This window comes from Aquarana catesbeiana, linkage group LG08 (assembly GCF_042186555.1).
Source record: "Aquarana catesbeiana isolate 2022-GZ linkage group LG08, ASM4218655v1, whole genome shotgun sequence".
Classification (NCBI taxonomy): Eukaryota; Metazoa; Chordata; class Amphibia; order Anura; family Ranidae; genus Aquarana; species Aquarana catesbeiana.
This window is the reverse complement of record NC_133331.1, coordinates 253393955-253538133: the sequence shown is the minus strand read 5'-3', so window position 1 is coordinate 253538133 and position 144179 is coordinate 253393955. Positions and strand designations below refer to the sequence as shown.

Genomic DNA, 144179 nt, shown 5'->3' with positions numbered 1-144179 from the left:
TTATGTAGGCCACCGCAGTTGTATTGTCCAACCTGAGCATCACTGATGAGGTCTTTGTTAGATGACGAAATGATAGAAGCACCTGAAAGGCAGCCCGCAGTTCCAGGATGTTGGACACAATCCCTAGAGAAGGGGAGTTCCATCTGCCTGTGCCACTTCAATGAGCGCCCCAGCCCCAGTTGCTGGCATCGTGACCCATGTGACCCATGTGATGGGAATGATCGAGTGGCAATTGCAAAGATTTTTCCCCTGGAGCCACCAAAGGAGGGACACTCTCATAGCTGGAGTAAGGTGGATGTGCTGGCTCTTGCTGACGGAACTCCATTGTTGATGGATTCTGTCTCGGACTACTACAATCTTCTCCTCGGGCAGTGAGATAGTGCCTTCCACCGTGTTGAAGTGAGCACCGAGAAACACGAGGGACTGTGCGGGTTCCAGGTGGCTCTTCTCCAGATTCAGGGACCACCCAAAACTCTTGAAGGGTGGAGATGACCAGGCTCCTGTGCTCTAAAAGTTGACCTTTGTCTTGAGCTAGGAGAAGAAGGTCATCTAGGTAGTGATAAAGATGAACCCCTTTGACTCGGAGCAGAGCCACAACAGCTAACAAATCCTTAGAGAAGACACAAGGTGATGTTGTTAGACTGAAGGGGAGACAGGTGATTTGTAAGTGCTGTTTACCTACTGCAAAGGTGGAGGAATTGTTGGAAGTCCACTGCCACCGGAACGTGGACGTAGGCATCTTTCAGATCGATTGACACTAACCATTCTCCTGGATGGACCAACTGCTGGATTGTAAGTAAAGACTATCTTGAGTTTTTCTTTTCGGATGAAGTGGTTGAGATGGGTCAAGTCTATGACTGGTCTCCATGTGCCATTCTTTTTCTGTACCATGAACAGAGGAGAATACATGCCCTTGCCTCGTTTTCCATCTGTAACAGGGATGGCTGCGCCTTGCTCCAATAAAGAGTTTACGTAAGCTAACAGGATCTGCTTTTTTTCTTCTGAACATGGAAGAGTTGTAGGAATAAATCTGAGTCTGGGGGTGCTGCTGAAGACCCAGGTGTGACCTGAGGAGACCGTTTTGATGGTATGGCATGCCTGAGTGGGCCCAAACTCAAAAGACTTAGTGGAATCCTGGTTGCCGGAAGAACCACCTTTTGTGGGTTTCTTAAATGAGGACTGCCTGGCTTTCCAGGACCTTGTAAACTCCTGGCCAGGCCTGTAACTGCGCGCTTCTCTTGCGCAATCAGTATTCTGTCTTCTCGGGAAAGTGTGCCTCTGACTCTGTAAGCGCCGATCCTGAGGGAGAAAACTCGACTTACCACCCATGGCTCGGGTTATGGCGCTGTCAATTTGTTGGGATGTGCTCTCAAAGAGAATTCGGCACCAAACTTGCTTGGGAGCCGGATCCGCCAACCACGGACGGAGCCACAAGGCATGACGGGCTGTGACCGCTGCCAGCATAACCCGAGCCACCAGGCGGATAACATCAATGGAAGCCTCCCCCAGAAAGACAGATGCCAGCCTGATTTCTTGAATAGGCGAACTTCTGGCCACTTCACTGGAAATACCTCTGAGGGTCTCATCAACGTTGTCCGACCAACATTCCAAGGCTTTAGATACCACGGCTAAGGCCAGGACTGCTTTACAGGCCATGCCCGCAGTTAAGTAAATACGCTTCAGATTGGAATCAATCCGTCTTTCCAAGGGATCTTTGAAGGAGACTGTGTCTTCCAGAGGAAGAGTCACATATCTAACTAATCTCATCAGCGCCGCGTCCACCAAGGGAGCCGACTCAAGATGCTTAACCTCTTCCTCCCTGAAGGGATACAGCTTTAGGATTTTAGACTGGATGGAAATCTTCTTGTCCATTTTGCCCCATTCGTCAGAGATGATGTCACCCACTTCAGTGAGGAAGGGAAAATATTGACACTCCTTATTGAACTGCTTGAAAAATTTTCTCTGCTTAAAAGGAGAAGTTACCAGATCTTCGCAATTCAGAGCTTCCCTTACCTCTCTCACCAAAGAGGGAACCAGGGCGTACTCAAAGCCCATCCCTGGATCTTCTGCATCCGACTCGCTGTCTGAGGGAGGAACGGATGGATGGCTTGGCTGGGAAGACTCCCATGTCTCGTTTGCCTTCCCCTCTCCCGTTGGAGAGCATTGAGGGTCTGGAGGGGGTTCACGAGGCTTGCTAGCCTCTCTCTCCTGCAGAGATTCTCTCACAACTTGTTTGTCAGCACCCTCCCTCTCATCCGCTGCTTTGGAGAAACAGCGGTCACAGAGGGACTTGCTGACTGGGGCCCTACATCCCCAACATGACTTCTCTGCCCCCTTGCTGGGGTGAGATGAGGGAGGATCTCTACTGTGGTGTCTGGATTTAGAAGAGGATCCGTGGTGTCTGGAACCAGAAGAAGAGTGACGGTGGTGTGATTTAGAAGACCCGCTCCTTCTGCGGGAACTGCGCTGTGGATCAGACCTGGAAGGGCTGTGGGGAAGAAAAGGTAAGAGAAAAAGACAATATTAAAGCTAACACCTTGAACTCACTCTCCTCCCCCCCAGCAGGCAGAACACTGGAATAGTCCCATAATCATACCTGCTGCGAGAGGGCTGGCCACCAGGAGGCAGTGAAGGATCCATGATGTTCCAGGTAGAACACTGCAGGTGGGGAATAAAGGATCAGTCACAGATAGGGTTTAAACAATCCCCTGAAGGACATGAACCTACCTGGGGTAGCCGCAACAGATGTCTAGGGAAGTCGCCGCAAGAGCCCATGATCATTCCCGAGGCTCTGCAGGCCTTCCCCCATTTTTAAAAGTGGCGCCGCGTGACGTCATGGCAGCGCCAGACACAAAACGCTCACGTGAATGCACGAACCAGGCCTCGTTTTTGTTCCGGGACCGTGCATGTGCAGAGCGCACACCAAGACCCGGAAGAGAGAGAACAGCGGCTGGAACGCAAACGAAACCAGCCGCCATGCATAGGGACACTGGTCGGCAGAAAAGAGAAAAAACAGACACAGGATCGGGTAACAAATACAACAAAAACACTGCTGCCATGGAAGACAACGTCCATCTTACCCCTTCACCTATGAACGCTTAGCCATATACACACCGGACTTAAAGCGGTTGTATACCCGCAAAAAAAAATGTTTTTTTCTACCCCTGTAAAGCAAAAGGCATAATGAGCTAGTATGCACCGCATACTAGGTCATTATGAAATACCTACCTTAGAACGAGGCGTCGGTATCTTACCTGGTCCACGCCAAGGGAGCTGTCATGTTGCCTCGGCGTGTCTTCTGGGTATCGCGGTTCCAGCGCTGTGAGTGGCTGAAACCACGATGTCGTCACTCCCGCGCATGCGCGCGGGAGATTTCTTACTCGGCAAGGTCCGGCAGTTGCCGGCCTTCAGCCGAGAATCCCCTGTGCGCATTCGCCGCTGCAGTCAGCAGCTCATAGCAAGGGGAATATCTCCTAAACCGTAAAGGTTTAGGAGATATTTTTTTTACCTACAGGTAAGACTTATTATAGGCTTACCTGTAGGTAAAAGTAAAAAAAATGACTATACAACCACTTTAAGGCAGATAGTGGCTGTCTGCTCACAGCTAGGCAATCAGGCCTGTGCGCACTCGCCTGATGACAGACAGGTTTCCAGCTCTTCATTGCTACTCTGCATATACACTCCATACCCTGCTTAACCACTTCAGCCCCAGAAGATTTTACCCCCTTCCTGACCAGAGCACTTTTTGCGATCCGGCACTGCGTCGCTTTAACTGACAACTACGCGGTCATGCGACGTTGTACCCAAACAAAATTGATGTCCTTTTTTTCCCACAAATAGAGCTTTCTTTTGGTGGTATTTGATCACCTCTGTGGTTTTTATTTTTTGCGCTATAAACAAAAGAATAGCGACAATTTTGAAAAAAACGCGATATTTTTTATTTTTTGCTATAATAAATATCCCCCAAAAATATATATATAAAAAAACAATTTTTTTCCTCAGTTTAGGCTGAATTCTTCTACATATTTTTGGTAACAAATTATATATATTGATTGGTTTGCACAAAATTTATAGCGTCTACAAAATAGGGGATAGTTTTATGGCACTTTTTTTTTTTTTTTATTAGCAATGGCGGCATCTGCGATTTTTTTCGGGACTGCGACATTATGGCGGACACATCGGACATTTTTGACACTATATCGATGCTATAAAAATGCATTGATTACTGGGTAAATGACACTGGCAGTGAAGGGGTTAACCACTGGGGAGCAGTGAAGGGGTTAATTGTGTCCTAGGGAGTGGTTCTAACTGTTAGGGGCTGGACTTCAACACACAGGACAGTGATCACAGCTCTCGATGAGAGAGAGCTGTGATCACTGTCCTGTCACTAAGCATAACGGGGAAATGCTTTGTTTACAAAAGCATCTCCCTGTTCTTCCTCTCCGTGACACGATCGCGGGCACCCGGCAGACATTGAGTCCGCGGGACCCACGGTCACGGAGACCGCGGCAGGTGCGTGCCCACGACACCGCTTCTTAAAGGAGATGTACCTGTACGCCCTTTTGCCTACCAGCGCCATTCTGCATCGTACATCGGCGTGCGCTGGACGACAAGCGGTTAACAGTCAAGGCTTATCGGAGGGGTGAGACACCATATCGTTCAGCTGATCCTGATCGTAGGGGAGTCATCTTCAGGTAGAAGAACCAACGACTTGGTGGTCCTATGAAGGAGGACGAAAAGGGAACACAGCTGGTAGCCCAGAGCAAAGATTTATGGGAGAGGGGTCCTATAGGGTAGCTATGGAGGGCTAACCCAGACGTATGCTGCCATGGAGCCTGTCAGGAAATATTGTTTACAAACAAATATGTGACAAATGTAGCTGGCATTTGTATTCAGCCCCGCTGAGTCAATACTTTGTAGAACCACCTTTCGCTGCAATTACAGCTGCAAGTCTTTTTGGATTTGTCTGTACTAGCTTTGCACATCTAGAGAGTGACATGTTTTCCCATTCTTCTTTGCAAAATAGCTCAAGCTCTTTCAGATTGGATGGTGAGCGTCTGTGAACAGAAAGTCTTGCCACCACTGGAAGCTCAAAATTTTTGGGGGGGGAGTGCAAACAAACTGAAAAATTCTGAAAAAAACCCATCAATTGCAGCCACATTGTGCCATCAAACACAGCCACTGTGCCATCAAACGCCCCCACTGTGCCCAAACGCCGCCACTGTGCCCAAACGCTGTCACTGTGCCATCAGAAGCTGCCACTGTGCCATCAAATGCTGCCACTGTGCCCATCAAATGCTCCCAGTGTGCCAAATGCTGCCACTGTGCCCATCAAATGCTCCCAGTGTGCCATCAAATGCTGCCACTGTGCCCATCAAATGCTCCCACTGTACCCATCAAATACTGCCACAGTGTCGTCACATGCTGCCACTGTACCCATCAAGTGCTGCCACTGTGCCCATCAAATGCTGCCACTGTGCCCATCAAATGCTCCCAGTGTGCCATCAAATGCTCCCACTGTGCCCATCAAATACTGCCACAGTGCCGTCACATGCTGCCACTATACCCATCAAGTGCTGCCACTGTGCCCATCAAATGATGCCACTGTGCTCTTCGAAAGCTCCCACTGTGCCCATCAAATGCTGCCACTGTGCCCAATCGAATGCTGCCAATGTTCCCATCAAATGCTCCCACTGTGCCCATCAAATGCTCCCACTGTCCCCATCGAATGCTCCCACTGTCCCCATCGAATGCTGCCACTGAGCCCCCCCGCCATCTGCCCGGCACTTACCCTTACTCAGTGAGGCAGCGGGTGATGTCCTCCATCTCCTCAATGTCTTCTGCCGTCTTCTCCTCCCGTCCTCTCCTATGATTGGACACCTGATAGGCGTCCAATCACAGCGCCTGTCGTTTCAGCCAATCAGGTGATGAGTAACAGACCTGAGCACCTTATTGGCAGAGAGGCGGTTCAGTGTTAGGAAAGCGAATATTCATTCGCTTTTCTAACACAGCTGGGTGAACTGTTTACCTTTTTTGACGCCTATTAGAGCCTACGGCTCTAATCAGGTGCTTCAAAAAACACACCCCCGCTGCTGTAATTCAGGCGCCTGGCACCCGAAAAGGGGCCGGGTGCCTGAATAGGGGTTGGCAGCGGTGGCCATGGATAGATTTATGCAATGCACAAATCTATCTATTGGTGATAGAGGGGGTTCTTCCACATGCTTGCTGTGTCCCCCCACATGGCTTCTCGCAAACTGCAATGCAAATGGGACTTCTTATGGCTTTCTTTCAACAATGGCTTTTTCTTGCCACTCTTCCATAAAGGCCAGATTTGACGAATGCACGACTAATAGTTGTCCTGTGGACAGATTCTCCCACCTGAGCTGTGGATCTCTGCAGCTCCTCCAGAGTTACCATGGGCCTCTTGGCTGCTTCTCTGATTTAATGCTCTCCTTGCCCGGCCTGTCAGTTTAGGTGGACGGCCATGTCTTGGTAGGTTTGCAGCTGTGCCATACTCTTTCCATTTTTGGATGATAGATTGAACATGCTCTGTGAGATGTTCAAAGCTTAGGTTATTTTTTATACAGTAACCTAACCCTGCTTTAAACTTTTCTACAACTGTATCCCTGACCTTAAACTAAAACAGAGGCTTAAAGATTGCCACTCAGAAAGATGGTATTAATGAACCAACTGCCGTGATAGTGAAATTTACAAAAAACCTTTATTGGGAAATAACAACAAATATTAAAAATTGTATACACAGCAATACTTCTGCCATTGTTCGGCCAACAACCCACCAGGGCACCAATTTAAAAATGAGACAACATTGTTATAGTTTAAAAAACTCAACTGGGCAGGAGGCGGAGCCTAGCAGAGCAGACATGCATTGTTAGAGCTCCACACCGCTGAGGAGAGAAGAGAAGGACAAAGCGGAGCCTGCAGGCTCAAAAGGTATCCATTTGAACCTTTTTGCCCCAGGGAACAAACTGTGAAAGTTTGGGCAGGAAATATGGTACTGGGAGGAAACCGTGGCAGAAATAAAAATCACCTCACAAAGAGCTCACAGGCACTCACTGCAGCTGAAGCAGCTCCAGTCACCTCACAAGATACAGCATCAGGGCGCTCTCACAGACAGAAAATGTCACAGCAAGACTCTCCATTTGAGTCAGATACAGAACAAATCCTCTCACAAACTTCTCCACAAGCCTCCTCAGTATCCCCAGTAATATTATTACAATTTGAAAAGATGCTTCATAAGGCTTTAAAACAAACCTCAGACCAAATAACAAAAAGCCTAACCAAAGAAATAAGAGAGCTGGGAAACCGCACCGCAGCCTTAGAAATAAAAATGGATGAAATTGAAATTACAACCCAAGAAAATATAACAGAATTGGAACAATTAAAAAAAGAGAATTTAATACTTCAAACTAAGCTCGAAGATTACGAAAATAGAGCCAGACGTTCAAACTTGCGCATAAGGGGAATACCTGAAACTGTGACAGACCTGCAATCTACTATTACTGCTCTATTACAAGAACTAAAGCCAGATATCCCTATTGAACGTTTAGAACTGGACAGAGTACACAGAGCCCTCACAGCCAAAAAGAAAGATGGACCCCCACGTGATATAATCACAAAATTTCATTATTACAGAACGAAAGAACAAATACTAATTGCTGCAACTGAAAAAAAGGAACTTAATTTTCAAGGACACAATTATCAAATTTTTGCTGACCTATCCCAACTTACTATTACTAAAAAGACGATCCATGAAACCCCAACTAATGGAACTGCAACGCCACAACATTATGTATCAATGGGGCTTCCCCTTTTCAGTCAGATTTAACTACCAAGGTACAATTTACAGAAGCAGATCAGCAGATGAACTACAACAAACCCTTTTAAAATTAAATCTGACAGAACCCACAAGCAGCAACACTCCCACACGCAGAAGAATGGCGTCATCTTCACCTTCAGGCAGCACCCAGAAAATTTCAGAACAAAATGGGAATCATCATTCTCACAAAAGAGGCCGTTATGCCACATCATCCATGGACCAAGAAGATTCAATGGACTGACATCCTAATTCCTGATATCTCTTCATTTATTATACTAAGAGATGGTTCTCTATAAAAAACCTATATTTATAACTGAATGTAACTGCATTCTGATAGTCACACACTGTGTGGGATCATGTTACATTCCAGTTATATTTCTTATTACTTCTGATTAATATAGCCTTAGAATATATAAGTGAAATAAGGAAATTCTTGTTCAGTTATATATTATCAGGTAATAACAATAGCTTTATTACTTTTTAGGACAAATATGTTCAATAATCCAGAAGTAATGGAAGCTTTTTCTTTCTTTTCTTAAAACAAATATATTATTACCTAACTAGTTCCTAGAATTATGTTTTTGTTTATTCTAATCTGAAGCAATACAACCTCAATTTTATGAGTTAACATATCTAAACAGTTACATATGAATAAAATATGTAATTGTTTACTCTAAAAGGGTTAAAATCCCAAAATAATTCAAACTATCTTCATCAATACCAAAGTTATTAACAGTACCTTTCTAACTGAATTATTTAGCCTAGGGCAAGACTAACCATATACAACCACCCTGGAATAATTAATTTCAACAAAAACTATATTCTGCACTCCAATTAATGAAACATCATTTTGATGTCTTTTGACATAGCACTTCTCTCCTGTAAGCGGAAGATCCGTGTACCCCCATTGGCCCTCCTCATTCTCCCAACCATATTATGTGGGAGTGTGACGAAGGCACTTATTCCCCTGAGAGAGATATTTATTCTCTTTCACGGGTAAATTGTGATTACTTGCAAAAAATAATTTATACAATGTATCATCTAATCTCATATGTTTTTTGTTTACTCTTTACTCCAGAATTCACTGGTTTCTTTTCTATCTATTCATCTCTTCAGTCCACACAGGTTGATCTACGCAGTCAGCTCTGCATAACAAAAAGTAAGTCAAAACTATTTGATCTATTGCCATGGCACCACTGAATATACTTTCCCTGAATGTTCAGGGAATAAATGTCCCTCAAAAAAGGACCAAAGCCTTCCGTACTTTCCATAACAAGAAGGCTCACATATTATGCCTCCAAGAAACACACTTCACCAAAGATTCTACTCCAAAATATATTTCTCCTTTTTATCAACAAATTTACACGGCTTCTGCCTGTACCAAGCAAAGGGGAACTCTAATTGCATTTCACCGATCCACCCCATTCACCTTATCTTTAGAAATTAAAGACCCAGAAGGTAGATACCTGATACTCATGGGTTATATAATGGATACAGCAATCACGGTGATTTCCTACTACGCTCCTAACAAACAACCTACACCATTCCTCTCACATATATTACAAGTGATTAATACACACAAAATAGGAACAGTGATAATGTGTGGGGATTCGAACCAGGTCCTCCTCCCATTTCTAGATAAATCACCTTTTACACCATCCAAAATAACCTCTAGATTACCTTTTTCTCAACTTCTTTCCAAATACAATCTGGTAGATTCATGGAGAGAAAGTAACCCAATGAAAAAGAAATTCACTTATTTCTCGCACCCTCATCAAACCTTCACCAGAATAGATCATATTTTTCTAACAATAGGAATGATACCAGAAATTATTGCATCAGATATAATTCCGATTCCGTGGTCTGACCATAATGCAGTATACACTACTATAGCCTCACCCATACCAAAAGCGCATGACCCAACGTGGTACTTACCGGACATAATGCTCAAACACCCACTACATCAGATGGCCATTGAACAAGCTTTAAAGGAATACATATCAATTAATAACACAACAGACATCTCCCCAATAACACTGTGGGAAGCTCATAAGCCTGTCTTGCGTGGTACAATACAAAGACAAATGTCACTATTTAAACGGGAACGCAAAAATCTAGCAAAAATACTAGAACTCAATTTTAATGCAGCCTACATATCATTTCAAGATAATCCATCTCAGAGTACAAAATCTCATCTGGAAAAATCTAGATTGGAATACGATCTATTTCTCACTGAGTCAGTTGATAAATCCCTCAAACGCTCCAAACACAATTTCTACATGAATACAAACAAACCAGGTACATATTTGGCTCAGGCATTAAATTCAACTAACAAATCTTTCAAACCAATACGTTTGAAATTATCAAAAAATGTTTACACTTGTAATCCAGTTAAAATAGTCCATAAATTTCACTCACATCTCGCAACTTTATACAAGACAAACAATGAATTTAATCCTACAGAAGCTGAATCCTTCTTCTCAAAAATAACCTTACCTGAGTTATCTCAGAATCAAAAAAGCAGTTTGGATGAGCCTATAACTATAGATGAAGTTGCTAACGCCATAAAAGACCTAAAACTTAACAAAAGACCAGGCCCAGACGGCTACTCGGCTTTATACTATAAAACATTCTCAGAAATACTCTCTCCCATTCTCACTGAAACTTTTAACAAACTTCTAGATGGACATTCTTTTCGACAAGAAACACTAATGGCAATTGTTTGTATGATCCCAAAACCCCTTTCTGATGATACTTCCTGTGTGAATTATCGGCCTATCTCTCTGTTAAACCTCGATATTAAATTATTAGCAAAAATAATAGCAAAACGCCTCAATAGCATTATAGGAAAATTAATACATAGAGATCAAGTAGGCGTCATGCCAAATAGACAGGCAGGCGATAATATACGCAGGGCAGTGTTATTGGCACATATTGCTAAAAAACGGAAAATCCCTTTATGTTTTCTATCTCTCGATATTAAGAGGGCATTTGACACAGTATCCTGGCAATATATGCAATATTCATTACAAAAATGGGGTTTTGGACCCCACTTTTTAACATGGATCAAAGCATTATATAATAAACCCAAAGCCTATTTAAAATATGCTGGATAAAAAACTGAAGCCTTTAATATCGAAAGAGGTACCCGACAGGGTTGCCCATTATCTCCCTTATTATTTGCCCTTATACTCGAACCCATGGCCCAATACATCAGAACAAACCAAACTATAACTGGCATTGAAGTAGGAGGTATTACACACAAATTATGTATATTTGCAGACGATATATTACTTTTTCTATCATCACCACAGGTCTCTGGTCCTAACTTAATACCAGCTCTTGATGGATTTGCAGCCCTATCCAGCCTTATGATTAATCCTAAGAAATGCCTAGTGCTTAATATTTCGCTCACAAACATGGAATTGATCCCGGCTAGGGCTGCACTCCCATTCACATGGGCAGAAAAATCAATCCCATATCTTGGAATTCATTTAACAGCATCTCATTCTGACTTATTCTCAACCAATTATCCTCCAGTATTAAGACAGATCACAAATCTAATAAAACAATGGTCGCAACTTCCTTTATCCTGGATAGGGAAGATTAATGCAATCAAAATGACTATTCTACCCAAATTGCTTTATCTATTCAGAGTCCTCCCTATTCCAATTCCTTCCTATTTTTTGAGACTAGTACAAAAAAGAGCAACTTCGTTTATATGGGGCTCTTCTAAACCACGTATACCTATACACACACTACATCTTCCCAAAAATAAAGGAGGCCTGGGATACCCTAATTTTACTAACTACTACAGAGCAGCACATTTGGCCAGTCTGTCCAAATACCATGCAAAACAGGAAATCCCATTATGGGTATTTATAGAGGCTTCAGAAAATGACCCTCTTTTAATATCAAATTTATTATGGCTTGATCCTAAAGACCGCTTTAAAATTCATAATCCCATAACTAAACACTTCTTATCTCTCTGGGATAAACTAAAAACCAAATATCAGTTACAATCTCCACACAATCCTCTCCTTTCTTTTATCAGAAATCCGGCCTTTTATCCGGCATGGATCTACCCAAATTCTTTTAAAGCTTGGACAACATCAGGCATTCAGACACTAAATGACTTCATAGCATCTAAATCATTCCTTTCATTCCCATCACTTAGAGAAAAATATGATCTACCAAACTCTGAGATATTTAGATATCTCCAAATCAAAAATTTCTATACACCATTCCTAAAGGGGGATACACCATTATCCCAATTATCCATTTTTGAATCAATCTGTACAAAAGATCCATTTGCTAAAGGTACAATTTCATCACTTTATAATCAATTATATGGAGTAGCAAATCTTAATAGACCCTCTTACGTTCAGAGGTGGGAGGAGGACCTGGGACGAACTTTAGAAGACATGGACTGGTCTAATATATGGCTCACATCTAAGTCATCTTCACCCAACATCTTAGCACTGGAGACAAATTATAAAGTCCTAACTCGCTGGTACCTTGTACCCGCTAGAGTGGCAAAATATTCACCTAATACCTCAACTCTTTGTTTTCGAGGATGCCCAGAAATAGGCACATATTTACACATATGGTGGACGTGCCCAGTAATCCAAACCTTCTGGAAGGAAGTCTTCGTGATTGCATCTAAAATATTTAAAAAAATAATACAACCAGATCCATATTTAACTTTACTTAATCTAAAACCGGAATGGTTAACACTCTCTCAATTCAAACTTATGATCCAACTAATAACGGCTGCAAAACAAACAGTGGCCAAGGCATGGAAATCTCCTACATTGGTACTAGCAGAAACAATTCACAGAATGAATAATACAATGTCCCATGCTAAGATGGTAGCCATCGATCAAAATCAAATTCCAAAATTTGAAAAACTTTGGCATCCTTGGATAAAACAACAGTTCCTGTCAAATTTCAATGACTCTGTCCTGTTGCCATGGTAACAGATTAAATGACTTACAGAGACACCCATTCTAAGGCTTCAAAGAGAACTAAAAAGAATAATAAACTGACGAGCGGGACAACCTTGTGGACCATACCTCTACCTTTCAACCCTTTTTCTTCTTTCTCTTTCCTTTTCTCCACCTTACGATTAAAGCTCATTATCAGAATTTATTTGACCTATATACACTCTACTTGTAAACAATATGTATAGTAGGTATAAATCATTTAAATACCTACAAAAGTAACTAAGGAAATGATATATATCTTTAATTTAGGTTTACGTGAACCCAATGTTTAATATTTTAAATTTCATGATATTTACCTATATAAACCCTACTGTAAAACAATGAGCTTACTTTATAGATCCTTGCAAACTTACTTTATGTATCTTTATGTATCTTTATAACATTGTATACTCAATAAACTTCTTTTGACAAGGAAAAAACTCAACTGAGCTCAGAAGCACATTCAAACAGTCTTAGCGGCCGTCATTCATTCTGTTGTGAGAACAAGATCACAATGACCATATATCAGCATGGATGTTCTTTGCATCATATTAAGGATATATCACATTTTCCATCAATAAAGGCAAATTCCACTTCACCGCTTCCCGATGCGTTCACCACAGCGTTAATGCTGCCCAGCGTGTTCACTGCAGCCTTAATTGCTCAAGCAGCACTTCACTATATGATAGCGCTTATGCACTGGGATGTCAAAATGTCAGGTAATGGATGGTGTAAATAGTTCTGATTCCTGCAGTGTTCCCATAAAATTATATAGTAGGATGATTTGAAAAAACAGCCTAGGTATTTAGGCACATCATCACATGTTTCGTCGGGACGTTGGAGCGTACCACGTCACTGGCTTTTAAAGGGGACATGATCCCTCCTTTTCTTTTTGGGTTGCCGGGCGTTTTATTAAAGGGATACTCCCCCTGTAGCTAGTTGTACTAACTACACTTCATCAATAAAAACATGGGGAGAAATTGGTTATCCTCCACATTCATACGTGTCACTCACATTCAACTCTCGGGGAAACCATTGATATGGAAATTTGCATCTACTTAACTCTCTTTATGTGGGTAACTATCAGTAAATTAGAGGCACAGCCATGTGGGCCCCTTCCTATGCCTGTCTCTATTCATGATGGTGGGAAAAGGAGGTAGTATATGCCTCGCTGATGTACCTCGGCCATGAACAATTATGGCTGAGGTACATCAATGACGTATTTATGCTATGGCATGGCTCCAGAGAGGAATTGGAGCAATCCATGAAAGAACTTAGACAAAATACACAGAATATCAGATTAATATACTGTGCATACCCCTACGAAATCCCTTTTCTGGACCTCTCTATTCGCATTGAAAATAAAAAGCTTATGACGTGGACTTTTCGTAAAGAAACGGCAGGCAATATGCTGCTGCACGCAAGTAGTTATCACCCAAGATGTTTGGTAAGGTGTATACCGGTGGGGCAGTTCCTCAGGATATGGAGGAATTGCACCACTGTTGATGACTACAGACGTGAAGCCAATGATATATATCAAAGATTTAGGGGTTATTCACATTGCTCTCTTAGGAGGGCAAAGAGCATGGCAATGAGGAGGACCAGGCCAGATACCCTAAAACCTAAAACTGCCAGAGAGGACAATAATGATGGCCCAGTAAGGATTATAATTCATGGGGCACAATGGGAGGCAGTAGGCAATATGCTAAAGCAACATTGGCACATCCTGACACGCAGGGATGACATTGAGACAATAATAGGTAGGAGGCCCCTAAGTGCCGGTTCACATAGGGGCGACTTGTCAGGCGACCTAGTCGCCTGACAAGTCGCCTCCCGTTCTGTGCTACGGAACCGTTCTAATAGGAGCGACGCAAGTCGCTCCGACTTAGAAAAAGGTTCCTGTACTACTTTGGGGGCGACTTGGGGCGACTTGCATAGACTTCTATACAGAAGTCGTTTTGCAAGTCGCCTCAGAAGTCGTTTGCAGGTCGCCTCGCTGAGGCGACCTGCAAGTCGTGCCGCCCCTGTGTGAACCGGCACTAATGGTATCCAAAAGAGCCAGGAATTTGAATGACATGCTGGTGCAGTCAGAATTTGTAAGATCCCCAAATAAGAACTGTCTGACAGATCTCCCCAACCTACAGGGCATGTACCCGTGTGGTCATTGTGGTATGTGTAAATTCGTGGACCGCTCGAGTGTGTTTACAGACTCTGAGGGAAATAAGAAATATCAGATTAGACACTTTATAAACTGTGCAACAACTAGGGTACTGTACATCATGGAATGCCCATGTACAAAACGGTAAGTGGGAAAGACCAAAAGGCAGCTACTTATTAGGTTTGGAAAGCATATTAAGGGCATTAACCAAAATGAAGAGACTCCAATAGCAATGCATTTAAAGAATATCATGTGGGACAGCCCACTGGTTTGAAAATTAAGGGTTTTTATGCCCTGAAATTAACTAATAGGAGAGGCCATTAGGACACATTGTTGTTAAAGATAGAAAAGTCCTGCATTTTTAAACTTGGAACTTTGGCGCCAACATGCATTATGAAGTAACAGCAATGTTTCTTCACTAGCAAGTGCCGTCACGCGACTCCAGACAGTCACAGAGCCGGAGTCCGCGGCCCCAGGAAGTAAGAGGGGCAAAGATGGATGCAGCCATCAAGGGGGACCGCGCAGGCAGGTAAGTGCCACATAATGGGCTAGTATGCGATGCATACTAGCCCATTATGCTTTTACTTTGCAGGGGAAAAAAGAGGAAGTTAAACCCAAATATCAATATCAATGTTTTCCGGGAGAGTTGAATGTAAGTGGCACATATGTATGTGGAGGTGGAGGGTAACTTATAGTAACCAATTGCTCCCCATGTTTTTATAGATGAAGTGTAGTACAACAATCTACAAGAGGATTGTCCCTTTAAGGAGATGTCCCGGCAAACCAAAAAGCAAAGGAGGAATCATGTCCTCTTTAAAAGCCAGTGACGCGGTACACTCCAACGTCCTGATGAAGCACGAGATGACGTGCGAAATGCATCGAAAACCCGCTAAACAAGCCAGCAACAGTGATTTTACATACTGTTCCCAGGGACTATTCACAGCTCTATGAGGAAGGACTATTTGGAGTATTACTTTGACCATTGTCCCAGTATGCCCCACGGATGATGACCTAAGATCATGTTACTACCTGCAGCAACTCTGCATAGACATCCACTACATCTGTTCCGGAAGAACAGAGGATGGAGGATAGGAGTACCAGGCAGTGGTGAGAGCCTTCGGGCAGCCCCAACCAAGTTCCATGTCATCACAGATGACGTGGTAATTGCTGAATAGACTGAGGGAATGTTAAGCCTGTAAGAAGACGTTCCTCTATACTCCACTATCCCACACAAAGAGACCGCATTGGTCCCCACTCCCTAAGAATGCACATTGCCTAAAAACCTAGGCTGATTTTTCAAATTATCCTACTATATTAATTTGTGGGAACACTGCAGGAATCAGAACTATTTACACCATCCATTACCTGACATTTTGATATCCCAGTGCATGAGCGCTAACATATAATGAACTGACACTTGAGCAATTAAGGCTGCAATGAACGCGCTGGGCAGTATTAACACTGTGGTGAATGCACCGGGAAGTGATGAAGTGGAATTTGTCTTTATTGATGGAAAATGTGATATATCCCTAAATTGGTTGTTAACCCACTTCTAATACATTGTCTTATCCCCTTTATACCATTATAACGTGTCCATGTGCCTGTGTAATGTAAAAAAATCTGCTGATCTGTACCAATATAAAATCCGCTCTGGGCACTCAGCTGATTCCTCTCCTCTCTTCTCTCTCCGGCTCACAGCTGCAGTAGACAGGGCCAATCCCTCCCGTTGACGTCAGCCGGGGAGGAGGGGGAGAGAGGAGAGAGAGCGCCGATAATCAGCTAAGCGCCGGGAGCTATGTTTATACAGGTACAGATCGGCGGGTTTTTTACATTACATAGGCACACATGTTATAATGGTACAGAGGGGATAAGACAATTTATTAGAGGATATGAGAGCAGCAGGAGTGGGGGGGGGGGGGCGGACACTGGTACGAACAGGGAGGGGAGGGGCGAGGAGGACAGAGGAGACACAGACACGGGAGAGTTGCAGAGAGCAGGCTGCGGATGACGGAATCACGCAAACTGACCATGGTGTCAGGGCTCAGCAGCCATAATTATTGTGGTCAGATTACAGAGGGGAGGGTATAGCCAGGCAGGATCAGCAAGGTTTTTTAGGGTTTACAGAGAGCCAAATGACACAGCACAAGCACTGTGCTGTATAACATGCTTTAAGGGAACAGGATCTGTTTTCTTTTTTTTGGGTTAACAAATGCTTTAATATGATGCAAAGAACATCCATGCTGATATATGGTCATTGTGATCTTGTTCTCACAACTGAATGAATGACTGCTGCTGAGACTGTTTGAATGTGGTTCTGAGCTCAGTTGAGTGTTTTAAACTCTTGCCAACCAGTGCACGCCGATTTACGTTGGTAGAATGGCACTGGTGGGCAAAAGGGCGTACAGGTACGTCCCCTTTAAGAAGCGGTGCTGCGTGCGTGCCCGCGGGTCCCGCGGACTCGATGTCCGCCGGGTGCCCATAATCGTGTCATGGAGAGGTAGAACGGGGAGATGCTTTTGTAAACAAAGCATTTCCTGTTCTGCCTAGTGACAGGACAGAGATCACTGCTCTCTGTCATCAAGAGCAGTGATCGCTGTCATGTGAGGTGTAGCCCCTCCCCCCAGTTAGAATCACTCCCTAGGACACTCTTAACCCCTACTGGTTAACTCCTTCACTGCCAGTGTCATTTACACAGTAATCAATGCATTTTTATAGCACTGATCGCTGTATAAATGACAATGATCCCAAAATAGTGTCAAAAGTGTCCAATCTGTCCGCCATAATGTCGCAGTCCCGATAAAAAGCACAGATCACCGCCATTACTAATAAAAAAAAAAATAATAATAATGCTATAAATCTATCCCCTATTTTGTAGACGCTATAAATTTTGCGCAAGCCAATCAATATGTGCTTATTGCAATTTTTTTTTTTTTTTACCAAAAATATGTAGAAGAATACATAATCAGCCTAAACTGAGGAAAAAATAGTTTTTTTATATATTTTTGGGGGATATTTATTATAGCAAAAAGTAAAAAATATTGCTTTTTTTTTCAAAATTGTCGCTCTTTTTTTGTTTATAGCGCAAAAAATAAAAAATGCAGAGGCGATCAAATACCACCAAAAGAAAGCTTTAGTTGTAGGAAAAAAAGGACGTCAATTTTGTTTGAGTACAACGTCACACGACCGTGCAATTGTCAGTGCCGAATCACAAAAAGTGCTTTGGTCAGGACGGGGGTAAATCCTTCCGGGGCTAAAGTGGTTAAACTGTGACAATGTTGTCTAATTTTTAAATTGGTGCCCTGGTGGGTTGATGGCCGCACAACGGCAGAAGTATTGCTGTGTATACAGTTTTTGATATTTTTTGTTATTTCCGAATAAAGGTTTTTTGTAAATTTCACTATCACCGCAGTTGGTCCATTAATACCATCTTTCTGAATGGCAATCTTTGAGCCTCTGTTTTAGTTTCTGGTTGAACTTTACTGGTATTGGACCCCACCTTGCTCAAACAGGTGTATCACCCATGCAAATCAAGGGTGAATGTAAAACAGTGCCGGTTGATTCACTGGTCTTGTTTTTATATTTTGTATCCCTGACCTGTCTGGTGTGCTCCTTGGCCTTCATGATGCTGTTTGTTCACTGAGGGCTTCACAGAACAGCTCTATATTTACACTGTGACTAAATTATACAAAGAGGGCTAAATATAAATGCATGCCACGCTTTTCAGATACTAAGTCACAGATATAAGTGATATAAGTCACTATCACTTTTGCCTTAGGCAGCCTTCACACCGAGGCGTCGGCGGTAAAGCGCCGCTATTTTTAGCGGCGCTTTACCGTCGTTTTTGAAGAGGTTTTCGGCTGCAAGCGGGCGCTTTTAACCCCCGCTAGCGACAGATAAAGGGTTCAATGACCCACAAAGTGCCGCTTTGCTGGCGGTTCGACGGCGCTGCCCATTCATTTCAATGGGCAGGGGCAGTTTAGGAGCGGTGTATACACCGCTCCTTCACTGCTCCAAAGATGCTGCTTGCAGGAGTTTTTTTAATGTCCTGCCAGCACATCGCCTCAGTGTGAAAGCGCTATTTTTAGCCCAAAGGCACCTGAAAAACGCCTCAGTGTGAAAGGGGTCCTATGGCAAGGTGCTCCTTAATGCTGGAAAAGGCATTGTTCATCACCAAACTGTTTTTGGATGGTTAGAAGTTGCTCTTGGAGGATGCTTTTGTACTATTCTTTATTCATGCCAAAATTGTGAGTGAGCCAACTCCCTTGGCTGAGAAGCAACTCCACATATGAATGGTTTAAGGATGCTTTACTGTTGGCATGACACATGACTGATGGTAGCGCTCACCTTTTCTTCTCTGGCTAAGTTTTTTTCCAGATGCCCCAAACAATCGGGAAGAAGAAAAACTAAAATCAGAGAAAATGACTTTACCCCAGTCCTCAGCAGTCCCATTCCAGAACGTTTTGCAGAATATCAGTCTGACCCTAATTTTTTCCTGGAGAGAAGCAGCTTCTTTGCTGCCCTTCTTGACACCAGGCCATCCTCCAAAAGTCTTTGCCTCACTGTGCATACAGATACACTCACCTCTGCCTGCTGCCATTCCTGAGAAAGCTCTGCACTGGTGGTGCCTCGATACCACAGCTGAATCAACTGTAGGAGACAATCCTGGACTTGCTGGCACCCTGAAGTCTTTTTTTAGAACCATTGAACCTCTCTCCTTGAAGTTCTTGATGATCCGATAAATGGTTGATTTAGGTGCAATCTTAGTAGCAGCAATATCCTTGCCTCCGGATCCCTTTTTGTGCAAAGCAGTGATGACTGTACGTTTCCATGCAGGCAGTCATGGTTAACAGAGGGAGAATAATGATTTCAAGCACCACCCTTCTTTTAAAGCTTCCAGTCTGTTATTTTAACTCAAATTGGCATTACAGAGTGATTTCCAACCTTGTCCTCGTCAACACTGACACCTGTGTTAACGAGAGAATTACTGACATGATGTCAGCTGGTCCTTTTGTGGCAGGACTGAAATGCAGTGGAAATGTTTTTTTTTTTTTTTTTGGGATTAAGTTAATTTTCATGGCAAAGAGGGACTTTGCAATTATTTGCAATTCATCTGATCACTCTTCATAACATTCTGGGGAATAAGCAAATAGCCATCGTAAAACTTTGCGAAAATTGATATTTGTGTAATTCTTAAAACTTTTGGCCACGGCTATAAATACAGTATCATTACAACTACTTTGTGTATCCAGGTGAATTATACCACGTTTTTTTAGGACAAAATGAAAGCATTTGCTAGTAAATAGTAATGGTCCTAGCCTGCAGGGGAGGCTTGAAAAGGAGCAGGAAGAAGCCAGTACCTGTCTGTGAGGTGGAGTGGTGTAGTTCACAGCTGGAAGAAAGTGTGGACTGTCTAGGAACTGAGACATTGTTTGCTGAAACCCTGCAGCCTTGGAGGGACCACAAAGCAGACAGGAAGCCTAAACCCTAATGTGGGACTGGTATACTGGTGGTGGTGGAAGAACCTAGTGTTGTACTCGCCGTACATAGATGATATTCTTATCATCTGGAGTGGCACCGATGAGGAGCTGAAAGGATTTCTAGCACATTGTGCAGGAAACCCCTATGGGATTTCCTTTACACATGTGGTAGACGATAAGTCCCTGATTTTCCTGGACCTAGAGCTACAGGTGGACGACACTGGGGCCATCTTTTCAAAAACCCACTTCAAACCGAGCGCTGGTAATTCATATCTCCACGCCCGGAGCCATCATCACCCTAGATGGATTAGGAATGTCCCCTTTGGTCAGTTTTGCAGGCTTAGGCGAACCTGCACCCTGAAGCAAGATTACGAAGAACAAAGCCTTGTCCTTAAGAACAAGTTCAAGGAAAAGGGCTATGAAGAGGAGCATATAGAGGAGGCATTCCAAAAGTACCTTGCGCTGTACGACATTACCTGTGTTGGGGAAGAAGAAAAAATGATACACCCTCATGTGGACGAACGACCACAAGTACGGTTTTGTACTAGGTATAACAACAAGGCCCCCATAATAAAAAAAATCCTCAAAAAGAATTGGAGAATCCTTGAATCAGATCCCATCTTAAAGACAAGCCTTCCTTCGCATCCTAATTTGGTCTTCAGGAGACCGAAGGACCTTAGGAGCATTATTGCCCCTAGTAGGGTGAGAAAACAAAGAAATGGAGGACTCAGCAGTACCTGGAGTACAATTTTTGATCAGAAGGGCAGCTACAGATGTGGGAGCAGCAATTGTGGGAACTGCGTACATATGTGTCACAGGAAGAAAGAAGTCTTTGGAACAGACGGTAGGGTCCACAAGATTAAGCAGTTCATTAACTGCGGTACTCCGTATGTCATCTACGGTCTTCTGTGCCCTTGTGGCCTCCTTTATGTTGGACGGACGTCAAGAGTCATGAGGACAAGAATGAACGAGCACAGGAGTAGCATCCTGACGGAAAAGGACAACTACTCAATACCGAAACATTTCAAAGAAACCCACAGTAGCAGCACAGAGGGCCTCAAAGTGTTCGGCATAGAAGCAATGCTGAGCGACCTAGATAGTGGTGAAAAATATCAAATGCTGTGCAATAGAGAGGCCTTCTGGATATTTTCCCTAGGAACTTTGGCCCCGAAAGGTCTGAACGAGGAAATTGAACTACACAATGTAGCATAATTCCTTCAGTTCCCGTCCAAGCTTTCGAGTCATTGTTAGCATCAGTTAGGTTAATTATGGTTTAACCTCTCTAGTGTGCTCTTCGCCTCCACTATGCTGGTTGGGGCTTACTTTTGGGGTCTATGGGATGCACTAGGGTTAAGGACTAGGAATTGGGTAGATCATATGGCAGGTGTAGTAATAGGTTTTAGCCGTTAGTTATTTGTTTAGAAGCTAGTTATTAGGTTGTGGATGGTTTTTAGATAGTTGCCTATTGGCGTATTAGACAACATGATGTACTTTTTGTCATTTTATGCATTTCACCGCCATTGGGGTATAGTGTCAATTCTCACCAGATGCTAGCGGGCAATGGTGTCTCTCTCGTTTATGGTATGCCGGTCTGCAGAGGTATCCTCCAGGGTATATGCTGGGGCGATGGGTACCACTGTCATTTGGCATAGTATGTTTTACTAGTATATGTTTTATATATATATTTTTTACTATATCTATATACATTTTTTCTATCTACATGGAGTGGTGTGTAGCCTCTTAGTAGGAACACTCTATTGCTGTGTCTAATGGTGAGTAATATTGGCATAGGCCGATGAGGTTCAGCATTCACTTTGAGATCTCCTATGTATTTTTATGTATTTATATTTATTTTTCAGTATGTATTATGTATTATTTATTACTTTATAATCCTTCCCCCTTTAGATCAGTATAATGCTTTCCATGTGTTGTTCTTTTAACATTAAGTATACTTAATCTATGAATTTTATAGCTATTGTATGATCTACTGCACCTTGGAAGGATACTTCTGCGGACTTTTTTTATTGATTTAACAATTTTACATTATGATTAACATTATAGGTTTGGACTCCATTATCCACTTCCCTTTTTCCACTTCCCTATTTGGAATTGATATTGATATCATTTTTAATTTTAATTTTTATTTTAATCTTATAAATTATACATCTTTCCCCTCTCCATTTTTCACTAATGGTTTGTTGCATAGAAAAAAGTGGGCTGAGAGCTGTCAGTAGCCCCCGCCAGAATGCTGCCTGTCCTGTACAGCCAGATTCTGTCTCTGTCAATGCTAGTAGTGGAGGGAGTAGTGGAGAGCGCGCGGCCTTATTGAGATGCGCGCGCATTAATAACCATAGGTATGACGGTCGGAGGCAGCGGGTGGAACGTAAACACACCCATGCTTCCGGGCCGTGTCCCTTGCGCACAGTCACCTCTGACGCCTGTGGAGGCGGAAATGACGTCACGATCGGCCGGAAGTTGCGGGTGGAACGCAGGAACGCCCACACTTCCTGGTCCTTAGAATGGCGTGCGCTCCACATGCTGTATGCGGCACTACTATGGCTCCTGGGAGCCGGAGAAGCCCTGCATCGTCCACCCCAGTAGATCGAAGGCATGGGGACACAATTAGAGCTGCATGCAGGAGGTGAGGTGTTTTTGTTCTGGCGCGCCCACCCCCCCTCCCCCCCTCCCCTCCCCTGTTGTATATGATCTATGCTGAGAGTGAAATTGATCTGTTGGTTCAGTTGTTTTATTTTTATTATTTTTATTTTTATTTTTGTATAGCAGATAACATAAAGTGATGCTTGCTCTCTATATCTTGGCTACAAATGGAGAATCGTACTCAGAGGGATGGGTTAGGGAGGGTTAACCCGAATGGGTGGGTGGTGCTTAATATCTGTGGGAGGGGGCGTTGTCACTAATTGGGTGTGACAGACACAGGCACATACATACATTTATAGAGAGAGTACTTTGAGAGACCAACCATTGCCCGCTTAGGCTCTGAAGAAAGGGGTGCTCCCCCGAAACGCGTAAGCCATCGGCTATTTGCACCGGTCTGATCCTCTCGGCAACAGGTCCTGGGGTGTCGATCTACAGAACAGCGCTTTTGCGCCCTTTTGAAAGCTATCTTTATTAGCTCGTTTGTGAGTATAATTTTTGCTGTTTTTAGGCTGCATTAAAGTTTATCAATGGTAATGCACTAGGTTGGTGCGCCCTCTTTCTTTTCTGATACTGGTGGTGAGCCATTGTACATCAGAATTATGGACTGTTTGCATTTACTTTTGCTGAAGAGGAAGCTGTTTTGTTTGCTTGAATTTGAAAACAATAAAGAATGTTTTACTTTTACAAGTGGCTGGCTGGTGAACCTAGGCTCCCCATATTACAGTAGACAGGAAAATGGCAATATTGACACAATACATTAATTACAAATGGGTAATTGTCACAATAGGCTGATGGCAAATGTGCAACTGTTTACAGTACATGAAAACAAAAGGGATAGTTTTTGCAATACACAGGCAACAAGCTGACAAATGGCAGAGCCAGAGTAAATTCCAGGTGGCTCGGAGGCTCCATGTTCAAACTGACTAGCTGGAGTCTCTGCATGAAAGCCACGGAGTTCTCAGCAATGGTCTTGTACATTCCCAGAAGTAGTAGGTATTTTCTTAATTCCTAATATAAAGCATAACATGATATCTACCCTGTTTCCAACTGTTTGTGCCAGGTATCACATATATTTTATAAACATAAAAAAGCGAATAGCAGGGCGCTGAGATCAGTATCAAATAAAAAATCACTTTATTAAAATAAGCAGCACACTTACAATGAAGTTAGCATTTAAACAGCATGGATAGGGAAAGACTGAAACCAAGTAGCTGTGATCAGTGCGAGGCTGTAAGCATCACTGAGCATGTCCATTCGTTTGAAAAAAAGGATGATGTCCCTAGAAATATGTCATACACATCCCCTCTCCCAATATCCACCAGACATTTTGACAGCTGCCATCTTCGTGTGCGGCTGAGAACGCCGCTGCTAATATCCAAACCTTGATGCTGTTTCATGTTAACTGTAAATGTTCTGCTTATTTTAATAAAGTGATTATTTTTTTTGACACTGACCTCAGCGCCCTGCTGTTCGTTTTCTTCTGCATTGAGGTGATCCTGCCCAGATCTTTTGTGACAGCTGCAGAGGTTCCAGTCTCGGTCCCTTCTCCTGCTCAGCCATCCATCCATTGATTACTCTCTCATCCATCCAGTTGCCTTATTCCTTTCTCTACCTTGTTAATGGTCTACAGTTACAGATATAGGTTTCAATGGACTAAGTGAGTGCACGCGCCGTATGCACTATGTACTTGTACACTTTTTGAATTTGCTGTTTTCCATAAGCATAGTCACTTTGATACTATAGTATCATAGACACCATAAATTTTATTAAAAGTATCTACATGTAGCAACTGAGAGAAACATAAATTAACCTATGTAGCAATATAGATTCTACTCACCAGTGGCGGCTGGTGGGGTTTTTTTTGGGGGGGGGGCGGCAAACAACCCCCCCCCGGGCCGCCGGTGGAGCGGGACTAGCACAACTGCCCTCCCCCCCGCGGCACTAACACCCCCTCAAACCCCACCCCCCACTCGCTGTCTGCTGGTCAGTCCTTACCCTGGATGCGGGTGGTGAGAGCAGCAGTTGGGCCTTTATGGAGTGCAGGGCTGATGCGGCCATCTTCCAGCGTGGTCGCCCCTGTCCTTAAGCGTGGCGAAAAAAAGAGGGGGGGGGGCTTTGAGGAAGTAGGTAAATGGTTAAGTAAAACTACTGAACACCAGTGTTAGGGGAGTATTGATGCTGGAGACAGTGGGGGTCTATTATTTCTGGGGACAGTGGGGGTCTATTATTGCTGCTTGGGAATTATTACTGCTGCAAACAGTGGGGTCATTGTTGCTGTTGAAGGTTATTGCTTGCCATCACACTTGTTGGGAGTTATTGCTGGGGATTTTCATTGAGGTCCTGACACTTGCAGGAGATCATGCTGGCCCTGACGCATGTTGGTTACTATTGGTGGTATGACACCAACAATGGGGTTTATTTTACTCCCTTTTAATCTCTTTGATGTACCCCCAGGACCTATTTTGTTTATAGCATAGAAAGCAAAGGGAGAAAGATGGCACAAGCAACACCCACTTTGTTGGCCATGCCCATTGTGGCCACTCCAGCAACTGGATATCGGTCGGGGCACTATATGTACCACATTTTTTCTTCTCAACCCTTTCAAGGCAGGTAGCAGGTGGCCAATGTAGCACACCACATTTTTCTTCTCAGGTGTTGTTCCTAATTCTCTCCAAGTGTTACCAACTATGTTTTATTTGTGTGACCACTGACACCAACTATAATTAACTACCATTGCTCACTAGGAATGAGACAAAAGTACTTGGGTTTGGTTCGCATGAGATTTGCTGCAGTGTGCTGAAGTTCTGAACATTAGTCAAAATGTTTAAAATCAGTTCTGGCAATTTTAAAGGCTAGTAGGCAAAGGATTGTAAAACAAACATGGGGGGGGGGGCTGGGCATGGCCTGAGGCAAAAAAAATGAGTTAAAAATACAGTTTGGTAGGCATGAGTGATTTAATAAATGCTTAAAGTGAAACATCAAAAATGCCCAATTCCTTTAAATAATATGCTTGGAGATGCCTTAAACCTACCTAAGCTGCACTACCAAAGTGGATCACCTGTACAATGTACAATACCCTCAAAATATATAGCAGATCCTTAAGGATCTGGCATGTATTTTGTGGACATTTGTTGCCCTCTTGCTGTAGTACATCCAATAGCAAGAATTACAAAAAAAATTGAGTTTCCCCTCAAAATTCACAGCAGAACCCTTATCCGTGATGAGGGTCTAGCATGAATTTTAAGGGTTACCGCAGACAAAAAAAAAAACAAATATTGTTGCCCCCCCCCAATCCAACCAGGCCCACATCCGAGTACACAGCCTGTTTGGCCAAGAGAGAAGGGGGACACAAGCATGCACACACAACTGTACCAGGCTACATGCTCAAAAAATGGGGAAGGTATCTTTCTAAGGGGGTTTATGTTGAAGAAGACATGGGCCTCTTTCTCACTTCAAAGTACCCCCAGACATTCATAAAAAAAACATAGTAAAATTAAAAAAAAAAACAACAAAAAAATGTCATGTAAATTTATCCTCAACCATGTCACCAGGTTATGCAGATCCTTAACAATCATGATGAATGAGATCAGCCTGTCCCTTAAAAGAAAAAATACAATGACATGTCTGTCATATCCCTACTCCTCACTGAAAACAAACTGAACCTATTCTTTTCCTAAGCAGTTTGTCAGCCTTCACCATTTCTCCCTACAGCAGCTTTTAATACACTGACACTATTCTGCCCCCCTGGCACGTAACAAAGCCCCCATTATTGGACCTTCTAAGCCAGCTGACATAAGTACCCGTATTTATCGGCATATAACACGCACAGGCGTATAACACGCACCTTCATTTTAGGAGGGAAGTTTCAGGAAAAGAACTTAAATTTTAAATAAAGAACTTTGAAGCAAAACAGTGTCCATCAATGCAGCCTCACCATTGCCCTTCAATGCAGCCTCACCATTGCCCATCAATGCAGCCTCAGCATTGCCCATCAATGCAGCCTCAGCATTGCCCATCAATGCAGCCTCAGCATTGCCCATCAATGCAGCCTCACCATTGCTCATCAATGCAGCCTCACCATTGCTCATCAATGCAGCCTCACCATTGCCATCTGCTGCTTCACAATTGCCCATCAATGCAGCTTGATCAATGCCCATCTTCAGCCTCACAATTGCCATCATTGCAACTTGACCAATGCCCATATGCAGCCTCACCTTTGCCATGAATGCAGCCTGATCAGTGCCCATCTGCAGCCTCAGCTCAGATTACTGCTGACTCGGAGGGGACAGGGAGGGGGGTGGGACGAGCGCCGTCAGATTACATACAGCGAGAATCTCCTGTTTACTCGGCTGCCTCTTTAATACAAAGTTCTATGATAGACAGAACACTGGTCCAATGCTGGCCCAGGAGACGGGACTTACTATTAGAGAGGGCGCTGAGTAAACAGGAGATTCTCGCTCTCATCCCGTCCCCTCCTAGGGAGCCCAAATTGCAGTTTCAGCGTATAACACGCACACACTATTTGCACCCGATTTTCAGGGTGAAAAAGTGAGTGTTATACGCCAATAAATACAGTACTTTGCAATGCATTATGGTTACAAAGCATTCAGCCCTGTGAAGTTAACTATAAATTCACCAGGACCGAGAGTCTTGAACATCCCTTGTTGTTAACTGTTTAGCGTTTAGACCCCATAGTCAAAAAAGCATAATGTCACCCCACTCTTTAGCATGTTTGTTAGTCAATACTGTGGACTGTCCAATGCTCTGTGGACTGCCCAATATAAGGCATGCTCTTTGAAGCAGTGAAGCTGGTTATCCAGTGTAAAGCGAACCTGTACTTTGCTAATTTAATATGCTGAAGGGAGATGGTCATTAACCCTGCATAAGGCTTACTTTTTTTTTTTTTGCTGATCGGCCAGTGAAAAATAAAAAAAATAAAAAAAAGATTCCCCCATCTACATGGACACAAGCAAGGTGTGGTACTCCTCCCTGCCACTGTAGTCTGACAGTGGGACTTGTCCAATTGGCTGCAGTCGCTGATCAAGGAAAGTTTTCCAACATTTCCGTTTGATAGAAGGTGGTCCTTAGATTGAGCTGGAATGGCCATACATGATCCTAGTTGAACTAGTCAAATTTTGATCTAGCTTAAGCTCCAACCAGACCTGCTTAGAAGAGTTGAGAATGAGCTCTAAAATTAAGTATCAGCAGGGGTGGTCTTTTTACAAATTGGCAAAGTACAGCTTTAGTGCTGGCTGAATATGACCTATCATTTTTTTAGGGTTTATCCTTTTTGGCCTGTGCTGTTATAACAGGATCAAAAACTTTACTCCCCCTTTACATTTTTTTCTTTCATCTCTTACTTCAAAATGCTGGGTTGTACTCAGAATCTACCCGCCCCCCCCCCCCCCCCCCCCCCTTTGGGAATCCAGCATTGTCATTAGGACTTGTTTCAGGTCTTCTCTTCTAATGTTATCAGGAGGCTGGATGTCTCTTTCAGCAACCCCTGATGATGAGCTGCCATGCGTGCCCAGTGTTCTGGAGATTGCCCAATGCATGCACAATGTGCTGGGGATATGCCAAAGTATCTTGGGAAACGTATTGTCACTATCCCAGGAAATTTCACCTAGCTAAGAAACTTGGAGTGCAGGGACGATCCCGCTGAAAAGGTATTTAGAGGAATATAATAATTTAAAAAAATGTTTGATTATATCACAGGACAGGATGGGGAGAGAGAGGAAAATTCTAAAGTGGATAAAGAGGGTCCATTAAACCATTAAACATTTCAAGAATTTATGTATTAAAGTCACTCTTCTTTAAGCCAGCCAAGGATTGGTCGCAGCTGAAATGGGCAAGATTACATCTTGCATGTAATTTTAGCTCTATATTAGCTCTATAACCACCAGATGTCTCCTGTGTAACCTTCAAACATGCTTTAATCCTGTTTGACTCTCCACCCACATCTCATTGGTAACCAGCTATCAACACAACAAGGTCTACGACAGACACAAGAACAGGTATTTAAAATGTTTTATTATATTGCCAGGATTTACTGCATATATTATATGTGTATTTTGTGCGCTCCTTTTGAATTACCGTAGCTACAGAATCTCGAGGTTTACTACTAACATTTCCCAGCCATGGTAGATGTATTTCTGTAAGGTTTAAGAATTATATCTCCTTTTGTCAGTTTGTGAACTAAACTTTTAGTAAGCCACAAATATATAAAGTAGATCTATGGCCAGAGGAAAGGTACGAGGTCTGACCCACTTTCTGCAAAATTGGGATTCTCATTGAATCCTCTGCACACTGCTATACACCTTCAAATAAAGTACTTCAAGCAAACAATTGTATAAAAAACATCATGAAAGGGAAGGCTGTTGATGATAGATCATTCCTCTATGTTTCCCGCTAACTTGGGCACCAAGTTCTGGGTCACATGGGAGGACTACCCCCCCGTTGGATCTTTGGGCTATGTCAGGGTATTAATACTAGCACAGGGGTAACACCTTGCCAGAAGGCATGCTCACCAGTGCCAGGCACCAGGCGAGGGCCACGGTCATGTGAAGAATCAAACATTAAAGTGGTTGTAAACCCTCCCTAGTTACTTTTAACTATAGGTAAGCCTAGAATAAGGCTTACCTATAGGTAGTCGAAATATCTCGTGCGCCGTTTAGGAGATATTTCACTTGTAGTGGCCGATGATGTAATTGGCGCATGCGCTGTGAAGAAACGGACCTCCGTGCCGTTTCTTCCCCCAGCATGTTCCATTACTGATGGCTCCCACGCGCATGCACGGGAGTGACGTCACGTGGCTCCAGCCAGTCAAAGAGCCGGAGTCCGCGGCCCCCGGTAGGAAGAGGGGCAGAGATGGACGCAGCCTGCACAGGGGACAGTGATGGATTCGTTTGCAGGTAAGTGTCACATAATAGACTAGTATGCGATGCATACTAGCCCATTATGCTTTTAATTTGCAGGCTTTGCAGGGAGCAAAAGAGGAAGTAAAACCCATCAGGGTTTACTTCCTCTTTAATGGAGTCCCCCAACTCAGAGATGAGCCACTTGTGTAGTATTGTATGTGGAGTCACTCCAGAAGATGTTGTGCCTTGTCCTAGTGTACATCTGTTACCTCGCTCCCAATAAAAGAATGGGGTCCCCTTGACCGTGAATGAACATGAGTGATCGGCACTTAGCTCGAATCTCATGTGTGCTCTCACTTAACTCTTGCCTTATATACCTAGTGACCAGGCCATAGATCTCAAGAATGCTAGTTCACTCCTGGTAACCAGCGGAGACAGACAGCGAGGGAGGGAGTCACAGCACTGAACCCCCTCGCTACTGGAAGACCAGTCACCTAACCAGGTGCCATGCCAATGACTGGTTGCTGTTTCCTTCTTAGCTTACCCACAGCAACTTCTTCTCTTACACCCACAGACAAACCTTGTGTTGCAGTGAGGATTCACAGACCCCAATGTGCTATTTCAGACTCTGGTTCCTTGTAGAGATGCCAGGACCCCACATGCACCCCTTGAGCAACTTCAGACCAGGCCTTGAGCAGTAGAAACAACTTTACTGAACTTCTGGCAGAACATGTATGACAAGCAGTAACGTTTCTTTCCCTAACTGTGACTGCCCCAGGTTACCTGCACAGGTAAAGACTCTTAGAGGAAAGTCCAAACTTGGCAGTGCTCAAGCAGAGAAGTCCATGTTCCATGGTTCTTCTGGCAAATCAGCATTCCAGGTGGACCATAGATCCCAGCTACTCTTTAGCGTAGGCTCCCCATGCATTTCCCAAGTGTTCCCCGGAGCCCCCCTTGGCTCCAAACATCTTCCCTTTTATAGAACACGGGAAGGAGGCTGGACCCCAGCAAAAGCCTGTGAAAATAGAGAGGAAAAGCAGCAAAACATTAACCTCTTCCTCTTGACTTGGGCAGCTGATTGCTGACTATACATTCAGTAGGCTACCTGCCTACAGGAAATTCTTTGTTTGCATATTTGCAATACAGGTACATGTTCAGTCTGGCCAATTGAGTAAAAATGGTCATACACTGCCATCTATTGCATTTTGACAGTTGGCATCCCACAGCAAAAAGTGATTGGCTGAAGCTGTTCGGTTGACTTTTTCTCCACCTGGCTCCTTTAATTTCTCACTCTAAGTTTGACAAGCTGGGTGATGTCAACAGGGCGAACCTCTGCTTGAATTTCAGCCGAATCACAGGATTCGTGTATGGCCATACTGTATAAACAGTTGTGTGGCTTTATAAGAAGGTTTGTTGCTAAAGTTCCAAAATTTAACTACTGTCAAGATCAAGTGTCAGTGGGTGCTCCTCATCTTCTTATTAAAATTACTGTTATGCCCTGTACAAACGGTCGGACTTTCCGATGTAATATGTGCGATTGGAGCTTGTTGTCGGAAATTCTGACCGTGCGTGGGCTCCATCAGACTTTTTCCATCGGAATTTCCGACACACAAAGTTTGAGAGCATGCTATAAAATTTTCCGACAACAAAATCCGATCCTTTAAATTCCGATCGTGTGTAGACAAATCCGACGGACAAAGTGCCACGCATGCTCAGAATAAATTAAGAGACTAAAGCTATTGGCTATTGCCCCGTTTATAGTCCCGATGTACGTGTTTTACGTCACCGCGTTCAGAACGATCAGATTTTCCGACACTTTGTGCAACCGTGTATATGCAAGACAAGTTTGAGCCAACATCCGTCGGAAAAAAACGATGGATTTTGTTGTTGGAATGTCCGATCAATGTCCGACTGTGTGTACAGGGCATTAGAGTTTCGTCACGGGAAGAACTGATTGACTTGCCAGATTTTCTCAGCTATTCAAAGTTTTCCTAAAATAAGAAAATGAAAGGGGTTCTGCTGCATCCCTTCACTCCTCCAAGTCACCTGGCTCCTCCTCCTCCTCTTTGTTCATCCCCTCTCAATGCACTTAAATAAGTATGCTTTATCAGGAAGGCAGTGGGGGCTTATTTACTAAAACAATGCAAGGAGCAATGCACTGAGTGCAAAGAGCAATACCTGTAGCAACCAATCAGCAGCCACCTTGTTCTAGCCCAAGTTCAGTAAGTTAATTCTAATTGGTTGTGCTGTAGCTTGTTGGACTTTGCTCATTGCACTAATTACTAAATAAAGCTAAATTAGTAAGGTTATCTGCATACCTATCATAACCAGGGGCGTATCTACCACAAGGCAAACAAGGCGTTTGCCTTGGGTGGCATTTCTCAGGGGGGTGGCACCGCCTCCAGGCTCCCTCTCCCTGTCATTTCACCCAGCTGCACTGATTTCCCCCCGCAGACAGCTGTCGGCTCCCCTCCTCTGCCCCCCCCCGCCAACTGTGGGAGCTGCAAGGCAGCCGCAGAGGGATTTGTTTGGCCAAATAGATTGCCTCTCTACTCCTCTGACCCCCGCCTTCAGTGCCCCCAACCTCTCTGATCACTCAGTGCCCCCTCCATGCAGCTGCTGGCCATTTCTCCCCCCTCCCCCTTTCCCTGGCTGCAGCCACTGTTAGTGCAGGAGATCACTGGATGGATAGAGGATGGGGTGGGGTTGGTAAACACGTTCACCTTCCTTTCCTGAAAGAATACTACAGACAGCGATCACAGTACTGATCGCTTCTGTATTCATTAATCACTGACACATAGTAAACTGTGTTTACTATTTGTCCGTTTGTGAATTAAATATAGTAAACACTGTTTACTATATTTCATTTTATGAATGGATAGGAGTTTATATACAGACTCCTATCTCATAAATCCACAGTGCAGCTCAGGCTGCAGAGAAAGGGATTATCTTCAGACCCTTGCTCTGCCTCAAAAAAAAAAAAAAAAAAAAAAAGACATTAGATGTCGGTTTAGACCCCTAATGTCTCTCCAAAGCCCCCCCCCCTCAAAAAAAATAAATAAAATAAATTAAAAAAATGGAAAAAAATATTAAATAAATAATAAAAATTTAAAAAATAAATTTGTATCTGTACAAAAAAAAATAAAGTTACAAAAAAACAAACAAACATAGTAAGAGCCCTTTTACACGGCCAGGCTCCATAGAGCGGATCCACCTGCTCACCGGGGGATCAGTCCACTATGCAGAGTGGACACGGACACAGCTCACTATCCTCTATGGGGCAGTTGTATGGAAATAAATCACCTGATCAGATCGGATGACAGCAGGTGTCAACGGACAGGAAGGGGTGGGACAAATTTAGATTTTAGTCTTGCCTAGGGCAGCACAAAACCAAAATACACCACTGATCATAACCCCTTTTGTTTCTTGTTATAACATTTTATAATAAATATGCAGATAGTTTAAACCATTATGTAGTTGTTGGAAGGCAACATGGTTTAATATCATATTTCTGGGAGTTTTATATGCTGGTTGAATCATAAATGGGAATGTATATCCTAACATGATGTTCTCGCAGGCCTCCAGATGTGAGGTATGGGGGTATAGAAGCACCAGAGAAGACCTCCTGGGGAGGTGCAAATTAAAATGTCCCGAGTTACAGAAGATCAAAGGCCAGCTGGCACTGAAGAATGACCGGGGTCAAATAATGGTGATACATGGACAATTGCTGCCCCTATTGGACATTACAGCATACTTCCTGGAGGATGGGAAGAGAAGAATATACTTCCTGGTGATTAGGAAGGACGACCTTTTAAAGATTCTTATAGGATACAGAAGGCTAGATAGGCAGATAATGGGTGTTTGTGTGGGTGGTGTCTGAGTGGGCTTTAAAAAAGTAGTAACTTCCTCTTTTTCCATTGAGCTCAGCCGCGACAGCATCTCGAGGGGGACTTTACGTAAAGTATCATCTATGTTCTTTTGTTTTATTTGCTCTGAAGTCTACTTTTAGTCTTTTTATGTTAGCATTCCTACTTTCTTGGGAAATAAACAAGACCCTTGTTTATTTAAGCAGTGTGTGTATTTTTATAGCTAACCTTGTTATTGTACCATCACCATTAACTTTATCAGAGCTTTGATAGACTAGCTAATTATAGGAATAGACAAGTTAATACATATTTATAATAAATAGGGGGAATTCAAAAACCTCCCAAATATTTATTTCAGTAGTGAATTGGTCTTCACATGGAGATCTCCTTTAACTGCCATGTGCTCCAAAGCAGTGGCGGCTGGTGAAGTTTTAGGATGGGGGGGCGCCAGACCCCGCCATTCCTTTTTGACCCCTCCCACTTGGTGAAAATGGGCGTGGTTTCAGCGAAATAGTGGGCGTGGCTCTAAGGTGGTGTGGTTAGCGTCTGAGATGAACGAGGGATGGAGGGAGAGGGAGAGGGAGAGAGGGACAGCAGGCCTAGATCCTACACAAGAAAAGAAATGTGTATTCTACAAAGTTTAACAATCAGCAGATAAAGATACTCCAAACACCTGGTGTTAGCGCTTCAATCATCCCATCACCATGGTTGTTATGGTGTCAGGATGATTGAAGCTCATTATTACTATTATTACATTGTAATATAAAATGAAATCGTTCAACTCACCATAATGCAGAATCAGTGGGAGCCCCGAGTGTGTCACTAGCCACGTCGCCCACAACCAGATGCCATCAGGTGTCCCCAGCAGTCCCTTCTTACATGCAGCCTCTGTCACATCAAATGCAGCCTCTGTCACATAAAATGCAGCCTCTGTCTCCCCCCCAATCCAAATGCAGCCTCTGCCCCCCCCCCAAATACAGCCTCTGTCCCCTTACATCAGAGTTGCCATCAGTGTCCCCCCACAGCATGTGTCCCCATCAGAGCCCCCCACAGCAGGGTGTCTCCATCAGAGTCCCCCCACAGCAGGGTGTCTCCATCAGAGTCCCCCCACAGCAGGGTGTCTCCATCAGAGTCCCCCCACAGCAGGGTGTCTCCATCAGAGTCCCCCCACAGCATGTGTCCCCATCAGAGCCCCCCACAGCAAGTGCCCCCCACAGCAGGGTGTCTCCATCAGAGTCCCCCCACAGCATGTGTCCCCATCAGAGCCCCCCACAGCAGGTGTCCCCATCAGAGCCCCCCACAGCAGGGTGTCTCCATCAGAGCCCCCCACAGCAGGGTGTCTCCATCAGAGCCCCCCACAGCATGTGTCCCCATCAGAGCCCCCCACAGCAGGTGTCCCCCACAGCGGGGTGTCTCCATCAGAGCCCCCCCCACAGCAGGTGTCTCCATCAGAGTCCCCCCACAGCAGGTGTCCCCATCAGAGTCCCCCCACAGCAGGTGTCCCCATCAGATTCCCCCCACAGCAGGTGTCTCCATCAGAGTCCCCCCACAGCAGGTGTCTCCATCAGAGTCCCCCCACAGCAGGGGTCCCCATCAGAGTCCCCCCACAGCAGGTGTCCCCATCAGAGTCCCCCCACAGCAGGTGTCCCCATCAGAGTCCCCCCACAGCAGGTGTCCCCATCAGAGTCCCCCCACAGCAGGTGTCCCCATCAGAGTCCCCCATCAGAGCCCCCCACCAGAGCCCCCCACAGCAGGTGTCCCCTATCAAAGCCCCCCACAGCAGGTGTCCCCTATCAAAGCCCCCCACAGCAGGTGTCCCCCATCAGAGCCCCCCACAGCAGGTGTCCCCCATCAGAGTCCCCCCACAGCAGGTGTCCCCCATCAGAGTCCCCCCACAGCAGGTGTCCCCCATTACAGTCCCCCCACAGCAGGTGTCCCCCATCAGAGCCCCCCACAGCAGGTGTCCCCCACAGCAGGTGTCCCCATCAGAGTCCCCCCAAAACAGGAGTCGCCCATCAGAGCCCCCCACAGCAGGTGTCCCCCATCAGAGCCCCCCAACAGCAGGTGTCCCCCATCAGAGCCCCCCAACAGCAAGTGTCCCCCATCAGAGCCCCCCAACAGCAGGTGTCCCCCATCAGAGCCCCCCAACAGCAGGTGTCCCCCATCAGAGTCCCCCACCAGAGCCCCCCACAGCAGGTGTCCCCTATCAAAGCCCCCCACAGCAGGTGTCCCCCATCAGAGCCCCCCCACAGCAGGTGTCCCCCATCAGAGCCCCCCCACAGCAGGTGTCCCCCATCAGAGCCCCCCCACAGCAGGTGTCCCCATTAGAGCCCCCCAACAGCAGGTGTCCCCATCAGAGCCCCCCAACAGCAGGTGTCCCCATCAGAGCCCCCCAACAGCAGGTGTCCCCATCAGAGTCCCCCCACAGCAGGTGTCCCCATCAGAGTCCCCCCACAGCAGGTGTCCCCATCAGAGCCCCCAACAGCAGGTGTCCCCTTTAGAGCCCCCCACAGCAGGTGTCCCCTTTAGAGCCCCCCACAGCAGGTGTCCCCCACAGCAGGTGTCCCCATCAGAGTCCCCCCACAGCAGGTGTCCCCATCAAAGTCCCCCCACAGCAGGTGTCCCCCATCAGAGTCCCCCATCAGAGCCACCCACAGCAGGTGTCCCCATCAGAGTCCCCCCACAGAAGGTGTCCCCCATCAGAATCCTCCATCAGAGCCCCCCACAGCAGGTGTCCCCTATTAAAGCCCCCCACAGCAGGTGTCCCTCATCAGAGCCCCCCACAGCAGGTGTCCCCCATCAGAGCCCCCCACAGCAGGTGTCCCCATCAGAGCCCCCCACAGCAGGTGTCCCCCATCAGAGCCCCCCCACAGCAGGTGTCCCCCATCAGAGCCCCCCCACAGCAGGTGTCCCCCATCAGAGTCCCCCATCAGAGCCCCCCACAGCAGGTGTCCCCATCAGAGTCCCCCCACAGAAGGTGTCCCCATCAAAGTCCCCCCACAGAAGGTGTCCCCCATCAGAATCCTCCATCAGAGCCCCCCACAGCAGGTGTCCCCTATTAAAGCCCCCCACAGCAGGTGTCCCTCATCAGAGCCCCCCACAGCAGGTGTCCCCCATCAGAGCCCCCCACAGCAGGTGTCCCCATCAGAGCCCCCCACAGCAGGTGTCCCCCATCAGAGCCCCCCCACAGCAGGTGTCCCCCATCAGAGCCCCCCCACAGCAGGTGTCCCCCATCAGAGCCCCCCCACAGCAGGTGTCCCCTATCAGAGCCCCCCACAGCAGGTGTCCCCTATCAGAGCCCCCAACAGCAGGTGTCCCCTTTAGAGCCCCCCACAGCAGGTGTCCCCTTTAGAGCCCCCCACAGCAGGTGTCCCCCACAGCAGGTGTCCCCATCAGAGTCCCCCCCAGCAGGTGTCCCAATCAAAGTCCCCCCACAGCAGGTGTCCCCCATCAGAGTCCCCCATCAGAGCCCCCCACAGCAGGTGTCCCCATCAGAGTCCCCCCCACAGGTGTCCCCCATCAGAATCCTCCATCAGAGCCCCCCACAGCAGGTGTCCCCTATTAAAGCCCCCCACAGCAGGTGTCCCCCATCAGAGCCCCCCACAGCAGGTGTCCCCCATCAGAGCCCCCCACAGCAGGTGTCCCCTATCAGAGCCCCCAACAGCAGGTGTCCCCTTTAGAGCCCCCCACAGCAGGTGTCCCCTTTAGAGCCCCCCACAGCAGGTGTCCCCCACAGCAGGTGTCCCCATCAGAGTCCCCCCACAGCAGGTGTCCCCCATCAGAGTCCCCCATCGGAGCCCCCACAGCAGGTGTCCCCATCAAAGTCCCCCCACAGAAGGTGTCCCCCATCAGAATCCTCCATCAGAGCCCCCCACAGCAGGTGTCCCCTATTAAAGCCCCCCACAGCAGGTGTCCCCCATCAGAGCCCCCCACAGCAGGTGTCCCCCATCAGAGCCCCCCCCACAGCAGGTGTCCCCCATCAGAGCCCCCCCACAGCAGGTGTCCCCTATCAGAGCCCCCCACAGCAGGTGTCCCCCATCAGAGCCCCCCCACAGCAGGTGTCCCCCATCAGAGCCCCCCCACAGCAGGTGTCCCCCATCAGAGCCCCCCACAGCAGGTGTCCCCCATCAGAGCCCCCCACAGCAGGTGTCCCCCATCAGAGCCCCCCACAGCAGGTGTCCCCCATCAGAGCCCCCCACAGCAGGTGTCCCCCAGAGCCCCCCACAGCAGTTGTCCCCATCAGAGCCCCCCAACAGCAGGTGTCCCCCCCATTCTCCACACAGAGGTACTTACCTTGGGTCTCCTGCGGTGTCCTCCTCACACTGGCACCAGCATTCTTCCTGCTTCCTCTCTCGGGCGCAATGAGAGAGAGAACCAGGAAGTGACATCTGACTCAGGGCAGATGTCAATCAAATCTGAAGTGCCAAGTAGCTTCCGCCCGGCGCCTGTAGTATGTATTACTATGGCCGGGCGGAAGCTACTTGGCGCTTCAGAAAACGCCCCAAGGCGGGCTAAACGCCCGCAAATGCAGCACCACGTCTGCAATCTCGTGATTGCATAGACGTGGCGCTTCCTATAAGTGCACTGTGTCCGGCGTCGCACTGTATCCGGCGTCCAAACACAGTGCACTTAAGGACCTTTTTTTTCCTTTTTTTTTTTTTTTTAAAGGGCCAGTATTAAAAAATTTTTTTTTTTTTACTTTATTTTTTTTTTTTTTTTTTTTGCTGCCTGGAGGGGGGCGCCCAGGCGCCCCCTATGGACGGGCCGCCACTGCTCCAAAGGGATTAAGAGATATGACTTTTGAAGTGCCCATAGACATTACATAATAGTTTCTTGATCCTTCCTTTCCTGCTTGGATCAAGTGATGATCCAATGTCTATGAGGAAGTGGACAACAGCCTTGAATGAGCCAGATCCAGAAAATGTTCCTGCTCCAACTACATCATACGCATTTTTTAATTTTTTTTGCGGAAGACATTTAGCTACTGGCAAGTCCGATGGAGCTTCTTTTTTTGGAAGTTTTGAAAAAGTTTAAGTGGCAAGGAATCTTGTTTTCAAACATTATTGGCATTGAAATTTGTATGTGTAAACCTTTTTTAACATTGTCCGTCCATTAGTTTTCCAAACGTATTACTTTTTTTTTTTTATTTGGCAAGTAATGTAGATAATACCCCTCAATACCATGACTCTTGAGCTCAATTAGCAATTGCATTTCAGGGACAGTTTCTTCCCTGTTGCCCATGCGCACTTCCCGTAATTTCAGCACAAACAAATATGCACACCGCCTAGTTGGCATAGGAAAATGTTTTTTGAGACATGCTACATTTTGTACTTTGCAGTTTAGTAAATCAGGCCAATTGTGTACCACTGTTAAATAAATTAATTGCATCTGCTTGTGTTTTTCAGGCTAAGGACAAGCTACATCTGACACACCACATGGTAAGAAGAGCTTTTACTATCATGGTATAATACATTTTAGGGAGATTAGGCTTCCCCTTGTCCTATGCTCTTGGCCCTAGTTCTAATGATCGACTTCTGTCGAACAGGTTTGTTGGAAAAATTTGTCAATCAGTGGAGGAGTCCCGCTATCAGAATACAATGGCACAGCAGGGAGTATTCCTCCATCAATCTTGCTTGTGTCTCAATCATCATTCACTATTTTAATCCTTATACTGCTAGCTTTAGTAAATAGATAGGAAAGTATATTATATTTGTTTGTTTTATACATTCCTTTAGTTACTTCCTGGCTTCAGTGCCTAGGCAAATGATGTCATACATTCTAGGAGTCTTCAGGAGGGAAAGAGGGGTTTTCTCAGCTAATCACACCTGCCTGCTTGGCTAAGTTAAGGGCAGATGCATTCCAGGAAGTAAATGGTACATGCATCATCTGCCCTTACTCAAGATGGTCTCAGCCAGAAAACCTAGGGGGGAGTTTTCCAAGGTGATATCTTAGCAAAATAAAGCATGGATGCATGGATACATGGATGGATGGATACATGGATGGATGGATGTGGGAGTTTGCTTTGAATATTAAAAATAAATGAAATAGCACTTTTGGTCTATAGTGCTCAGATACAGTGTAGTTCCACTTTAAATAAGGAGTCAAGGGCCATACAATAAGTACCAAAGAGCCATATGGTTGGGAACCTGGACCCAGAGCCATTGATAAGGGGGTACCAGCTGTGCTCCTGTACGGGGCCTAGGCCAGCAGTGGGCCAAGGAAGCAGGGTGAATCGGATGTGTGCAGGAAGGGCAATTACTGGAACCAATACCTTGTATGGCTCTCTGCAGCAGCTGAAATCTGGCATCTTCTCCTGTCCCTTTCTGCCAGCTTTCAGCTGCTGGAGAGAAAGCCATACAGGAGATCAGTTACAGTAATTGCTCCCCCACACACACTGACCACCTTCACCCTTTTGCACCATACATTTACCCCTCACCCCAGGCCCCCCTAACCCCACAGTACTGCTGGCTTCCCTCCTCCCTTCCTGCTGGCAGTTGAAAGCAAACATTAGGATTCTTCAGGATGGAGAGTGGGGGAAGGATCTGCTAATAATGTCATATTAACCAGCTCCTTCCTTTCCTGAATGAATGGAATGAGTAAATCGGTAACAATCACTCACTGTGTTCTTTCATACCTGAAGCATAGTTTTTTTTTTTTTTTTTGGGGGGGGGGGGGGGGGTGGCCGCTGTCAGGTGGGCAGTATGGGGCTCTGTGGTTTCTAACTACAGCCTTGCCTGGATCATAGAAGGTTTATAAATTTCATAGAAACATTGAGAGTACAGAATCTATACTGGTTTAAATTAAGACTGGGCTTACCATCCCACCCTAACCTGACTTGGCCAGACTCAGGGAGCATATGCAAATGGATCATCTGTCCTACCTGTGTGGCTCCAAAAATGCACGAGTTTGTACTGAAACAGTGAATGACTTATACAGTTGTGCTCATAAGTTTACATACCCTGGCAGAATTTATGATGTCTTGGCCATTTTTTCAGAGAATATGAATGATAACACAAAATCATTTATTTCACTCATGGTTAGTGTTTGGCTAAAGCCATTTATTATCAGACAACTGTATTTACTCTTTTTAAATCATAAAAACAACAGAAACTACCTAAATGACCCTGATCAAAAGTTTTCATACCCTGGTGATTTTGGCCTGATAATATGCACACAAGTTGACACAAAGGGTTTGGAATTGGCTATTAAAAAGGTAACAATCCTGACCTGTGACCTGTTTGCTTGTAATGTGTGTGTGTGTGTGTGTGTGTGTGTGTGTATATATATAAAAGGTCAATGAGTTTCTGAACTCCTGACAGACCCGTGCATCTTTCATCCAGTGCTGCACTGACGTTTCTGGATTCTGACTCATGGGGAAAGCAAGAGAATTGTCAAAGGATCTGCGGGAAAAAGGTAGTTGAACTGTATAAAACAGGAAAGGGATATAAAAAGATATCCAAGGAATTGAGAATGTCAATCAGCAGTGTTCAAACTCTAATTAAGAAGTGGAAAATTAGTGGTTCTGTTGAAACCAAACCACGGTCAGGTAGACCAACTAATATTTCAGCCACAACTGCCAGGAAAATTGTTCGGGATGCAAAGAAAAACCCACAATTAACTTCTGGTGAAATACAGGACTCTGAAAACATGTGGTGTGGCTGTTTCAAGATGCACAATAAGGAGGCACTTGAAGAAAGATGGGCTGCATGGTCCAGTGGCCATCTCAGTTTCCTGACCTCAATATCATTGAGACACTCTGGGGAGATCTCAAACGTGCAGTTCATGCAAGACAGCCCAAGATTTTCCAGGAACTGGAGGCTTTTTGCCAAGAGGAATGGGCAGCTTTACCAGCTGAGCAGATAAAGAGCCTTATCCACAAATACCACAAAAGACTTCAAGCGGACATTAATGGCTGTGTGTTGAGTTATTTTGAGGGAACAGCAAATTTACACCGTTATACAAGCTGTACACTCACTACTTTACATTGTAGCAAAGTGTAATTTCTTCAGTGTTGTCACATGAAAAGATATAATAAAATATTTATAAAAATGTGAGGGGTGGTGTGCTCACATTTGTGAGATACTGAGTGTGTGTGTGTGTGTGAGTGTATCAATCAGATATTAATCATTCTAGTATCTGTCTATTAGTGTGTTTTGTGTGTAATATAGATTATATATACAGTGCCTTGAAAAAGTATTCACTCCCCTTGAAATTTTCCAAATTTTGTCATGTTACAACCAAAAACGTAAATGTGTTTTATTGTGATTTTATGTGATAAATCAACACAAGGAGGCACATAATTGTGAAGTGGAAGGAAGATGCTAAATGGTTTTCCAAATTTTTTCCAAAAAAATATCTGAAAAAGTGCGGCGTGCATTTGTATTCAGTCCCTATTTCTCTGATAACCCTAACTAAAATCTAGTGGAACCATTTGCCTTTAGAAGTCACCTAATGAGTAAATAGAGTCCACCTGTGTATAATTTAATTTCAGTATAAATACAGCTGTTCTCTAAAGTCCTAAGAGATTTTTTAGAAAACCTTAGTGAACAGACCGCATCATGAAGGCCAAGGAACACACCAGACAGGTCAAGGATAAAGTTGTGGAGAAGTTTAAATCAGGGTTATTTTATAAAAAAAATATCCTAAGCTTTGAACGTCTCACTGAGCACCGTTCAATCCATTATTCGAAAATGGAATGAATATGGCACAACTGCAAAACTATCAAGACATGGCCATCCACCTAAACTGACAGACCAGGCAAGGAGAGCATTAATCAGAAAAGCAGCCAAGAGGCCCATGGTAACTCTGGAGGAGCTGCAGAGATCCACAGCTCAGGTGGGAAATCTGTCCACAGTACAACTATTAGTTGTGCACTCCACAAATTTGGCCTTTATGGAAGAGTGACAAGAAGAAAGCCATTGTTGAAAGAAAGCCCATTTGCAGTTTGCGAGAAGCCATGTGGAGGACACAGCAAACATGTGGAAGAAGGTAAACTGGTCAAATTAGACTGAAATTGAACTTTTTGGCTTAAAAGCTAAACGCTATGTGTGGCAGAAAGCCAACACTGAACATCACCATGAACACACCATGCCCACCATGAAACATGGTGGTGGCAGCATCATGTGGGGATGCTTTTCTTCAACAGGGACAGGGAAGCTGGTCAGAGTTGATGGTAAGATGGATGGAGCCAAATACAGGGCAACCCTAGAAGAAAACCTGTCAGAGTCTGCAAAACACTTGAGACCTGGGTGGAGGTTCACCTTCCACCAGGAGAACGACCCTAAACATACAGCCAGAGCTACAATGGAATGGTTTAGATCAAAGCATATTCATGTGTTAAAACGGCCCAGTCAAAGTCCAGACCTAAATCCAATTGAGAATCTGTGGCAAGACCTGAAAATTGCTGTTCACAAACGCTCTCCATCCAATCTGACAGAACTTGAGCTATTTTGCAAAGAAGAATGGGTAAAAATTTCACTCTCTAGATGTGCAACGCTGGTAGAGACCTACCTAAAAAAAGACTTGCAGCTGTAATTGCAGCGAAAGGTGGTTCTACAAACTATTGACTCAGGGGGCTGAATACAAATGTGCACTACACTTTTCAGATATTTTTTATTTGTAAAAAATGTTGAAAACCATTTATCATTTTCCTTCCACTTCACAATTATGTGGCACTTTGTGTTGGTCTATCACATAAAATCTTAGTAAAATACATTTACATTTTTGGTTGTAATATGACAAAATTTCAAGGGGTGTGAATACTTTTTCAAGGCACTGTATATGTATATCACATCTGTATTTAGAAATGTATATATTTTAGTGCTTAGTGGGAGTTTCCTGTTACTGTTGACGTGGAGTATTTTTTTTACAGTACCAGTGTGACCAGTCAGGTCTCATAGCATGGTATTGGGCTATACTACATTGGCTGCTGTTGTCATTTTGATATATTTGTGAGAATGCATACCTTAAAGTGTCACTAAAGCCGCATCATAAAAAACTATCAATAAATGCTGTATTCGATGCTGTCCATACTCACTGTGAGATTAGTTTTCTGTATTCTAAAAAGCCTGGTTGATCATGCTGCTCTCTATCTCCACCTTCTGTTCATGTCCCCAATTCAGCCATCGATTTTGCAGCTGTGGTGGCAACTCTGCACATGCTCGGTTTTCAGTGAGTTTCTATCCTGAGCATTTCCTCCCTTTCACATCTGAGCAGCCCATGTGACTATAGAGTGGACATATACACAATGGTAAATGACAGCCCCCTCCCTCCCTCTATGCTCACTAACCAGATAAAACACAATAGAGACAGGACATTACATGTAGATTAATGGAGGCTCCACCTCCCTCTTATTCTAAGACAGTGGCGGCTGGTGCTAAACTTTCTTTGGGGGGGGAACAAACCCCCCTAGGTCCACACTTACCGCTCCACGACACTGGCCCCCTGCACGGCTTCTCCTCCCAGCCAACCCGATACGCCTCCTGTCCTGATTGGCCTGGAGGAGAAGCCAGAAGACAATAGCGAATATTTATTCACTATTGTCACAAGTGGGTGGGTCGGGGCACAGAGCCCAACCTTTTTCAAGCCAATTAGAGCCTCAGGCCTATGTTTGCCTGTAGACAGGCTGGGAAAGAGCTGGGTCATGTCAACATTGATTAGGAAAATGGTGCTTAGATGTCTTTTTTTAATTAAAAAAATTATAGTGCCATCATCCATATACAGAAACAGAAGGGACAATGTAAATTAAACAATATGGGGGTTATTTACGAAAAGGCAAATCCACTTTGCACTACAAGAACAAACTACAAGTGCAAAGTGCACTTGAAAGTGCAGTCACTGTAGATCACTGTAGAGGGGAACATGCAAGGACAATAAAAACAGCATTTTAGCTTGCACGTGATTGCAATCTACTTTTATTGGTACTTGTGTCTCTGTTACCATTGGAGAGAAAGTCAAAATGAATTTTCTTCAATAGGAACAGAGACAGCAATAAAAGCTCAAGAAAGGTTAAACTCTTTCGAGGGTATACAAAACAAAAAACAAGAAAAATAACAAAAAAAACCCAAAAAACAAAAACCTTTGGTTGGCGTTGAGCTTGAAACTGTGGCAAGGTAACTTTGGTGTTATACATTTTTACTTACCTACTGTTTTCATTCAGGATCCAGTTGAGCTGCATAGAATGAAACACAACATAGAAAAAGTGAGGATTCCAAAGTATGAAAGGCAGAATCCATTACTGCAAGTAAGTTATCTTAAAGAGGAGCTAAAAAGGGGCATAGAAATGGGGTTAGTGCTTGTGACAGATTTGTGTACCTATCAGGAATTGGTTCATGATTTTGTCCTAGGGAGCAGTTGGCACTAAGTTCTGAGTGTCCATACTGGACACTCCCGTCCTCAGTGCAGTTCAGTAATGCTGAGCATAATAAAATCAGACTCATTGTTCCCTGCTCAACCACTGCACCTTTCAGACACGCACAGAGGCTGACTAGTTTTGTTTTGGGCAGAGTGGGGCCTAATGGGGGACTAGTTGCCCATTAGGTCTGCTATCAATCACAAGGGAGGTGGACCTGATGGGGAGCTCTGAGATCCCCATCAGGTACCCCATCAGCTCCTCCAACCTTGTTATTGAAAGTGGACAGCAGTAGGCGGATTCCATTGCCATTATTCAGTCTACTAGTGGTGTATGGAGTCCGACCACTCTTGTTCAGACCCATGTCATTTGGTTGCTGGTGGCCCGCATCCTAGCAACCAATAAAGCAAATACACTAAAGGTCCACTATCAAAAACTGCAAGCAGGCAGTATCTTTACTGCAAAAAGAGACATGCAATGTCTCTTCTGCAATAAAATACACCTACCTTCCTGCTTGTTGACTTCTGCAGCATATAAACTGAGCTGCGCTTGCCTACATAGCCAGAACGATCCCTGTGTGACGGGATGATTCCTGAGCAAGTGCATCGCCATTCTAGCGACAACCAATGAAGATGGCTGAAAACCAGCACCCAGCAGAAGGTGCTGGCACCAGGACTCTTGAAGGAAAGGTAAGCTTAGCTCTGTTTTAACACCCCCCCCCCCCCCATTTTGACCTATCTGTACTCGAAGTTTGAGTTGCTTTTCATTACCTCCATTTTCATTATCCATGAACTGGAGGTAGATCTTTGTTGACTTGTCACAGCATAGCAACATTGTAAAATTAATGTAAATGCATTCATATGTTGTACATGTCAGAACTGCCACTGAAACTATTGAAAGGCTTTCCTGAAGTTGGTGCCATAAAAAGGTAAGTCCAGCAGAGGGAAGAGTGTATTTTAAGGGTTGGGGTACAATTTTCTTTTTGAGCTTTACGTGTTATGATGATTTATTGTTTGGGGGGGCAGACAGTGTTTTTCCAACTAAAATTTGTGCTGCCTTTTGTTTTTGCCAATTTTTTTTTCCAATAAACAGTTCAATAATTAATAGAAACCAGTTGTAATTTCCTTTACTGAGTCCACACTAATACAAAATAGATTCTGGATAGTTGTTCTGGGTACTCTGCTGATTCCCTGCGATGTTTAAGACAAAATTTGTTACAATTGTTAATACTATATTATTAATTTTCTACAGTTTTAAATATGAATAATCCATCCTCTATGAAAAACTATGCAATAGGGGACCTAATACCAGGCATATATGAAATCATTGTTTCAATAAAAGGATTGTATATAATTGAAATCAATAAATCATTGTTTTTATTGAATAGAAATGATTGGTCCTAATACAAAATCTAAATCAATTAAATCCTTTAAAACAATCAAACCTGTGAACAACTGGTCATTTATCATTGTGCCTATAGCCAGCACAAGTTTACCCATTGACCAGAAAACAGCAATCTTATACCTAAAATAAATGATGTCACTTTTCAGTAAAGGACCTATACAACAAACCTCAAATAGCAGAAAATTAGTCTGTGGAATATTTTTTAATTTTGCATGTCTCAAAAAAGTTAGGTCACGCTTGCATTAATTCCAAAAAATAAAGGACAGTATCATTCAAATAAAGTATAATAAATAATATAGCCAAAGTGCCATAAAACACAATAATGATCAGATTTTATAACATAGATTATAAACAACTGATATTTCATACTGATCATTTGAGATAAAAAAATATGGCAATACCTACTTTCATATACAGTAGGTGCCACTCTGCTCTAAGCACAACTTCAGCAACCAGATCATCGCAACACAGGCTACTGTCATTTATTTTTTTGAATCAATGCAAGCATGATCTATTTTTTTTTATATATACTGTATTTGTGATTGCTTTTTGGAGAAAGCCTTTAGATGTACTGCTGCATACATTTATTTTGTGCCTCCTTTTGCGCTGTGGGATTTTCTGTAGGTTATACCTTTTGCATCTCTAATTTGCCATCATGAGAAAATTCTAAAATCAGATAATATGTGGCATTTCCTGCACCTGGAGCATAATTTTGGGTATCATTTCACGCCAATGTCAACATTCTTTATGAATGTGTGATTTACATAGACGAGTTATTAGCATGTATGAGATGACTGTGCATATTAAATATTGTAAAGTTGAGGAATCGATCACAGCCCTGTCCTGTATACTGTAGATGGTATCCTGATGACTTTGTAGCTACCTTTAATTACTTCAACGAGCTGCTAATAGTAGTTGGTGGCTAGACCCAACTTTATCCTCAGCATATCCTTACCTAAGACTAGGGCAATACGCCACCCTCCATTATCATACCCAGGGAAAGGCATGGGCCAGGGCTGTTCAGACATTTTCCAAAGTACAGATCCTAGTGAAGGACACCAAAGTACATTCCAAATTAAAACCATAAAAAAAACCAAACAAACAAAAAAACACTGTCTACTAGCAGGTCCCCCCATAAAATAGATCCCCCTTTAGTCTTCTCTCTTACCTTTTCATCTGTATATTCCACAGGTTTTCCTGCACCACACTCCAGGCTCTCCCCCCTACAAAGAATATATACAGGCATACCCCACTTTTAAGTACACAATGGGACCAGAGCATGTATGTAAAACGAGAATGTACTTAAAAGTGAAGCAATACCTTTTTTTACTTCTCAACGCATGTAAATACACTAGCTCTCTGGGAAATCCTGATCAGCTTGACATGGCACTGCTCCCGGTTTTTAACATTAGCATCTATGGGAAATCTTGGTCAAATTGACATGGCACTGCTCCTGAACCATAAGTGACAGGGACACCAAACTTGGGGAGCACGTTAAGGGGGCCCAGGACTACGACATGGTAGATTACCTAGGCAAGCTGGCCGACCCCAAAATTGGATATGTTGTAGTCCTGGCTCCCCTCTCGGTGCTCCCCAAGTTTGGTGTCCCTGTCATTTATGGTTCGGGAGCAGTGCCATGTCAAGCTGACCAAGATTTCCCATAGACAATGTTAAAAACCAGGAGCAGTGCCATGGCAAGCTGACCAAGATTTCCCAGTGTTAGTACTTGCGAGTGTACGTAAGGAAGAACGCGTAAAGCAGGGTATGCCTGTAATATATTTTTTAGCCAACATGTTACTTGTTATGCTGGAGCCGGGCAGGCACAGAACAGAAGAATCCATTCCAGCTTCAGCACCTTCTTTGCTTTCTAGACTCTGCTCCTTCCATGCTTCCTCCTCGGCTGCCTGTTCTCCCACGCTGGGCAGCCGCTGCACTGACACTTCCAGTCCCTCCCTCCAGCAGATATATCACTCCGCATGCAGGGCTCCAGTCCACCTAATATTAGAGTGGGCCGCGCCGGCCAAGCCCGGCTGGATCTACATATAGGATGGGAGTCGAGCCATCGCATCAGGGGTGAGGGAGGGTCTGTACGGTGACACTCAGCAGAGAGCAGACTCAAGTTAGTATGAAAAGTCAGCAGCGGCCGCGGACCCGTCAAGGACCGATTGCGGACACCAGTTTCCATGTGCAGACACCTTCAGGATCCCTGATCATACCCCCTTTACCAGTGCTTTTGTTACAGAAAATTAGTCTAAATCTTAAAAAAACATATGTGAGCATTTTTTTTCTATACACTAGCGAGTACCCAAAGTGGTTAGCTGTTCTGCCTAGCGGCTCTAGGGTCACTGGTTTGAATCTCAACCACAGTACAGCCCGCACAGAGTTTGCATGTTCTCCCTATTCCTGCATGAGTTTCCTCCTACGCTCCAAAGACATGTTGGTAGGTTAATTGGCTTCTGTCTAAATTGACCCTAGTATGTGTACGTATGAATGTGAGTTAGGAACCTTAGATTGTAAGCTCCTCGAGGTCAAGGAATAATGTGAATGTATATTAAATATGTAAAGAGCTGCGTTAATTGGCAGGGCTATACAAGTCCCTGCAATAAATTGCCAGCTCTCTTACACAATATTTACTCATAGAAACTGTTTTCATCTTTTGCTTCCAAAGTTAAGAGCAAAAACTTTGATCTTCCTTTGTTGTTTTTCAGGGGCTGTCTCAAGGAGAGCGTCGTTACATGTTCAGCATCCTTAAGGTGTATGATCCAGTCCCAGCAAGGAGGCGGCTATACTACAAGCACAAAATGCTTTGCAACATGACTCTGTCTTACTAACGTTCCTAATAGTAATAGAATAAATTGACAATCCTAACAAACAGTAAACTTATAATACTACAATTGTTAAATTGAAATGGAGACATTTGTTAAAAAAAAAAAAAAAAAACACCTATAATTCTCCTTTCTGCAATAACAAAGTATAACCTTTTCAATGTGAGCCGACCCCAGACATACTTCAGTTAAAGTGTATGTCAAGGTCAAACACACATACAGTGGATAGAAAAAGTCGACAAACCCATTAAAATGTCAGGTTTCTGTGATGTGTTCAGAATTAAGCAATCACAATCTCATGTTAAATAGGAGTCAGTACACACCTGACATCATTTAAAGTGCCTCTGGTTAACCACAAATAAAGTTCAGCTGTTGTAGTAGGTCTTTCCTGACATTTTCTTAGTCACATCCTACACCAAAAGCCATGGTCCGCATTGTTGAAAGGTATTAGTCAGGAGAAGGGTACAAAAGAATTTTCAAGGCATTAGATATACCATAGAACACAGTGAAGAGGAACAACATCTTTCATCATGACAAGGACTCAAAGCATGCACCCAAATCAAGGAATGGCTTCTCCAGAAGATGATTAAAGTTTTGGAATGGCCTGAATCCGATTGAAAATCTGTGGGGTGATCTGAAGAGGGCTGTGAATAGGAGATGCCCTCGGAATCTGACAGATTTGGAGTGTTTTTGCAAAGAGTGGGCAAATATTGTCAAGATGTGCCATGCTGATAGACGCATACCCAAAAAGACTGAGTGCTGTAATAAAATCAAAAGGTGCTTCAACAAAATATTAAAGGATGTGCACACTTATGCAACCATATCTTTTTATTTTTACTTCCCTCCACCTAAAAGATTTCAGTTTGTTGTTCAACTGGGTTGTACAGGTTTATAGGTTACATTAAAGGTGGAAAAAGTTCTGAAATTATCTCTTTGTCTCATTTTTTTACATCACTGAAACCTGACATTTTAACAGGGGTGTGTAGACTTTTTTTTATACTGTGTGTGTATATATATATATATATATATATATATATATATATATACACACACACACACATCTCTGCAATACATGCACATGATCCCTTTAAAAGACCCTTCAAGTACAGAAAACTACCTATTGGTTTGCCAGAAATGCACTCACCTTCCTTTGCCAGTACCGTCATCTTTTGCTGGGTTTGGGAACTTTTGCCACACCGGGGTGACAACTCCAAGATTTTTGACAGCAGAACTGAACTTTGAAGTTTTTGTTGGAGTATACAAATTATCTAAAGAAGGGGTCCTAAATGCTTGATCTCATTAACCACTTCATGAGGTTTTAGATTGTCCATTAACCCCTAAACGTTTAATATACGAAATTAATTTAATACTACTTTACATAATAGTACTACAAGTAATATTATTCCCTCGACTACAGTAGACACTTCCCCTTGGTATCAGCAGGTTATGGTTGTTGCAATGCTACAACGTCCTACAACGTAATAAATGCCCAGCAATCAGTTTTTTGGCACCATTCATGCAACTCTATGGGTGTACTTACTGACTCGCCAACAGAGTATAAAGGGATATCAAACCAATATATAGTGTGTGCATGTGTATATAGACGAATATATATATTTACCAATCAAAACATATGGCTGCATTCGTTTTCTTGTTTTAGGCTTTTTTTTCTCGGTTTTCACCCAGTGATCTGGCCAGTAAAAAACCTCCCATATTTGAATGAAGGCACAGAGGGGGCAGATTTGTACAGGAGCATTGTCAGGCTGGGGGGAGGCGAGTGTTAGATGTACTAGCAGCTTTAAATACACTAGAAAATTGAAGCCAAACTCCAGCTAATACTTTATAAGCAGTTGTAACAGTTTTTTCCCCCTTTTGGAGTAAAGGTTTTCCATAAATAAAAGCTGACCATTGTAAGCACCCCTGTCAGTGTTAAATGGTCTGTCATCCCCGTAACTGCAAAAGAGCTTGTTCTTTTGAAAAACAACAGACTTGCTAGCTGGATCACCAAATGAAAATAGAAGAATGGCTAAAAAAGGAAACCAACTCAACCATCACATCTTAGAATTGGTAAGCTGCAATATAACAAAAATGTTCACTTTTGGATTCAATCCCTTTACTCTGACGTAATGCAAATATGTGGCCTTTGGCTTCAAGGGGTTGTATAGAGGTGATGCCTCAACTTTTTAGAACCGACGGTCAGCTTTCCTGTTATAACAACCGATGCAACTAATCAGCTGCTCAGTTGTTATTACAAGCTGCAGGAGGGGATGTCCCCACCCTCCCGCTGCCTTCCGCGGCTCCCCCATCCCCCCGGGAGGCCTAAGCGACCCTATTCTAAAGGGTATTTTGCATTTATTTACCTGAAGTTGTCCTTTGACTACTTTATTGTGTAATTCCAGGATAAAATGGTAGCAGTTTTAAGATTCAAACACCTATCCTAACTACCCCATAGAAGAAAGATGCTTACCTATTCTCAGGGTGCTCTGTTCTGATCATGTAATCTCCCCTGCATCAGCCAGCAGTGGCTACAGGGGACAGGAGAGAACGCTCCAACAACAGCTGGAATTCCTGAACAGTGATGTCACCCATAGGCTTACTAGGAGACATTCATTGTCAGCAATCGCTCCTCTCGTTTGAAGCCACTGCTGGCTGAGAGAGAAGATCAGATCATGCGACTAGACTGGAGAGTCCTGAGAATAGTTAGGCATAAGCATCCTTCTTCGGGGTAGTTAATATAGGAAGTGTGCAATTAGAAGTCTTATAAGCATTACATCACTAGCTAGAGAGGGACCTTGGGTAGCGAGGTAGAAAAGAGATCCCAAATGTAAAATAGGTAAACGCTATAATAATGTTACCTGCGAGGCCAAATAAAGAAAGACAATAGTAACTATGAAAAAAATTTAAAAAGTGAGCATTAAAATGAACCACTGCCCTCGACCTGTATAGCACCCCGTGACTAACTACACTTGTGCCAGAATCCAGTGTCCAACATAAACATTACAGGCTGACCTTCTGCCATGAAGCCTGGGTATTGTACCCAAGATATACACCAAGGGTAACTAATCATGAAACAGCTAGTAATCCATAAGGCAATAAGCAGTCAGATCTTGATAGAACTGTCATTCAAAAGGAAATCTGGTGAAACATATCACCAGAAGTGAAGTAGTCTTTCGCATAGGAGCACAAAAAAAAAAGATCCAGCGCCTCACGGAGTGGGCGGTGTTATATGAATACAATGGGGAACAATTCTAGCAAAGTTTGTGTGCGTCTTGTACCGCACAGTTAAGATATAAACAATGTAATCTCTTGCCCATTACAAATCTTCGTTCCACAGGGAGTACACTCACCTATAAAACTATAAAGTAAGGTCAGTATGCACTTATTGAGTCAACCTTCACTATTGAGAAAGCACAGTACATCCACCACCTTATCATCGCTAGTCAGTGAGCAAACCTCATTCTTGGCACTGAAGTCTCCAGGAGCCACCCTTCAAAGAAAAATATTTGCCTAAGTGTATCATGCTGGTAGATCATTAGGCGTGTAATGGTACACAATACTTTGTTTTATTGTGTATTTTAATAAATTACTACACACAGACCTTTTTTTATTCCTTCCACCTAAACGGGTGACAGCTTTGCTATGCCAGTGGGACATTTTTACAGCTGCTGTTTTTGGCTCCGGATGCTTTTTTGTGCAGCCAGTAAACTCCCTAGTATGTTATCCTATGTGTCCATGCATACATAGGCGGTTTGCAGTGTTTTTTGGCACGGGCGTTTTCTGGCTGGAAAAAAAACTCCAGAACTAGTGGGTTTTAAAAGGAGTTTTTCAGCTGTAGAAACGCTCTAACTCTGATAAAAGCTGATAAAACGCGGCTATTCTGCGTTTATCAGCGTTTTTGAGCCATAAGCTTTTGTGGGAGTATAGTTTTGCTAAAAATACACTGAAAAACGCTACTGTAAAACTCATTCTACAGCTTTCTACAGCTAATGCTACTGGCGTTTTCATAACGTCCAGTGTGCATGATGTCTAAAGGTTTACCTTTAATAAGGGGCAGCTCCTGAACACTGTACTGCTGCTATAAATGAGGCTTGCTGACTGACCGAAAAAACCTTTATGAGGGGCCAACACTATCGCTTGGATTTTAGTTTATATCCGGTCATAATCATTCTCTGACTTCAGCACTTTTTAAGTCACTGACCCATAGCAAGTGGGTTTGGACTTAAAATTTTGTAGCCACTTAGCATTTCCAGAGAACAGTCAAGTTTTCTATGTACAGCAAATGAAAATAGATCCTTATTAAAAAGAAATATCACATGGGAATGTATTTCATTAGTGTGACCATCTTAGGATGATGCATCACATTCTACTAGTACAATAAATATATACATACAACCACAAGATTATTCTCTATACAGTGACCCCCAAAAGATGTTTTCCAAGGATCTTATAAATACAGCTCATTTTTGCACAGTAAAAATAAGAATTCTTCAGGCTGTAAAATGACCTAAAAGGTCCTATTTTTTGTCGGAATCGGCAGTGGACATGGAAGGGTCACAAATCTGTTTTATGTCTATAGAGAATGCATGTTAAGCAGCATCGATGAGAGGCTTGGCAAAGTTTACAGAAGTTCCCCGCTCATCCAATGTAAATGCGGTGGAAGTCGTTGGCACCAAAGGCTGCATTGCATTTGGGGCATTTGCGCTGCCGGGTGTCGTAGCGGGTCTTGACGCACTCGAAGCAGAAGACGTGGAAACACTTGGTCAAGACGGCATCCATCTTGCGAGAGTTGCAGCATGGGCAGGTAAGTCGAGACTGAGGGGAAAAAAGCAAAGTAATCAGAAGTGGAAAAAGACAGTGGAAGGCATACAAGGTCACTGGCAGCCAGACTAACAAATAATGTGGCCAGTACCGAGATATGTATTTATGTTCTCAAATCTGGGCTTTTTTTTTCCCCCCCAAATGTTCACTCAGCCTAGAAGATTAGAGAAAGACATTGCAGGGCATCATGGTCACACCCCTGAGCACAATGCCCTGCACTCAGTGTATTGAGGTAGAATGGCACTGATCGGGTTAGCACTGCTTCTGCACCAACTAATAGCGCAATGCCAGAAAAGGATCCAGCATATATCATAAGGCCTCTTTCACACTGGGGCGGCGTCAGCGGTAAAGCGCCACTATTGTTAGCGGCGCTTTACCATCAGTATTTGGCTGCTAGCGGGGCGGTTTTACCCCCCCACTAGCGGCCGAGAAAGGGTTAAAAACCACCACAAAGTGCCTCTGCAGAGGTGCTTTGCCGGCGGTATAGCCGCACTGTCCCATTGATTTCAATGGGCAGGATCGGTGAAGGAGCGGTGTATACACCGCTCCTTCACCACTCCAAAAATGCTGCTAGCAAGACTTTTTTTCCCGTCCTGCTAGCGCACCGCACCAGTGTGAAAGCCCTCAGGGCTTTCACAGTGGAGAGACAGCAGCGGCTGTTTCGGGTCGGTTTGCAGGCGCTATTATATTATTAGCGCAATAGCGCCTGCAAACCGTCCCAGTGTGAAAGCGGCCTAACTGACCAAAAGACATCAGAAAATGGTAAGTAAAAAAATGCATAAAATACTGCTGGAGGGGTATCAAAGAAGGGTGGAACACAGTTCAGAGTACAGCTTTAGGAGAGCAGAACAGTTAGGATAGGGTCAGCTGTACTAAGGTGCAGGTCAGCTTTAACATCATGAAGATGCTGGAATCTCAAGTAGCCTGCTGCATGAGATGCTTGGTACAATTTGGCCAACAGCAATGAACATGTTCTGAGATGGAGTGGAATGGACATTTATTCAAGTGAGTGAATCTGCAGTCCTGCAAACCATTTTTAAGCTGTACTCCAGGTTCCTTATAAAAAGTACACCTTATAAGTGTAGTGCAATAACAAAAAAAATGGGTAGAAATAATTTGAGACACTGAATAACAGATGGGAAAGAGAAGACACAGCAGGCGCAGCTGTAAAATATTCTTTATTATAAAATGCACAGCAGGGCTGTAGTGAGATAGTGTAGACAAAAATATATTCTTTAATCTTATAAACTGCCCAAAAGGGTCCTTGTACAATACACCCAAGTTAAAACAAAGTCCTCCTTCTACACGTCTGCTTTATGCTATTGATGCTTGGACAGTACATGCATCCCTTTGTTAAAGAATGACAACTACAGGGATATGCTAAGACTCCGTTCCTCCCCCATAAGTGACTTTTTTGTTACAGTAAAAGGTTCTGTATTTGCTTTGTCAGGACTCTTGAAACATATATGACAGGTAACGAAAAGTTAAAATAACAAAAACAATGAGAGACAGGTAACCTTTCACTCTGCTACAATTTTATACATTGAAATACTGCATGCACCTTGCAAAAAAAAAAGCAGCTGAGGCAGGTAAGCAATATCACAGGACTTGTCTAGCAAGTCCAGCAGCAGGATTGGGCTAAAATTCACCATCTAATAGTTACATAGGTTGAAAAAAAGACCATCTAATTCAACCAATAGAAAATAAACAAAAATAGAAAACCTCCACATACATAATCCTACACCCACAGTTGATCAAGAGGGAGGCAAAAAAAATTACTATAAAAGCATAGATCCAATTTACTTCAGCGGGGAAAAAGAAAATCCTTCCTGATCCCCCAGGATATTACGTATAAATGTTACAATCTAGCTATAAATTTGTGCATTTAGGAATGCATCCAACTCTTTTTTTTAAATAATCTACTGAGTTGGCCAGAACTAGTTGAGAAGGAAGAGTCCACATTTTCACAGCTCTTACGGTGAGGAGGCCTTTACGTGGAGGTTAAACTTATTTTCTTCAGCCACCTGGTGGCTAGAGATAGCAAATATCAGTTTGGTGACATATACGATGAGAACGGTGCACCATCATATAACCTCCCACACACTCTTTCGGTACAGGTGCCAGCCCAGCAAGCAAAACAGCTTGTAGACAAAAGAAAGATAAATATGGACTCCAATGACAAAAATCACATTTATTGCAGTAAATTCTTAACCACTTGGTGCCCGCGCTATAACTAAAAGACGACTACAGCGCAGGCTTCCTGCTGGGGAGGGCGTACATGGACAGCCTCCAGTTACAGGGCAGGCGCTGTGATCCTTGGGTCTCAGTTGATCGCAGATCCGGGCAGGCCCTTTACCACGTGATCACCTGTCAGCCAATGACAGCTGATCATGGAAGTAGACAGAAGCCGGTAATCTGCTTTTTTGTTTTTCCTTAAGCTGTCAGCGCGAAGGAAAAGAAGAAAGACGTTAACTGGCTTCTGTTAGAGGGACATCTTTCCCCTTAGTGCCATCCAGTGCTGCTAATCAGTGCCCTCCAGTGCCGCCCATACGATAAATCCTAACAGTCTGGTTACTAATTTACAGATATTGGATTTAGGTTTGGACTTGATATCTGTGGATAAAATATTTTTTTATCCAATTGACAAGAATTTCACATTCATCACTATATTTAACAATAGTGTCGCGTCTTAAGCCTCGTACACACGATCAGACTTTCGGCAAAGCATCAGACTTTTGTCCGAAGGATGTGTGCCAGGAACTTGTCTTGCATACAAATGCTGCACAATTGTCGGCCAACAAACACAAACGTAGTGGATGTACTACGTGAAATTTCAGCTCTTGAGCGCCACTCTTTGGGCACCGTCTGCTAATGTCGTGTTTGGTGAGCATTGATTCCGAGCATGCGTGTTTTATACTTTGGACTTTTGTGTGATGGACTTGTGTACACACGATAGGAAAATCTGACAACAGACCGTCGTCTGCCGAAAATTTACTAGCCTGTCATCCAACATTTGTTGGCGGAAAGTTGGCCAACAAAAGTCTGATGGAGCGTACTAAAGGTCGGATTTTAGGCAAACAGTCTGTCATCACACAATTCCCGGACGAAAATCCGATAGTTTGTACAAGGCTTTAGTCCACTTTTTTTCTCTTTTTACTTGTGACTGCACTGCCATCCATAGCTCAAATTCTTTCAAGTTTGCAGATGACATGACTATGGTGGTTTTGACATATGATAATGAAACTGATAACAGAGAGGAGGTTAAGGTGTTGTCCATATGGTATTGGGATAATTTTCTGCATTTGCATATAAAGATAACAAAACAAATCTGGCAGGTTTCTAGATTCAGGCTTTTGGGGGTTCTAAGGAGCTGACATGAAGCTTAAATACATCATAATTGAATAAGGTAGCTCAGCAGCCCCCTTTTCCCAGGAGGTTCTTGAGGCCAAATGGTCTCCCTCAAAATCTGTAGGTGAATATTTTTCATAGTAAAATAGAGTATTTGTCGTATTTATGCAGAGTTTGGTATTCAAGCTGAACCATGGTAGATAGCAGACATGCAGCATGTAGTTAAAATGGTGGAGTGTATTATTGGCTCTCCATTTTCCAAATCTGAGAGATAACCATTTGAGATGTCTTTATAAACAAGCCTCTGAGATCAAGAGGAAACTTCCAAGGTATCCTTTGTTTGCTCACCTCCCCTCTAGTATGGTAAGACTCTTTCTTACTAGGACCAATAGATAAGAAATATTTTTCTTTCTGTGGCTTGACTGTAGATAACCCATCAAATCCACAAGTTATTTGTCAAGGATTTAATATGAGGTAGGATAGTGCAATGATTGCTATTGTATATGATATTTTAGAGTTGATTTGATTAGGATTAGATCTATTTGCTGTATTTTCTATACACATTTTACATTTAAAAATTGTATCTTGCGATTTGTAGTGATTGGCTGCAAAACTAATTTTCATTGTATCTTGTATACAATGACAATAAAGTATCTTATATGAAAATGACATAAGCAACATGACCTATTTAGGTGAACTTGTGCTTTGAGCATTATTGCCGGCTTAGCAGGAAAGTTACCTTGAACTCTTTGATCTCCTCCATTAAGATTTTATCGCAGGTGGGCACCATATCAGGTTTCTTGGTGGATTCCAGCTTTTTACGTAGGCGGGAAATGTCCTCCTAAAAGCACAATAAAAACACATCATCAATTGCAAGGTACCAACATTAAAAATGAACTAGGATCTGCACTGAATGTGCCTTATGCTGGTCACCTGGATCGAAATTCAGCCGGTTCCGCAGGGACCAGCCAAATTTCGATCCATGTAAGGGCAGGCTGGTTGTACACAAGTTGATCCATTGATTGACTTTTGTACAAACATCCTGTTGGAAAAACGTTCCCTCGATCTGCGCCACCGGTTATAGCGGGCAGTGCTGATCAGTGTATTCTGACAGTGGGGAGTTAACCCCACTGTCAGAATACAATAGTGCTACAGGAGGATTCAATTCGAGGCTTTCCTTCAACCCCTCCTTGTAACTTCCTCTAAATTTAACTGAAATTACAAACAATATAATCTTACTTCCCAAAGTTATCTTCTGTAAACTAGGAATTCCCTCCACCACCAACATAATAGACATAAAGAGAGGAAGACATGTCTGTAATTGAAATCAGGAGAGCAGTCAGTCTAATAACAACCATAGTACAGGGAGAGAGCCTAGCCACCATAGGACAAAAGTATTACATTTGAGGATTATCTAGATTGTAAGCTCTAACGAGCAGGGCCCTCTGATCCCTCCTGTATTGATTTGTATTGTAATTGTACTGTCTGCCCCATGTTGTAAAGCGCTGCGCAAACTGTTGGCGCTATATAAATCCTGTATAATAATAATAATTATTATTATCAGGTAACAATAAGTGCCAGTTCACACAGGGGCGGCTTCGAAGTCGTCCGACTCTGAAGCCGCCCCACACAGCGGAACCTCAGCGTGGCTTGCAAATGACTTCTTTAATAGAAGTCAATGCAAGCCGCTCCGAAGTTGCCCGAAAGTAGTACAGGAACCTTTTTCTAAGTCGGAGCGGCTTGAGTCGCTCCTATTAGAACGGTTCCATTCTACTGAATGGAGCGCAACTTGTCAGGCTGACAAGTCATCTGACAGGTCGCCCCTGTGTGAACCGACACTTAAGGTTTTGGGTTTAGATATGCTTTAAGAAAGGATTACCAGTTAGTGAAAAGTAAAGACTTCTTATTTTTCAAGAGAACACCACTTTAAAGCCCCACTCTAGGCAAAAACTATTTTATTCCTCATCTCCCTTCCACCCTCTATAACCCTTCCTGACAGATTTTTTTCTTCCGTGCCTGGTGATGGCAGATATAATCACCTAAGTGCCCCATCCAGGTCTCATCCCATCTCTCTCCTAAGAAGTCCACTACAGTGGCCAGCCAATAGGAAGTGTCCAATTCATGCAGGCAGTGACATGGACGTCCAAAGAATTACCCTTCCAGGAAGTAAACAGAAGAGGAGGCTTATTGAAACTGGCTAAAAACCTGCTAGAGCTGCCCCAGAATAAACCCATATAATCCTGCCCACTCTGAGACTCCAGTGTTTTTAGCAAGCAATAAGGAGTGATCCAAACACAGAGGGGAGGGACCTGTGTCTTGTACTGTACGCCAATATAAGGATTTTACAGGCAAGTCGAAAATCCTATTATCTTAATTGTACAATACAGGACACAGTGCTGGAATTTTTAGACCATGGGAGATACCCTACTAATAAAAATGGGGGGCAACAAAGAACTGGCAACAGGCCCACAAGAAAATCAATGGTTTAATCTCTTCCCACCGACGTGGCACATATATGCAGCCTCTCGGCAGGTGGACTTTAAGGCCGAGAGGCCGCATATATGCAGTCGTTTGTAAACAGTTTTCTGCGCTGAGAGCGTGCTCCCAACACTGGCAGGGACCGAAAAGCCCCTGTTGTATACTTGTGATCGGGAGCTTTTCAATCATGTGACAACTTTAACAGCCAAACACAGCAGTCACATGACACGAATGCCCACCTCTGCCTCCCAGATGCTTGATGCTGAAAAGCCCAAGACACATCAACAGCCCTGGTGGAATGGGCTCTGATAGTAAAGGGAGAAAATCGCTTTAAGGGCATAGGCCCTAGAAATTAATTCTCTGATCCTCCTGGCAATGGTAAAACGGGTATCAGGGTGTCCTTTACAAGGACCTCCATGTAATACAAAAAGGGACTACCAAGTAGATCATGACAGCCCTAAACACATTAAAACAGTATAAGGCAATGTCCTTGTCATGTTTTGGAGCAGGACAGGGGGAAGGGAGGACAATGGCCAGATTGAGATGAGAAGAGACCACCTTAGGTAAAAATGAGGTTTTGCTCTCAAAACCATGTTGCCCTTGTTCAAGACAAGAAAAAGCTCTTTGAAGAAAGAGCTGACAATTCAGTGAAACACCTACCAGACGTGATTGCGATCAGGAAGGCAACCTTACAGGTGAAGTCTTCTAAAGGAATTTCTATAATCAGTTTAAAGGGGGGGGGTTCAAAATTCAAAGAGCACCAGGTTGAGATCTGAAGGCGACACAGAAGGTCTCACCCAATATAAGCAACTCTCTGTAGAATAGTCTTGATTAGGGACGATGAGGCCAGAGGTTTCTGGAAGAGGATGGATAAGGCAGAAACCTGACCCTTGAGCGTACCCTGAGCCAGTCTCTGGTCAAGAGCAGACAGCCCAAAAGAAGAAGAAAGCCCAAAATACAAGCAATATAATATTTCCTAGGGTCTGGCCATCTGTCCTCGCACCATGCACCGAGGCATTGCCACTGCCTGCCTTCCATGTTCCAGGGCTGTACACTTTACCTGTGCTCTCTTATAGTTGAAGGAATCCTTTTCCCGACTAGCGCTGTTCTCTACAATCTCCTTCCGCAGGTCCTGCAGCTTCTTCTGTGACATGTCCAATTGACCTCTGAGTTCTTCTGCCTGCTGGGAGGCCTCCATCGCCTGGAAACAAGATAAGGATCAACAGAGATAGCAGGACAAATCCTATCAACAAATTATCATCATATTCTAAGACTTTAATTAAGCAAACCATAGCATGCAAATGAACCCAACGATGAGTCAAAATAAGCTCCTGCAGCTCTATGGGAATTCTGAATGCCAATAGTTATGGAGTGAGAGTGGCCCATCAAGTCTCTGGGAAGCACTAGTTGTGAAGAGATATAGTTCTCAGGAAAAGGTTGCCTGCCAGAGGGCTACAGTCCAGCGCAAAAGCACATTTTAAAACCCTGTTCATTCTGGTAGCAATAGGCAGCAGAAGCTATGTAAAAATGTTGCCCTATCATGAAGTAAGTCTAGCTTGGATGTACCACCTCACAGATGTCAGACGTTGCAACAGGGAGACACAGGAAATGGGAAAAAAAAAACTAAAAAAAAAAAAAAACAAAGTTAAAGCAGAACTTCAGTCATTTTTTTCAGCTTTCCATCTTTTAAATCTTCTGCACTTGTGGTTTTAACTTTGGATACATTTTTTTTTCTGCCAGTAAATACCTTTTACAGCCCACTTCCCGCTTCTTGTCTGGTAAAAAGCCTAGGCTTCTGACATCATGCACAGCTCTCTCTCTCACTCTCGTGAGAGTTTACCAGGGAGGGAGGATAAGAGGGCCAATGAGAGCTGCAGGTGTGCCTCTGTGTAAATTCAGGAAGTGAACAGCCCACAGTTAAAATGGTTGCAGCCAGACTCAGTGGAGGGAGATTTATGCAGTACACTTGGCAACTACAGAATCATAGTATATATAAAATAACATGCAAAGTGGTTGGAGGAAAGCTTCAGAATGGCAAAGAGGTTTTTATTACAAAACATGTGAGCAGACTGCAGTCCCTCTTTAAGTCAAGCTTGACTTTCTACATGAGATGGCAATATTTACATATAACTTAATTTTCATACGCAGTTGAGCAAGTAACTGTTCCGCTCTTTTTGCATTATTTGATCATTTGTTCAGTTTAAGTTACCAAGAGCTGGGACACCATTACTTTAAAGTGCATGTAAATCATAGTGATCTTATCTTCTCTTATTTGATCCCTTTTGTCTGTTAAATATACTGTTGAACGTGTTTTGTTACAGCTGTTCCATTAGCGCAAATAAAGAAATAAATGTTGATCCAGCCAGAAATCTTGTGAAGCCTGTGCTACACTCTCATTAGCTACACTGTCCCCAGCTATCTCTGAGAACTACAGAACACCTCTCCCCACTAATGGAGATTAAGAGTGTGTAGCCCTAACCCACTCCTTGTCCTAGGATAATACTGCTCCTCTCTAGAGACACGTATGTCACTGGCAGGATCACCATGTGTAAATAATGGGGGAAAAAAAGCTAATGCAGCCACCACATGTAACACAGCTGGTAAGTTGTGAAATATTTTATTTTCCCTCTTGGATTTAGACAGACTCTTAGTAAAACATCTGTTTTTGGGGAGTTTTCCCTTTAAAATGGAAGTGTGCTAATGTTACCTTGCGCTTGCTGAGGTCCAGTGCCTGAGTGCGCAGCGTCAGCTCCTTCTCTCCTGTGGTGATGCTGCTCTGCAGTAGGTGCTCCTTCTCTTCCAACTTGCGCAAGACCTGCAGCTGGGCATCCACCTGTTATCAGAGGTCACAGTGAGACAACCATAGGAAACAGTGGAAACCAGAGTAGGTAAAATAGAAGCAGATTAACCACTTCAATACAGGGCACTTATAAACCTTCCTGCCCAGACCAATTTTCAGCTTTCGGCGCTGTCGCAGTTTGAATGACAATTGCGCGGTCATGCTACACTGTACCCAAACTAAATTTTTATCATTTTGTTCCCACAAATAGAGCTTTCTTTTGGTGATATTGGATCACCTCTGCGTTTTTTATTTTTTGCTAAACAAATAAAAAAAGACCGAAAATTTTGAAAAAAATAAAAGTTTTGCTTTTGTTTCTGTTAAAAAATTTTGTAAATAAGTAAGTTTTCTCTTTCACTGATGGGCACTGATAAGGTGGCACTGATGAGGTGGCACTGATATGCAGCACTGGTAGGCGGCACTGATGGGTGGCACCGATATGCAGCACTGATGGGCATTGATAGGCGGCACTGATGATCACTCATGGGTGGCACTGGTGGGCACTGATAGGCGACACTGATGGGCACTGAAAGGCTGCAAAGATGGGTTCTTATGGGTGGCACTGATAGGCATCCCTGGTGGCACTGGCAGTGGTAGGCATTGTGAGTGGGCACTGATTGGCAGCTGCCTGGGCACAGATTGGTATTTCCCTGGGGGTCTAGGGGGCATACCTGGTGGTCCAGTGTGGATGGCTTCCCTGGTGGTCCTGGGTGGGATCCGAGGGGGAGCTGTGCTGATAATCAATCAGCACAGCCCCCCCCGTCAGGAGAGCAGCCGATCGGCTCTCTTCTACTCGCGTCTATCAGACGCGAGTGAAGAAAAGCCGATCACCGGCTCTTCCTATTTACATCGTAAACAGCCGTGATTGGACACGGCTGATCACGTGGTAAAGAGTCTCCGTCAGAGACTCTTTACCTAGATCGGTGTTGCGTCGCCACGATGCGCGCCCCCGTCATATGACGCCCAGTCAGGGTATTGAAACCATTTTGCCGCTGTCATTCTGCTATATGGCGGGCGGCAAATGGTTAAACCAGCTTTAAAGTCTAAGGCCTGATTCACACCTATGCATTTTTAATGCTTTTTGCATTTTGCAGATTTGCACTACAGTCCATTTAACATTGTTTCCTATGGAACACGTTCTGTAGTGTAACTCTTCAAAATGTGAAAAGCACTAAAAGTGCATAGGTGTGAATCAGGCCTAAGTCCAGGTTTCTGGTCATTTTAAGAATTTGCTTGGCATCAATGAAAATCACTCTATGAATGGAAAAGGCAGACCTTTCATTCATCTGCTCATCCTCTGTCCTGGAAGATATAGTACAGCTTATATGAATGCGGGGGGAGAAGGATGGGCATAGTCTGCACTCTGACAAGTGCCTATGACAGGTCAATTGGCTATATTAACCCCTGCAGCACTGGAAGATTATTACTGCTGCGGGGCGGTCCGGGGGGGTCATAGGACAGAAGGTTTCAACAGCAGCCTGCACCAGCACAAGGGACACTCCTCATTTAATGTAAGTACCATCTCTTGTGTGGATTTGAAAAAAAAAAAAAAAGATTATATCTGTTCCTTTTCACACAAATCTACACACTTGTACAACTAAACACAGTTTTAATGGCAGCTAAACAAAGCAAGTACTAGTTAAAATTTACAGGCTACCATTCCTGACTTCCTAAGAATATTAGTTCCCTGGCTGGCTGGATTCGGTGCTCCATTACTGACCCAGAAGTCAGAAATTCAGATGTGAACACTTGTTTTCAGGCTAGTGACAAGACCTACTGTTATGGTTTCGATGTGACAGCCAGGTAACTGGCATTGTAAGGAGAGGCCAGGAGAGGATGAGAAGGCTCTTATATACACCTACACTACCAGCAACACAAACCCTTTAAATGAAAAAAGGTCCAGGTTCTAATCTGTGCCTATGACTGACTTTTCGGGATAGTCCACATTAAAACACGCAACCACTACATCCCAGAATGCAATACATGTAGGTAAGCTATTGTATTAGTTGATAAATTTTCATTTGCACCAAAACTGCTTTTTCCCCATACAAGTCTTTGGGGATGCAAAAGCATCTTGAAGCAGGACAATGCAGATCAACGACAACGAATTGTAAAATGATCACTGAGGCATCTAAAAAGGATATAAAAACACAGTACCTTTGCGGTCCAAAACCGGTCTACATATATATCCATCACGTTCCACCAATAAACAAAATAAATAAAAATAAAATGGTTGTAAAATTGAAGGTTCTTTTTATCTTCATGCATTCTCCGCAGCAAGGTAAGAGAGTGCCCCCCTCCCCGCCCCCCCCCCCCCCCCCCCCCTAAATACTCACCTAAAGCTCAGTCTCGATCCAGTGCTGTGCATGTCTGCAGCAGCTCTTCTACTCTCACCCCGTCTTATAGTGGGGTTCACCTGAAAAGGTCTGGTATGGATTTGGGGCGGGGGGGTTGCCCAAGCTATTTTATTTTTTATTTTAGTGTGGGGGGGGGAACCCCCACGCTGGGAGGATATGTGCGTTCCCATAGAAGTCAATGAGCCTGGAATCTGCATATGAATCGCACGTCGGTGCTCAGAAAAACGCACAGAACTCTTTTTAAATCCTTACTGAAATCACACTGTCGCTGCACCACAGATATGTGAACTGGCTCCATAGAAAGCCGGTTTGGTTCACATCATGGGAATCAGATGCGGTTCCAAACGCATCCAATTTGCATATATGCGGCTGGAGCCTAAAAGACTGCTGAAACAAGATCAATGAACTGCTGTTTCCAGTCTAACCAGAGTAAGAAGCAGTTAGGCAAAACCACTGTACACCACTACATTGTGAAAAGTAGTGCTTGCATATGTTCATAGATCGTAAATACAGCTATTGACATGTTCATATACAGCATAATTGCAAGCTATACACATGAAGATTTGTACATATTAACCACTTAAGGACAAGTCACGTACATGTGCATCATTTGACTTTAAAGCGATACTAAAGTCTTGTTTTTTTTTTTTTTTGGTTAAAGAGAACAAACATGTCATACTTACCTGCTCTGTGCCCAGTTCCTCCTCTTTTCGGGTCCCTCACCGGCGCTCCTGGCCCCTCCCTTCTGCCAAGTGCCCCCAGAGTGAGCAGCTTACTATGAGGGTACCTGAGCCAAGCAGCTGCTCTGTGTGTCCATTCAGACACGGAGCCACGGCTCAGCCCCGCCCCCTCTCCCTCCTCTTTGGCTCACTGACTTTGAATGGCAGCAGTGGGAGCCAATGGCGCTTGCTGCTGTGTCTCAGCCAATCAGGAGGGAAAGTCCTGGACAGCCAAGTCTCTCGTGCAACATCGCTGGATCGAGATGGGGCTCAGGTAAGTATCGGGGAGACTGCTGCACACAGAAGGTTTTTTATCTTAATGCATAATGCATTAAGATAAAAAAACTTCTGCCTTTAGGACCACTTTAAGTGGTTATATCGGGAAGATGAATAAAGGGGAATTATATGGCGCATACTCAGTGAAACAATAAATAAATATAAAGTGCAATGTTCAAAAGTGCAATAATCAAATGAGAAACTTCATATATAATCTTACATACAACTGTGCAAAAAATTCCAAAAAGTGCAAAGGTGCATCGAAGTGATAATAAGTACATGAAAATAAAATGTCCAATCAAAAGCAACAAAAAATTCATAAAGTAAAGTGCTTGTTCAGATTAAATATGAAGTTTCTCATTTGATTATAGCACTTTATATTTATTTATTGTTTCACTGAGTATGCGCCATATTATTCCCCTTTATTCATCTATATAGTGTGAGAACACCTTTTTATGTTGGCAGCTATTCATTAGTCTTCTATTTATATAGTGGTTTGCGCATTGGTATTCTTACACTGTCTATTATTATACCGGGAAGATGCCTACAGCTACAGGCATCATCTCCAGTGGTTGACTTTATTGTAAAAGCCATCCCAATTAGCTGCTGGATGGTCCACCTCACCTCCTGCTGATGCCTCTCCAGGGTATACCAGCCCACCGGCGAGCCTGGAATGAAAGCCAGTGGTTCCACCAGCTTACCAGAGTTCGGTTAGGATGGGAAAGACCCAGATGAGCTCTATGGTATAGGGACTGGAAGCGATGAGAATTTTCCTCACTTCCTGTTTCCCCAAATGTAAACAATGCAATTTTTAGGTTTGGAAAGTATCTGATCACACCGATCCGGGTGTGATCATATGCTTTTAGGGGCAGAGAAAACATCTGGGATCTAACAGACCCCAGATTTCTCCATAAAGAGTACCTGTGTCACAAGGGAGGTTTATATTTTTTTTAAAGCAGCAGTGTAAAAATAAAAAATAAAATAAATAATAAACATTTTTAAAGCCACCCCTCCCCCGCTCAAAGGCAAATGCATGCATTGGTCCCGCACGCATACATAAACGGCGATCGCACTACACCTCATGTATTGCTCTAACATCAGAGCAAGGACAATAATTCTAGCACCAGACCTCCTGTGTAACTTTAAACTGGTAAGCTGTAAAGGCTTTTAAATCGTCGCTTATGGCGACGTAGTTTGCACGAGCGTGCACAATTTTAAAGTTTGACATGTTAGGTATCCATTTACTTGGCATAACACAATCTTTTAGATTTTACCAAAAATCAGGTAGTATAATGTGTTTGTGCGCATTAAAATTCATTAAAGTTTTTTGTTTTTTTTTTTAAATTGCATTCAAAAAACAGCTGCGTAAATACCGTGTGAAAAAAGAAAATTGCAAAACCCAACATTTTATTCTCTATGGCATCTGCTAAAAAATATATAATGTTCGGGGGTTCTAATAATTTTCTAACAAAAAATACTGATTTTTACTTGGAAATAAAAAGTGCCAGAAAAAGGCCTGGTCTTCAAGTGACAAACTAACAATTTTAGGAAATGTTTGATTTCTTATTAGACAGATATTGAAGAAATCTCTTTGAAGCGCACTACAGTGGACTTTGTATGGACCATTCATAGTATCTGGGACCTTTTTGTTTATTTAACCATTGCAATCCCCTATGCTTGTCACATGGGCATTATATCATCTTATTATTCAACTTTTATTATTTCAAACAGCTTAGATTTCAGGCTGTTTTGCACTTGGACACCACTATGGTGTCCATAGCGGCAACTATCTGCTTTTAGATTTTCTTGATTTTTTTTTTTTATTCCATGTTACCTCATGGTAATTGTGTGTTTGGTGCTTAAAGCGGACCTTCAGTCATTTTTTTAACGTTTCATCTATTAAATCTTCTGCCCTTGTTGTTTTAACTTGGGAAAGTAAAACATTTTTTTTCTGCCAATAAATACCTTATACAGCCCACTTCCTGTTTGTCTGGTAAAAAGCCTAGGCTTATGATGACATCACGCACAGTGCTCTCTCTCGTGAAAGTTTGCCAGGAAGGGACAGGGTATCAGTCATAAGAGGGCCAATGAGAGCTGCAGAGCTGGAGGTGTGCCTCTGTGTAAATCCAGGAAGTGAACAAGCAGCAGCTTCAGCTGCCCACAGTTAAAATTGATGCAGCCAGACTCAGTGGAGGGAGATTTCTGCAGCATATTTGCAAATGCCAAACTATATATTTCTACTGTGAATCACGTGAGAAAATGCCAAACTTGTTTATGTGATGTCAGCAGCTCTCGCTGAACAATGACCCACCCCCCTTCACCTGGGATTATGTGACCAATACTAAAGTATGTAATCACATGGAAAACCCAGAAGAATCCAAGAGCAGCAGTTTCTTTAAGATAGGAAAGCTGTCAAATAAATAAGTCTAGGCTGCCATTGCTGACCCCTCTAACGCGTCTTGCTGGGATGTCATGCTGATCCAATCTTTTCAATATATTATGAGATAATGAGCATGCCTGCTCTGGCTCAGTGATTCAGCATAAAAACAGCCAGGGAATTCGTATTTAGTCAGTTTTTACCATGTAAAAGTATAGCGGGGGAGAGAGGCCAAAATAAGGGAGTTATTGAACAGGTCTACTACACAAATCTAAAATGCACTAAAAGTTTTGTAACTAGAAAAGTAGTGTGTCTACCTTTCCAATTTGTTCATTATGATAGTACAGATTTACATGTCTGGTAGTGTCACACCCCACCTGTGTGCGCAGTGTGAGCAGCTGGTCCGCCAGTTCCTCCTTCTCCTCTTTGAGAAGTTTGTGGATCTGGTTGGACTTGATTCTCTCAGACATAAGTTTGAAATTGGCATCATCCTTCTCCCGCAGCTGCTGCATCAGACGGATATTCTGCTCCTGCATGTCTTCAAATGCCTGGCCAGTGACATCCATCTCCGACAGCAGAGCCTCTTCCTCCTAGGCAGGGAAACAGCAATGAAATATGGTCACCAACGTGTGTTTGGTATGAAGGTGTCAAGAAGACAACAAGGGCCTAACAGCAAGCACCTATAGGTGCGTCCACATAAAATAATGTGTGAGCAAGTAGGGAGGTCCAAAACCCATCCCACAGGGAGTTGCACAGGTAAGCTTTAAAGTAGCTTGGTTTCAGAAATAAAAAATAAAACCAAAAGCATGTGCATAAGAAAGTACTTTTTACCCGTTGTGCTGCTCGCTAGCAGTATCTATTCTATGCTGCTGAACACAGGAGCCCCCCCCCCCCCAAAAGTTCTGTATATCCGACACACTTCTGGGTGTGTCATATGCCAGGGTCCCTCCACTGTGCTGTGGTTCCTCCCACTGGTTGCCAATTCCCTACTATGTCCTGAAGTGGCATAAGGTCCAGCGGGATGAAAGCATGGAGGGGTAACCTGACATCTGACACTCTGAAGTGTATCAGATGTGAATATACTTCAGGCACCTTTCCTCAGCAGCAAAGGTTCTATGAACAGACAGAAAAACAGGCAAATACAAAGTGTCTTCTTTAACACATGCTTTTTGTTTTAAATCGATTTCAGAAACTGCTTTTGTGTTGAGGTGTCACAAAATGTTTTTTTGGGTTATGCAGTGCAAAGTATCCGGTTAATAAAAAGATCCTTTTAGCAACTCATATTGACCACTTCTTATCCACTCGCTACTATGAGTGAGAAGATGCCCCATTTTAGGTTCCAAGTCAATTCTAGTTTCAGCCCAACACAGGGCTGAGGACTCTCACCCTGCCCCCCGGTGCCTTAGCAAACAGCTTTAGAGCATCACCACTGTCACATGGAAGAGAGGACTTACATATGTTCCTACACCCAGACTTAGTATTTCTGTTCACTTCCAGCGGTGAATGGAGTGGCAGGGAACGAAGCGATTGCTGTAAAAGTGGTTAGAATTAAACTGAATTTGTTTCTAAAGCACGAATGCTACTTAGTCACCTGTTTAGCTACAGACAGTCTTTTCTGCAGGGCTTCGGTTTGTTCTTCTGCTGCTCTCATCCTCCTTAGGGCGTCCTCATCTGCCATTTTCTTACTGTCCCTCCGTTCCCTCTCCTCCAACTCTCGAAGCCTCTGTCGTAGTTCTTCCAGCTGATAAAATTAAAAACACAGTGAAAAGGTCAATTCTTCTGCAAGAAAAAGGAAAAACTCTTAACAGAGCCAACCATACCTCTGCTTTGCTTTTTCTCTCAGCTGCCATTAGCTGAACCTTGTCTCTCTGTTCCTTGGGAGCAGAACGATACATGTCCAGGAGGAGCTTCATGTCTCTTAAAGACTCTTGCACTCTCCTAGCACAAAACAAACATACAAGATGACTGAATGTGGGGAGAACTGGCTGGGAGACAAAAGGCAGCAACTTCAATGAAACAATAAAAAAAAAAAAAAGTTGGCTGAAGAGATTTCTGAACATGTGATCCAAACTTTGCCTACATGTCAAAACAGGAAGAGGTTTCAACTCATACTGTTTGATTTTAAACTTCTATCTATCAAACTGTAATGGAGGGTTGAGACTCCTGATGTAACAAAAAAACTTATACTCCATGGCTGGGGTGTAAAAAGCCAGGCTGTCAACTATTAAACAATACTGTTTGGTGAATTGACATAATAAAATGCAGCTTCCCAATTCTTAAATCTGGTGGCTACATTAGTTTCCTTTTAAATGCTTCTTTTCTTTTTATTTTCACCTGGTGATCCGACCAGTAACACTTCCAGTTCCCATCCTATGTTATCTCCACCATGGATGGAGGAGCAGTGGACACAACATTGGATAGCAGCCATGGTAATCTGGGAAGAGGGTAGTGTTCGATCCACTAGCAAATTTAGATGCACCTGTCTAACAAATTATAGCTGAACTCATGCTAACACTTTTAAAGCAGCAAGTGTTTTCTCCTTTTTTTCGGATACATTTTTTTACATAAACGAAAAAAACTGACCATTGTAAGCATCCCTGTCAGTGTTAAATGGTTCATCACAACCCTCTAATTGCCACTTTTACTGGACAGCTTGGTTTTTAAAAGGAAGATTAAAACTACCAGATTTACTGGCTGGATCACAAGGTGAAAATTAACCACTTCAAGACCAGGCCTATTTCTGACACTTGTCATTTACAAGTTAAATTCAGTATTTTTTGCTAGAAAATTACTTAGAACCCCCAAACATTAACATTATATATATATTTTTTAGCGGAGACCCGCTTAATAAAATGGCAGTCATTGCAAAATTTTAGGTCACACTGTATTTGCACAGCAGTCCTTCAAATGCAATTTTTTGGGAAAAAAATACACTTTAATGCATTAAAAAAAACTAAACAGTAAAAAGTTAGCCCAATTTTTTTTTATATATTGTGAAAGATGATGTTACGGCGAGTAGATACCCAACATGTTACACTTCAAAATTGCGCACACTCGTGGAATGGCGACAAACTACGGTATTTAAAAATCTCCATAGACGGCGCTTTAAACATTTTTAACGGTTACCTGTTTAGAGTTACAGAGGAGTTCTTGCACTAGAATTATTGCTCTTGCTCTAATGATCGTAGCGATACCTCACATGTGTGATTTGAACACGGTTTACATTTGCGGGCATGACTTACGTATGTGCGTTCTTTAGCACGCAAGCATGGAGTGATAGGGCGCTTTAAAAATTGTTTTTTTTAAATCTTATTTCTTTTATTTTTACGCTGACCCTTTATAAAAAAAAAAAAAATCTTTCTGATCACTTTTATTGCTGTCACAAGGAATGCAAACATCCCTTGTGATAGTAATAGGCAGTGACAGGTACTCTTTATGGAGGGATCTGAAGTCTAAATACATGAAAGTATTCCAGACGCCAAGATCGGCTGACATTTTTTTTTAGACTGGCGCCGTTGGCTGTCGAGTAAACCGGAATTGACGTTGCTTCCGGGTTTCCACATCGGAGACCTGATCAAAGCTGAATGCAGCTTTGTTTAAGTCTCTGGCCAGCCGGCAGACGTTCACCGGCTGGTGGCTCAGGTCTCCCGCTGGGACGGGAGACCCGGCCAGAGAGGCGGGAGGGACGTCCCCTGTGGCTGCTTGTAATAACAGCTGAGGGTCTGCTTAGCTGCGTCGGTTGTTATTACAAGAAAGCTGACCATCGGCTCTAAAAAAACGGTACAAAAAACTGACGCACAGGTACATGACTTTGTGTTAAGTGGTTAAGCAAAAAAGACAACAATTTAAAACGAATGCCTCAACTACAACTAAGAATTGGTATTGTATTGTTTTTGGGTTTAATATCACACAACTTGTGCTTGGCACTCCATAGAAAAAGCAACTCCAGTTAAAGATTATTCCATTTTAAATGTCGTGGAGCAAGGTTTGATCTTCTGGATCTTGTATGCTGTTCGGGAGCTCAGAAGTAAATGTTCCTTTTTGAGTATACCAAGTGAACTTCTGCCCTCCCCAGCTGCACATACTGAACTTCTTTTGCCCCCTGATCACCCAACTTGGAGGGTACATAGGCTGGGGCTCTCTCCCCACCCCACGCTTGGGGACTGTAAGATCAAGCACCAGCGCTGTCCTATAGGATAAAGGGGGGGGGGTGCAAGTCAGATGCTCCCGTTTTCAGAAGTACCAGGTATTTCTTCCCTCCCGATAGGCCAAGAAGCGGTTGAGAAATTAAGGGAAAGTTAGTATGTGCAGCTTGGAAGACAGGGAACAGAGTAGAAAAGGACTACTTTTCCCTCACATAAGGAAAATAAACGAAAACGAGATGACTTACAGCAGCTAGGAGAGGCCCAAGAATAAGAGCAGAAAGCAGAACCAGAAGTCTGCTGTTTTTCTACATAACAGCCCTGGCAGAAATGGAAAATCATTTTTACCAAAGGATTTTGTTAAAGTGCACAGAATGAAAGGTAAACGTAGAATGTTCAAGAACATACAACAGTTCCCTGCTGTACAGTACCTGTCATTCCTGTATAAAACTACAAGTTCCTTCTGAAGCCTCCCCTCTCTCTCTATCAGGACTGTGTTATAAATCATTATTGGTGTCAATGACAGCAAGATACAAACCCACTGTCAAAAAAGATTGGTTTAGATGGGAAAAAAGTTAAATACACTGGTTAGGATTAATATTATGAGATGTGTTGAGATGTGTAAAAAATGCTAAAATTGCCTTACTTGAGGTCGGCCTTCATCTGCTTGACATTCTCTGCCTCCTTGCGCTTTGTGTCTGGCTCGTGTTTTGATTTCTCCTTGGAGCTGTCACCTCGGTCCTTCTCCCGCCCACGATCCCTGTCACGCTCTTTCTCCCTCTCCCTCCTCTCTCTCGGCTGCTGTGGTGGTGGCGGCTGTACCTCCTCCTCTTCCTTCTCTTTTTTTGGGACAACCTCTGGTTGTGGTGGGGCTGGTGTTGGTGGTGCAGTTTCCTCTGGCTCTGTCTTTATCTCCATGGTTTCTTCTCGGGTCTCCTCCACACTGGACTGTGAGGGCAGCAGGAAGATACTACTAGTGCGAGATCGCACCTGAAGACAGAAGAAGAATTGTAATGCTGCTCTTCCTTCAATACACGCCATGCAGTTCCTTCAGGGACTTACCTTATTGATTTCGCTTTGGATCTCTCGCAATCGCCTCTTGTACCTCTGCACCTCCCCCTTTAGCTGGTGATTGTGGTTCTGCAGGCTGCTGATCAGATGTCTCATTTCACGATTAATGGGGCCTAAAAAGAAGTAAATTGTGTTTTCAATGGTAAGCCACAATTTCAATAAAAAAAAAAAAGAGAAGGACTTCAATGTGTGGTTGAAAGTACATTGGGGAATTTGTCAATGAAAATATACTGTACAGTAAAACCTTGGATTGTGAGTAACTTGGTTTGAGAGTGTTTTGCAAGACAAGAAAACATTTTTTATACATCTTGACTTGATAAACAAGCGATATCTTGATATAAAGTTGGCGTCACGTCACAACTGAGTATAAAAGAGAGAGGGGCACCTCGAAGTGTAGAAATATGGCTACATATAATGAAGGTACAACATTTAGCAACTTACATGGTTGATGATTAAAAGAGGCACATCTAAGTATACAAGGCATCCGGGGTAAAGCTGTCCACATAGACCATCCTCCACATCGCCATCATCCCCTCCACACTGCGCTCAACAAGCACTTCAAGCCTTGTTTTCAGATCGATCTACTGCAGGGTAGTCTTTCCGGTCACGATTGCAGACTGACAGTGGCGAGAGCCAGCGGTGCAGAGAAGAGCTTTACCCCGGATGCCTGCATACTTAGATGTGCCTCTTTTAATCATCAACCATGCAAGTTGCTAAATGTTGTACCTTCATTAAATGTAACCATATTGCTACACTTAGAGTCGCCTCTCTTTTTTTTTATACTCTGTAGCTCCTGCTGGATTTTGCTTATACAAGCAAGTTTCCAGAATGAATTATGCTCGCAATTCAAGGTTTTATATGGGTGAATGTTAAAATTATTTCTTATGTTAAACTACATTTTTAACTCCACTCATAGCTACATAGTTAGGTTGAAAAAAGAAACTAGTCGATCTAGTTCAACCAAAACCTCCATAAACACAAACCTGTATCTACAGTTGATCCAGAGGAAGGCAAAAAAAGGCAAAAAAAAAACAAAAAAAACAACACACACACACCTCCAATAAAGCATTATCCAATTCGCTCTAATGGGGGAAAAAAAAATAATTCCTGATCCCCCAAGAGGCATTTGGATTTTCCCTGAATCAAACTATGCCTGGTGTTATTACCTTTACATATTACTATGCAATTATATTTTATTTTGTGCACTGAAAAATGCATCCAGACATTTTTTTTTTCAATCTAATGAGCTGTCCAGAACCAGTTCTTGAGGGAGTCTATTTCACATTTTAAAAGCTCTTACTGTGAAGAGAACCTTTCTGCATACCAAGGTTAAACCTCTTTTCCTCCAAAAGTAAAGAGTGCCACCTTGTCCTCTTTAATGACCTTATGTGTTTGTACATGTTGATCATATCGCTCCTTAATCACCTCTTCTTAAGAGAGAATTTCAGCTAATCTTTCCTGACAGGGAGATGGGGATACTTAAATACATTTTTTTTCATTTAATGTTTTTTTTATTTATACACTATTTAAAAAAAAATAAAATTAAAAATTTGATCAACTATATTGCTATCACAAAAGCAAGGGCAGTGAAAGGTACTCTTTACTGAGAGATCTAGGGTCTATTAGACCACAGGTCTCTATTCTGGCCTTAAAAGCATCGGATCAAACCAAAATTTGTTTGATCCAATGCTTTCCCAAGCCAGTTGGCTTGTTTACATCCGACAAAACCAGAAGTGACAAAATACTTGTTGCTTCCGGTTTCTTAGACCATAGAGATGATGATCCTTACGGTCCTTGATCATCTTCATGGTCAGCCGGTGGAACCACCAGCTGCATCCCAGAGTTCCCCCGGTGGGACGTGAGAGCCTGGTATGGCAGCAGGAGGGAGATCAGTTAGAGACCCAGGCTGGCTGGGTGCAAAGTTAGAAGAGCATAGGACCACCACAGGCCCCCACGCTTTGAGGAATTTAGCATGGGAGTCGTAGAGGATACCAGACATCTCATTAATCATGAGTTGTTAAAAATGCTCTTCACCTCCACAAACGAGACAGCTGGCTTCCTCCAGGCCCTTGTTATTGCACGCTTAGCAGCGATAAACAAATGGGTGGACAATTTCTGCCGATAGGAGAAAAGGCCCGGAATCGGACAATGAAGTAAGGCCAACTTGGCATCTTTGCCGGTAGACAAATGGTGGAGAGTGAACAGAAGACAAATACCCTTGACCAGAATCCTACTAAACGGGAGCAGGACCACCAGATATGAAGTTCATCTCCACGCTGACTATAGCCCCTGAAGTATCTATCACTGTATGATGGGTTTGATTTGGCAATACAGGTTGGGACCCAGTACCTTATAGGCTGCCTCCAGGGTAGCTGTGTTGAAGGAGCATTTCGCAATATTAGACCAGGCTTTGCTCCAATCCGCCAAATCAATGGGAAAAAGTCCCGCTCCCATTTGGGGACATAAGATAAGGAGGTTAGGGTCCCGTTAGAGTTAAGGGAGGAGTAAATTGAGGATATGGTACCAGGGGATCATGGAGAGTGTTGGCATGTATGCTCAAAGGCTTTTTTCTGTTTTTTTTTATGAAAAAGTGTCATGGCCTCAAAGTGAGGGTACCCAGTGTCACAATTGGAGATAGTGGAAGAATTCCACTGGGGGAGCTTCACAAGTCTCTTAGAGTGAAGTCCAAGAGGGGAAGGTGTGGGTTCCAAGAAAATGCCGGACCTGAGAGAATCCATGGGCTGTCCACTAAGAAAAAATATGAGGTTGTTCTAAGCCAGGGGGAAACATGGGGTTATTCAGGAGAGGGAGGAGAGGAAGAGACGGGGGACATGAGCCCACTGGAGTACCGAACTGAGTCCCAAAGCTTCAAGCTATGGGCCATTAGAGGGCTGAGTGAGGGGGCACGCAATTTAGGAGGAAGCCATACGAGGGCAGAGATGGGGACTGGTGCACAGTTGGGGATTTCCAGAAGAACCCAGAAAGGAATATCGGAGGTAGCCTGAAGCATTGCAAGCTGGGAGATTTGCGCAGCCTGACAATATTTTGCGATATTTGGGACCCCAAGCCCACCTCTCAGCCTGTGGGCATATAAGGTAAGGCGGGAGACCCTGGGACACTTGTTAGCCCAAATAAAGGAGAGAAGCCTTTTCTGTAGAAAACACAAGAATGCATGGACTCGAACCGGTAGGGTCCGGAAGAAGTATAAGATCTTCGAAAGGATCGTCATCTTGATGGCATGAATGCGGCCAATCCAAGATAAGGTGGGGATCCGCCAATATGTCATGAGCGATGTGATGGAACGTAACAGAGGATAGAAGTTGGCAGAAAAGAGAGAGTGGAGTAAGAGGGAGTCAGCTTAATTCCCAAATATTCTAAAGCGGAGCCAGCCCAGCGATACGGGAAGGTGGACTGGAGGTGCGTAACTGGGGAACCTTGTACTGTGTTCTTTAACCTATTGTCGACCTCCCCATGTACATGTGCAGCGGGACGGTGGCTCCTCTGCGCAAAACCACGTAAAAGGTACGCGATTTTGCACTCCTGGGTCTGCGTCGCGCACGCGGCTCCGTCGGCGACCAGTTCCCGCTGTGATTGGCCACATTGGAGCCAATCAGCGGGTCCAGCAGATGTCTGCCAATTGTTCCCGACAAAGCCAGAACGGCAGTCTGCCTATGTTAACAAGGCAGATCGTCATTCTGTTAGTAGGGAAGACAGAAATCCTCCGTTTCTGCCAAGCAGGAACACACACCTCTGTCTTCCCACAGTTAAAGCACATTCCCCTCAGTTACAAAAGCACTCCCAGCGAACACATTTAACCCTTTGACTGTCCCTGATGTTAAACCCTTCCCTGCCAGTGTCATTAGTACAGCAACTGTGCATATTTTTCAGCACTGATCACTGTATTGGTGTCAAAAGTGTCAGTGTCCAATTTGCTGCAATGCCGCTATAAGTCGCCACCATTACTAGTACAAAACAAATAAAAAATATCATCCCAGTTTGTAGACGCTATAACTTTTGCACAAACCAATCAATCAATATACACTTATTGGTATTTTTTTTACCAAAAATATGTAGTAGAATACATATTGGCCTAAATGATGAAATTATAAAATGATGAAGAAATTAGATTTTTTTTATATTTTTTAATTGGGAATGTTTTATAGCAGAAAGTAAAAAATATTTTTATTTTCAAAAAATTGTTGGTCTTTTTTGTGTATAGCACAAAATATAAAAACCACATTAAATACCACTAAAAGAATGCTCTATTTGTGGGGGGGGGGGAAGGACATAATTTTTGTGTAAAGTGTTGCATGACTGCGCAATTGTCAGTTAAAGTAACGCGGTGCCGTATCGCAAAAAATGGCCTGGTCATGAAGGGGGGGGGGTAAACCTTCCGGAGCTAAAGCGGTTAATAACATTCCCTCCCAATCTAAATCTTTGAGAGCAGATTTCAGCCTCGGAAAATATGCTCAAAACCAAACGTTATTTTAACATACCTGCTTGTTCATTGGCAGCCAGCGTCTGCTCAAACTCAATCCTCAGCATCTCGTACTCCTTTCGCACTTGTGCAAGTGTGTCCTCCAGCTGTATCACCTCAGTGCGCACCTTTTTTTGAAGAGCCACCTCATCCCGCTAAGACAATGGAGGAAGGAGAGAACTTCAATACAAGATGCCAAATAGTTAAAGAGGAAAACAACCATAGAAATCTGCTTAGACCAGGGGTGTCAAACGCAATTTCATTGCGGTCTGCATCAGAAGTACGGTTGCTCGCAATGGGCTGACTGTATCTATAAGAATATATGTATTTACTCCTTCTCATAATAATTGCCTCTGCATTTGATTATTACTGGTTATAGTAATAATCCTCATATTTATAAGCACATGTCCAAACCCCCCCCCCCCCTTTACATCAGATGTCAAGAGGCACCCTACCATCAGAAGTGGAATCCCTCCCCCTCCCTTGCATCACATTGCACCCCCCTTACTTTGTGCTGCTGCTGGGAATCAACATGTGAGGTCTGTAGGGGGACCAGAGGAGGGCTGGAGTCAGCTGCCGGAACCTGCTGAATGCTAAGATCAGGGGACTAGGAGACAAGGGAGTGCTGCGGCTGCACAGAAAGGCGCAGGATCTGTAGGAGTGCTGTCCTCCTCTATGCTTCCGACTGCACAGCTGCATGGAGTCTGGTGGAGGAGTTCTGTCCTCCTCCCTCCTCCTTCTATCTGCTGTCAATTGCTGAGACAAGGTGGGGGCGGAGAGGAGGGGGGTGTCGCAGCTGCAGGAGAGGTGGCGAGGACCACATTAAATGAATGGGAGGGCCTTGTGTTTGAGACATGTGGCTTAGAGGGCAAGTTCACCTTAAACTGATATCTAAGGCCTCAGGCACACTACGTTATAAAAAAGCCAGTAGCATTGGCTTTAGAAGCTGTAGAATGAGTTTTGCAGCATTTTTGCAGTAGCCTTTTCTAGCATTTTTTTATTTTTTTTTGCAAACCTTACTCCAACAAAAGCTTATGGCTCAAAAACGCTGATAAACGCCAAATAGCAATGTTTTTCAGGGTTTTTCAGAGTTAGAGCGTTTTTACATGTGAAAAACTCCTCTCAAAACCAACTAGTTTTCGTTTTTTTTTCCAGCCAGAAAATTCCCCATGCCAAAAAACGCTGATAAAAAAGTCTGTGTGCATGGACACATAGGATGCTGGGGAGTTTACTGGCTGCAGAAAAAAATGCCTGAAGCCAAAAAAAAGCAGCTGTAAAAATGTCCAGTGTGCATGAGGCCTAAAGCTTTAAAATGCGCACTTGAAAATACAGCTCCTTCCATACATGCAGGCAAATGATGGAGGCTCACAAATATATTTCCTATTTTCCTTTGTTTTACTCTTTTTGAATAGATCCCCTTAGGTCTCGGTTCACACTGGGATGGCTTCAAAGTCGCCTGACTCTGAAGCCGCCCCGTGACATCAGCACAGCTTGCAAACGACTTCTGTAATAGAAGTCAATGCAAGCCACTCCAAAGTCCCCCCCCCCCCCCCCCCCAAGTAGTACAGGAACCATTTTCTAAGTCAGATCGACTTGAGCCGCTCCAATTAGAACAATTCCATTGCACTGAATTGAGCGCGACTTGTCAGGCGGCCAAGTCACCTGACAGGTCGCCCCAGTGTGAACTGAGCCTAAAGGTCCAGCCGTTTGTTTACTTTAAAGTACAACCGCAACTTTGATTTAAATATTAATATTATAATGAGCCTAGCACATGCATTAAATTAGCAATATAAATGATAAACCTTTTTTCCACAGATTTTGGCATGGTCTGCTAACAAAGTGATTGTAAAGTTTAGTTAAAAGAAACAAACTTGTTATACTTACCTCCTCTGTGGAGTTGGTTTTGCACAGAGCAGCCCGGATCCTCCTCTTCTCGGGTCCCTCTTTGGCACTCCTGACCCCTCCCTCCTGTTGAGTGCCCCACAGCAGGCAGCTTTCTATGGGGGCACCTGAGCCCAGCTGCAGCCCCCTGTGTCCATTCAGGCATGAAGCCGCAGCCCAGCCCCTTTCTCTCATTGGCTGACTGACTTTGATTGACAGCAGTGGAAGCCAATGGTGTTGCGGTGCTGTCTCAGCCAATGAGGAGGGGAGTCCCGGGCAGCTGAGACACTCCTACAACAATCACTGGATCTAGAAGGGGCTCAGGTAAGTATTAGGGAGGGCCGAGTGGAGCAGCTGCACACAGAAGTCGTTTTATCTTATTGCATTAAGATAAAAAACCTTCTGCCTTTACAACCACTTTATTTCTGTTGCCAAACTCAACCAAAATTGTGGCTGCTTAAATTATCACTGGCTATCCAGGCTCCTGTGGAGAAACTAGTACAAAAGAACACTTCACTACAAATCCCACCATTCAATGCACCAAATGAACATTACTCTCGCCCACCTCTGGCCACCTGTTAGCCGAGCGATTGCAACTCATTTGTGTCAAGAAAAGCATACATACATTCCTTTGGACAAATCTTTTGGACAAGATTTTAAAAGCTTGTTCCCAATTGGTTTGAATGGGCTTGACTAAATAGAATTGGAATAGTAGGGAGATCTTCCAATGTGAACAATTGTTCCAGTGACACAATCTTTTGATCCCTTTGGAGTGATAATCTTTCACTTTATATGGTGTCTCAAGACTAGAAGAAAAATCTCCCCAAAAGGCACAAAAAAATAAAATTAAAAAAAAAGATAAGGGTTTTAATCATTCGAAAAAAAAAAAAAAAACAATTTTGACTTTGGATATACTTTGAGTGTAGTTCTACATACTATATTTGCAATTTTTTTTTTTTTTGCATTTTCTCCTGTGAAAGCAGGAATTTTACTTCAAGGGGTCATTTAAAAGGGGTAGTGGTATACTCACTTCAATGAGCTCTAGCTGACGCTGGTGATTGCCGCGTGTCCCATGCAGTAGAGAACGAGCCTCATCCAACTGCGCTTTTAACTGCAGTGACTCATTGTACAGGACAGAGAATTGTGACTGCATGCAGCGGTATTCTGGAGACACTCGCACGTTGTCCTCTACTGACCTTGACAGTTGCTCCTGGACAGCACGGGAAAAAAAAAAATGTCAGAGTTGAAAGCCCTTAACTTTTACAATACAGAAACTTCTGACAGTCACATGACAAAAGCATCTTACAAACACTTAATTTACACCAGCAAAGCTGCACTACTCCACTCCCCTACTTGTGTCCATGTACCAAGACGGCCTAACACAAGCAGGGAAGAACACCACACTTGTGCTTTAGTTTAGTGTCTAACCTCTTAGAGACAGAGCTTATCCCCTAGGGCAGAATTTTTTTTAACTAGGGTGCCTTCAGGTTTCTTCAGGGGTGCCTTGGAAAAATGCCTAAAAATTGCCCAAAAATTTTATATAAGCTAGCAGTTGAATCAAACCTGCCTTTTAGTTACATAAAGCCACATGTATTCATTGTGTACCATTACAACCCTCCTGCTGGCGGTGTCCTAACAACTAATGATGAACAGCATGAAGCACAGCAGCCTTGTTTGCCTCTTTGTCAGCACTGGGGTCACATTAGCTGTGTGAGCAAGAGAAACATTGGAATACATCAGTACCAATGTGCAAATGGGTATTGCTTTGGAAGAATAAATCACCCCTAATATTGGGTGCCCCACATGTATGGATGTTGCTGCATTATGTAAAACTATTAGTTTCGTTTTTTACATTTTAGGAAAGTGTAAATGAACATTCAAGAGAAACGTCATTTACAGATGGTTCCAAATTACAGAAGCAAAGAAGTCATTGGGTAAGGAAGAAGAAGAACTGAAGAATTAACCTGCAAGTCCTTATTCTCTGAAGTCACTTCATGCAAGTCTTGCTTGAGCTTATCCAGTTCTTGAAGGCGATTCACAGCCAGCTCTTTATTCATGTCAACTTCATTGGTCATTTCTTCAAACTGCAGAAATAAAAAAAATAAAAAATAAAATAAAAACATACCCTACTGAACAGGTCTTAGGTACCACAATTAAAAGAGCCCTGAGAGAGGCACAAAGTCTTCTGTTAATGGCATTCAGATTGCTTGGAAAATAGGCATGTGGGAAACTGTGTGCAAAGATCTGAAGTGGCATGGCCAATCACAAACCAAATTACACCCACAGTCTGTATGCCTAACATCACAGACACCCATCCTTTGTCAACAAGGATGGCGCACTGGATGAAGCAAGCTATGCAACAGCAAGGCAGTACTTCCACTATTGCCCGAGGCTTAGATAACTAGTATAATAGTCTCCACCGTGGAAACGTTATGCTAAGAGTAGTTCCCCAACATCCCAGAAATCTAATTTTCTGCTTGTGCAATTGGTTCACTGCTTTTCCCAGAAATCTGTTCTGAGCTAAAAGTCAAATTCCAGGCATCCCCTTATAAATATGCTTCAGTTTTGGCTTCTAAATGGATGCAGGATGCTGGGGCTAATTCACAAAAGGCAAATAGACTGTGCAGTATAAAAAATGTAGTTTCACTCATTTTCCCTGCCAGGAAAGAACAAAGCTCTAGAAAGGGCTTCCAACTGCTTATCGATCGAGTTCTTAAAGATAGGCATGTCCTTGATCAGAATAGTAAGCATCTTGTTAAAAAGGGACACTGCCAAAACAACAGTGGAGACTGACCACTTCTGCACAAAACTCTTACAAAACCGACACAAGGCTAATACACATTTAAGGTGAGAAAACAGCTTGTTGGGAGGTTTCTAAGGACTAAGGAGAGTTGGAAAAGCAAGTGCAAAGGGAAAGTCCTTGTGGCCATAAAAGTTTTAAAATGACCCAAGACTGGAAACAGCAGCGGTAGAAGCAATAGGCCGATCCTGTAGTTTTAGAGTAGTACATCAATAAGAGCAAAAATGGTGTCCTTCAGTTTGGAAGTGATAGCAGTAGACTGCAACTGTTCAGTCTCTGTGGTCAATTGCCGTTAAGGCTGTGGGCAAGTCAGATAAAGGGCCAGCAGAAGAGGGTGCAGGTGCGTGCTAGTGGACTCTGGGATCAGTCAGTAAATAAATGGGTAATTTGGGTCATACAATCTTACACAAAACAGTGCTAAAAATCTCAGCTGAAAAGAGAGGGCCAAGCTTCATAACAGAGCCAAAAAAAACCTCCAAGGACAAAAAACAGACTGACTTATGCAGGAGAGGGGTGAATGACTGGTGCAGGCTGGTGGTCAGCAGGCTCTTTCCTCTCACACACCGATAAGCATGTGAGAGTAAACAGTGCTTCCTGATCACAAGCCAGTTAATGAGGTTCAGCTGCTAACTGCAACCTGTGTTTACACTATGATGCTGTGATTGCTCACAATGATCACTTGGTACAGAGCCACGCTCATTGGCTCTGTACTTTTTGCCTGTGATTATCCATGTCCAATCACAGTGCAGTTATAGGACTGTGAACACAGGAGCACAGTTTCTAAAAGATGGGCTTGTACAGTGGGCGGTCCTAAAACAGAAGCTGCTAAATATGGTCTGAGCTGCAATGACCACTGGTCAAAAAGCAGTTAAAGACTAAACCCTGTAGTTAATCTGAAGTGCTGAGCTCTAAAAGGCCCACAATCTGGAGAAAAAAGGGGGTCAGACTGACATGGTATCCTTTTTTTCACTCCAGCTTTTATGCTTTGCTTTACCTTCTTTGAGTTGATGGTAATTGTTCCTCCATACAAGCTGCTGCCAGCACCATACACCTTGTAGCCTTTCGAATTCACCTAAGGGAGACAGAAAAAAACAAACTTTGAGGCACCTGATCATTGAAAAGACATACTGGATCTAATTTACCAAAGCCTTTGGAGAAACTCATCTGTCCAAGTCATGCTGTACACACCACTTTTTACACATACAAACATTTTAAATGTGCTGCAAAAAAAAAGAGAGTGGTTTGTGTTTTTTTGCCCCCAGCAGGACAACAGACTGCTGTAATTACAGAAGCTTTGATGAAACTGAGGCCTATCACCAACACAAGTCTGTATCTTACCCTCTCAAGGACCTCAGACAAGTGTCTGTTCAAGCGCTGCTCTCTTTTGCGGACCTTGTCGATGTCCCACTGTAGATCTTCAATGAGGCCATCCAGGTGTGAGACACGGGATTCCGCATTCTCCAACCGGGACTGCAGCTGAGTGAACTGAACAAATGAAAAGGAAGCAGATATAGTTAAGCATGAGGCTGAAATGCTGTGCCATTTATACAAGCCAGCTGGTGGTTCAAGCCTGCCTTTTAGTTACACAAAGTCACAGGTTTCCATTGTGCACCATTACAACCTCCCTGTCCCTGGCATCCTAACAACCAATGACATTATCGGTTAAGGAGGAGCGGTGCCTGCATAGCATCCTTGTTTGCCCCTCTCCGCCAGCAGTGGGGTCACATTTGCCGAGTGAAGAAAAGAAACATTGCTATACTAGTCGGTACCAGTGTGCAAGTTAATTTGGAAGAATAAATCACGTTGGGTGTCCTTTCGTTTTTTTACATTTTAGAATGGAGTACCTTGAGATTGTGCATAATTTTAGAGGGTGCCCTGACTGCAAAAAAAGGTTGAGAAACACCAAGTTAGAGATTTTACCTGTTTGTGATATCAGGTATTACAGCAGACTCATACAAGCTCAGTGTTGCTCTGTATGAAACACGTGGGCTGGTATAGCCACACGGGTAGCTATTAGTGGAGTGGTCGGTCATATAGACGCCCAGGGCGTCATTCTGGGTATGCAGTTTGAGTAACCAATTGGGGATTGGCGCCAAATGGTTTCTACTCTCCCATTTTTTATCTCCCTATTTGAATATACTGTGTAACAAATTGGGCTATGGATGACCAATCAACAGTGCCATGTTGCAGATTCTGAATATGCTTGATGTTTGAGCGGCATCCATGGAAATTGGTCTTGTCCTTTAATAGAAGAGTTTCCCTTTAAAATGGATATCACCCTCTCTCAACCTGCCTGTGTTGATATAGTAAGAGTAATAGTAGTTTAGCTACCTTGTAATATGCAGAGCGCTGTCTTTTACAATTGAATGTGTTCTCTCTTAATGTAGTGATTTATGTATATTTAAATTTTAGTATAAGAGCACTGGGATTGTTAAATAGGTTATAAGAGATGGTGGATCCTCTCCCCCTATCTCCCCCATTCCTTAAGGCCTTTATCTGTTATTAGAATTAGTATCAGAATTAGTATTAGAATGGGGAGTTTGTTATGGCAGCAGCTATTTTGTGCATGTGCAGGAAGCCACTCTGTATCTTTGAATACAGGTATTGGAATGAGTAGTTTCAAAAAAGCTTGCGGTAGTTTCACGCACACGCGGAACGCCGCTTTGTATTAGGCGAGATCGTGTTCATCGCCATAGTTTATCCTCGTTTTAGCCGGAAATCTATAGGAATGAGAGGAGACGACTAATGGGCGTCCGCATCACTGCAGGGAGACGTCAGACGCCGCGGGGATGGAGGGGGTATTTAAGCGTTTGCCGACCAGCCGCCTCAGTTTTACTGGGGCAGAATGGCACGGCTGGGTAAAACAACGTTACCTTGCGTCGCTTCGTCTTTTGGCCACTAGGGGAGCACGCGCGGCGTGTGCCAGGAGCAGATGCGAGTGCGCACCCACCGGGCTCCCGCAATTGCTCGTGACAGAGCGAGAACCGGGATCTGTGTGTGTAAACACACAGATCTGGTTCTCTCATTGGAGTAAAGACAGGTCATGTGTTCATACTATGTATGAACACCGATCTCTCTCTCCTCCTAGACAGTCCCATCCCCCCTACAGTTAGAACACAGTGAGGGAACACAGTTAACCCGCATAACAAAAATGCGAGGGGTGTACTTACTTTTGTCAGATACTGATATATATATATATATATTTTTTTTTTTTTTTGTATGAGATTTCTAGACCATGTATTTTTTGTTTACTTATAGTGATATTGTAAATTAAGTCGAGTAGAATCTACTGAGGAAGCCATGATCTTGGCGAAACATGTAGAGTTGAAAAACTTTTGTACAACGACCGTATGAATTTATTCATGGTGGTTTTATTAATAAATTTTAATAATGTCTTTTAAATAAAATGTGTTAATCTTATTTTTTCTTCAATCTGATCAATATGCACCTCAAAACTCCCATTTTCTACTTCTTCATTTGAAATCTTTCTGTATGAAACACAGTTTATGTAGAGATGGGCTAAAAATAATCCTGGGGAACTCCAACTGGATATATTATGAAAATATACATAGGCAGGTCAGGAAAAAAACATATTTCCAAATAATGGAGTAGATCCAAAGATTTAAGAAGCTGAAGATATACAGTGCATCCGGAAAGTATTCAAAGCGCTTTACTTTTTCCACATTTTATGTTATGTTACAGCCATATTCCCAAATGGATTGAATTCATTATTTTCCTCAAAATTCTACAAAACAATACCCCATAATGACAACATGAAAGAAATTTGTTTGAAATCTTTGCAAATTTATTTAAAAAAAAAAACAAAACAAAACAAAAAAACACATGTACAAGTATTCACAGCTTTTGCCATGACACTCAAAATGGAGCTCAGGTGCATCCTGTTTCCACTGATCATCCTTGAGATGTTTCTACCACTTGATTGGAGTCACACCTGTCTATATAAAGGTCCCACAGTTAACAGTGCATGTCAGAGCACAAACCAAGCCATGAAGTCCAAAGAATTGTCTGTAGACTGCCAAGACAGGATTGTATCAAGTCACAGATCTGAGGAAGGGTACAGAAAAATTTCTGCAGCATTGAAGGTCCCAAAGAGCACAGTGGCCTCCATCACCCGTAAATGAAAGAAGTTTGGAACCACCAGGACTCTTCCTAGGATGGGCCAAACTGAGTGATCAGGGGAGAAGGGCCTTAGTCAGGGAGGTGACCAAGAACCCAATGGTCACTGACAGAGCTCCAGCATTTCTCTGTGAAGAGAGAACCTTTCAGAAGAGCAACCATCTCAACAGCACTTCACCAATCAGGCCTGTATGGTAGAGTGGCCACTTTTCAGTAAAAGGCATATGACCGCCCACCTGGAGTTTGCCAAAAAGGCACTTGAAGGACTCTCAGACCATGAGAAACAAAATTCTCTGGTCTAATGAAACAAAGATTGAACTCTTTAGCCTGAATGGCAAACGTCATGTTACATAGTAGGTGAGGTAAAAAAAAAAGACACATTGTCCAACTTATGTGTGTGATATGTCAGTACTACATTGTATATCCCTGTATGTTGCGGTAGTTCAGGTGCTTATCCAATAGTTTCTTGAAACTATCGATGCCCCCCGCTGAGCCCACCGCCTGTGGAAGAGAATTCCACATCCTTGCCGCTCTTACAGTAAAGAACCCTCTAGGTAGTTTGAGGTTAAACCTCTTTTCTTCTAATTTTAATGAGTGGCCACAAGTCTTGTTAAACTCCCTTCTGCGAAAAAGTTTTATCCCTATTGTGGGGTCACCAGTATGGTATTTGTATATGGAAATCATATCCCCTCTCAAGCGTCTCTTCTCCAGAAAGAATAAGTTCAGTGCTCGCAACCTTTCCTCATAACTTATATCCTCCAGACCCTTTATTAGCTTTGTTGCCCTTCTTTGTACTCGCTCCATTTCCAGTACATCCTTCCTGAGGACTGGTGCCCAGAACTGGACAGCATACTCTAGGTGCGGCCGGACCAGAGTCTTGTAGAGCGGGAGAATTATCATCATTTTATCTCTGGAATTAATCCCCTTTTTAATGCATGCCAATATTCTGTTTGCTTTGTGAGCAGCAGCTTGGCATTGCATGCCATTGCTGAGCCTATCCTCTACTAGGACCCCCAGGTCCTTTTCCATCCTAGATTCCCCCAGAGGTTCTCACCCCCAGTGTATAGATTGCATTCATATTTTGGCACCAAATGCATTATTTTACATTTTTCTACATTGAACCTCATTTTCTATGTAGTTGCCCAACTGTCTGGAGGCACCGCTCATCACCTGGCCAATACCATCCCTACAGTGAAGCATGGTGGTGGCAGCATCATGTTTTTCAGCGGCAGGAACTGGAAGACTAATCAGGATCGAGGGAAACATTAATGCAGCAATGCACAGAGAAAACCTTGATTAAAAAATGATCCAGAGCGCACTGGACAAAAGACTGGGGGAAGGTTCCTCTTCCAACAGGACAAAGACCCTACGCACACAGCCAAAATAACAAAGGAGTGGCTACGGGACAACTCTGTGAATGTCCTTGAGTGGCCCAGCCAGACCGCAGACTTGAACATCTCTGGAGAGATCTGAAGATGGCTTTGCACTGACATTCCCCATCCAACCTGATGGAGCTTGAGAGGTCCTGCAAAGAAGAATTTGAGAAACTGCCCAAAAATAGGCATGCTAAGCTTGTAGTATCACACTCAAAAAGACTTGAGAATATAATTGGTGCCAAAGGTGCTTCAACAAAAGTATTGAGCAAAGGCTGTGAATACTTATGTACATGTGATTTTTTTCATTTTATATTTTTAATAAATTCGCAAAGATTTCAAACAAACTTCTTTCACGTTATCATAATGGGGTATGGTTTGTAGAATTTTGAAGAAAATAACAAATTTAATCCATTTTGGAATAAAGCTGTAACATAAAATGCGGAAAAAGTGAAGAGTTGTGAATACTTTCCAGATGCACTGTAAAGCAACCTGACTAAAAATCAAGCTTGGGTTTACCCCACTTTATTTTCTTGTTGCTGTTTTATGGGAATGGCAGCCTCACTGCATTTAATTTAAGCTGTAGCTTTCTCTGGAACTAATGATGCTTTAACTCCTAATTTTCACCAATTGTATTCTCTTATTATATATCCTATATTTTTCAGCCAAAAGTAAAATCGCCTGCTTCGCTTTAGCAAACATACTATGACACTGTGGAAGGTGACCGCACCACAAAATCAGGATTTATCATGAACCTTTGTCATTAAAATATTGTGTTTAATTGGGCAAGCATACCACAACAGAATGTAATGTGGGGGGGCCCCTCCATTACCAAAAAGTCTATATCAGCACTGTGCTGGAAGTATTTACAGGCAAATACTATGAACTGACGCCTTGTGGTGAATTTCATCATACAATTACAACACTCAATATTAAGCATACAGTGACTGATTGGTTCAATTTAATATAATACATGTAACAAAAATAAACAGCCTCTGCTGACCTCTTGAGTCATATTTTGTTGTTTCTCCTGTAAACGGCTGCACACTTCCTGCAAACGCACATTTTCGTTGGACAACAGAGAGTCTATTTCTTTGACTGCTTCTTCTATCTGAGATGGCTCTGCAAATAACGGGAGAAAACATTACCCCATAAAAAAAAAAAAAAAACAAAAAAAAAAGGTAAGGAAGGAAGGAATCCAGCAATTATATTGGGTTACATTTTTTGCTGGACAGACTACCTCTTACAGTGTTGTGAGTGTTTGCCTCTTGGTTTGGCTTCCTACCACAGCCCAAAAATGTTATGGTGGGTAAAACAGCTTTCACCCAAATGGGCCCTAGTATGACTGCGATAATGACATTAGAGTGCAGTAACCAGTGTTAATTTAGTCAACGAAAATGTTTTCGTCAGCTGCATTTTTACAGTGATGAAAACTAAACGAAAAACGTACAAGCACGTTTTCAGCAACTGACAAAAACTATAACGAAAATCAAATCCGTTTTCGTTAACGAACGAAAACGGGACAAAAAAAAAAAAACAAAAAAAAAAACAAAAAAAAAAACACAAATAACAAAATAGGGTTTTTTTTTTACTTACCTGTAAAATCCTTTTCTTCGAGTACATCACGGGACACAGAGTTAGGCCATTATTCCTTACTTACTGGGTTTTACTGGGTTTTACGCCATATCTAGGTGAGTGGACACTAGTAGACCAAAGTCTTAGACAGGAAGTACTTCAGTTTTGTAGCAAGTACTGAATCCTCAAAAAGAGGGGAGGGACCTCTGTGTCCCATGATGTACTCAATGAAAAGGATTTTACAGGTATGACAAAAAAAATCCTAATTTTCTTTATCATACATCATGGGAGACAGAGTTAGACTATTATTCCTTACTTACTGGGATGTCCCAGAGCAATAGCCTTGAGGGGAGGGAGAAACCCTGCCAAAATAGCCATCAGACTTTATACAGCAGCCTGTAGTACACTACGGCCGAAAGCCGAATCCTCAGCTGCTCTAACATGCACCTGATAAAATCTTGTGAACATATGCACTGAAGACTAGGTAGCAGCCTTACAAATCTGAGCCACAGATACCTGATGGCAAAAAGCCCAGGAGGTTCCCACATCTCTTATGTTTCAGACCATTGGCCTGAATGACCAACTGATGAACCCAATGGGCAATGGAAGCTGCCTGCCCCTTCTTGGGTACGAACGAGGCAGAGAGAAAAAAAGGAAGGCAAAGCAATGTCCCAATTCAAATGAAAGGCAGACACTACCTTTGGCAAGAAGGATGGAATAGGAAGCAACACCACCTTGTCATGGTGAAGGATTAAGTATGGGCCTGGAAAGGAATTGGGCGTAGGGAACTGCCTCGAAGGAGGACACCATCCTTCCAAGAACACTCATACAGAGCCGAATGGAGGGTTGCCTGACGCACCTGATCCTTCAGGGCACAGATCCTTACGGGTGGCAAAAATACCCTTGCCCGGACCGTATCTAGGATCAGACCTAAATACTTCAGAGACTGAGCTGGCCTCAGGGCTGACTTTTTGGTATTTATGACCCAGCCCAGGTTTTTTTAAACACTGCACTGTGCAGGCTACGCACTGTTCTAGGACTGCAGAGAGTGATCTCTGAGCAGGACGTTGTCCAAGTATCTGAGCACCAAGATTCCCTTGGCCCTTAAAAGACCTCGTACTGGTGCTAGGACCTTTGTAAACACCCAGGGTGCTGTGGCAAGCCCGGAGGGCAGAGCCACAAACTGGAAATGACGTTCCTCTACTGCAAATTGCAGGATCCTCTGATGAGGTTGAAAAATAGGTACGTGTAAATACACGTCCTTGATATCGATGGAGGCTAGAATGTCCCCTCAAAAGGCCCCTTTCGGATACAGAAACCTGTATAATCACTCCCTGATGCACTAAATGATCTAGTATCTGAAACAATAAATCTCTTTTTGGAGGATCTGAAGGAACGCTGAATCTTAAAAACCTCTGAGGAAGAAACCCCCGCAATTCTAGCTTGTAACTGCAGGATACTGTCGAGGTGACCCACTTGACTTGAACCGGTGTTCTCCAAATGTCCGCAAAGTGAAGCAGCCTTCCCCCCACCCGATAGAGTGGGAGCGCCCCTCTCAAAAGAAGGGCTTGGTGCCGGGTTTAGAAGACTTTTGGACCCAGGGCTTCTCCTGGCCCTGGCTCTGTGGCTTGCTCCTGGCTCTAGCGCCCTTTTGGTGGCGGAACTGCCTTGGCGCTGCGACACATGAAGAAGCGGTCCCTGAGGTTTTAAACGAGGGATGCCTAGTCCTTCTCTTCACAGGAAGTAGCTCTTCCGTCCAGAAATCTTTTGGATATATTTGTCCAAATCATCACCAAATAAGCATTCCCCATGGAAGGGGAACCCTGTCAACAACTTCTTACAAGGAAGCCCGGCTGACCAGGTCTTAAGCCATACAAGTCTGTGCATGTGTACAGACAGGAGAGCCAGATGAGAGACTTGCTGTATTGAGTCCTTCAAGGCATCTACAGCAAAACACAGTGCTGGAGGTAAATCCACCCTATTTTCAGCAGAATCCTCCTCTTGGTTAGGCCTTTCAGGCTGTCTGACCTGATCCCTTAGAGACTGGCAGATTGCTATTCCTGCGACAGCTGGCTGAATAGTTGAACCGGCCAAAGAAAAGGAAGCCCTTAATAGTGACTCCAGTTTCTTGTCAACAGGGTCCTTCTTTGCAAGGCTCGAGTACCATCTATTTAAGCATATAAGCTTTTCTCAAATGGAAGCGGTCAATTCTTTGATTCATCTAAGAACCATTTTTGGGACAATTACAGCAGGCCTGAGGCCTCCCCTCAGACCACCGTCCGTCCAGAGCACTGAGCGTGCATTACAGGCCTCCTCTGACCACTGGCAGTGGTATCCAGTGCACTGTAGATTACAGGCCATCCCTCAGACCACCATCCAGCACTGTGCAGTATTATATAATGGCCAAATCTGTGTCTGTGTAGTTTGTTCAAACCATAATAAAAAATTAGGTTTTTTTTTTTTTTTTTTTTTTACTCCAGGAGTGTATATTGGGTTTTGAAATTCTAGAAAAGTGCTTAAATAATGCATTATTTAACTAAAATGTACTGGAGATTTTAGTTGACTAAATACGATTAAAACACTTGCAAAAGACTAAAATGGGACTAAAACTAAAACACCATTTTAGTCCTAAGACTAAAACTAAATCGAAATTTTCTGCCAAAATTAACACTGGTAGTAACCTTCAGCCAGGGCCTGACGTGAATGGTCTTTGTACACCATGCAAACACCTGAATTTGATATCAGCCTCCTGCAGCCTTTGTACAATACAGCTCAGGCTGGGACAGGGTAAAACACACCACAAGGATCAGTTGTGCTGTAGTTCTCATGTGCCAACAAGGGCCATGCTGAGAAGAGGAGATATCTGAGTCAGTGATAAAAAAATTTAGCTCATCAGTCTGCCGTTTCTCTTTTTACTGTACAAGCTTAGTTAAGGACAAGAGCTTGCAAAACCTGTGTTACCCAACTGCAGCAGAGAAAACTCTGCAAGACAGAGCTGGGCTTAGTGGCAGAGCGGTGTTAAATTCAGGTCAGGAGGGATAGAAATTAAATTCTTTGACAGGTAAAACATCTCCTAAATATGTAATTCATCTGTATATTTAGCCGTTCGCCTGAAGTTCAGCTTTAAAGCCAAAAGGGATCCAAGAAGTTACAATTTATATTGAGAAATCAGCACTGGTAGTTTCCATGTTGCTTTCTAGAACAGTTCCCTTTAATTGGATGAAAATATCAGTACCTAATGCTTCTACCTGCACCCACCTGGAAAGAGGCACAGCACTGATCACTGAGCTTTGAAATGATCTCCTAAAGAGCAGCAACCCATGTACTAGCTAGGAAAAACTTTCATAACCTTAGAACATCTGAAGCTGCAAAACATAAGAAGGGCAGCGTGGCAATGTCATGGGCTGACCACACCCAAGTGCTGCCAACAACATAAAAAGTTTGCTGTGCATTACATCCTAAATGTCAACACTCGTTATTTTTGTATTAGGGAGATTTCCCCTCATCTCGTCAGGACATAAAATGATGGGCAATCTCCAACCTGTGTGTGAGGCAAATACAGACAAAAACACTGGAGGAAGGATGTAAATTCTGACAATGTTTTTTTTTTTGGCATTTTTCCTTTACTGCCCTGTGGTAAATTGTCCCCACCCCCAACAGGGACAGGAAGTGAGAAAAATTCACCCATTCTTTAATTATTTTCATGCCCCTGTGAAAACATGAAGGAAAAAGGGGGTGTTGACAAATAAAAATAAAAACCTGACTGAAAGACCACATGGTACAGATGTCACCTTTTACATTTCTAACCACCACTGGAAAAAATGCCAGCCGATATCCAAGCAGCTATCTGTGCCGATTCTTACCTGCACTGTCCAGTTTGGAGGAGAGCTGGTCTAGCCGCGTGTGCAGCCGGTCATACACCGACACTATGCGGGCAACAGCACGGCGTGATGACTCCACCCGTTCCTGCAGCTGAGACTCAATCTCTTCACTGCTGCTGCTGGCAAGAGTAGCCAGGAAAGAGAGAGGTTGGTCTGGAAGCCCTTCACCTACATAGAGAAGGAACCAAGAAGAAGAGGTGAGTGGCACAGGACAGGCATAGAGAAGATTTGGGAACAATGTTTTTATACTCAAATAATAAAGTACCACTTTTATGGCAACCAAATCTACTTTGTGTCATCCTTGGCCCCCATAAAGAATAAAATGGGATATCAATGAGGGGAAAATAAAAAATGGATATACTGAATACAAGATAACAGTCTTCACTTGTCGTGTCAGTGCAGATATTTGAGATATCAATTCATAGTCTTTTTGGAACCTTATAACAATAAAACTATCTTTGACTGGAAAGCATTTAATTGATAAGGGGAATTCTTTCTACCCATAAAAAAGGATGCATGCTCAAATTTTGTTTGATAGTCACGCATTTTTGGACAAAGTTAGAATAGTTTTTAGATACAATGGTGTTCTGATATTGGTAGTTTGGCACCAAGATTGAGAGAAGTTTTATGCAACACAAATTCTTATACCCTCTTTTTTTTTTTTTTTTAGTTTGACATAATCCTTTATGATAAAAATCAAACAGCAGTGAAGTACCTGAATGTCAACCACCCCCCACCCGTCTCTATTTGAGTGTAGGCCAGAATGATGATCTGTATTCCCAGAGTCTCCTGAGCATGCATGTCACATATCCCAGGATGCATTGGCTCCCGTGCATTAAAGGAACAGTGGGGTAGGCCTGGTGGCTCATCATTGGGAGGAGGCCGTCTATGGTGGCGCGGGACCTGAGCAGTGGCAGCATTGACGAGAATTGCAACAGGATAAAGCTGGATCCACTGGGTGGGTAAGCATCTGAATTGAGGACAGCCCAGCATCAGGTAAGAGGGAGATTTAAAAAAAAAAAAAAAAAATGGGGGGTGGGGATGGGGCAAGTGAAGTTCCTCTTTAAGAAAGATAACTTTCTTAATAAAGAGAAGACCTTTTCTACTGACTGCAGTTGCAGGCTTACGTATGATGTAAATAATCACCTCTCTCACTGTCTTTGCGTTCGGAGTTACTGTCCGAGTCTGGTTCTGGTTCAGGAATACTTAAAGCTTTGCGTTCCGTAAGAAATTCCCCCAGGTCCTGGTCCAAGTCGTAACGTCCCAAGAGGATACGAATATTCTCATCAAACTGAAAGAGGACAAAGAACATATATGATCTATACAATTTTGAGAGTGGAGACGGACCAGACTGGAGCCAGTCTATCAAACAAAAACAGTACCAATAACAGTTTTGGATAGATGCCAGTGACTCAGTCACCCACATGTTTTATATATTTATTCTACATTCCAGCTGACTGAGCTTGCACTCCTTGCTTTCTTCGGGAATACTTTGGATGATTTTCAGACTGATGTCTCGGGAGGATTGGTGTGCATTTCTGCCCCCCATGATAGGAAGCCTGATGCAGTGGGAGGCTTTTGTCCCTCTGGCATGCAGGGTGAGGTTTTGTTAAAAGGGCTTAGGCCTCACCTTCTTCTTTCTCACATACAGTATCTCTAGTTGGAACTAGCTGAAGTATTTGGGCACCCAGTTGGCTTCTTCCCTGGAGCCTCCTGAAGTTTCACTGGTTATGCAGCCATTAGCTCCTGTAATGTCTTTAAGACATGTTTGGCAGCATCTTAAAGGGGTCTCATTTTGGGCACTGTAGAGGGATACTTGCATCTTGTTTCCCAACTATACCTATATACCAAAGTCAATACCAAGTGGACTGAGATAACCAACCAATATCAATTAATAACCAGAAGAACAGGGTGATCCAAATGTAATCATTTTTTTTTAAATTATGGGTTTCTTTCAGCAGCAGGGTCTCTTTAATACAATATGTAACAGTAAGCATGTAAAAGTGACTACAGCTCAAAATATGTGCTCACTGCAAACTCACTATATTGCCCCTTTAAAAATTGTGAATTATTTTGAACGCAAAAAGAGACAGACCTGGCTCCAGTAACGATTGATTATAAGAAGTGATGCATCGTCTGTGGCCTGCCGTTTCTCCAGGGTCTCAATGCGATCTCGAAGTTCATCCTCTATGGCCTGTCTCTGGTCCAGCATGCCAGCCAACTTCTTATTCTTCACCTGCAGGGTACGTAGGTCCTGCTCCTCCTGAGGAAGGCAAACATGTGACATATAGAGGACACTGGTCATACTGTGAAAGAAGGCACAGGGGAATAAAGAATTGGGCACTGACCCTCCCACCAGTCATTCTCCTCAGCACCATGTCAGGTTGTGAGAGCAAGGTGTTAGTTGCACTGAGGAGATTAAAGGGAAACAAGAACGAGGTAAAGCTTGAAGAGTAGAAAAATAAAACATGCTATGACCTGCCTTACATCCCCCTCTCTCATGCACACAAAAACAGGACTGGGCGTTTAAGTTAAAGGATTGCTGGCTGTACCCTAAAGTGATGATGCAAGTCAACAGAAAAATAGCTACAAAGATTAAAATGTGACAAGGAATATATTACCTTCTCTCTCTCTTCCCTTCTCTTCGGGGCTAAAATCTGGGTCTGCAACATCCAATCTTAGAACCCATACACACTATTAGATTTTCTGCAGATTTTTGTCTTCAGATTTACTAGGGTTGTCCCGATACCACTTTTTTAGGACCGAGTACATGTACCGATACTTTTTTTCAAGTACTCGCCGATACCGAATACCGATACTTTTTTTTTATGTCACGTAAAAGTTTTTTTTTTTTTTTAACAGTGCTTTTTTTTGGGGGGGGGGGGGGGGGTGAACGGTGTATGTGTGTGTGTGTTTTTTTTTTTAATTTACAATTTTTATTTTTTACAATAATTTTTTTTTATTCTTTGTTGCAATATGTGTCTAATCAGCCCTGTTGGGGGGCTTTGGTGAGATATCAGGGGTCTTAACAGACCTCTGATATCTCCCCCTTGATACAGAGAAAGAGACAGAGGATAGAGATTCCCCAGTCCCTTTCTCTGCAGCCTCAGCTGCACTGAAAATGAATGGAGAGAAGACAGCGGCTCCTCTCCATTCATAAACTGACACATCGTAATCACAGGAGATTACAATGTTTCAGTTATGTGAATGGACAGAGTCAGCTGACTCTATCCATACACAAAGGAAGGAGGAGGAGGACGGCGAAACGGAGAGGGAGAACGGAGGGGGACAGAGAAGGAGAGGGGAAAGGAGGGGACAGCGGAGAGGCACAGCAGAATGGAGGGGACAGCGAAGGGGGACAGAAAAGGAGAGAGGAACGGAGGTGGACAGCGGAGGGGGACAGAGGAACGGAGGGGGACAGCGGAGGGGGACAGAGGAACGGAGGGGGACAGCGGAGGGGGACAGAGGAACGGAGGGGGACAGCGGAGGGGGACAGAGGAACGGAGGGGGACAGCGGAGGGGGACAGAGGAACGGAGGGGGCATGGAGGAGGATGCAGCGACAGTCAGCGGTGAGCGATCACCGCTGTATGTCACTAAAGCAGCTGAAAGCCGCTGGGGGAGAATCTTGTAACTCCCCCACGCGCCGATCACAGCTGACTTCCAGGTATCGGGTGAAGCTTCGGGAGCATTTGCCTGAGTACAAGTACTTGGGCAAATGCTCCGTATCGATACCGATACTAGTATCGGTATCGGCACAACCCTAAGATTTACCAAAACCATGTAGTGCAAGGGCCTGCCTGATTGCATACAAATTGAAACTCTTAAGGTTTGACCTCATATTATATGGTTTTGGTAAATCTGAAGACAAAAATCTAATAGTGTGTATGGGGCCTTAACTTTCAAATACTAATCTGGTCACATGTAAACAGAACGAGGGTATAATCGGATTCAGATGAATCCTGGACTCTCTGGAAAATGCTGCAGGGAATGCCGCCACATCATGGCAACACGCATGATGTGGCCCCTGTGTGCTACATAGTAGGTGAGGTTGAAAAAAGACACAAGTCCATCAAGTCCAACCTATGTGTGTGATTATATGTCAGTATTACATTGTATATCCCTGTATGTTGTGGTCGTTCAGGTGCTTATCTAATAGTTTTTTGAAACTATTGATGCTCCCCGCTGAGACCACCGCCTGTGGAAGGGAATTCCACATCCTTGCCGCTCTTACAGTAAAGAACTTTCTATGTAGTTTAAGGGTAAACCTCTTTTCTTCTAATTTTAATGAGTGGCCACGAGTCTTATTAAACTCCCTTCAATGTGTGCGATGTTTTCTTTATAGTGGGGGTGCCATATATATCCCACCTTCTTATAAAAAGCATAACCACCTCCTAAGGCAAGCGAATATGGTATAAGATTTGTCATTCACCAAGTTGAACGTTTCTGTACTCAATTACACCCCCCCCCCCCGTAATCCCCCTAATGTAACCCCCTCCCCCCATGCAATCACACTAATGTAACCTGCACACGCCCCTGTGTAATCCCCCTAATTTAAACCCCCCACCCCCCTGTGCAATCACACTTTTTTCGGACAATACTAAGCTAAGCAGGGCAAAAATGTCTCCTCCTCCCTCCCCGAACATCGCAGGGAGCGAAGGAGACACAGCAGCTGCCAGCAGAGATACCGAAGTGCACAGGGGAAAGAGGAAAAGGACAGTGCCACGGCTCCTCTCTCAATCCAGTGCCATGCGGGGTGTCACCCAGGTGCGACGCCACTGAGACTATCCAATCAATCTGTATCCATTCAGGCACGTCCTCATACTGCATACGTTTTTGTACAATCTCCTTTAGATCTCCCATCAGATTGTAATGTGTGTGGTGAGCTTTAGGTATAGTGGGAAATCTAGAGCTAAATTTGTAAGATTCTATCTTCCTCCAGGAAATATTAAAATTGCCAGAAACACAATAGCCAAATCATGCTTGTCTGTGTTACCTTCAACAGGGTAGATGAAATCAATGCCAACAACCAGTATAAGAAATGTCTAAACATTTATAGAGGCTGTCTGGCAAAGTTCTATAAAATGTGGGACAGATAGTTAGCCCAGGGTCTCATCTGCAATGATCCCAAGTAGCTGTCCTACCCTTCCTATATGGGATGGAGCTAATGCCCAACTCATGTAGTTTGGACGTTCATTTAAACTACTTCATCAGTATAAAACTATTTGTTCTGAGGTGGCTGCACCTTTTGCATAATAGGAGGAAAATAGTGATGGACCAAAATTGAGAAGGGTTTTGGGACTTTGCGTGAGGTGGGTATACGTGGCCAAAAGGATACGTCAATTTTGGGCAAAAACATTTATTATGAAGATGTTAAAGTATCATAGTATATGCCCAGATAAATGGGCTGAACAATATCATAATTAAAAAAACAGTAACGAACACATTGGTAGCAAAAGCAACCCACAATAGGATATGAAGCAATGATAGTGATGGTCCATGGTGTTAGGCTGTGTAAAACTACAAGTACTTTTTTTGGCTGCTTTTTTTTCCTCTTGCTGGATGTATCAATCCTGTTTAGAACTCCATCTGCTATAACTGCACAGTTAAATTCACAATTTTCGAAATCTATGCGTTTTGTAAAATCTTAATGTTGGGCTTCTAACCCAAGATATATTTGTTCACAGATGAAGTTATTGGTCTGTATGAAGTGTAAAGGCTCTTTCACACGGACGATCCGTATGTCCGTTTTTCATCCTTCCGTTTTCGGATGAAAAACGGACATACGTGTATCCCTTTGGAATAGCAGATGTCAGCGGATGAACGTCCGCTGACATCTGACCCGCTCCGTGTAACAGAGGAAAAACCTACTTTTCCATCCGTTTTCGGATCGGATCGGGTGACAACGGACTCTACGGTCCGTCATCATCCGATCCCCCATAGGGGAGAGCGGCGCTCTGACAGGTCCGTCGCTGCACAGTGAGCAGCAAGGGACCTGTCATTTTCCTGCTCAGCGGGGATCGGCGGAGCGATCCCTGCTGAGCAAACGGATGTTCACGGGGCGGATCATCACTGATCCGCCCCATGTGGAGGGACCCTAACTGATATTTGAAGTATTTTCATTATTGTAACATCCTCTCTCTGTATACAGCATGCACCTGTAACTGCAATAAACGGTTTGCCACCATCAAAAGGCAATTATTAGCATAAGAAACCATGAACACACAAAATATGGTTACCGTGGAGGAGACACCGCCAAGCTTTATGGTCTCTACTGTGGTCCCAGAATCCTCTACTGCAGCCTTCTTTTCTGGGGGACCCGAAGATGTGTCCCCCGCTGACCGTTTACTGCCTGGGCCCGACATCCTGGAGTCTCCAACTGGACAGATCAGTGGCTCAGGGGGTCTAGCCCAGCTTCAAAGCTATAAATGGAGAAAAATTAAACAGGTGGTCATTTTGCATTATAAATTTCCAGTTTACAGACTAGTCTCTAACATTTTATGTGACCACAGCAACTATTTGCCCAACAGCAATTCTTATTTTCTCCTACTACAAACAGGGGGAAAAAAAGAAAAAAATTTAATTCAAAAGGTTTTCCAGAACAAAAATACTTATTTTAGCTATGTGGATAAATATGGTCCAGTGGTACTTTAAATACCACATACTCATCTAAAAGCCTTGGGTAAAATAATGACTTAAAGCAGAACTTCACTGTCTCAATCAATATTGACTATTTTTAATCCTCATGCTGCTAACATTAATAAATAGATAGGAAAGTCTATTATATTTAAATAGGTTTTTTTTTTTAACATTTCTTAAGTTACTTCCTGCTTCCCAGGCCTAGGCAAATTATGTCATACATACCAGGAGCCTTCAGGAGGGGGGAGTTCTTAGCTATGCACACCCTCTGCCCGTGTTCTACCAGAAAGCCGATACCCATCAGAAAATGCAACCTTAGTGACGTTATGTCACGCCCATCTTAGTACACCCGAACTCGTCCGCAGTAAGTCTACAGTCTGAAGTCGCCAAGCAGAGATCAGATCCGGATTCTTGCATTTCACACCCATTTTTACCAGTTAACTGAGCTTATATAGTGAAATAAAGTATTTAGAAATCCGTCCAACTGTATTGATGTTGAATTTTAAAATCAGAGGTGTTCTGTCAGATTAGCAAACCTGTGAGATCAGCAGGCTTGCAGACGCTTTTAAAATTGATAATCAAAATCAAAAAAATCACATTAACTTATAAAAGACTGTATTTGATTATATAAGCTCAGTTTACTGGTAAAAGTGTGATATGCAAGACTTCAGTGGGTGTAAAAAGATGTCCGATTGCTGCCTTCTGACTGTAGGCTTACTGCGGACGAGTGTGGGGTGTACCAAGATGGCCGAACCGTCACTTCTGTCACATATTCTTATGGGTAGCAGCTTTCTGACAGGACACCTGCATGCCTGAGTTAAAGAGGGCCAGTCAAAAAAAAAAAAAAAAAATTAAAAGTCAGCAGCTACAAATACTGCAGCTGCTGACTTTTAATTGGACACTTACCTGTCCCAGGGTCCAGCGATGCGGGGGATCGAAGCCCCGCTCGTCTCCCCCTCCATTCAGCGGCGCCGGCATTGCAACTGTGGGCGCCGGGCTGTGGCTTCACAGCCTGGCACCCAATGCGCATGCGGCGCCATGCGCAGTGATTGGCCGCTCAGTCACCTGGGACCTGTAATGGGTCCCAGATGATTGACAGGAGGGAGGGAGCAGAGCTGAGCCTTTCCTGTGCTGAGACGGAAGTGATGTCACCAGCCCAGGCACTGAAAGAGGCAGACTACGAGGGACCACCTAGCAACAGGCATTTAGAGGCGAGTAAAAAAAAAAAAAAAAAATATCCAAATGTATTTTTGTATTTTTTTTTTTAGGATTTTTCATGTAGTATTTTTTTTTTGGGTGGAACCCCACTTTAAGGGCAAATGGATTAGAGGAAGTAAACGCTATGTGAATCATCTGCCCTTACTTAAGATGGCCACAGCCAGAAATGCCAGGAAGGTGATTTTCAAAGTTATTTCTCAGCAAGACAAAGATGGATACATGGATGAGTTTTCTTTGAATATAAAAATTTAATTAAATAGTGTTTTTGACTTGTGGTACTCAGATGCAGTGCAGTTCCACTTTAAAAAAAAATACACACAGTAAGGCTTCATTCACACTTGCGCGACTTTGGGGAACAACTTGGATGCGACTTTGGCTTTGACGATGTATAATGGACAACTGTTGCACAACCGTCGAAAGTCTATTAACATGTCTATGGCTCTCAAGTCGCATGAAAGTCGGAACAAAACAGTGCATTAACTACTTTAAGTCGCACAGATATGCATGTTATGCCCCGTATACATGAGCGGAATTATCAGTCGCAAAAATCTTGGATGGTTTTTCCGACGGAATTCTGCTCAAGGTTGCCTTGCACACACACGGTCACACAAAAGTTCTCTGAACTTTCGACCGCCAAGAACGCGGTGACATACAACACTACAACGAGCTGAGAAAATTAAGTTCAATGCTTCCGAGCATGCGTCAAATTGTTTCCGAGCATGCAAGATTTTTTGCGCGTCGGAATTGCATACAGACGATCGCATTTTCGGATAGGAACCTTTTCCGACCGAAAAATAGAGAACCTGCTCTCAATCTTTTGCTGGCTGGAATTCTGCCAGAAAAAGTCCGATGGAGCATACACACGGTCGCAATTTCCGACCAAAAGCTCTCATCGGAGTTTTGCTGGCAGCATTTCCGATCGTATGTACGGGGCATAACTCTTTGGAAAACATGGAATGCAACTTGTCATGCAACATGTTCAAAGTCGCACAACTGTGAATGGAGCCTAAAGATTGGTTGTAAACATCACATGAAATATGAACAAAGCATATCCCTCTATAGTGTGCACGTCTCATTTAAGAGCACTAGGCATCATTTCTGTCTGCTGCTTCGTTTCTCTGCTATCTGCAAGAGTCACTTCTGACAAGTTTTCCTGACACCAAGAGAAAAAAGGTGACAGGGGAGGAACCTCCAGCCAATTGACAGCCTCAGCTCTGTTTCTGCGTGAAGGGGTGTCCCTTCCCTCCAATTCAATTTCAGAGTTCTCCTCACTGATGTAACTTCAGCTCTCTGCCCCCTTTTATACTCCCGACAGCTCAGGCACTATAAATTCTGAACTTTGAACGGATGTAGAGAATAGTGCAGATAAACAGGTACAACTTCTGTAGGAGGATTTGTTTGATCTCTGTGTATAACCTGAGGCCAGTCACTTCACTGGGTATATGTAAGAGTTTACAACGTACATGATTTAAATACAAGTGAACAGTCATAATATCTGCTGGAGGTTTTGTAATTCTATCCAGCCAGTTTTGTAATCATGCAGACAGATCAGTCAGGATGGTGACACAACTCTCTCTGTTAAGGTGGAAATGACCCTCTGGTGTACTTACACTAATATTGAAGCTTTCCCTGCCAGCATCACCACTCTTCAACAGAAGATTTTGACAGTCAGATGCAGCCACTGTTCAGGCATTCTGACAACTATTAAGGTTCGCTGTCAGAATACTAAATAGCTGGCAGTGGAGATTCATCCATTCACACGTTTAGCGTGGATGGGGGAAATCAACAGATTTCTCTTAAAAGAGAAGTTTGTTTTTTCTTTTTTTTGCCTATTCATACTTACCTCGGTGGATGCTGCATCAGACCAATCTGCATCTGTCCCCCGCCACCTCTTCACTGAGAACTGAGCCACCGAACATCACCGATGACTCGGTTCTCTTACCTCCCCGAGTGGAGAGCTGCTGCCTGTCAGTCAGCATCTCTCCTGCTCTGCTCCTCCACGCTCATTGAAGCGATGAGCTGTGGAGGGGCGGGGAGTAGCTGTCTCATCAGCTCACTGATAGGTTGAGACTGCCATCAGTCCACTCACCTAGCGGATCCAGACTTCGGAAGTCGGGATGACACGCTGTCTGGACTGATGGCAGTGACGTCAGCGGAGAGCAGACTTCAGACCGCTCTCCGCTGAAAACGGGTCACAGTAGTGCAAAACGAATTACACTCCTGTGACCCATAGGAGAAGCCCAGCCTAAAAAGCTCAGGCTGGACTTCTCCTTTAAGCTGGCCATAGATGGTTCAGCAGGGACCAGCCAAGATTCGAACCATCAGCAAGGACCGGTCAAGATTCGAACCATGTGTGGGCAGGCTGATTGTACCCAAGTTGATCCATCAATCACCTGGGGCCCAACCAGAATGTCGGATTTTTAATATGATACTTGTCAGCGGCTATACCTGCTAGCAATAATCCCCTTGTGTTCAGCCGGCAAGTATGGCTCCCCATGCCCCTCCGCCAGGAGAACACAATAGCTCTATGGGAGGGATTCCCTCATTAACACTGACTGTGTTGATGGGGGATCCAGCGATTTTCTTTCCTGAAGCCCGTGGTTGCAGAAAAGAAAAACGCTCCATCTATGGCCGGCTTTAATCAGCCTGCAGGACTGAATGGGAGAAATCTCACAGTCTCTGGCCAGCTTAAGCCCCACCAGCAGCCATTCCACTGGACAGGGATGACACTTGGTAAAGCTTAGCCACAAACTTATGTTTAAAGAAGAATTTCAGGCTAAAGCGAACTAATCTTAAGCCAGGTACACACTATTATTTTCTTTCGTTCAACCCCCGGTGGGAGCCGCTGTACTAACCATGCGAGGTTAGTTCAGCAATCTCCCCCGCTGAGCTGTTGTGTTCTGACAGGGGGCAGCCCCCCCCCACTCCCTGCCCCGCCAGAACACTCTGATCAGCGTTTTCTACAATCGGCTTCTGTTGGACAGATCGACATACACACGGGCACAATGTTGGCCGTTTTTTTTTTTTTTTTTTTAATATCGCCCGACGGTCTGCCCGGGTGTAGAGGACTTAAAAAATGCTCACACCCCTATACTAACTAGGGCTGGGAGATTTTCTAAAAAAAAAATCTGCGATTTTCTTATAAAAAAACTCGATTCACGATTCGAATCGAGTTTTTTTTTTTTTTGGACACCGCGCCGGTCCTGAGGAGCTGCGGGCAGGAGTTTTTAGGCGAGGCCGCAGCTTCGGTCTAGTCCGTGGCGTCCGGCCTCACGGACTAGGCCGAAGCCGCGGCCTCGCCTAAAAACTCCTGCCCGCAGCTCTTTAGGACTGGCACGGTGGAAAAAAAAATCTAAAACAAATCGATTTGCTTAAATTTTGAATCAATTTGACCTCTCAACTCAAGATTTAAATCGATTTTTTTCCCCATCCCTAATACTAATCCGTGGAAAAAATCTCTATTTTCATACCGCACTGGTCCAGTCATGTGAACTCCTCTGTGTCAGTCCGGGGAGAGAAGAGAATGCTTAACAACTGCTGGAGTTACTGCGCAGCGACGTCACCCATGTGCTTACTATGGGCCATTCATTGTTGGTGCTCCTTCCTCTTCCCTGAAGTTGCTGGCCTGAGCTGCTCCTGCCCCCTCTCCGGTGGAGCAGAGAGCGGGGACTGATAGTCCCCGCTCTCTGCTCAGAGCAGATCGATCAGCAGTCATGTGATCACTTGGTCCTCAGGCTTAAAGCCGACATAGGACAGCTGCAGCATAGAAGGATGAAGGTTTCTTTTTTTTCTTTTATACAACCCAAACTTCTTCTTTAATTCCATCACTTGTGTGCAGGAGTTACACCATCAAGTGTTGCTCAATAGCCAGCAAGACGAGACACAGAGCAGGAAGTAGCGGCTGCAACAGACGGAGCAGCAACAGGGAACTGGCAGGGCTGGTTTTTAAATTCATTGAAGTGGATTATTTCCCCAAAAACTGCGTGTGAAGGACTGCTGTGCAAATGCAATGTGACATAAAATATTGCAGTGACCGCTATTTTATTCTCTAGGGTCTATGCTAAAGAAATATATATATATATATATATATATATATATATATATATATATATATATATATATATATATATATATATATATATATATATATATATATATATATATATATAGAATGTTTGGGGGTTCTACGTAATTTTCTATAAAAAAAAATACAGATTTTAACTTGTAAGCAACAAGTGTCAGAAAAATGTTTAGTCTTTAAGTACAACTAAAGTAAAACTTTTTTTTTAGTTTTGGACAGAGTGGAGAGGGATTAGAACCCCTGTCAGTTTTAATTACGGTCTGTGTCCCCACTAGGGAGAACCCCCCTCTCTATTTGTCCTGTTTACCATTAACATTGAAAGCAAAAGTAAAAGAAAAACCCAAATTTTAGGTTGTCCCCAGAAAAGTAATAAGGGAAAATCTTCTAATGGGAACACTAGTTCTGAAGACCTGGGGGGTCCCCAAGGAATTCCCTTAAAGCGGAGTTGCACCCACTTTTGAGGGTTGGTCCTAAATGAAAGACCACCTCTCCACCCGTTTTTGGCTAGTTGATTTTTTTTTCTTCTAACTTACCTTTTTATGAAGTACAGCCTGTACTTCCAAACCATCCGCAGCGCAGGACGTCATATCCTCTTCTTCAGCGAGCCCCCCCCACCCCCGACACATGTCCCAGAAGACAGCCGGCCATTCACAAAGCGTCACGCGACTCATGCATGCGCATTAGGAAACGGGCAGTGAAGTTGCAAGGCTTCACTGCCTGCTTCCCTTAATTAGAATGGTGGCGCCTGCACCCGATCCGATGGGCAAGATCGGCCTTGGGGGGGCTGACATCACAGGCTCCCTGGACAGGTAAGTGTCCTTATTAAAAGTCAGCAGCTACAGTGTTTGTAGCTGCTGACTTTTAAAAAAACTAAATTTGCGGGTGGAACACTGCTTTCATTTGCATGGATTTCCTCTCACTTCCTGTTTGGCTATGGGACAGGAAGTGAAGGGATATCTCTGCAATGGCACACAGATAGCGAAAAAAAATCTGACATGGGTTATAACCCTCATTTGTTCTATCCAAAATTAAAAAAAAAAAAAAAGTGCCCGTAGTTCTACTTTAAGTGGTTAAACTGACCTCATTTATGCCTCATGTACACTACTGCTGGTAAACAGACGTTTAGGAGCAGTTGGGCGTTTTTTTTTTAGCTGCCCCTGAACTCTCCTCTATGTTATCTTATTGGTACATGTAAACAGGGTCGTTTATAGTCGTTTCTAGGCAGGTTAGGCCTCATGCACACGAGACGCTGTTAAACGCGTGTTCAGAGGCAGTTGGACACTTTTTTCAACTGCCCCTGAACTCATTCGATGTTATCCTATGTGTCCATGTACAGTCTCGTTTTTTGGCGTTTTTAGGCAGTTGCGTTTAACTTTGTTTTTCCAGAAGCAAAAAAATGGGTTCAGATGCAAAAGTTTTCCACGTTTCAGATGCTAAACGCCAGTACTGCGTTTAGCCATGTTTGCGTTTATAAGTGTTTTTAAAGGAACCCTATTTTTTGGACCAGAAAACACAGAAATATGATTGTAAACTGCAGCAGAGAATATGACATTTTGTGATCCGAGTTTGGGGTCCCATATCTGAGGGCCAGTTGGTGCTAGGAACCCCAAATTTGGATATGTTATAGTGTTAGGTCAACACTAACCCCAAATTTGGATATGCTATAGTGTTCATCCCACTGTGTTAGCACACCAAATTTGGGGTTTCTAGCACCAAGGAACCCCACATTTAGTGTGCTAACACAGTGGGAAGAAGACTATAACATATCCAAATTTGGGGTTTCTAGCACCAAGTGGCCCCGAGATATGGGGCCTCAAACTCGGGTCACAAAATGTCATTCTCTGCTGCAGAAAAGTGCTTGACATTTTGCGACCCGAATTTGAGGCCCCATATATTAGGGCCCCTTGGTACTAGGAACCCCAAATTTGGATATGTTGTAGTGCTATTTCCACTGTGTTAGCACACTAAATTTGGGGTTCCTAGCACCAAGTGGCCCCAAGAAACGACCCAAAGTTGGGTCGCAAAATGTCATTCTCTGCTCTGCAGACGCTTCTAGACGCAAACACGGTAAAACGCGGCTAAACGCGGCATGCAAACACGGCTAAATGGGCGTTTCTAAACGCCGGTTTCAGCTTTTAAAAACATGTGTTCAGCAGAGTTTGCACAGCCGTCTCGTGTGCATGAGGCCTTAGTTTAGAAGCATTTTCTGAAAAGCAAAAAAAAAATGTGTTCAGGACAGATGTTCAGAGGCATTTGAAACGCCAAATGACTGCAACAGCTTGTAAACGCGGCTAAACTAACGTTTTTAAATGTAGGTTACTATCTGTCAAGATAAATCATTCAGAAGAGGTTGTAAAACTCCCCGTGTACATTAAGCCTTAGGCCCCTTTCACATGGCAAGCCCACTCAGATCTGCCTGTCAGTTTTTTAGGTGGATCTGAGCGGGCCATCCATTGACTCCTATGCAAAGATGGATGTCAGTGGAGATGTGTCCGCTGACACCCGTCTGCCATCCGATCCGCTACAAACAGACGTATGGTGATACGCTCGCCATCCGTCTTGGCAGATCGGATGAGATCTGGTAAAAACCGATATGCTGTTCGTTTTTGTCCAATCTCTCCATAGGAATCAGTGGCACTCTGACAGGTCCCTCCCCACTCAGTGAGCAGAGACAGACCTGTCATCCGCTGGCTCAGCGGACATCAATGGAGCGATCTCCTGCTGAGCTGGCGGACTCGCCTTGTGTGAATGAGGCCTAAGACTAGAGCTGCACAATTCTGGCTAAAATGAGAATCGCTATTTTTTTGCTTAGAAGATAGATCACGATTCTCTCACAATTCTCGCGGCGTAACATTATCTTTCACATTAAAACAAAAATTAAAAAAATTGGGCTAACTTCACTGTTTTCTTTTTTATATTCATTGAATACCGCTGGGCAAACACAGTGTGACATAAAATATTGCAGCAATTGACATTTTATTCTCTAGGGTCTCTGCTAAAATAAATATAATGTTTGGGGGTTCCAAGTAATTTTCTAGCAAAAAAATATTGATTTTAACTTAAGAAACAAGTGTCAGAAAAAGATTTGGACTTTAAGTGGTTAAACGTCCTGCATTTACACATTGTTTAAAAACTTGGCAGACCGCCTAGATTTTTTTTTTTCCACACAGAAGTTTACATCCCTTTGATCTAAGGAAGAGTTAGTTACAATGTTTCAAGTTAAAAACAAGGCAGACTGCCCAGATGTTTTCTTTTGACAGTTGAGTGAGCAGATAAGTCTCTCCGCAATAGAGATCCTCAGGGGGGTTGAATCAAGATCACGATTTTTTAAGGATTAATTGTGCAGCTCTACCTAAGACCCCTTTCACACTGAGGCATTTTTCAGGCGTTGCAGCGCTAAACATAGTGCCTGCAAAAAGCCTCAGCTGCAAACCCAGTGTGAAAGCCCAAGGGCTTTCACACTGGGGCGCTGCGCTGTCAGGACGTCACAAAAAGTCCTGCCAGCAGCTTCTTTGCAGCGGTGAATACACCGCTCCTCCCCATTGAAAATAATGGGGCGGCGCCGCCATGCCACCGGCAAAGCGCCGCTGCAGCGGCGTTTTGCGGGCGGATTTAACCCCTTTTCGGCCGCTAGCGGGGAGTTAAAACTGCCCCGCTAGTGGCTGAATAGCGCCGCCAAAACGGCGCTAAAAATAGCACCGTTTTACCGCTGACGCCCAGGGCAGCTCAGTATGAAGGCGGTCCTACAGACAGAAGTTAAATCCTTTGATCTTTGTATCTCTTCTCTTTCTTTCAGCGCTGAGGAATGTTGATAAAATTTGCCAACTTTTTTTTTTTTTTTTACATCTTGGCTCGGCACTCGTGGAAATGGCTGATTAGGATCGCAAGGGGGGGGGGGGGGGGGGTTGAATCGAGATCATGATTTTTTTTTTTTATGATTAATCATGCAGCTCTAGTTCTAGTGCAGTGTGGTGACCTGCGTTTTTTACACCCTGGACCATTGCTGGGTATATAGAAAACCTACGTGCCTGTTCACAGTGAAAAGTCGGCCATAGACAGTTGGCATCTTGGATGGTTCAGCAAGGAGTGGCTGAGATTCAAACCATCTCGGGGCAGGCCGACTGTACCCAGGATCAACTTGGGTACCACCAGGATGTTGGATTTCTAGCATGCGATTATTGCCAGCGGTTATTCACTGGGTTCTCCCGGCAGGGACAGCTCCCCTCCATCAGGAGTACACAATGGCTCCATGGGAGGGATTACCCCCATCTACACTGACTGTGTTGATGGGGGAAATCAAGCAGTTTTCTTTCCGTCAGCCCGTGGTTGCAGGAAAGAAAATGCATCATCTATGACCTGCCTAAAGCCCCATACACACTATTAGATTTTCCTCAGATTTTTGTCTTCAGATTTACCAAAACCATGTAGTGTAAGGGCCTGCCTGATTGCATACAAATTGAAACTCTAATGCCGCGTACACACAACCGGACTTTCCGGCAGAAAAGGTCCGACAGAAGCATTTCGGACATTCCAATCGAGTGTGGGCTTCATCGGACTTTTTCTTTCTAAAATTCTGACAGACCTAGGAATAGAACATGTTTCAAATCTTTCCAACGGAATCAATTCCTATCGGGAAAACCGCTCATCTGTATGCTATTCCGACGGACCAAAAACGACGCAAGGGCAGCTATTGGGTACTGGCTATGAACTTCCTTTTTCTAGTCCTGTCGTATGTCATCTCATTCTAAACGATCAGACTTTGGTGTGATCGTGTGTAGGCAAGTCCGTTTCAGCTGAACTCCGTTGGAAAGACTGTCGAAGTCTACTTTGACAGAAAGTCCGGTCGTGTGCATGCGACATTAAGGTTTGACCTCATATTACATGGTTTTGGTAAATCTGAAGTAGGGCTGGGGAAAAAAATTGATTTCAATCTTCAATCGAGTTGAGAGGTCAAATCGATTCAAAAAATTTAAACAAATCGTTTTTTTTTTTTTTTCACCGCACCGGTCCTGAGGCGCTGCGGGCAAGGAGTTTTTAGGTGAGGCCGCGGCTTTGGCCTAGTCTGCGAGGCCGGACGCCGCGAACTAGGCCGAAGCCGCAGCTTCGCCTAAAAGCTCATGCCCGCAGCGCCTCAGGACCAGCGCGGTTTCCAAAGAAAAAAAAAAAAAAAACGATTCAAATCGTGAATCGAGTTTAAGAGAATCGAAGATTTTTTTTTAAAGAAAATCTCCCAGCCCTAATCTGAAGACAAAAATCTGGAGAAAATCTAATAGCGTGTATGGGGTCTAAGACTGGCCATACATTTTGCAATTTTCTTTCCTTCAAACACGGGCTTAAGGAAAGAAAACTGATTGCCCCACCCTATTAGATTGTAAGCTCTTCTGAGCAGGGCCCTCTTAATCCTCTTGTATTTTATTGTATTATACAGAGGAACCTCGGATTACGAGCAAAATCCGTTCCAGGACTAGGCTCGTAATCCAATGTACTCGCATATCAAAGCAAGTTTTCCCATTGAAGTCAATGGAAACGAAAATAATTTGTTCCGCATTGACCTCAATGGGATGCAATACCGCATGCAGCCAGAGGGTGTAGCTATGAGTAAGCATCCTTGAATGTGAAACGCGTTAGCTATTTATGCCCAGCATGTTCACTTTTTGTTTTGTTTGCTACATTGGATTTTAACAGAATTTTTCAATAAAGATGTTTTTGTATGGAGTGCGGCAGTCCAGGACTTCTTTTCCTTGCCAGAGGCGTAGGGCGCCGGAGAGCCTCGGAAACGGTTCGAGGGACACTTCGGCTGACCTCGGAAAGACTCCGTTCACGAGCCTTTCCGAGGTTTGCCGAGGTCAGCCGAACTGTCCTCGTGCATTTCCGAACGGCGACTTTCGGCTCTGCTTGGCTCCGGCGCCCCACCACCACCTCAGGCCAAAAGCGGTACTGCACACCGCTTTTGGCCTGAATCCTGCTCGTTTTGCAAGACAACACTGGCAAACTGAGTTAGGATTCTTGCTCAGTTTGCGAAACGCTCATTAACCGCGTTACTCGCAAACCGAGGTTCCACTGTAACTGTATTGTCCTCCCTTTATATTGTAAAGCGCTGCGAAAAATGTTGGCGCTATATAAATCCTGTATAATAATAATGATGATGATGACTGATTCCCCCATAAACGCAGTCAGTGTAGATGGGGTAATCCCTCCCGTGGAGTCATTGTGTTCTGACGAGTGATTTCCCTGCCATCAGAATACAATGATCACTGCTGGCGGCTACAAAAAACAATAAACAGACAGGCTGTTTGTACTGAGATTGATCGATGGATCAGCTTCTGTACAACCAGCCTGCCGATCGATTGAAACTCGGCCAGTTCCTGCTAAAGCGGATGAAGATCCATCTGTCTATGGCCGGGAGGTGCGATGAGCTGCGGTAAAAGGGAGACACACAGCATTCTATTGCAGCGCACTGGAAGGCAACGCATGTCACCGCTATGCGGAGTTGTTATGAATGAAGCGTCACTTTGGGACACTTCAAATAAAGTTTAAAAAAAAAAAGTAAACAGCGCAGTGCTCTGAAACAAACATGCAGCCTACTGCCCCGAAATGAAGGCTAAAACCGAGCGTTTACATGGAGTGCTGTGTGTACCAGGCCTCAGCGCTAGACAAGAGCAAAAGAACGAATGTCCCCGTGACAACCACTGTGCTCAATTCTCACACTGGTGTCACAGGGACAGGAAGTGGAGGGGGAAATCTACCCAATGTAGTCACAGACAAATAAAACACCCCACAGAAATGTTCTCTCTTCCCCATTACATCCAGAACTAAACATGTGTGCAGCTTTAAACCATTTCTACCGTGCTGACACAGTTGTGGCCGGGGGATGTGCACAGCCTCAGCTGACAGCTAGTATAGGTGTATGTGAGGAGAAGGCAGCTCAGGCCTTGCACCCACCTCTACCCTATTCATTACCTCAAACACCACAGGCATCCCAAATCCCCTCTCCCACTCCTACAGGGATTTCATTCACCACATTACAATTACCTGCAAACCCCAATCAGCTCACCAAAGCCCACTCCGGAGGCGGAAAAGACGTCACGGCGAGCAAAAACTTGGGCGGGGCTATCGCCGCCATGTTGGTAAAGGGCTAAGCGGAGCCTGACTGCAATGGCTGCGCGCCACTGAAGCCTCTGCGGCCATGTTGGATAATCCCCGTAGAGTAGAAGAACTTCCTCTCGAGACCGGGCGTGATGTCGCATGAGCGCCCCTATTGGATAGGTCGTGTAGTACTGGCGGAAGCTCCGCCTCTTGGTTGGGCTGGAGCAGTCGGCCATGTTGGTAGAGGAAGGGATAGCCCCAGGTAGTATCAGGAATTCAATTAAGGTAGGGTGACACCCAGACTCGGGACGACGTGGGTAGCGCATGTCACTGCAAGAGGTAAGACATTGTATTGGTGCCCTGGCACAGTGTAGGGAATTATTAGGTGTAGGAATGAGTTATACTGCAGACAGGAGAGCAGGAATATAATGAGAAGCCAAGACTGAGGGTGTGATGTACAAGAGGGCCTCCAGCACAGGCAGGTCTGACTGGAAATTGTTCACACCGTAAGGCCCCAAAGGCCAACTATTCTTCTTTTTGCACTTTAACGGGCTGCCCTACGCGCCACAAACACGCCAAAGCAGCGCCTGCAGCTTTTGTTATTGGGACTGCCGTAATTTAATGGACAATTACACAAATAGAGATTTCTTTTGGTGGTATTTCATCACCTCTGCGGTTTTTATTTTTTGCACTATAAACAAAAAAAGACAGACAATTTAAAAAAAAAAAAAAATTTTACTTTCTGCTATAAAACATATCCAATAAAAAAAAAATTAAAAAATCAAATTTCTTCATCAGTTTAGGCCAATTTGTATTGTGCCACATTTTTTTTTTTTTTTTTTTTACCAAAAATAACAAATACATATATAATCCCAATACATGTATATTGATTGTTTTGCACAAAAGTTATAACGTCTACAAACTATGGGATAGATTAAAGGACTTTTTATTGTTTTTACTAGTAATGGCGGTGATCAGCGTGTTTTTCTTTGTGTGTTTTTTTTTTTTTCCTGTGGGATTTTGACATTGCGACAGACAAATCTGACACTTAAAGAGGGAGTCCCACGAAAGAAAAAAAATTAAATGTCAGCAGCCACAATTACTGTAGCTGCTGACTTTTAAAATAAGGACACTTGCCTGTCTCAGGGTCCAGCTATGTCGGCACCCGAGGCCGAACCGTCGCTCGGCTCTCGGGTAATGCCGCCGCCATCATCTGTAAGGGAATTAGGAAATGAAGCCTTGTGTCTTCACTTCCCTGTTCCCTACTGCGCATGTGCGAGCCGCGCTGCACAATCAGAACGGTCCCTGCTGTCTCTGGGACCCGTGTGTGTCCCAGCAGACAGCGTGGGGGGATGGTATCTGCACCCCCCACCCCCTGAAAGGTGCCAAATGTGAAACCGGAGGGGGGAGGGTTCCAAAAAGCGGAGGTTCAATTTTTTGTGTGAACCTCCACTTTGAGCCCCATACACACTATTGGATTTTCTGCAGATTTTTGTCTTCAGATGTAGTGTAAGGGCCTGCCTGATTGCATACAAACTGAAACTCTTAAGGTTTGACCTCATATTATATGGTTTTGGTAAAGGGTGGCGCTCAAGAGCTGAAATTCCTCGTAGTACGTCACTACGTTCGTGTTTGTTGGCCGACAATTGTGTACCGTTTGTATGCAAGACATGTTCTTAGCACACGCCCTTCGGACAAAAGTCTGACGCTTTGTTGGCCAACAATCTGATCGTGTGTACCAGGCTTAAGGGACACTTTTTGGAGATCAGTGACACCAATACAGTGATCAGTGCTGAAAAAAAATGCACTCTCACTGTATAAATGACACTGCCAGGACCCTTGTTAATATCAGGGGCAATCAAAGGGTTAACTGTGCTTTCCTAACCACTTCAGCCCCGGAAGATTTTACCCCCTTCCTGACCAGGGCATTTTTTGCGATTCGGCACTGCGTCGCTTTAACTGACAATTGCGCGGTCGTTGTACTTAAACAAATTTGACGTCCTTTTTTTTTCCCACAAATAGAGCTTTGTTTTGGTGGTATTTGATCACCTCTGGTTTGCACAAAAATGATAGCGTCTACAAAATAGGGAATAGATTTATGGTATTTTAATTATATATCTTTTTTTTTTTTTTTTTACTAGTAATGGCGGTGATCAGCAATTTTTATCAGGATTGTGACGGACAGATTGGACACTTTTGACACTTTTCTTGGGGCCAGTGACATTTATTCAGCGATCAGAGCTAAAAATAGGCATTGATTACTGTATAAATGTCACTGGCAGGGAATGGGTTGACACTAGGGGGCGATCAAGGGGTTAACTGTTCCCTATGAGTGTTTCTAACTGTGGGGGGGAATGGGCTTACTGGAACATGACAGGGATCACTGTTCCTGACCACTGGGAACAATAGATCTCTGTCATGTCACCTGTCAGAATGAGGAAAGGCCTTGTTTACAATTCCCCATTCTGCCTGTGTACAAGTCAATCGCGGGCCGCTGGAGGCCATCAAGTCCTCCCGACCCGTGGGCATGAGTGTGCGTCGCCCACAACTGAGCCTGCACGCGCCGCCCACAACTGAGCCTGCGCGACCCGCCATACAGCTATGGCGATTTGCGCAGGAGAGCCATTGTGCCGGCGGCTGGTAATAAACCGGTTAATGTGTGGGGGATGGACTGACTCAAGAAACAGACAAATCTGTGTTCCTGATTAGCAGGAATTACAGACCTTTCTCTCCCTCGCTGACAGAACGATGGTCTGCCTTGTTTACGGGGGGACAGCGGCCATCGCAACTGCCGCACCCGCTGATTGTCTTCCGTTGTGTCTAATCACAGCGGAAGCGTGGCCCTGGCGGCGCTCACCCCAGAGCCGATGGAAGCAATCACTTACAGGCGCCTCTAAAAGTGATCCTGTGGCGAATCTGCCACTGGTACCACTTTTATCAGACACAGAATCGTCCACAGTACAAAACAATACCAAGGTTATGGCAGCTAGTGCTGCCGTAACAACAGTATTTAACGTCAAAGTAATGACGTAAATGTACTGTGGGCGGTCGTCAAGTGGTTAAAAAATAATGGTGCCGCAAGCACAATGCCCAATTTCTGCATGTTTCCATGAACTTGCTCAAAAGCGTCTGTTTCTGGAACATGAAGGTGTGAATACAGCCTAAAGGCTGGTTCACAGCGGTACGTTATGCGGTAAAGGCACATTCCGTGCACGCGCTGCGCTTGTTAATGGCACCCCAAACACATCTTGCAAATGCAGCACGCTTGCGGCCACCAAACCACAGGGTACCACACGGTTTGGTGGGATGAGATCTGCAGAAGTAGCATTTGCTTCCACCACTTCTGTGTTCCAGGATGTCTGGCAGCCCATTGAAATAAATGAGCTGTCCAAACCAGAACGCGCAGGACTATACATGTTCTAATGTGAACCAGCTCTAGGTTAGGTTCACACAATTGCGGGAATGCGTGTTATCCACACATGTTCCTGCGCCCACAGCCAAAACGTGCTGCTCTTTTGCACAGACGGGGTGCTTAATTATCCTAAATGGCACCCCCATGCAACTAAAAACGTGGTGCATTTTCAGGTGCATGAAACTGCATGGTGCAACAGCGGCCCCATTAAAGAAAAAAAAAAAAAAAAAAAAAGGTCAGAGACTTTTCCCTGCAGAAGACGGAGGTAAAGCAGCCTATTCAAATGAACACGCACCAGCCGCATCAGTGTGAACCTAGACTTCGACTCTGTTCACATCTTGGCATTCTGAATCGTGGGTGGAATCACCGTGATTCTGCCCTTGATTCGAAATAGCGGCAAAAAGTGTGTGCGTTCCCTATCACTTCCAATGGCACCCTGATCAGGGCGAGATTTTGCCGCGATTAATTGGGCGACAATCGCTGTAAAATCGCGCAAACATAATGACGGGGCACCTGTCGCCCAAAAGAAGCACATGAGCTTCTTTTACCGCGATTCGTGCAAAATCGTGCCGTGATTGGAAGTTACAGGGATCGCATGGGCATCCCACGATTTGCTGCTATTTCGAATCGCGGCGATTCAGAACGCCAAGATGTGAACGGAGCCTAAAGGTAGAAAACAAAGAACCCAGTTGACAGTAGGAATAATCAACCATTAGGCTCCATTCACACTAGCGCGTTTTTTGATGCATTTTGCAGAAATGCACGGGAATTTTTTAACATGGGTTCACATCAATGCCTTTTTGTTTCTCTGCATTTTTGGAAAGGGTCAGGGACTTTTTTTCATGCAAAATGCAGCGTTTTGCATGTAATAGAATTCAATGGACAAGCATCAAAAACGCAAGTGCACCGTTTTTGCAGCGTTTTTGATGCGTTTTTGGTGCGTTTTTGCCGTTTTTGTTTTTTTTTTAATTTTTTTTTAAGACTGTAAAAAAAAACTGTAAAAAAAAAAAAATGCAAATCGCGGCAAAAACGCTGCTCAAAAACGTGGCAAGCATGAAAAAAACCTCCAAAAACGCTCAAAAGCAACATGCATAGGTGTGAATCGAGCCTGAGTCAACAACCCGATTTATTGACATGCCGCACACGAGGAAGTGGATTTAGATCGATAATTAACCACTTGCCTACTAGGGCACTGTTGACATTTCTCACATGTTAAAAGCTGCATTTGTTTGCTGAGAACCCCAAACATTATATATTTTCTGAAAGCAGAGGCCCTGAAGAGTAAAAATGGTGGCCATATTTGTGCATCCGTTTTTCAAACGCAAATTTTTAGCAAAATATACACTTAAATTAGATTTAGTGCACACAGACATATTATCCAATCTTTTGGGTAAAATATAAACGATGATATTGCGTCGAGTGAATAGATATCAAATATGTCACAATTTAAATTTATGCACACCTGTGAAACATCGAAAGTATGGTATCTAAAATTGTCTATAAGCAACTCTTTAAGGCTGGATTCACACCTATGCAGTTTTAGTGCTTTTTGCATTTTGCAGATTTGCGCTACAGTCCATTTAACATGGTTTCTTATGGAACACGTTCTGTAGTGCAAATCTGCAAAAAGCACTAAAACTGCATAGGTGTGAATCCAGCCTTAAAGCCTTTATATGTTACCAGTTTAGAGTTGAACGTAAGCTCTGGCACTGGAATTATTGCTCTCACTCTGACGTTCATTGCGATACCTCACATGTGTGGTGCAGTTATCGTTTTCATATGCATGTGGGACCTAATTGCATATTTGCACGGGGGTGCTTTCAAATTTTTGTTTTCCAAAACATCTTCCAGATCAGCTCTGTCCTCTCCAGGAAACACAATCGCATAATCAGTTAAAAGGCCCCTCCCACCACCTTGTCCTCAGTTGTTATGGTTTTTCTGACCCTCCAGGAGGACACATCATTTCTTTTTTTTGTTTATTTGTAGGTGGGCAATTGTGATTGCCTGCCTCTCCCGTGAGCTAGCCTGCCTATAGGTATCTGGTTCCCCCTTACCTGAGAGCTTTAATGATCTTTTCTTGGATCTTACTCACCAATTGTGGTGTGGATCAACTCTAGGAGCCTCTTTTTTGCTGGGCCATGGATGCCTTGGTGGCAATCCATGTATTGGGGCTTTTTTTTTTTTTTTTTTTTTTTTTGCGATCTGGGACCCTGCATGTTTTCAGTCTCCACTAACTGGCATTAGATTGATTTATGTTGGTGGCAATTGCTTTTGACAGGAAGAGTGGTGTCCAGTGGTTAGATGTTTCTCTGATCGAAGCTGCTGACTCTGGGACTCCTAAGCATCTGGGGTGTGCCAAGATGGTGCCCGATGGTCACTTCGTGTGGCGGGGGTGATGCTTCTTCGGGTTGAGCGATCTACTTGTTAAGTGCTGCCTCTCTATACACCTTGGATGGTGGGGGTGTTCCAAGATGGCACCCAGACGTCATTTCTGCCGGTGGATGATGATTGGTTTCTGGCCTTTTTTTATTTTAAATAAAATTTATTTATTTTTTTGTTAACTTTAACGCTATCACAAGGGGTGAACACCACCCCTTGTGAAAGCTTTGCACGGTGACAGGCACTCTTCATTGAAAGATGAGGGGTCTATTAGACCCCTGATCCCTCTTCCTGCCTTCTAAAGCATCTGAATAAACAGAGATCTGTTTGACCGGGTGCTTCCCAGGCTTTACTGTCCAGGGAAACACAGCACTGAAATGATGAAATCTTAGACGCTTGGGGCTTCCTTCATCGAAGAAATGATGGGGGAACAGATGTTCCTTCATCTTATCTGTGGGCAGCCGACCTGACCAGTTGCAGCGGTCCCAGGCTCCATGGGAAGGGTGGCGGCGTGCAGCTGTAGAGCTGTTCTGATCACTTTTGCCTGAAGATCAATTGCCAGTGCTAATAAACCATATCAGGATCATAGCTGCAGCCATGATCCTGGTATAAACACTTGCTCTCGAGGCCATATCAATGATGCCCAGGGATGGGAATTCATCAATCGCATTTCTGTTTCCACCATGTAATTTCATCATCTGGTCCAACATTTCTGAACCCTTGAAATATTTTTCAGATCTTGGGGAACTCCTGCTAAAACAAATTCTTTAGGGGTCAGTGGGAAGAGTGGCCCTTACATTGGTAGTCAGTGGAAAAAATGCCCCCCTTAAAGTAGAATGCCACCCTTCCAAACCACAAAAATGAACATCATTGGGTTCCTGCTGCTGACTCTCCTGGCACCATCAGATAGGAGGTAATTTTCCCACAACTCAAGGAACCCCTAGCAGCCTCTGGGGGAATCTGGGTTGAGAATAGCTGATCTGATCGATTTGAAATGCAATCGTATTCATGAACAAAGTATCTGAGTAATGCCCAGTGATGTAAAATGTTCAGTAACATTCTTCCCTAGCCGATGTCACACCCTAAAAGGGAAGTTCCACTTTAACACCTCCCCCCCCCCCATCCACTCCCACTTTTGTACTTAGTAAATATTCCAGCCCCAGGGATCCAAAGACTGGTGAAGAACTGGCTCAGGTGAGGACAGCGCTGGATACCAGGACAGGTAAGTGTCCTTTTACTAAAAGTCAGCAGCTACAGTATTTGGAGCTGCTAACTTTTTAACTTTTGTTTTTGTTTAAAGACTGAAGAACCGTTTTAAAGGATAAGTTCACCTTTCGTAACATGTTACACCCATATTCAGGGTGTAACATGTTCCAAACGGACCGGCCCCCGCACGCCCCTGATTCCCCGATCTGACAGCTAGCAGGAATCTTCTCCCCCCTCCCCGTAGTTACCACAATTTAAAAAAACGTGGCTGAGCAAGGCTCTGGCCGCGTCACTCATTAACAGTGTTCGGTGAATGGAAAACTACAAGGTTCGGCAGCCTTTGGGGCTGTCTGCTTGTAGTTTTCATTGAACTACCATGGCGCTGTGGAGCGCTGTGGTAGTTAATTCTTTCTTCCTGTCAGATTGTATCTGCTTGCCCTTACGGGATGTATGGGCTCACAGATACACTGACAGGTCTGCAGAAGACCTGCATGGCACCAATGATCAGCAGTCTTCTGCTGACCTGTGTTTTTTTTTTTTTTTTAACCACTTGCTGTCCGCCACATAGCAGTTTAGCAGTTTTACTGCTACGGGGCAGCAGCTGTGCGCCAGATATATATCCTCACATCCGCTGTGATTATACACTCGATGTCCGCTGGCACCCTCTGATTATTCTTTACACAGGCAGACCGCCTGTCTGCCTATGTAAACAAGGCAGATTGCTGTTCGGTTAGTTGGGAAGGCATGGCTCCTGTGTTCTTGCAAAGCAGGGATACAGGAGCCATGACTTTCCCTACTAAAAGCACCTACCACATAGTACACAAACACTGGCTAGGCACACAGTTAGCCCTTTGATCGGCCCTGATGTTAACCCCTTCCCAACCAGTGTCATTAGAGTGTCAGTACAGTCACAGTGCATATTTTTTGGTACTGACCACTGTGTTTGTGTCAGAATGTTCGTCACAGTATTGCAGTCCCGCTATAAGTTGCTGTTCACCGCCATTACTAGTATAAAAAAACAAAATAAATAAATTGCCCATGGTAAAGCTGCCCATTCCTCTTGGCAAAAAGCCTCCAATAGTCAGCAGTGGCGATTCACCCATCCACTTTGTTAGTGTGGATGGGTGAATAAAATGATTTTCTCATGTTTAGCCTTTCAGGCTGGGTTCAGACTGGTACGACAAACGCTCCAATATTGGGAGCACATGTCGCATGGCGTGTAAAAATCAATGGCTCCCTATGAGAGCCGTCTGAACTGGTCCGACTTTGAAAAAGGTTCATGCACTACTTTTGTCTGACTTTGATCCTATTGAATATCATTAATGTCGGATCAAAGTCGGATCATCGTCTTAACTGATCCGACTTTGGCATGCATGGGGTTCCCCCTCCACACCAAAAAAACGACACGGGATCCCCCAAGATCCATAGCAGACACTTATCCGAGCACGCAGCCTGATAGGTCAGGAAAGGGGGTGGGGTCGAGCGAGCACCCCCCCTTTCTAAACCTATGCCAGGCAACATGCTCTCAACATGGGGGTGGGTGCTTTGGGGCAGGGGGGCCCTGCACCCCAAAATGTGGACAAGGAAAGATTACGCCTGCGCTTGTGAGGGTGTATTAGTTTTGGAATGGTAGTATTGTAAGCTGTAGAGGAACTGAAAGAGATGGTGTTGCGTGTCCCGCTGCCCAAACTGACTCCGGGGTGGTCAGAGTAAGACTATATGGAGAAGGGTGGATGGAGGGCGCGTGATCAATTGCTCATATCAAAATGTGTATAATTTATTCATATGTAATGAAATAAAAACAAATAGATAATACCAATACTACGTATCGTGCAAACAGGTAACAGGTTATGCAAAACATAAAAATTAAAAATAGGTTAAAAGTAACACAAGCCCATGTTAAGGGGAGTGTTTAAAATCGGCTGACGCATTTCGAGGATAACCTTTTCATCAGAGCCTTTAGAACCAGGGCACAGTCTGTATAGGCCGGTAGGCCAACATGTGTATATAAAGAGGAATGGCTAGTTGGGAGGTGTAGCCTGTGATGGATAGTTAGTTTTTCTGAGTTCCATACCAGTCCACGTTCAAACGTTCTATGTGGTATGTTGACGGTATGTGTGTTCTCCTTTAAATTGTTGATGTGAGACTGTGGGGTGGAGTGGACCTGTCTCACGGGTTGGATGGAGGAAAGGTTGCAGCCTGTGTACGTCCTAAGGGGAGAAAGCAGTCCTGTGCTCTCGGAGGATGGAAGAGGGAAGATATCTCTTTGTACAATGCTGGAGCCCTGTGTGTCTGAAGCTGTCTCTCCACCTCAGACACTGGTGAATGTCAGGGCCCTGCACCCCCCCACCCCAAAGGACCTTGTCCCCATGTTGATGGGGGCAAGGGCCTCTTCCTGACAACTCTGGCTGGTGGTTGTTGGGGTCTGTGGGCAAGGGGCTTATCGGAATCTACCCCTACCTATTCACCTAAAAAAAAAAGTGTCAAAAATAAAAACAGCACACAGGTTTTTGACAAACTAATTTATTAAAACAGCTCTGGTGTCTCTTCTCCTTCCAATTTGAGGGCGTGTAACCTGGTATGGTCCAGGAGGGGGCACTCGCTCGTCCCCACCTCCTTTCCTGTCCTGTCGGGCTGCGTGCTCAGATAAGGGTCTGGTATGGATTTTGGGGGCCCACAGCGTTTTTTTTTTTTTTTTTGGTGTGGGGATTCCCCTTAAAATCCATACCAGACCGAAAGGTCTTGTATATTCTTGGAGGGGGAACCCTATGCTGTATTTTGTTTTTTTGTTTTGTTTTTTTTTTTTGTTTTTTTTGTATGGCGTGGGGTTTCCCCTAAATATTCATACCAAGGGCCTGGTATTGTCAAGTTCCGTTTAATGAAGTCAGAGGGCAAAGTCGAATCCGCAGTGAACCCAGCCTCAAGCAACAGCAACTCTTTGAAACTGTTGCCAAAGATTTATGTTCACAATTTGTTAAGCTGATAAATATTGTTGCAGTATTCTGTATGTTGATTTTTGTGATTTATATTGCAGAATGCTCCAGAGGCTTGGCCGTGGGATGCTGTGGCGATCTCCAGGAAAACACAAGCCTGGGATTAGTAAAAGATGATCATTTTACAGGCCTACAGTTTTTAGCAGAAAGGAGATGCAAGCTGGAACATGATAAAAAGGAAGAGGGGAATTTGATGGAGTGAGAGAGAAGTGTCGTTCATCAGTCATGCGTCTGTCAGTCATTTTCAGGTCTTTTTCCTTTCGTTTCTTGGTCCTCATTGTGCTCACTCTACTTCTTGCCCCTATCTGTTTCCGCGACCTCCTCTACTCTCCTTTGTTTTCACGACAACTGAACCTCAGACGTTTGAGTCGCGAGTTCCTACATAAAAGCCTGCAGGATGGTTCTAATGCCTTGCAACATTTCCATCAAATGGTGTCTACATCCAGCACAGTTCCTCCCAATACATCTGTGCCCTGTGTTCACAGAGCAGCTGGGAGCCATCGCCCATCACGTGTCAGAGGCACCACCAGTTTGGTTGTCACCATAATTACAACAAGACGCCGTTCTGAATATCATTACCTCCTTCAGGTAACACGTGGTTTTCTTGACCGGATGGCCGAGTGTGGCCAAGACTGCTCCACATTTCAGATTTTAATTTGTAACGTTGATTCATTTCCTGAGGGCCACTCTGATGCCTGTCTCCTCTCCCACCTGTTGCCAATGGTGGCGCGGCGTTGGACTGAGCATGTACGTGAAGCCCCAAATCGATTTGAACAGGAGAAACAGGACTATGCTTTTTGCCTTTCCCACACATTGGAGGTCTACAACCCAGAATATGTGTTACTCGTTGAGGATGATGCGGTTCCTTTAAATGATATTTTTAATGCATTCTTCCATTTAGTGCAGGTACGCTTTCTTCAGGAGCCACTAGGGGGTGGCCTATATGTAAAATTCTACCACCCAGAAAGACTTCAGGGTTACATCAACCCAGAGCCCATGCGAATTTTGGAATGGGTTGGCCTAGGAGGGCTAGCAGGACTGGTCCTTACCTGGGTGTATACTCTTACCTTTCGCCAGCAGCATTTTAGCTGGTGGGTGTTTGTGGCATTTACTGTTTACGCCATGATGCTGGCGGAGCTGGCAGGACGCCACTACCTGCTGGAACTGCGGAGGATTTCCCCAGCCCTTTACAATGTTGTGCCTGTTACAGAGTGCTGCACGCCGGCTATGCTGTTCTCAGAGGCATCTGCTCGAAGGACTCTGTCCTACTTGAAGGAAATGGTGTGTGAGCCAGGTTATGCCAAAGATATCGCCCTGTACCAAGAGCTCTGGAGAAGGGGGGAACGGGCTTGGGCACTGGAACCCAACATGGTAACACATGTCGGAATGTTTTCAACACTTAGAGGGTCTTTTGAAGGAGAAGAGCCGCAGCTGCTATAACATTTCTATAATTCTTGACCGGGAATGAAATAAAACTATACAAACTTTATTTTTTTACATGATTTATTGAACAGAACAGTGATGCACATTAAAAATAGATTTATTTTTTATTGTTTGCACTACTAATATTCTATGCACTTATGTTCTGAAGGTTTTCCACTTTTCTAGAGAAAGTACTGGGGGCATCTGGCCAAGAAAGGGACATAACCTGCTGATATGCAACTGCAAGTGATATGCAACTTGACAGATGGTGTTGGAATGGTGAAGGACTTTTTTTTCTCTTTACTCATTTAGGTCAGTCCTGTTGCACAAAGATTTTCTGAAAAGCTGGGAAATCTCTGACATCATAAGAAGTGATGAATATATGTGAAGAAAAGCATCTGTGAGATCGGGCTGTGAATGCAAGCAGCTATTTCCAAAGTTATTCTGCCTACTGTATATGATGCATTGAAGCTTAACAGATTTACAACACCGCTGCCTAATGTCTGGTACACACGATAAGCATATCGGACAAATGAGCGTCAGTTTTTTTGTTTTTTTTTAAATTGCATGCTAGTCTCATATCCAAAACCAATAGGTTACTAAAGTTCTGAAAATTTTTGTGCGACAGAATACAACTTCGGAAGTGATTTAATGTATTGTATTCTTTCCTTTCCGAGCATGCGATGCAATGAAAAATTTTCGTGCTTGTCCATTCGGATAATTTCACATGAATTCTCTTGATCGCCTCTGGGAAGCTGTGTACTAATAATCAGATTATCGGACGTCTGCTCCAAACGTGGTATTTTTCGTCTGTTTTTCTCATTGTGTATACTAGGCATTAGGATCAGTAATGCGGTACATGATTCACACAGGTGTCTTGCTTTGTGACAATTTCCTTTTTAAATGCAGCTACGAGCTTATGAAATAATGCAAGTTAGGGTTAACTGCTAGATAGTCTCTTTTAAATGTAAGTGTACTGTATTGATTATTGGAATGTAATATCACTTGGATATGGCTTTCCTATGTATGGCAACAAAGCTTTAATATTAGTAGGAATGTGCACTATTTTCAGACCCTAAATTTGAATTTTGAGGTGCCTTACTGTACGGAACAGAAGTGTTCTCTAAAGTCTACTTTCATAATAATGGTCAATGTCTTATTTCAACTTTTGTATTCTGTTTAGGAACTGTATAAAAAGGTTACTTATATAGGATCTTGTTTTTGTTTTTTTAAGAATATGTACACTGGTTTAAAAGCTGTATGTTATAACCCATGCATATAACATTCATTTGGAATTATGGAAGAGATAAAGCAGAACTGCAGCCCAAATAAATAGGAAACCTGCTGCCAGACCAAACATTTTATTTGTATTCCTTTTAAACATTAGAGATAAAGTACTACCTTCCAATTTCTACTCTCATAACAACCCTGCCCAAAAATTGTTCCTTCTCATTTAACCGCTTCAGCCCCGGAAGATTTTACCCCCTTCCTGACCAGAGCGTTTTTTGTGATTCGGCACTGCGTCGCTTTAACTGACAATTGCGCGGTCGTGCGACATGTCTCCCAAACAAAATTGACGTCCTTTTTTTTTCCCACAAATAGAGCTTTCTTTTGGTGGTATTTGATCGCCTCTGCGATTTTTATTTTTTGCGCTATAAACAAAATAAGAGCGACAATTTTGAAAAAAACGCATTATTTTTTTACATTTTGCTATAATAAATATCCCCCAAAAATATATAAAAAAAAAAAAACATTTTTTTCCTCAGTTTAGGCCGATCGTATTCTTCTACATGTTTTTGGTAAAAAAAAAAATCGCAATAAGCGTTAATTGATTGGTTTGCGCAAAAGTTATAGCGTTTACAAAATAGGGGATAGTTTTATGGCATTTTTATTAATAATTTTTCTTTTTACTAGTAATGGCGGCGATCAGTGATTTTTTTTTTTTTTTTTTTTTTTTTTTTTTATTGTGACTGCGACATTATGGCGGACATGTCGGACATTTTTGACACATTTTTGGGACCATTGTCATTTATACAGCAATCAGTGCTATAAAAATGCACTGATTCCTGTGTAAATGACACTGGCAGTGAAGGGGTTAACCACTAGGGGGCGGGGAGGGGTTAAGTCAGTACTAGGGAGTGATTACTAACTGTAGGGGGATGGGCTGTATGTGTGACGTCACTGATCTCTGCTCCCGATGACAGGGAGCAGAGATCAGTGACACTTGTCACTAGGCAGAACGGGGAGATGCTGTTTACATCAGCATCTCCCTGTTCGTCCTCTCCGTGAGGCGATTGCGGGTATCCCCGCGGCGATTGAGTCCGTGGGACCTCCGGCGGCGCGCACGCAATAGCATGGCGGGAAATTCAAATGGACGTACCTGTAAGTCCATTTGTTCAGTCGTGCCATTCTGCCGACGTACATCAGCGTGCGCCGGTCGGGAAGGGGTTAAGGGACAGAGACTTTAAAGAACACTCCCTTTTTACCTCTCAATAATTTCTTTCATTTTCATTAGGGCAGAAACATTTCCTAAAGGTCCCTAGGCTTGTGCATTTAACATTTGCCGCCCCTTTCTGTGTACCTCACTTAAAGCAGAACTTTACCCATAACAACTTTATAAAAAAAAAAAATAATGTACTTTAGCAAGGAACATACATTGCACATTAATAAGTATGCTACCAAAATTAGTGTGTGCTGTAAATGGTCTCCAGCATTGTTCCTGTTACTTCTTGACGGAGGCCAGCCTTTTGCTGAAGCCCAGAGCTCCTAAACAGGAGTCAATCTTTAGGCTGTCAGCAGACTGACTTCTAGTGCCTCTAATTTTCAGAAAAGGTGAGAAAGTGTATTACTATATGTTAAACAGTATAGGCACTTATTTCTAATGTTTTACATAGCTATACCTGCAAAAGGGGCCAACCTGAAGAGAGAAAGCAGGACTTAATTTTCTGACTAAAGTTCTTTTTTTAAAGATCCAGATTTCCATGGAGGCAGAAGTGATCCCTGTAGGTTCCTGGACTGGCACTACTAAAGTCAATCGCCCTTTTCTGTATACAATGGAGACAAGAGAAACGTCGCTCCAGGAGAGTGAATCCTGGTGAGCTGGGAAGAGGACTCCTCCCTCGGGTGCAAGCCTCGGCTCGCCTGCCGTGCAATTAATCTGAAGAAAGAAGTGGCTGCACAGGGAAGAAACAAAAGTCCGTTTATACCTCTTCCATAAAATAAGGGCTCACACACCACAGGATAGTAGCAAGTACATCGGGTAGACACGTACCTAATGAATAAGCACAATGTAACTGTGTGAAAACGGTCTACCCGATGTACTTGCTACTATCCTGTGGTGTGCTATCCCTTATTTTATGGAAGAGGAATAAAAGGACTTTTGTTACTTCGGTGTGCAGCCACTTCTTTCTTCACACCCTTTTCTGTATACCTTGCTACATTTTCCTAGTTTTGGGTGGAGTCTTTTTGGCTGCCACAGCTGAATGGAAGGCTCATTAGGTTGCTGGAGAGGAAAGTCCCACTTCTGGACCTCATCCGCAATAGGCTCCATCTTTGGCCTTCTTCCTGCTCAGGCGGGATCATGGATGCTGCCTGTCCCCAGAGAAAGTAGGGGCCGCTTGTCCAGCTTTTGGAATAAATAGGCTGGCTACCTAAATTGACACAGAAGAAAATGCGCTGCGCTAGAGTGTGCTATATTGTGCTGATCAATATATCAAAATATGTGTGTGTTCATGAATGCATAAAAACCTAAATGCATATATGTAATAGGTACCCCCACTTGGTGAAACATAAAAGTAATGAATAAAAATACAAAATGTTAATAATATTCAAAAAACTTCTAAATATTAAAACGTGAACAAAGTTAATGTATACAAGCACCTTAAAGTGCAATATGCATGATCTAATCAAACAAGCATGCTAAAGTGCATATATGAAAATATGAATATTTTCTTAGCGGCTAAGAGAACATGAAAGACACATGGCGGAGGAGAGCAAAAAGAATCCCAAGAAATTCTTTAAGTATGTAAACAGTAAAAAAGGGAGGACAGACCATATTGGCCCCATAAAGAATGAGGAAGGACATCTGGTTACAAAGGATGGGGAGATGGCAAAGGTATTGAATTTATTCTTCTCCTCAGTCTTCACGAGTGAATCGGGGGCTTCAGTAACCAAAACTGCAGTGTTTATCCTCATGACACAACACAGGAAGCACCTCCATTGTTAACAGAGGACAGAATTAAAATTATACTTGAGAAACTTAACATTAATAAATCACCGGGACCAGATGGCTTGCATCCGAGGGTACTTAGTCAAGTGATTGCCAGACCGTTGTTCCTAATTTTTACAGATAGTCTACTGACTGGAATGGTACCAGCTGATTGGAGAAAAGCCAATGTAGCACCAATATTTAAAAAGGGCCCAAAATACATCCCTGGGAATTACAGACCAGTTAGCCTAACATCAATAGTATGTAAACTCTTGGAGGGGATGATGAGGGACTATATACAAGATTTTAGTAATAAGAACGGTATCATTAGCAGTAATCAGCATGGATTCATGAAGAATCGTTCTTGCCAAACCAATCTATTAACCTTCTATGAGGAGATGAGTTGCCATCTAGATAAAGGAAGGCCCGTAGACGTGGTGTATCTGGATTTTGCAAAAGCATTTGACACAGTTCCCCATAAACGTTTACTGTACAAAATAAGGTCCGTTGGCATGGACCATAGGGTGAGTACATGGATTGAAAACTGGCTACAAGGGCGTGTTCAGAGGGTGGTGATAAATGGGGAGTACTCAGAATGGTCAGGGGTGGGTAGTGGGGTTCCCCAGGGTATGTGCTGGGACCAATCCTATTTAATTTGTTCATAAACGACCTGGAGGATTGGATAAACAGTTCAATCTCTGTATTTGCAGACGATACTAAGCTAAGCAGGGCAATAACTTCGCAGGATGTGGAAACCTTGCAAAAAGACCTGAACAAATTAATGGGGTGGGCGACTACATGGCAAATGAGGTTCAATGTAGAAAAATTTAAAGTAATGCATTTGGGTGGCAAAAATATGAATGCAATCTATACACTGGGGGGAGAACCTCTGGGGGGATCTAGGATGGAAAAGGACCTGGGGATCCTAGTAGATGATAGGCTCAGCAATGGCATGCAATGCCAAGCTGCTGCTAACAATGCAAACAGAATATTGGCATGCATTAAAAGGGGAATCAACACCAGAGATAAAACGATAATTCTCCCACTCTACAAGGCTCTGGTCTGGCCGCACCTGGAGTATGCTGTCCAGTTCTGGGCACCAGTCCTCAGGAAGGATGTACTGGAAATGGAGTACAAAGAAGGGCAACAAAGCTAATAAAGGGTCTGGAGGATCTTAGTTATGAGGAAAGGTTGCGAGCACTGAACTTATTCTCTGTGGAGAAGAGACGCTTGAGAAGGGATACGATTTCAATTTACAAATACTGTACTGGTGACCCCACAATAGGGATAAAACTTTTTCGCAGAAGAGAGTTTAATAAGACTCGTGGCCACTCATTACAATTAGAAGAAAAGAGGTTTAACCTTAAACTATGTAGAGGGTTCTTTACTGTAAGAGCGACAAGGATGTGGAATTCCCTTCCACAGGCGGTGGTCTCAGCGGGGAGCATTGATAGCTTCAAGAAACTATTAGATAATCACCTGAATGACCGCAACATACAGGGATATACAATGTAATACTGACACATAATCACACACATAGGTTGGACTTGTGTCTTTTTTCAACCTCACCTACTATGTAACTATATGAATAAATAGTTTCAAAAAGTGCTTAGTGCCACATAATACACGTGAAAAAACAGTCCCTATTGAAACAATAATATAGGTGATTTGTGAAATCCTGTAAATCGATATCAAAAAGTGCATTATGCTCAGTGTCCAATGATGTTATTTTCCAGCATGCTCATAACTTTCTTTGTGCCGCAAACCATGCTTTGGTGCAATCCAGTGTGCCCCCCCCCCCCCAGGTAATATGCTCACCTCAGAGCGTGTGACTCAGCTGCTACACTAAGTCAAATCACGCCTTTGAACCATCCCAGGGCTCAGTGCAGATCACTGGATCTCAGGCTCCAATGCGGTATCCAAAGATATATGAGAAAAAAAGCTCGATGGTGTGATATTGTTTTAAAATTTATTAAATCAATGAATAAATATACTTCCCAAATGGGGTACTCACAATCTTAAAGCGTTTGTAAAGGTGTTTTTTTTTTTTTTTAAAAATAACAAACATGTTATACTTACCTTCACTGTGCAGCTCGTTCTGCACAGAGTGGCCCCGAACCTCGTCTTCTGGGGTCCCTCGGCCGCTGTTTCAGCTCCTCCCCGCAAGCATTCACCACCTTAATGCGAGCTCCCTCGCACGGTGGTGAGTGCTTGCGGGCGCGCTCCCGTGATACAGCCGGCGGCTATAGCCGCTCGCTGTATCACTCGGCCCCGCCCCCCGGCGCGCCGCGTCATCGGATGTGATTGACAGCAGCGCGAGCCAATGGCTGCGCTGCTTTCAATCCATCCACTGCAGCCAATCAGCGGCCAGGGTGAGCGGAGGAACAGATGTCGGGAACGCGAAGCTGACTTTCGAGGCGTCAGGTAAGTAAAACGGGGGGCCTGGGGGCGGCGGTTCTGTCAGAAGTTTTTTCACCTTAATGCATAGAATGCATTAAGGTGAAAAAATTTTTACCTTTACAACCCCTTTAAGGTGTGTCAGTGCACCGCTCTAATCAAAGCGTACGATCAATAAACCAATAAAGGAGTATGGTATGCATCTCATCTCTGGCAGATACACTATCTCTCGCTCCGTCCTGGCCCCTCCCCTACGTGTGTTCGACACAGGAATCACGTGTCTTCCTCAGGGGGATTATCCTATTTACATAAATTGACACGTTAACAATTAAATGCCTACCATAGTAAGTTCCAAATAAAATTAAAGCGGAACTAAACCCTCCTATCCTTTTCAGCCAAGGAACTTGCCATCTTAGCCTCTGTTTGATCTTCAACTTATTCTGGGAGTGTGGGATCCCTGATTGTGCAGTTCCAACAGCATCTGGCTGCCGCACCAGCCACCTTCTGCTACATCACTTCCTTGTTAGTATGCCGCCTCCAACTCTACCTGCCATTGTGTTCTCATGGCTGACAGCAGAAGCCTGCAGCACTAACCACAAATATGAAGGGTTTTCTAAACTCCCAGCAGCAGATATATCAATGTTTCTAAGCCCTTTGTTTACTGTTTGTTCAATCATGTGAACCCTTGATGGTCACATGAATGAACAAATAGTTAAAGCGGTTGTTTAACCATTCTGAGCAGTTTCCTTTAAATTAATTAATGCAGACCATAGCATTGTTTGCTATTTTTTAATTGCTTCTTACCCGCTTGCTTTCAGAGTTATTCTTAATTTTCTTTAAAATTACGTCATCAATGCATGCACCGTTTGCCCTATTTTTAAAGGAAGCTTCTGCTGCTGGAAAAATGCTGTGTCTATGCCGGGACTGCGCCATTTCCCACAGTTGGCGTCGGCCCCGAGGTCCCGCAACACTCCCTCCCCATTGACAACAGGATCGGCTCCTATTCACTGGACAAGGTTTTCCTAGTAACCGGAAACTAAAATGAGGCTTGGCTTCAGCGAATAATGCTCACGCGTGGGATTATGGCAGGGATACTTACTGAGGGCGGAAATAAAGTACTGTACAGACGCGGAAGACAGGAGTTGTAATTGCAGCGACGATGAACAAGATGGAGCATTTACAAATTCTTTATTACTGCAAGAACATTTTTGGAGCATACTATTTGTGGCGTTTTGATTGCAAACAATTAGATTAATATATTACTGGAATGTTGTCACATTGTCAGAGTTTACTGCTGCTGGCATCAGTCTCAAACGCTCCAGACAATGCTGTGAGCCACACACCCACAAGCATGTGATGTAGTGGCAGGGATCTAACCCTGTCATGTAACTGTCAGATTCCTATGAAAGTTTGGAGATTTTTTATTTGAAAAAAAAAAAAGAAAGTTTCAAAGTATATGTGAAACCTAATAATAAACTTTTCTTATTTACATAGTTACATAGTAGGTGAGGTTGAAAAAAGACACAAGTCCATCAAGTCCAACCTATGTGTGTGATTATATGTCAGTATTACATTGTATATCCCTGTATGTTGTGGTCGTTCAGGTGCTTATCTAATAGTTTTTTAAAACTATCGATGCCCCCTGCCGAGACCATATCCTGCGGAGAAGTTATTGCCCTGCCCTTCTGTTATGGAGATGAGTATAGTTGGAGGTGTTCTGTTGTCAAAAAGAGGAATCAACAACCTAGGGTGGTAATGCTGATCCGTCGTTTATATATACAGTACATTGCGTGAGCATTGTCCTCCTGGGACAGTAAGTGTGTTACTGGAAGGAACATCAGATGAAGATAAAGGAAAAAAATCTGTTGTGGTCGTTCAGGTGCTTATCTAATAGTTTTTTAAAACTATCGATGCCCCCCGCCGAGACCACATCCTGCGGAGAAGTTATTGCCCTGCCCATTTGCACTCTTGCTTTTCCTTTCTGTTAACAAAAGCTTTCAATAGTATATCTGTACTATAATCTGCCATAAATCCAGTAAGCCCCTAACTTTCTGTAGTGAGCTGACAATGCTGTTTTCACAGCACAGAAAAATCAAACAGTGTTATCAGTTATGCCATGCTGTACTACAGAATACTACTCCCTTCTGTTATGGAGATGAGTATAGCTGGAGGTGTTCTGTTGTCAAAAAGAGGAATCAACAACCTAGGGTGGTAATGCTGATCCGTCGTTTATATATACAGCACATTACGTGAGCATTGTCCTCCTGGGACAGTAAGTGTGTTACTGGAAGGAACATCAGATGAAGATAAAGGAAAAAATCTTCGAAGAAATAAAACGAATGTAGCTACCACATCCTAAGGACTGATAAGTGGCAATATTCTACACCCCCCCCCCCCCCCCCCGGTTTAGATGAAAATGCACTCCAGAAAAAGTGGGGTAAGCTGAAAATGGTATTTTAGCTGTACTGTTGGTAGATTTAAAAATGTAATGGAATCTGATGACAGGGTTACTTTACATTAAACCATCTCTCCTTTCTTTTGCTGTCCCATCTGACAGTATCTGTGTGCAAAGGCTAATTATTGCTCTTTATTGCATCCTCCTTTATATGATACTTCTTTAGCATCTCAGCCAACACAAAAATTAGTAATTCAAGTAAATTCAGAAAAGATAGATGAAGAGATCGAAAGTGGATATTCATCAAGCTTTCACAGCTGCGGTCTAGGGATTATACCTGTGATTAGAAGAGGGGGGGGGGGGGAATCCAGACCTTCTTCTCCCCTACGCTGCTGTGGTCTAGGGTCCTGATGTCATCAAGACCAAAGCTGGGTCCAGAGCCATTCATTGGACCCGATGATGCAGAAGGACAGTCCACCACCAGAGTGGATCAAGTAAGTAAAATGTTTTCCTCTCCTCTAGACAAAATGAGCTATTAAACCAAGGAATAATTTTTTGAGTTGCTCGGAGTCTGGCTTTGAAGTGGTTTACTGAAGATATGGCTGAAGCTGTCAGCCATAACCTCCGGTACATCATCCTTTCACATTTTACAAAAAAATTGGGGTATATATTGTTTTTTGTTTTTTATTGTTGTTTTTGTTGTTGTTTTGTCTCACTGTTAAAATAAACCTCCCATTAAAATTATAGATTGATCATTTCTTTGTCAGTGGGCAAACGTACAAAATCAGCAGGGGATCAAATACTTTTTTTTCCTCACTGTAGTTATATTTAAAGATTTATTTAGCACCCACTGGTAAATTCTATCCAAAGTTCACATGTGCAGAATCACTTGGCTGGAGGATATACATTAACGTGCATATTAAGAACTTGTTGACCATCAGTAAATGTGCATAGGCATCTGCTCATCTGATTTTCTGACTGTCTACCGTACTGACATAGTGGCCATGATATAAAATTCCTCTTTATAAGCTGGTGCATACAACCTGTGTAAAATCTTCATAAAACTACAATGCAACGATTTGCAAATCTCATAAACACATATTTTATTCACAATAGAAAACATATCAAATGTTTAAAATGAGAAAATGTACCATTTTAAGAAAAAAATAAGGTAATTTTGAAATTGATGGCAGCAACACGTCTCAGAAAAGTTCTCTTGCAGTGGTATTGGGTCCCTTCCCAAATTATTCAAGCAAATCCCAACTATTCTGACTTATGTCTTTGTGGTTGCGGTCAACGAGGAGACATGCTTTACACGTGGTGGTCCTACCCTAAACTGTGTGCATTCTGGTCCAGAATTCTATGCATGAAGGTAAGAAACCTTCTGTGTGCAGGGCCCCCCCGGTCCTTACCTGAGCTCCCTCCAATCCAGCAATTTTTATGATAGCCTTGGTTGTCCTGGGACTCTCCCTCCTCATTGGCTGAGACAACCCATTGGCTCCCACTGCTGTCGATCACAGCCAGTGAGCCAATGAGGTTAGAGCGGGGGGAGCGTCTTATGGACGCATAGAGCAGCGGCTCAGGAGCGAGCACGCAAGCTGCTTTCTCTGGGGGCACTGCTTGAGGGGGAGTAGCCAGGCGCACTGACAGGGGACCCGAAAATAAGAGGATCTGTGCAAAATCACAAAACCACTGCACAGAGCAGGTAAGTATAACATGATTCTTTTTTTTTTCCCCTTTTGAAAACAAAGCTTTAATATCCCTTTAATATCCCAGTTAAAAGTTGGGACAGGGCAACAAACAGTTGGCAAAGTAAGTGAAACTAACAAGGAAGAGCTGGAAGATCATTTTGCAACTAATTAAGTTGTTGGCAACAGGTCAGTAACATGACTGGGTATAAAAAGAGCATCTTAGAGAGTCCGTAGGGTTGATTTACCAAAACTAGAGAGTGCAAAATCTGATGCAGCCGTGCATAGAAACCAATCAGCTTCCAGTTTTTTGGGGGTTTTTTTGGTCAATGCTTAATTGAACAAGCTGAAGTTAGACGCTACCATGATGAAGATTGGCTACCATGCACAGCTGCATCAGTTTTTGCACTCTCCCGTTTTGGTTAATTCAACCCCAGTGTGTCTCAGAAGTAAAGATGGGCAGAGGTTTACCAATTTGTGAAAAGTTGTGTCTAAAAATTGTCAAACAATTTTAGAATAATGTTCCTCAACGGAAAATTGCAATGACTTTAAATATACATTCATCTAGAGTACATAATATCATCAAGAGATTCTGAGGTGGACAAATCTCTGTGCACAAGGACCAGGGCCAAAATCCAATATTGGATGCCCGTTATCTTTGGAGCCCTCAGACGGCACTGCATTAAATCAGGCATGAAAGACATCACTGCAGGAGCTCAAAAATACTTCCAAAAATCTTTGTCGGTGGGGCGTGGCCTGCCACAGCATGGAGTAGGACGTGTGTGACCTAAGCTCTGTTCATTACTCCTTTTCTAATTGATCCTGCACTCCAGCAATCTCCTGTACCAGCCTGGGAAATCACCCTGAGGACCCTGCACATATACTGCCATGGCTCCACAGTCTTCCCGACTGGATGGCGACCTGAACGGAGCAGCGTTCTCCCACACGGCTGCCTCATTTAGGAAAGACTGCGGCTTCGGCCTAATCCCGGAGGTTCGTGGCCATCTTGCTCCTCCCGGCCTTCCGGCTAGCACTGCATCCTGGCCTTGCTGACTTCTGGATTCCTCCTCACAAGGTACTGGGAGACACCCCGCTCGCTTACCGCGGCCTACAGCCTACACAGTGCCACTATCTTGCTGCATCCCGGCGAGCCTCCCTATCTATTCTCCGCCAGATTCCGGCCCTGCATTGTTACCGGAGCACCCCGGCCTGTCTGGGCGCTATCCCTGGCTCAGTTTCCAGTGGGCGTCCAGCTCCATCAGAGGCGAGTAGCGGTCGCGGCCTTATCCCTGGTGCCATACACAGCGGCCACTGCTGTGAACAGGCTATCCACACTCAGGTGGCTTACTTTTAAATTGCCTTTACACAGAGGAATTGATTTAATCACTCAATCAAACTTTTTTAGTTAACTTTTTTAATTTACTTATTTGATTATTATTTTGTCACGGAGGATTGTAGGACTGTAAGTGTATATAAGTATATATAATTTATGTACTATTACCACTGCATCAAAAATAGGAGGTTGAGTTTAGCGCACTGTTGTTTACTTTATTAATACACAGCGGCCACCTTACTACACCCTCCTTCAGTGTCCATACTCAACCCCGCCCTACATGCTCCCCCAGTGCCCAGCTAACCCCCTCTACTGACACCAGCATCACCCAGCCTGTTACACCTGCCTCTTTATATCATCCATGGCTCAGACGAAACCTAAGTCGGATGCGGCTGCCAAGCTAGACAAATATCTCCGAAATTAGAAAGACAACCTGGAGGAAGATTGCGAAGCCGCGTCAGAGTGGAGTGAGATGGCGGGAGCAGATGCAGACAAGGTATTGGAGGCCATCTCTGCACTACAAGCCACCCTTACGACTAAAATCGAGGAGGTGAAGGTGGATATCTCCCTGGTCCAACAGGACCTCCATAAGCTCAAGGAGCGGGTTAAGACCTCGGAGACCAGATTAGGGGAGGTGGAGGATGCAATCCCGCCATTACAGAATTCATCCAAACGTATGCAGTACCAGATCAATCAACTCCAGGCAAAACAAGACAACATGGAGAACAGACTCCGTAGGTGCAACCTTCGCTTTATTGGTCTACCAGACTGGATAGCTGTCCCTATAGTTAAACCATCTAGGACATGGAGACAAAAATCTTTGTCAGTGAGCACAGTTCACTGTGCCATCCGAAAAAAAAAAAAAAAGGTAAAGCTCTATATTGCAAAGAAGAAGTCGTATCTGAACATGATCCAGAAATGCCGCCACCTTCTATGGGCCAAAGTTCAATTTAAAAAAGTCTGTTGGGGGAGTGGGCTGATGCATGGAGCAGTAAGACGTGCACTTTCTCAGCTCATAGACCCTGCAGCTCTACAGGGCTCCTACGTGGCACGAAACTCTGTCCACATTGATCCTATGGGGAAGGATAAATACAAAGACCAGAAGGGGGCCAGGGGGTGATTTTTGGGCATTTTCTTCACCCGATCCGTGGCCCAGCGCCAGCCTAAATCCAAGATGGCGCCTCCGTCCCCAGCCTGCTCTGAGTCAGCCCTGGACTCTCTATCCCTTACACAGGCCCGCCATCCACTCCCTGGAGACCAGGATCGCTCTACTAGACAATCGAGGAGCCACTCCAACACCTCCCTGGGATCAGAGGATGGATGGGACATAGCATGCCAAATGAAATCCCTACATTGCTATATCCGCTCTCTCCCCACAAAAGCTGACTTTGAGCAGTGTGTAAAACGGATCGACCTTAAAAAAGACATTGGTGCCCGTTTTGAGGATTATAGAAAACACCACAGAGGACCTCCATGCGGCTATGCAATCCCATGAAGAAGTCCTCAACACTCACACGGAGGTGCAGCACCTCTCTTACCAACAAGATGACATTGAGAATAGAAATAGGCGCAATAATATACGCGTCTGCGGAATACCTGAGTCCGTTGAACCCGAAGATCTCCCTCAGACCGTGTCATCCATTTTCAATCAGCTATTGCACCTGCCCAAGGACAATCGCCTTGAACTTGACCGTGTCCATAGAACGTCCGGCCTCCGAAAACCTGACCCCTCATTTGTGTGTGATACTCTCTGCAGGGTTCAATTTTACAACATCAAAGAAGCCATTATGCGTGCTGCAAGCACACAGGATTCTATCTTCTTCCACGATACTCTACTGATGTTTCTCCCAGACCTCTCCCGCCAGACTTTGACCATGAGGAAAGCTCTGAAGCCACTCACGCAACTCCTGCTATCACACCAGATGAAATACCAGTAGCGTTTCCCATTCCAACTATGAATCCACCCTGAGGGAAAGACAGACAGTTTTCGCACTCTTGGAGACCTTCCCGCTTTCCTTAGCACCCTGGGACTCCCACACGTTTCCCTGCCTGACTGGCCTTTCCACCCAGCCACCCTGGCCTGCCTTTCCTATCGCAGTGGCAAAAACAAGGTCGCAAACGACGCTCCAGATCCTCCTCGCACAAGGACCCAAACAATTGACTCACCCTGCCTGGTCGATTGTCTGTCCCAGTTTAGCAGGACTGTTTCCTGCAATTTCCCCGGATTTCTGGTGTACATTTCCCTGTGAATCCCCACTTCATGTTTTGCATAATGTTCACTGTTTTTTGCATCTTACTATTTGATTCTCAGGGACATACTCTTGGCCCATGTTCGCTGACAAGTTCACTTATAATAATATCTATGTTCTAATGCTTATTCTCAGGTTTATTATACATTGTTAATGGTTTTACCTCCCTGTATTGCATGATTTTAGATCAATGTCACTTTATCTCCCTGACAGCGACACCTGGATGCTATGCTTATGGATATGTTCCTTTTCCCTTTTTTTTTTTTCTTTTCAATGCCATTGCATGATATCCGGGTTTCGCCATGATCCCCATTCCATATACCTATATAGAAGGAGTTTTGCCATTATATGCCTTTGCCATTTTTTGTTTTGTTTCTCATGACTATTACTCTTCCATGGCATATTTTTATGTTCTAGTTTACCTACTACCCTGTGGAGCCTGGGCCCTGGGGGCCTCTCCATGCCTCCCACTTACCCCCCCCTTAGGGATATTCGGTGCCTACCCCGGCACTGTTCTTGGTTCAGAAATGTCCCCTATAGTACCTTATTATGTCTATTTGTTTTTGACCATTTGGTGCCACCTAGTGGCCTACTCATGTAATTTTCTCTCCCCTCTGCTTTTCTGGTCTGTGCCCTCAATGGGCAGGTATACCTCAAATTATTTACCCTGAGGCATTCTTTTCTTTTCTATATCCACATGCTGCTTTTTCTTTTACTTATCCTTCTCACCGGTTTTCCTCCCCTCCCCCCCCCCCCTTCCCTTGCTGGGAGATATTGGCACCCGAAGGGCCCATATCATCCATTTCCCTCCCCCCCAACCCACATTCCCCACCATGGCAGAGGCACGACCTCTTAACCTAGCATCCTATAATTGTAGGGGATTCAACACCCCAGAGAAGCGCAGCCAGATCCTTTACCACTTCCACAAAATGTGATCCAGTATCCTGCTACTACAGGAGACGCATTTTCCCTCTGGCTCCTTAACAGTATTCCGTAACTGCTATTATCCTACGTGGTTCCATAGCACTAACCCCCAAGCTAAGTCCAAAGGGGTCTCCGTTGCATTCCATAGATCTTTTCATCTCGAAATTCTTGATTCCTACATTGATGACTGTGGTCGCTTTATATTTCTCAAATTGGAACTAAATAATTTTCTCTTTACAGTGGCCAATGTCTATGCTCCCAATACGGACCAGGCTTGTTTCCTTGCCTCCACTCTCACCAGACTATCTTCCTTTGGGGGTCCCTGCGTCATTGTTGGAGGTGATCTTAATGTTGCTCTGTCCCCTTCTGCCGACATATCCTCTGGTAAGTCTTCCATGACCGCATCCTCTCTCTCGCATATCAAATCCCCACTGCACTCTCATCACTTGGTCGATGTCTGGAGCATACACCACCCCACTGAGAAAGAATACAGCTATTTTTCCATAGCCCATAACTCCTTCAGCAGATTAGACTACTTCCTCATTTCCCAATCTCCCCTGGACACCCCGCTACAGTCCTCCCTGGGGCATACCCTCTGGTCTGACCATTACCCTGTTTATTTGTCCTTTGCCCGCCCACTGCCATACCATAGAGGTGCATCCTGGTGCCTCAATGATAACCTACTCTGGGATTCAGTGTGTATAGCCAAAGTCACCAAGGCGATCCAACATTTTGTATCCGAACACTCCTCCGACTCTACCACCCGCTTATCCAGTGGGAGGCTCTGAAATGTGTGGTCTGAGGCGTCCTTATAAAGAATGGTTCTCGCCTAAAAAAGATTAGATCAGATGAAATTCGGCGCCTTCTGACCACAATTTCAGACCTTGAATCCCTCCATAAACGAACACTAGAGCCCTCCACCTTTGTCATTTTATCGAACGCACGTCATGACCTCCTCCAATTTCTGGACTCCCACTCCTTGATAGCCCGAGATCGAGCAAGCAAATAACATTATTCCATGGCCAATAAGTGTGGTCAGCACCTAGCCCGGGTTATTCATCCTAGACCCCTGCCACTCCATTCCTTTCATTACTAAACCCAACCAGTCCAAAGTCTTTAACAGGAAAGGCATATCCTCTTCTTTTAGACACTTCTATTCCCAGTTGTATAATCTACCACTGGGTGCCTCGGACAGTCCTGCGTCCCTCTCCACTTACGCCATGCAGGCCTACATAGCGGAAACTGCCTTGCCAGCAATCGACTTTCAGGAGTCCTCTGACTTGGATAGGCCCTTGGCGGAACCAGAATTTCTATGCGCCATCAAGGGTCTAACACTAGGCAAATGCCCGAGCCCGGATGTATATACCCCCCAATTCTACAAAACATTTGTACCCCTACTAACGCCACTCTTGGCCCGGGCCTTCAATGCAATCGATAACTCTACTCTCTCCTCCAGGGACCTCCTGTCGGTCAATGTTTCCATCCTTCTGAAGCCCGGCAAGGACCCTTCCCAATGCAGTAGCTACCGCCCAATATCCTTACTGAATATAGATCTAAAGTTATTTGTGAAGGTCCTCGCTAACCGCCTTTCACCGATATTGCCAAGGATTATCCACAGAGACCAGGTTGGTTTTGTCCTGGGTAGGGAAGCCCAGGACAACATGACTAAAACAATTCACCTCATTTCCTATATCAAACGCCACCGCCTACAGGCATGCCTCCTGTCCTTTGATGCCGAAAAGGCATTTAACAGGGTCAGCTGGTGCTTTTTGCGCCTCTCCCTGGAACAAATAGGCCTCAGCTCCCCTTTCATTAGTAAAATTATGTCTCTTTACTGTTAGGGCTGGGCTCAGCCCTTCCTTCTTAGAGCTGGTCACTCAGCTGTCGACTAATTGCCAGCTCCTATCTCTCCACAGTTTCTCAGCTGTTGATGATATCCTGCTCGCCAGTCCTGCCTACTTAAGCCGTTCAGCCCAGTGGATCTCTGCCTTCGCCTTGGTCAACATCACATAAACTATCTCCTGCGTTCCTGTTCAAGACTTGCTTTGCTGACATCCTTTCTGGCTCCAGATCCTGCTTGCTGTTCCACTACATTGAGCCCTGGTTTGGCTGACTATATATATATTATTTAGAAGTGTGATTTACTCACACCTGTCTGCCTCAGTCTTGGTAAATGGCACCTCGTCAGAGGCGTTCAACATATGGAATGGCACCCGCCAAGGTTTCCCCCTTTCTCCGCTCTTTTTTGTCATTGTAATTGAACACCTGGTGTGTGCCATCCATCAGAACGCCTCCATACAAGGAGTCCAAACTCCCTCTGACCACTATAAACTTCGTAAGTCTCTTCATGCGGAAGATCTGTTGATATATGCCCGGCAACCCTATATGACCCTGCCCTCACTCTTTTCTGAGATCAAGCGCTTCGGCTCTTTTAGTAACTTTAAGCTCAATATCTCCAAAACAGAGGCCCTCAAGCGCTTCGGCTCTTTTAGTAACTTTAAGCTCAATATCTCCAAAACAGAGGCCCTCAACATCTCCTTAGCCACCTCCGCAATGTCCTCACTTTGGTCCAACTACTCCTTCCAATGGCAGACCAAGGGCATCTCCTACTTTGGCATAACGATACCTGTCAACCTTTCTAACCTCTTTTCACTGAACTACATCCCTCTCCTCTCCCGTCTCCGGAAAGACTTAGCTTCTTGGGCGGGCACTGCCCTACCCTGGTTCAGTCACGTCAACACCATTAAATGGATACTCTTCCCCAAATTACTGTACCTTTTCCAAAATGTACCTATACTAATTCCTAAATCCTTTTTTCTGCCCTACGTTCCCTCTCCATCCGCTTTAGCTGGAACCAGGGACTATCTAGAGTCAAGTACAAACTACTCCCCCCCCCCGAAGCTACAGGGAGGCACCGGACTCCCTGATTTTGATTTATTCTTCAAAGCTACTCTTGTGCCGCGCGCCCTAGAGTGGTTCCCACTCCCTTTTCAAAAAGCCTCTGTCATGGTCGAGCAGGATCTGGCTCCAGTTGATTTACGCGCCCTCCTATGGGGTTATAAAAATAGCTTCTCCAGCCTATCCTGAACCTCGCCTCTAACCACCGCTGTCCTCACACTCTAGTATCGGAGGGGGCTATGTTAGGTCCTTTCCTCAGATCCCTCTCCCCTATCTTCCCTATTTGACAATCCGACCCTTGCCCAGCGCATCGGGGTCCATACGGTTCATTCCACCGCTCCCCCTGGCCCCAGGCCCATACTTTCATCCGCCCAGGACTTGGGACTGGCTCACTTCCCTACACTTGTCCTCCTTTACAAAACACCTATTCCTCTCCTCTCAAATACATTGTCCGCTTTCTGAATTTGAACTTTTAAGCTCCCTACGTGATATGCCCAGATATCTACTTTCCTCCCTCCACGGCTTAATCCAAGCCCTCACACAGGATGACCTACCCCCTTACACTAGGATGTGGTCAGCAGACCAGGGAAAAAACCTTTCCAGAGCGGATCGGCAGACTGCGCTCCACTTCGCACACAAATCCTCTACCTCCTGTTACTTGCAGGAGAAGAATTTCAAAAACCTATCCAGATGGTACAGGAACCCCTCTACATTGCACAAGTCTTCCCATTTACCCCAGCCTCCTGCTGGCGCTGCGATGCAGCCTCGGGTACTTACCTCCATGTGTGGTGGGAGTGTGAATGGATATGACCCTTCTGGACTCAGGTATTTCAGGTGTATAATGCTATCTATGAGGAATCTTTACAGCCATCCCCAGCGATTGCACTTCTTTCCATGTTGCCGGGCTCCGTAGCCTCCCAGAAACGATGTCTCCTCCATTTTCTTCTTGTCTGCGGCTCGGCAACTTATCCCGCTTTATTGGAAAACCACCACTACTCCCCCATTGTCACTGTGGGTCTACACAGTGAACGATGTTATGAGAATGGAGAAGATGCTGGCGCTTGACAACAATAGCTATGATAAACATAAAGTTCTGTGGTCTGTTTGGCTGTGCTTCTACTCATCCAATACTCTGACTGACATGCTCCCCCCCTTGCTCAGTTCAACCTTTGTCATGAATATATTAATGTGTGATGATGGTCCTCACTAGTCAAGTTACTGTCTTTTTTCTACTCCATGCTCTCCCAGCAGATTCCCTCTCTCCTCCCCCCTCCTTTCTTTCTTCGTTTCCATGCCTTTCTCCTTTTCTCCCCTTATTCATTGTTTGATATAATTTGCACTCATCTATGTTTATGATGTTATTATGGCGCGAGCACCGCATTTGGCCCACTCCCTGCAACTTTACTCTATTTGATATATCAATCATGTCATGTCATGTCATTGTTACGCTGTTTATACTACCAATAAAGACATTTTCAACCCTAAAAAAGTCTGTTGCAAAGTGGGAAACTATTCTGTGGTCAGACGAATCAAATTTGACATTCTTTTTGGCAACCATGGGTGCCACGTCCTCTGATACTAAGAATAGAGGGACCTTCTGGTTTGTTATCAGTGCTCAGTTCAAAAGCCCTCATCTCTGATCGCATGGGGGTCTATTAGTTCATACGGTATGGGCAGCTTGCACATCT

At 43.9% G+C, this 144179-nt stretch overlaps 2 protein-coding genes and 1 long non-coding RNA gene across 3 annotated transcripts; 2 read left to right on the top strand and 1 right to left on the bottom strand.

Annotated features, from left to right (window-relative positions):
- Positions 1 to 29024: 29024 nt before the first annotated feature.
- On the top strand, positions 29025 to 50342 carry LOC141106331 (uncharacterized). Its single transcript, XR_012235710.1, has 4 exons — positions 29025 to 29129; positions 39244 to 39276; positions 44997 to 45080; positions 49301 to 50342. It is a non-coding gene; the product is annotated as an uncharacterized lncRNA (long non-coding RNA).
- A 3368-nt stretch (positions 50343 to 53710) lies between these two features.
- RNF20 (ring finger protein 20) lies at positions 53711 to 113051 on the bottom strand. Its single transcript, XM_073597012.1, has 20 exons — positions 112935 to 113051; positions 100204 to 100386; positions 96062 to 96229; positions 95113 to 95257; positions 93949 to 94134; positions 89514 to 89632; positions 84339 to 84485; positions 83995 to 84072; positions 82165 to 82284; positions 81231 to 81410; positions 78339 to 78474; positions 73834 to 73955; positions 73418 to 73761; positions 70450 to 70567; positions 70221 to 70370; positions 69007 to 69219; positions 62769 to 62894; positions 61122 to 61262; positions 58323 to 58424; positions 53711 to 54229 (listed from the first exon to the last, which is right to left on the bottom strand). The coding sequence occupies exons 2-20, from the start codon at positions 100327 to 100329 to the stop codon at positions 54053 to 54055; spliced, it is 2898 nt and encodes a 965-aa protein (XP_073453113.1). The 5' UTR covers positions 100330 to 100386; positions 112935 to 113051; the 3' UTR covers positions 53711 to 54052.
- A 30-nt stretch (positions 113052 to 113081) lies between these two features.
- On the top strand, positions 113082 to 125757 carry PGAP4 (post-GPI attachment to proteins GalNAc transferase 4). Its single transcript, XM_073597013.1, has 2 exons — positions 113082 to 113327; positions 123020 to 125757. The coding sequence occupies exon 2, from the start codon at positions 123204 to 123206 to the stop codon at positions 124416 to 124418; it is 1215 nt and encodes a 404-aa protein (XP_073453114.1). The 5' UTR covers positions 113082 to 113327; positions 123020 to 123203; the 3' UTR covers positions 124419 to 125757.
- Positions 125758 to 144179: the final 18422 nt, after the last annotated feature.

Coding starts and splice junctions, on each gene's coding strand:
- RNF20 (XM_073597012.1), bottom strand. CDS start 100,329: ATGTCGGGCCCAGGCAGTAAACGGTCAGCGGGGGACACATCTTCGGGT. Junction 95,258..96,061: donor TCAATCGTTACTGGAGCCAG/GTCTGTCTCTTT, acceptor GTCCTCTTTCAG/TTTGATGAGAATATTCGTAT. Junction 61,263..62,768: donor TGGACCTCAGCAAGCGCAAG/GTAACATTAGCA, acceptor TCTTGTTTCCAG/GCGATGGAGGCCTCCCAGCA.
- PGAP4 (XM_073597013.1), top strand. CDS start 123,204: ATGCGTCTGTCAGTCATTTTCAGGTCTTTTTCCTTTCGTTTCTTGGTC.